The 144179-nt window shown below is 36.3% G+C and overlaps 9 protein-coding genes, 1 non-coding gene and 7 pseudogenes across 12 annotated transcripts; 7 read left to right on the forward strand and 10 right to left on the reverse strand.

The window, feature by feature from the left end:
• Positions 1 to 720: 720 nt before the first annotated feature.
• On the reverse strand, positions 721 to 8309 carry LOC143593371 (homeobox-leucine zipper protein ATHB-15-like). Its single transcript, XM_077073028.1, has 17 exons — positions 7898 to 8309; positions 6738 to 6897; positions 6556 to 6644; positions 6375 to 6465; positions 6183 to 6278; positions 5120 to 5233; positions 4972 to 5055; positions 4725 to 4880; positions 4372 to 4446; positions 4189 to 4295; positions 3913 to 4105; positions 3522 to 3707; positions 3346 to 3429; positions 3125 to 3259; positions 1888 to 2319; positions 1011 to 1160; positions 721 to 924 (listed from the first exon to the last, which is right to left on the reverse strand). Exons 1-17 carry the CDS (start codon positions 8116 to 8118, stop codon positions 778 to 780), a joined length of 2520 nt encoding a protein of 839 aa, XP_076929143.1. The 5' UTR covers positions 8119 to 8309; the 3' UTR covers positions 721 to 777.
• Positions 8310 to 21838: 13529 nt separating this feature from the next.
• LOC143593370 (GATA transcription factor 9-like) lies at positions 21839 to 23150 on the forward strand. Its single transcript, XM_077073027.1, has 2 exons — positions 21839 to 22134; positions 22893 to 23150. The coding sequence occupies exons 1-2, from the start codon at positions 21892 to 21894 to the stop codon at positions 23148 to 23150; spliced, it is 501 nt and encodes a 166-aa protein (XP_076929142.1). The 5' UTR covers positions 21839 to 21891.
• An 8625-nt stretch (positions 23151 to 31775) lies between these two features.
• On the reverse strand, positions 31776 to 35238 carry LOC143593365 (nuclear pore complex protein NUP35-like; annotated as a pseudogene). Its single transcript, XR_013146090.1, has 4 exons — positions 34695 to 35238; positions 33486 to 33642; positions 32879 to 32990; positions 31776 to 32165 (listed from the first exon to the last, which is right to left on the reverse strand). The product of XR_013146090.1 is annotated as a nuclear pore complex protein NUP35-like (transcript).
• Positions 35239 to 38654: 3416 nt separating this feature from the next.
• LOC143593366 (CASP-like protein 3A1) lies at positions 38655 to 40381 on the forward strand. Its single transcript, XM_077073023.1, has 3 exons — positions 38655 to 39183; positions 39915 to 40050; positions 40130 to 40381. Exons 1-3 carry the CDS (start codon positions 38939 to 38941, stop codon positions 40343 to 40345), a joined length of 597 nt encoding a protein of 198 aa, XP_076929138.1. The 5' UTR covers positions 38655 to 38938; the 3' UTR covers positions 40346 to 40381.
• Positions 40382 to 43988: 3607 nt separating this feature from the next.
• Positions 43989 to 46841, forward strand: LOC143593375 (uncharacterized; annotated as a pseudogene).
• Positions 46842 to 50769: 3928 nt separating this feature from the next.
• LOC143593376 (early nodulin-like protein 7) lies at positions 50770 to 51920 on the reverse strand. The gene is made up of 2 exons (XM_077073031.1): positions 51746 to 51920; positions 50770 to 51149 (listed from the first exon to the last, which is right to left on the reverse strand). Exons 1-2 carry the CDS (start codon positions 51918 to 51920, stop codon positions 50770 to 50772), a joined length of 555 nt encoding a protein of 184 aa, XP_076929146.1.
• A 6712-nt stretch (positions 51921 to 58632) lies between these two features.
• Positions 58633 to 59380, reverse strand: LOC143593378 (ethylene-responsive transcription factor ERF039 pseudogene; annotated as a pseudogene).
• A 7102-nt stretch (positions 59381 to 66482) lies between these two features.
• On the reverse strand, positions 66483 to 66881 carry LOC143593379 (dehydration-responsive element-binding protein 3 pseudogene; annotated as a pseudogene).
• A 9611-nt stretch (positions 66882 to 76492) lies between these two features.
• LOC143593380 (dehydration-responsive element-binding protein 3 pseudogene) lies at positions 76493 to 77056 on the reverse strand (annotated as a pseudogene).
• A 2068-nt stretch (positions 77057 to 79124) lies between these two features.
• Positions 79125 to 79963, reverse strand: LOC143593381 (dehydration-responsive element-binding protein 3 pseudogene; annotated as a pseudogene).
• A 6976-nt stretch (positions 79964 to 86939) lies between these two features.
• Positions 86940 to 89783, forward strand: LOC143593382 (uncharacterized). The gene is made up of 8 exons (XM_077073032.1): positions 86940 to 87071; positions 87720 to 87796; positions 88255 to 88483; positions 88561 to 88761; positions 89116 to 89207; positions 89291 to 89387; positions 89466 to 89522; positions 89622 to 89783. Exons 1-8 carry the CDS (start codon positions 86940 to 86942, stop codon positions 89760 to 89762), a joined length of 1026 nt encoding a protein of 341 aa, XP_076929147.1. The 3' UTR covers positions 89763 to 89783.
• Positions 89784 to 90414: 631 nt separating this feature from the next.
• Positions 90415 to 99660, reverse strand: LOC143593373 (tRNase Z TRZ3, mitochondrial-like; annotated as a pseudogene). Its single transcript, XR_013146092.1, has 12 exons — positions 99346 to 99660; positions 94378 to 94467; positions 94247 to 94291; positions 94115 to 94169; positions 93991 to 94034; positions 93539 to 93904; positions 93198 to 93456; positions 92977 to 93103; positions 92835 to 92885; positions 92089 to 92464; positions 91321 to 91958; positions 90415 to 90747 (listed from the first exon to the last, which is right to left on the reverse strand). The product of XR_013146092.1 is annotated as a tRNase Z TRZ3, mitochondrial-like (transcript).
• A 910-nt stretch (positions 99661 to 100570) lies between these two features.
• TRNAT-UGU (transfer RNA threonine (anticodon UGU)) lies at positions 100571 to 100642 on the forward strand. Its single transcript has one exon. It is a non-coding gene; the product is annotated as a tRNA-Thr (tRNA).
• Positions 100643 to 101108: 466 nt separating this feature from the next.
• Positions 101109 to 102464, forward strand: LOC143593367 (photosynthetic NDH subunit of subcomplex B 3, chloroplastic-like). The gene is made up of 6 exons (XM_077073024.1): positions 101109 to 101417; positions 101532 to 101642; positions 101737 to 101793; positions 101883 to 101945; positions 102111 to 102173; positions 102266 to 102464. Exons 1-6 carry the CDS (start codon positions 101208 to 101210, stop codon positions 102338 to 102340), a joined length of 579 nt encoding a protein of 192 aa, XP_076929139.1. The 5' UTR covers positions 101109 to 101207; the 3' UTR covers positions 102341 to 102464.
• A 1361-nt stretch (positions 102465 to 103825) lies between these two features.
• Positions 103826 to 105166, reverse strand: LOC143593374 (aquaporin TIP2-1-like). Its single transcript, XM_077073029.1, has 3 exons — positions 104971 to 105166; positions 104379 to 104625; positions 103826 to 104294 (listed from the first exon to the last, which is right to left on the reverse strand). Exons 1-3 carry the CDS (start codon positions 105095 to 105097, stop codon positions 103922 to 103924), a joined length of 747 nt encoding a protein of 248 aa, XP_076929144.1. The 5' UTR covers positions 105098 to 105166; the 3' UTR covers positions 103826 to 103921.
• Positions 105167 to 129476: 24310 nt separating this feature from the next.
• LOC143593368 (auxin-responsive protein IAA21-like) lies at positions 129477 to 131063 on the reverse strand. The gene is made up of 4 exons (XM_077073025.1): positions 130840 to 131063; positions 130151 to 130292; positions 130010 to 130071; positions 129477 to 129850 (listed from the first exon to the last, which is right to left on the reverse strand). The coding sequence occupies exons 1-4, from the start codon at positions 131015 to 131017 to the stop codon at positions 129813 to 129815; spliced, it is 420 nt and encodes a 139-aa protein (XP_076929140.1). The 5' UTR covers positions 131018 to 131063; the 3' UTR covers positions 129477 to 129812.
• A 7225-nt stretch (positions 131064 to 138288) lies between these two features.
• Positions 138289 to 141420, forward strand: LOC143593369 (transcription factor bHLH68-like). Its single transcript, XM_077073026.1, has 4 exons — positions 138289 to 138561; positions 139014 to 139164; positions 140036 to 140104; positions 141181 to 141420. Coding segments are annotated over exons 1-4 (411 nt in total). The 5' UTR covers positions 138289 to 138559; the 3' UTR covers positions 141370 to 141420.
• The last annotated feature ends 2759 nt before the right edge of the window (positions 141421 to 144179 follow it).

Genomic DNA, 144179 nt, shown 5'->3' on the forward strand with positions numbered 1-144179 from the left:
TTTATTATTATTATTATATATTTTATATATTGTGTGTATATAATATATATATAGGTGCAGTTAGTGTACGCTAATACCTTAACGTACGATAGGTACGCGAGATGCTCAAAGGCAAAAACCTAAAACGCTCAGAAAAAACTGAAACGCTCAGCCAAAAACTTAAAACGCTCAAAAACGGTTTTCGTGAAAAATTGATCGATTAACCATCCAACTGCTTTTTTCGGTGAACCAATGATTAATTGGATATGTATTGGCGATTCCGAGATGTTTGGATGTGATTTGATGGACTGATTTCGTAAAAAATGGATTCGCGTACGTATTGTACGTTAAGCAATTAGCGTATTGCATCTTCCCTCTCTCTCTATATATATATATATACGTATGTATGTATATATATATATATATATATATATATATAATTACACCCCTAAAACAAAACCTACCATTTACTGACTGGGTGTCACATAACACAAAACGCCCCATTTTATAACCCCTCCACCACACTTAACCTAAGGAGCCGATTCAAGAGTTATCAGACTCTTGGACCAGTCAGATACGAAAAAATATGACTAGAAATACCTTAATATAAAAACCCATAATTTAAGCTACGAGTGGAAATATGAAGCTCATAAGCAGTGAACAGAAAAGTCTCGACATAGGCAGTTTGATCAAAAACAAAAGCTGCACATCAAAAGTCAAAGTCAAACTACAGGAATAGCAAAACACAAAACCAAGTCACAGTTGCTTCCAAACACGAGTTTTGAAAATAAAACGTAGTTAAGCAAACGACCAATTAATAAACATGAAACAGATGCAATGCGCGTTTTCTTCTTCGTTAATCACCTTCCACGCCACTGCTCTCTCATAAGAAACCGGTCTCCCCATGCTCGATAAACATACCCCCCCTTGAAGACATGCAAAGCCCTACAATAGTAACACAGTCAACCAAAATCATATTTTTGCGCATCAAATTATTAATTTACTTAAAAAAAAAAAAAGTGGATCATAACCTGTTGCATTATCTGTGGAAACTCGGAATAAAGACTCTTTCTTCCATGTTCATCTAAAATCTTCTCCAAACTGATTTCTTCAAGTGCGGTAAGCGTGGTCTCCAGCATATCGAGACCAGCCTGGTTTGCAAATGAAAAAACCGGCATTGCCTGCATCAACGGTTACCTAATAAGTACAGAATAGTTACATTACAAAACCAATATAACCGAAGTGTAACTATAAATAAAAGAACCCAAAAAAACCGGCAGCTTGATTTTTATGTTTTTTTAAAAGACATTTTTTTTTGTCTGAGTTCGGTTTTGTTATCAACAAAAAACCAAACAGAATTGAAAAAAACCGAATTTAAGTAATTTATAATAAATTAGACGGTTTAGCCTAAATGTTTTAAGCCCGTATATGTAATGATCAATTAATCATTAATTAGCAAAAAAAAAACCTAAGGCAAAGCATTAGGCTCAAATTCACTATTTTGGGCACACTTTTTCGTCTTAAACTTTCAAGCCCAAATAGTAAAACCAAGCAGAATCGAACCCATATCAAGGTCAAGCGACTCGCAAGCCTAAACGAGCTGGAGCCCGAGCTCGAGCATTTTTTAGGCTCATTTAGTAAACGATTTGAGCCCAAGCTACACATATCGAGCTCAAGTGGCTCGCAAGCCTAAATGAACTTTTTGTTTATATAAGTTTTATCTAACATATTAAATATATATTTATATAAAATTATTATTATACATAAAAGTATGATAAAAATATAAAAAAATAAATAAATAATAAACAAGACGAGCTCGAGCTTGAAAACCAGAAAAAAAAAAGCAAACGGCTGTCGAACACCGAATTTTTGGTTGTTGATTCAGTTGACCGAAAATAAAAGGCGCACCTTAAGAGAGCAACACATGATAGCATCATTATGGTGCCAGAGCGACTTAAGAACCGACTCGTTTCCATGACCACCACTTTTAAGAAGCTCAACACCTAAATAACATTTATAACTATCGCAGATCCACTTAGCCAAAGTATATGCTTCGGGCATGCATATGGGTGCGGTTAGACTGCCATTAGGGTTCATGTGAGATGGAGCCAGGGCCAATGCCACCCTCTGAACCGATGAGATAATGGTTCGAATGTATTGGCGAGCCATTGATGCTACATTTTCTTGCATGTGAGTTTCAAATGCAAATTCAAATGCAATTGTCATTACGGATCGTGTGGTCCCGCTTGCGGTATTATGATCACCGGATAACTTGTTTCCGGACCCGCCAAGGTCTAATGCGGATGCTAGATCGAGAGTGCGGTTTGGAGTTGGTGTATCCTGCGTATATTATTATTATTAGGGGTGGGATACTGTACAAATAAAATTAAACTACTAAACATACAAATAACTAGAGTAATTACAGTTTTAAACTAGAGTAATTATGTTATAAAAAATAAAATAGTGTAACAATAATTACTCTAGTTCAAAAGTTTAATAATAAAGTAAACCGCGGTTTTCGTCCTTGTGGTTTGTCCAAATCTGCACTTTTAGTCCAATAGTTTCAAATTTGCGATTTTCATCCATGTGGTTTCATTGCACTTGCAATTAAACCCAACCACACTAACGCCGTTAAGTATGATCGTTAAACCTATCAGTGTGCCCCACACGTGAGGGGCAGTTTTGTTCTTTTTTCTCCAAATACACCCCAGTCCTCCCGTGAGGGGGCTTGCGAATTAGGGTTGGGGTTTATTTGGGGAGAAAAAAGACAAAATGCCCCTCACGTGAGGGACACGTTGATAGGTTTAACTACCAGACTTAACGGGGTTAGTGGGATCGGGATTAATTGCAAGTGAAATGAAACCACATGAACGAAATCGTAAATTTGAAACTATTGGGCTAAAACCACATATTTAGACAAACCACAGGTACGAAAACCGCAGTTCACTCGTAATAATAATTACTCTAGTGTTTTCATAATTACTCTAGTAATTTGTACACTTTTCACGACAAAAGTCATTTGTATTTGATCCAAAGCCTTATTATTAGATTAGTATTATTATTATTATTATCAATATTCGCATGCATTCGAGGGCAAAAAAATTTCATAAATAATAATATAAAACAGAATAAAATGCTATTTAACCTTGTTAGAATCGAGAGGAATGATGCGAAAGCCGGAAGGCAAAAGAGGTGCATCGTCAGCAAAAGACGAATCAATCGGAGCAAATATAAGTTCAGCACACATTCCTACAGCATTCTCATCCATCCCACTGCATAGCTATTAATCAAATCATAACGTTAAACGCATAAAAACAATTTCGTAAACACACCGAAAATAGTGAGGTTAATAAAAAAACCACATACTTGAAGAAGAAACATGTCTCGAGGCATTATTAACGCGTCTTCTTGACAATGCTCAACACCCTCCAGCTTAATAACCTCCAATAACTATAAAGTTTGGAACTTTATTACTTTCGGTCATGATTTTTGTAACAATGGGAACTGGGAATACAAATTTATTTAATAAAGATTTAACTTGCCTCTTCGTTCTCGATCGTTTGAGCAAGTGGAAGAGTAACTTGACCACCATAATTACCAACTCGTGACCCAGGTACGCCACACGGACCAAGTTTGACCGCTGCTGCAGAGTATGCATCGATACTGGTGTCGGCCCATTCGGACCGATGTTCCCTCAAGAACCTTAAGAGGAGAGCAGGAGGAACATTCTGCAAAAAAAAAAAGAAATTTGCTGACATGTAAATAAATAGCTGATGTGGCAACAAAAGGCTGACATGTAAATAAATAGCTGGCGTGGCAACAAAAGGCTGGCATGTAAATGAACAGCTGACGTGGCAAAAAGGGCTGACATGTGATGTGGCAACAAAAGGCTGACATGTAAATAAATAGCTGACGTGGCAACAAAATGCTGACCTGTAACAGCATTGACGCTTTAGCGCATAATACAGCATTACTAACAGGAGTGTATCCATTTGCAAAAGGAAGATTCAATCCCATAAGTTTTTCGGGAGAAGAGTTAACGAGAATGGTGACATCATCGTTCCCGTCATTATCGATTAACGACCAGCCTTCGTCTGTGAACCCGTTTACAGCCTCGTTGAACCCCCTGCGAATTCAAAGATTTTACACAAAAACCCTGGAAAAGTTGGAATTGACGAAAAGTCGAAATGACGGTTTTTATAGACGAACCGGCTTAACCGTTGGCTAAGTGCTCTTAATGCTGCGGGTCTTCGACCCCAGTTAGGGCCGCTTGGTTGGGAAGCTTCTTGAGCTATCTGTCTGAGCTGGCGTAACGCCTGTTGAAATATAAAATTTAAATAAGCTTAATCCAAATGTATTAAAAGATTAAAAAAGAATCGAGATATTAATTACCATCATTGTCGTTTTTTGAGCAAGAACGGTAGATGATTCGTACAACGGGCGCAACACTTCGGGTACACTCCATGCCTATAGTTAACAACACATGCATAAACATATTATAAATTTATAATATAATTATTATCATATATAAAATTATGACAAAACAAAAAATATATATATATTATATGTTATATATAAAATTTATAATTAAAATGCATATAAAAAATATTTATAAATGTACATAAATTATTCAACAAATAATAAGTGAGCTGAGCTTGAGCCTAGTGCTCGGCTCATCTCGTTTGCACCCTTGATAAAGTCAAACAAAGTATAAGTAAAAATATAAATAAATACAATATATTTACCTCTAAATTCATATGATCAACAATATGAATAATTGAACCACCTCCTTCACAAGGTCTAATGAGGTAACCGCTAGGCAACATTTTGGCTCGCACAAAGTTTTGAACGGATGGCATGTTAGGACCGTTTTGAATGTTGGTTAGTGATCTTTCACAAACCTATAAATTTTCATATAACAGAAAATTGGTTGTTATAATACATATATAATCAAGAAATAGAATATGAGATGCTTTAAATAGAGTTAAGTACCACTAAACTGCCATCTTCGGTAGCAGAAGTGTAACGCAGCAGCCAAAAATCGCGTGCAGGAGCCAAAGTTGTAGGAGCATAAAGCTACACCAGTAAATAATATTAGAGTTAATATAAGTGAAAAGAAATGTTAACAAGTGTTACCAACCTGCATATATAAAAGCTCAACGGTTCCACCATTGGCAGTGGGTAGCAAGTTAACCACATCAACAGCCCGACAATCACGATACCATGAGGGGCGATCCTTGAGGATTTCAGCAACCTGAAATAAAAACTTAAACTTGAAAGCTTTTTTTTCAACATGGTATTTTCAAGATTTTTCGAATAGCCGTCAAATTTTCAAGGCTTTTTTTATTTCCATCAAATTTACAAGATTTTTGTTCCGATGTCAGCCAATTTTTCAAAAATTTTTAAAAAATGTCAACTTTCTCTTAAAATTTTTCAAGTTCCATCAAATTTTCAAGATTTTTCGTTTTACTTTGAACTTTCTTAATCTACCTGAAATTAAACTTTTAAAGTTTCAAGCTTTTTTCGATCTTTACTTCATATTTTCAAGATTGTTTGAATTGTTGCCAAATTTCAACATTTTTTGTTCCAGTATATAGGGGTGTGTAAGAAACCGAAAAAATCAATCCAGAACCGATAAAACCGAACCGAAACAAAAACCGACGGTTTGGTTTTATGTTTTTGTAAAAACCGAACTACCGGTTCGGTTTTGGTTTTGCATATAATAAAAACCGAAAAAAAAACCAAACCGAATTCCTAAATTTTTGTTTTTTTATATTTTATATTAAGTAATTTATAAGAATTTGATAAACATGTAACTCAAATATTTTTGGTAAAATGTTTAATAGTCTATTATTTATCAATTAACAAAATTATTTATACTTAAATTAATTATTTTTTGAAAACTTTTTTTTGACCTAAAATTTTCAAGATCAAATGGCAAAAACCAAAAAAAACCGAAACCGAACGGTTTCAAATACTCCAAAAACCGAAGTTTTGGTTTTCGGTTCAGTTTTAATCAAAAACCGCACCGAACCGCACCAGTATCCACCAATTTTTAAAAAATTTATTTCAAAATTTTTTATTTTAGTTTTAACTTTCTTAATTTACCCAAAAAGGCATTAACTTTCTCATAGCATGTTTCAAATTTTCAAGATTTTTTGTTTTATTTTGAACTTTCTTAGTCTACTTGAAAATGCACTCACCCTTGTAGGCTCAAGACTGACTAGACCGCAGGCTCGTGCTGCTACACCAGTGCAACCATGAGAAATAGCAACGATTCCAATGGAATCCGGACCAGGCTACAAGAAACAAAAACAATTCAAATATTTTTTAAAAAAAAGTAAATCAATTTAATACAAATTCATTGAAACTGAAATAATAAACAAGAAGGATACCTTCATTCCAGACATTTGGACCCACTCGACAGCGGTTCCAGTAGCCTTCGAGAGAAACTCTGTTAAAGTTTCTTCGGCAATGGACATAAGTCTTGAAATAATACACAAATTAAGATTTAATAACCAACTGATTTTTATAATAATTAAAAAAAAACTGAATTAATCATCACTAATCACTAACCCTGCAGGACTAGCATCCTGTGGTGGATTCTGAGTCAAATGACTCGTCACCACCGACTCACAACTCGTGTCTTTTGTAGCAAGTGTCGTCTGCAGTACTCGAAAATGTTAGTTACTTTATATATTAATTACAATAAATAAATAGTAAATGGAATGTGAATAAAAAGTATTAAGAATGTTTACGTTCTCGGTATGTTGGCGAAAACAACCGTTTTCATACACCAGATGTGACACTTGCTTCTGCAATCTTTCATTTTCTTCCATCAAGAGTTTGTTCATAGCGGACAGTTTTCGGTTCACGCCTTGAAGGCGTGAAGCCTCTCTTCTCTGTTTTTCCCGGCATCTGTATGACAAAATATGGAGAAAGACTACATAACAAATTTGCATATCCATACAAGAATCTTTAAGGAAAATAAAGACCTAAAAATCTATAAACCTGAAGCAGAAAAAATAACAAATTTGCATATCCATACAAGAATCTTTAAAAAACATCAAGAATTCAGCATTTAATAATCTATTAACTTGAAGCAGAAAAATTAAAGATTTCAACTTTCAAGACTAAAAAGCCATGAACTTGAAGAACAATAAAGATTTGAATTCACATTTCATAACCTATACAAAGTATAAAAACAAACCACCTAAAAAGCTAAAAACTTTAAGCAGAAAAACTAAAGATTTACACACCCATATAACAATCTTCACAAAATCTTGATTCTTGAACTAGAAAACCATAACCATTTAACAAAAAGCAACAAACTTTAATTACAAAAACACATCCATTTACTATACCTTCTATTCTGAAACCAAACTTTGATATGTTTAGACTCAATCTCTCAATATTAGACAAAATAAGACAATCCCTAATAAGCTGCTGCCTACGAATAGAACTCGGTTTCGAACACTAATGATACAAAACACCAAGAAAAATTCAAGAATCTTTACAAAACATCAAGAATTCAAAATTTACTAAATTATTAACTTAAAGCAGAAAATTTAAAGATTTGCACACCTATAACATAACCATAACAAAACACCAAGATTTCAATACTAAAAAGCTATTCAACACACATTTCACAATCTATCAAAACATAAAAATCACAACACCTAAAAAGCTAACAACTTTAAGCAGAAAAACTAAAGATTTACACACCCAAATAACAATCTTAACAAAATACCAACCTAAAAAGCTACAAACTTTAAGCAGAAAAAACTAAAGATTTACACACACAAGTAACACTCGTTACAAACCACCAACAACCCAACACTTAAAATCCTACAACCTTGATTCTTGAACCAAAAAAGCAACAAACTTTAATCACAAAAACACAAACCATTGACCATACCTTCTATTCTGAAACCAAACCTTGAGCTGTTTAGGCTCAATATTAGACAAAATAGGACAATCCCTAATAAGCTGCTGCCTACGAATGGAACTTGGTTTTGGACACTCATAATAAACTCTTTCCAAAGCCTCAACTTGCTCAGGTGTGTATCTAACATACTTCCCATTATCCATTATCCCACCTTTACCATCTTTGCATGACATCATAATCTTCTTGATCATTCATTCAAACATGTTGAAATTGAATAATAATAATAATAATAATAATAATAATAATAATAATGAAGGAGGTTTAAAGAACCCTAATGGGTTTGACCGGTAAAGAGTCTATACTACTACTACTGTATTACCAGTAGACTGAAACACAGACTGAAGCAGCAGCCTATGGTGCCATTAATTTGGGATTTTGCTTGTCTTTTGTGCCTTTTGCCCCTATGGTTTCATTACCAAATTGCCCAAAATTGTAGGTGGGATTTACAAGATTGACAATCTTGAATGAGAGGGTGATTTGCTCGTGTGAGTCGGTTTGGTTTGGTTTGGTTTGGTTTGGTTTGGTTTGGTTCGGTTCGGTTTTTAGCTAACAAAGTAAAGAACCGAAATTTTGGTTTTTTTTTGTTTTTGTTTTATAAAAGACGCTATTTTTGGGATTTTTGGTTTGGGTACGGTTTTGTTCGGTTTTTAGCTAAAAATGAAGCAGAAAACCGAAATTTTGGTTTTTTTAAAGACGTTATATATTGGATTTTTGGGTTGGGTATGGTTTAGTTCAGTTCTGGTGGTTTCAGTTTTTCACAATTTGAGCTTGAAAATTTTGTAGCGGAAAAAAAATAAGGAAAATTACCAAAATAGACATCTTTGACCAAAATTACCAAAATAAACGTGTCTATTTTAGCTTACATCTCTCTAATCATTGGTTTTTTAACCAATAAACAACTGACACGTCACCGAAGCCGGCTAAGCCTTAGCCGCCACTTTATTGGCACAGAATTTTATGAAAAGTAAACGGGTCCCACCTTTAGCCATTAAAATTCGACACGTGTCAACGACGGCTAAACTTAGCCTACATCTATGGTTATTTAGCCAGCATCTATGACTCTTAGCCGGCTTCGGGATACGTGTCTATTTACTTAGCCGGCTTGAGATATTCCTTCTTAGCCGGCTCCAACTCGGCCTATAGGCTAAGGCTTCACTTAGCCGCCTTCTTTTTTTATTTAGCCGTCTAATTTTAGCCCCCAAATTAAATTTTTTAAATACTCAATTAATTATTTAGCCGGTTTCGCCTAGCCGTCAATTTATTTTCTCATAGCCGGCATGTTTTAGCTGTCAGAAATAAATACATTTACCTACCCAAATTTAATTTTTCGCCAACCATTTTTATAAAACTATACAATCATATTCACTTCATCTTATAAAACCATATTCACCATATCAAACTCTTTACTTTCTTATCACATACGATCCTCATTTAAAAAATATATATTTTTTAACGTCGTCGTTTACTCATATCAGATTGTAGGCTTTACTCAGCCAATTCCCACCACTATAAACGACGATGTTAACAAACATATTTTAAAAAAAAATGAGGATCTTATGATAAGAAAGTAAAAAAAGTTTGATAGGGTGAAGATAGTTTTATAAGATGGAGTGAAGATGGTTTTATATTTTTATAAAAGTGGTTGGTGAAAAATTAAATTTGGGTAGGTAAATGTATTTATTTCTAATAGCCAAAACAGGCCGGCTAAGAGAAAAATATTTGATGGTTAAGCGAAACCGGCTAAATAATTAATTGAGTAGGTAAGAATATTTAATTTTGGGGGCTAAATTTACACCGGCTAAGAAGACGGCTAAGTGAAGTAGGCTAAATATTTAATAGAGTTGGTAAGGTTGGTAAAATATGAATTTTGACGGCTAAATGAAAAAAAGAAGGCTGCTAAGTGAAGCCTTAGCCTACAAGCCGAGTTGGAGCCGGCTAAGAAGGAATTTTTGGAGCCGGCTAAGTAAATAGACACGTATCTCAACGCCGGCTAAGAGTCATAGATGCCGGCTATATAACCATAGATGTAGGCTAAGTTTAGCCGCCTTTGACACATGTCGAATTTTTATTGGCTAAAGGTGAGACTCGTTTACTTTTCATAAAATTTCGTGCCAATAAAGTGGCGGCTAAGACTTAACCGTCTTAGCCGGCTTCGGTGATGTGTCAGTTATTTATTGGTCAAAAAAACCAATGATTAGAGATATGTAGGTTAAAATAGGCATGTCTATTTTGGTAAAATTTTGATCAAAGATGTCTATTTTTGAAATTTTTCTAAAAAAATATTGGTAAAAAATAATGAATTTGGGATAAGACATTTCGTGTAGGGGTTTTTCGATATTGGTTGTTGTTTGGGTTCGGTTCATATCGGTTTTCTCGGATTTTTCATATGGGTTTGAATTTGGGCCGAAAAAAAAAACTTTGGCGAAAGTAATGAATTTGTGCCTAAATTTTGTTTGTTAATAAAAACTATTATAAATTACTTGAAACTTAAAATGAAAAATAGAAAGAAAATTTTTTTAAATAATCCAAATGTTGAGAACTCAAATAATAAGAGAGATTCCATTAATGTCCCTTTTTTATCAACTTCCAAGAAAAGCTCGTCTAAAATCCATCGTCACAATAAGATTCAACATAGGATGTGAATGTGACAAATGGCTTCCAAGCTCATTGTCAATATGAAGTTCATGATCAACTTTATTATCACGATGAGTTTTGAGATCAACTTCATCGTCACATTGAGTTTTGATGCCACGTCACCTTCTCATCCAAAGTTGAATCTCATCGTCTCCTACAGAAATTTTATCGTGACGATGGATTTTGGATGGTCCATTTTGTGAATTTAACAAAAGGAGGGGTTTTTCAGTTTTAGCTACGCATAAAATCGAACCGAAAGTTTGATTTTTACATATACACATAACCAAACATTCGATTTTTGTTTCTATTTATTTTTTATTTATTCTTTCGATTTCTATTCACCACAAGGCTCCGTCTATTGAGACACCTCATTTTTCTATTTACACACCCTCATATGGGTCATATTGATCAATATGAGGCATATCAACCCATCTAACAGACAAAAAACTGGCACTTTTGTGTCTGATTTGGGGCCATATATGCTCCATATTGGGCAATATGACCCATATGAGAGGTGTGTAAATAGATGTGGGGTGTACCAATATCAAGACACACACAATCCTTGTAGACTCTTTGTACCTTGTGTGCATGAAACCTACTAGTATCAATTCTCTTTGAGAATATGAATAGGTATAGAAGGTGACACCATAAAATTTAATTTGTACATCAAGCTTTTTGTTAGCACTTAGCACTTTAGCAGCTTTATCCTGGTACTAGTACTACACATATACTGTTTTTAATTTTAACTTTTTGTCAATAAAAAAAAAATGGTTTATAAATATATAATAACAAAAATTTTATTCTTATCCTATATGTATATATATGTATGACTAATTCTATGTATAAATATGCATCATCAGTTTAGCTCATTATATTTATAACATATTTAGACCATGCTATAGTGACATTGTTAGTCGTCACAGAAAGATTATATATATATATATATAAAATGAAATGCACATTTGAGAGCATTAGAATATACTATTTTTATATGAATGATGTTGTCTATACTCCATAAATCACTAAGACTGAGGGGTGTGAGGGCTTTAGTGGGGGCTTAAGAGCCAAGAACCAATAATATTATGACGTGTGGCAGAGAGAGAAACTGGATAAGGGGGGTGTTGGAGCCCCTGGCCCCTGGTGTGGAGGGGCTCCAGCAGGGGTTCCAGCGAATTTTTTTTTTATTTTTTTATAAATATATTCAAACAACGTATTAATAAAAAACTCATAAATTATTAAAAAACACATTAATATCTAAAAAATTAAATTATTAAAAAAACACAATATGTAGAACGTCTCCCTAACCTTTGTCCAAAAAATCTTTCTCTGTTGGTAGTCGGCTGCAAAATGAATAAATAAATTAGATTTCCATTTAACTTTTTTATTTAACTTTTTTATTAAAATTTTTTTTTAAAAACGTTAAAACAATTACCGCAACGCCGATCCTCAGAAATGACTATCCAAGCCCGACACAAGGCTTCCTTCTCATCCGATGACCACAGAGTGGCTTTCCGTTTCGTCCTAGGAGTCGAAGCCTGTCCCGACCCGTCCGTTGCAACTGGTTTTTTCCGGTGGACGCGTCTTTTTGGTCCCGTAGCTTCACTGTGTGATTCTTGTGTCTCCGGAACAACAAAGTTAGGAGACGGTTGTGTGTTGGATGGTTGAAAGCCGGATGATTCTTGCGGCTCCGAATAAAACATCGGTTGGTGCGGTGACGACCATAAATCGTCGTCAAGATAATCTGAATCAAGGTTTGGGAACCAATTTTCAGCCATTTTTTTTAAAAAAAGTTGAGAAGATGAATTGATTTTGGGTGAAGGTTTGAAGTTTTGGTATAAAATTGGGTGAAATGGACTATAATTATATAGGGAAAATATTTTTTTTTTGGTTTGTTTGGCTCCCCAACGGTCCAAAAAACATAAAAAGATGTGCAGCTCTCTCTTTTCTCCCGCTAACCGGCTCACGTCTGCCTTGTTTTTCCCGCTAGCGCCCTAGTGGTGTGGTGTTAGTGCCTGGGGGCGCGAGCGGAGGGACTCTAGCGCCCCCGTTGAAGCCCCACACCCCTCAGTCTAAGATTATAGAGTGTTTGACTGTTTGATATGATTGATTTGTCAAATATATTTTGACTTATTAGCTTACATAATAACTAAAAACAAGAAACTTGCTATGATTTTTTTATGTATTACAATAAGTTATTATAAAATTATTTTACTTATTGTTACAATGGTACTAATCATATATAATTTTAATTATTGGTCTATTTATAGTGTGTGCTAAAAGATATAATTCAACTAACCTATATAATATTTAACAAACAATAATTTTTAACAAACAAGAAAATTTAAATAAAATAAACTATAAGACCGATTGACGTACACATGCCTTGCACCGTTGGATGGACGCCAAACAAAAAGAAACAAGTTAGGGCGCCAAGAACTTAACGGGCTGAGAGGCTCATTGAGTGGGGCCTATCAACTTACCAACCAATTAGAATCACACATTCATATATTTATCAGAAAAATATTAAATATTAAATGTGTTGTTAGCTAAACTATTATGTGATTTTTTTTTAAACGTTGGTAAGTGCCCCCAATAAATTGATGACAGTGATGTGGCGGAGCGTTTTTTTTACTTTTAAGTTAACGCGCTACGGTAAGACTAGATGGCATGGGAGGTAAATACATGGAATTGTTGGGGTGAAAAAGTAGGATAATGGAGGGGTTCATAAAATAAGGACAAAGAGCATGAGCAGGTAAGTAAAGATAACACCATGATGATGATCTATGCATGCGCTTCTATTTCTCTCTTTCTTTTATATTTATTTATTATTATTTTCTTTTTTTGGTTTTTGATGTATTCATTTCCCATTTCCAAAAACTTTTGTGACATTTGTCTACTAGAAATATTCAAAAAAAAAAAAAAAAACAAACAAACAAAACCCCTTTTACCCCCCTTCACTTCATTTAGTTCTACTTAAAATACAACTTTTTAACTCAAAAGAGTCTTGGTATCAACACGATTAGCACATTTTTGGCGCATCTTGACTATTTACGTAACGTCTCTCTTGAATCAACATCGTCTTATATATGTTCTACTCGTGTTGGTACAATTTCATGTTGGGATACTACTGAAAAATGAATCATGATTATTCACAAATACAAAGCGTTGAGCACCTAAGATGAGTTGTATGTTGCAACATAAGATTTTGTCGGCCTGATGGAAGCAAACGTTTTTTTTTGTTAACGATCTGACATGATAATAAGTATTTTTTTTATGATAGAGATAATATAAACGGCAATATCATATGTATTCTAACATTTTCCCTAACAAGGTATGCATACTCATTTTCATGACAGAATTTACCGTCTGAACATGTGAAGTAATTGCATGTACACGAGATAAATGTCGTCCCATGCCTTTACTTCTCACAGTCTGGTCACATGTACTCCATGTCTCACCATGATCTTCTATCGGTTAAGGTCCAAACCCAATATAGGCCGGGCTGGACACGCATCCAAACCAGCACGGTATCCCTTCAACTCACATTTTGTCGATAAAACTTCAACTTACTTAAAACACATTGGATTGTGTTCATATTGACAGTTTGTATGTTTAATTTTACCCTTATTATGCATTTAGACAATGTAAGATTTTGGCAAATATCAATCATATAATTACAAACAAACAAATGAATTCATAAATGAGAAGATCTAGTTAGTGGATTTATGAGTGGGAAAGAAAAAGATGCATCATAATGTAAAACAAACATAAAAGTTAGAGAAGGGTGTCCATAAGACAAACTAGTGAGACATGAAGTTGACACATGACACATGACACATTTTGTCAACTAATACTTATAAGGCTAAGGGTAGTGGGGCTTGGTTGAGCCCCAAGTGATCAAATCAAAACCCAACACGTAGGCGATGACATGACACTGAATAAAGCCCCATAGGGTGTAGTGGGGCTTGATTGTCCACCCCCAATTGTTTGACCAAGCCCCGTGGTCCGGACCACGTGGGCCGTCCGCGCCCCTGACCACTTAATGGGTGTAGGGGTGTTCGCGAGCCACCTCACCCACTACCTGGACCGCGCCCCTTCCTTCACAAGCCATTACCCACATCCTAAAGACACTTTTCCTATCTTTTCTAGTTTCCTATTGATTCACAAACATTATTTCACACAAATGATGTTAAAAAATGGTCAGACTAGATAACTCTAGTTGACTAGTTACATCAAGAGCCATTGGTGTTAAGGGTCAGTTACGAGCAAATCTGCGAGACACAAACGATTTTAAATGACTGTGTTGGGTGTACGGATAAACCTTCGGTCCAACTGGGGATTTCTCTACTTGGGCTCTAACCTGGTATCCTGGACCGCACGAAAACATAAGATAGCTTTCCATGTCATTCACTGAATCAGAATACAAGGTTATGGGTTGATACAGTTGCAGAACTAACATGGCTATAAGCCCTTCTACGAGAGCTTTGGATAGACAAAATCTACTCCCACATATATGGCAACTAATCATGTTCTCGCGGTTCTCAGCATTTTATTGGTTCTGAAAAACATGCATGTTGTATGTTAAGAAATTCGAGAACCACATAATACACTTGTGCATTGTGCATTGATCGTGATACATAGCACAATTTATGTAATCGTACATTTTCTCTCTCCTGTTACCTTGATTAAGTTACGATATTCATGATATGATTTCATATCGAAATATGAAAACATGTGTTTGTTAAATCGACTCTAGGACCAACTACGTACCAACAATTAGAGGTGTAAAACAAACCGGACCGGAACCGGTTAACCAGAAACCAAACCGGACCGGACCGTTCACATCTAAAACTGGTTTCGGTCAGACTGGTTCTCAAACCGAATCGAACTACCGGTTCGTACAGCGGTTCAGCCATTTCACTATCAAACCGGCTTTAAACCGATTCTAATTTATAAACCGAACCGTTTTGGATTAGTTTGACTTGTTCTACACTGAAACCGGTTTCTAAACCGAACCAATTTGGGTCAAACCGGGTTTTGGGGAAAAAACCGGTTTTGTACACATCTACCAACAATCAAATTGATAATGGGCCCATATCAAGTAACAACACGCCAACAGCCAACACCAGTCACCAGGCCTGATTGCTAAAGCCCAATTTTAAACTTACCCATAACTATCCAGCCCAAATCTGTCATACAAGCCAGCAAATTATTTCCACATTTATTGCCCAATAATAATTTCTAAAAAAGTTAAATGTTTGAGCCCTACTTATATCTTCCAAGCTAACGACATGACATTCGATTTATATTATGTTCGAGTTTGATTAAGTCCAACTCGAATAACGTCACGATGAATTCCCATTTGTATAACTTGATGCATAATATGTGATTTAGGCTAGCATTTATAGTTATAACAATAACTATGATACACAACCTTTTTTCATTATATTTGGCCAACATATACTATGTATAAAATTGGTTCAATTGAAACCATATTTGTCCATTATCTTATTAAATATATACAGGGAAAAAGTGATGGAAAACATAAAATATTAAACAACATTAAAAAGCCGTTAAAAAATATTAAAAACATTAATATAGTAATAATGTCCAATAATGGAGAGAAAAAAAATACATTATACAAACAAACAATCTCACATGACGGCTGACAACAACCCCTCGCCTCTTGTCACGTGGTTAGTCGGATCCCATTATCATTTATATTATTTTTACTAGTTTATTATTTCTTATAAACAAAGATATAGGGCAAATTCTAAAAACAACCCATTTATATAATGTGGTTCTAAGTTTTCCCCCCAAATTCAAGTTTCCAATTTTGTCGCTTTGGTATCTCGTCGTCGGCGACATGTTAGCGAACACCAACGATGTGTTAACATAACATAGGGTTGACAATGCGTTATGTTGCTAACATAGGGTAGCAGCGATGCGTTAATGTTTAAAGCAGGGGTTCCACGATGCGTTAGCTGATAACGCATCGCTGCTACCCTATGTTAGCAACATAAACGTATCTCGTCGCCGGCGACATGTTAGCAAACACCGACGATGTGTTAACATAACATAGGGTTGACGATGCGTTAATGTTGCTAACATAGGGTAGCAGCGATGCGTTATCAACTAGCGCATCGCTGCTACCCTACGTTAGCAACATAACGCATCGCCGCTACCCTACGTTAGCAACATAACGCATCGCCGCTACCCTACGTTAGCAACATAACGCATCGTCAACACAGATTCCAGCCACGTGTCGTTATCCTATTTGTTTCAGTAACGCATCGTCGGCATTCGCTATCATGTCGTCGGTGACGAGATACGAAAGAGACAAAGTTGGAAACTTGAATTAGTGGGGATAATCTTGGAAACACATTATCTAAATGGGCTATTATGGGAATTTTTAAGTATATAACCTAATTAATCTTATTATATATTATTATATCATAATCTCCAATAAACTTAGTTAATCTTTACATTATTCAATTTAGTTTAACAATTTAGTTGATCAAAACTAACATACAATTGGTATAAAAATACTTCAATAACATTTTTTAGTTTTTTTTTATTTGTATATAGTATAAAAACAATATTAATATTGTTGGAGTCCTTCCAAGAGTAACTTTAGATGCAATGGATATGGTCATACACTAGTACTTCGAACTTGTTCCCCATCCTTAATGTTTGGATAAAGCCCAATAATTTCATATCAAGCCATACCGGTAGTGTAGAGCTCACACGCTTATGTGGAGAAACCCTAATGTGTAAGTATATATGTTAGATTTCCTATAATAACGTTATCCTTATAATTTGAGAAAAAGGGAGAGGGGGGGGGGGGGGGGGATTTCACGTGTAATTTAATGTCATGTCGTTCCATAAAATTAAGACAAATATTTGGGACTCATCATTACTCTTTATGTTTGAAGACTCGTTATTTATATTTTCCGTTCTCAAACCTCCTGTTTTGTGATTAAAAGAAAAAAAATTAATTTTAAAAGTAATAATTTAATAGAATACAGATAGATATTTAAAATAAGGTGTAGAAGGCTGATAAAAGATGTATTAAATTTTTTTAAGAAAAAATATGTGTTATAGCTAAATTACAAAGATAAAGATGAAAAATATAATGTGAATAACGTTCTTGCATTGCTAATGGTTTAAACTTTTATAAGTTGACAATTAAAAGAAATAAATATATTACATTAGTATTATATAAATATTTTGATTATCACTAATTTCAAGTAAGTACTAGATATAATACTGGAAATAATTATAAACACCACCACCAAGGAGTCAATTAGATAATACGTACGTAGTAGGTGCAACACGATACACTCGAGGCAATTTAAAAGATTTAAAGTCAACTTTATGATTTTATTTTGTATAACCAAAGTTAGTCAACTCTTGATATTTGGGAAATTCCAAAATCTTTTCAAAACCTACAACTTGAAAATAGTAGATGAAGATATTAGTTATAGAATAGGTTATTAACTTATTATATATACGGGTTGGAGTTGCAAGTCGGGCCTTTTAGAGTTTTAAAATGTATTATACGTACTCTATTTATAGCATTTTAATAAAAGTTTCATTATTTACGTTGTTTTAAAGTTGAATGTTTCTTTATTTTTAGTTTATTGAATTGTGGTCCTTTCCACCCCCTCCTCCGCTCCACCCGTCAAACCATGGTTGGTCGTTGTCACCCATCTTACGTCATTGTATACCGAACTTTTATATTTTCTTCTACCTTTTTCCGAGTTCTTAAAACTCACTAACATCCACATGGATTATGTTTATTTGTCATTGACTTATTGTTAAGCCCCTTGTCTTTGTGGCCTTGTTACAACATCACCTACTATCACGATCGTAGCTCTTGTCGTCAGAATTATAACTTGTGTTATCAAAGTCTCTTGTCTTAGAGCATTCCCAATATGTTCTTTATCTTCATTCCTATAATTTAACTAAAATTCATATTTTCTTAATTTAACTATTATTTTTACATCTCACATATCTCATTCATCAAGATATATGGATACATAGGGAGTCTCTTGCTTAGCAAAATCTTGTTATTTTTTCTCAAAATTTAGGGATGGATATTCTTATGTGAAGTCCGAGTAAGTTTTCCTTAGACTAGATATTAAACGTTCATACTAATTTTGATGCTCTTGGTCTTACTCACTCATGAAGCCATCAAGAAAGAAACACATTACTGCAAGAAACCATTTAAGTCAGGTTTTAAACCTGAGACCATAATATTACAAGTATCATCATGCTAATGTCATTGAACTCGAATGTAAATTGCCTAAATGTGTTAAATAACATGTTAAAAACAATGGTTTGACGTTCAACACGGTCAAAGTCACACCAATTCTTCCAACACGCACGATATTTATTCAATAACCTAGGTTTAATTATTTTATTTAATATTAGTAGTCCATTGCTAATATGCAGATTCACGTTACACCACGACGATTACAGCTCAACTTAACCAAACGGTCTCGATCTAACCTTCCCACGATTGCAGTGCATAGTGATACATTACAATATTATTATTATTTAGTAAGTAGACATTTTCACACATTAAACAATTACACTACTCCCAAGACAATACTAGTGTTTATCAATTATTTTCTTAAATTCTTACCCATAGGCCATAGCTTTACTTTTATGTTCACTATTACTTCTTGTGTTATATATATTGGGCAACTGCATGTGTCACTATATTTTTATATTGATATAAAATAGCTATCTTATCAACTTTCAGTATGATATAAATCCAAAAAACAAGTTAATGCTTCATCATAAAAAATATAGATAATATGATCAAATATATTGGATTTTCATCCTTACTCAACGAGTGGGTCTTGCAATCAAGCTTCCTTCTACCTTGACACTCGGGTGCCAATCTCCGTCCTATATGAGGAATCTGTCTATCGGCTATCGCATTACCGCCTACGCCCCATTAAGATTGTCTACTTGAGACTGTCATTGGCTTTACATCTCACTCATGGCTCAAACCCCTAGCATGTAGACCTTCGCCTTCCACCCAAGCTGTGCAGGAAAGGAACAAAGTCAATCATAGGGAACAGTGAAGCTTCATAGGGTCTTTCTATCCTGACGTAGGTAGTTCGAGGGAACAATGAAGCTTCACGGACATGTCTGTTTCACTGAGCTTCTCTCAAATAGAATTCATTTTCGAGTAATAAATGTATTAGAATACACCATTTAGTAGACTAAGGGAAAGTTAACATACAAATGAAATTAACGTGTTAATTGTAAAAATCAAGTAGAGTAATTATGTAATTACACCATAGAGTAATATAATTACTCTACTTGTATATATATAATTATTCTATTTGATTCTCACGAGTAGCACGTTAATTTCATTTGTATTTGACACAAACCTTTGTAGACTATTGTTAATAGAAAATTAATAAGATTTTTTGGTATATAACTATATATTTTGGGCAATCTAGCATATGTTATTGGGTAACCAAATCAAGTATCACGCAATCCCATACCCGTGAAACTTTTTAAAAACTAATATGTCCGATCTCATATACAAACACTTGTCCGATTGCCTGTTTCAAATACTTCGGGTTTGCCAATCAGGTTTGAGTCCGGATATAATAATATGTGATTATGCTATGTATCATGACTAGTGGGGTATACACAAACGTTTTTTGATGATAATATGAAGATTCTTGTGTAAGTTGAAAACATGAACATGTAACGCGTTTGAATAAGGTAATGGATGTTGACAATAAGGAATGTAAATAGGTGTTACAAGAAGAAAATGAGCTCAATTACAGCTAACCTAGTGGACCATAACCATTGGTGATTGTGTGTGGATTCTTTGGCATTTTCTTTATAGTACCAACCATCCAATATTCTTTTAATCTCATCAACTTTTATCAATTAACCCATGTTCACCTATTCATATTGGATACACAAAATATCTATGTGATTTTAAATAATGAGCCCATTTTTGTGCATTTTGCTAATATAATAAACTAATGGAAAAAGCGGTGTTAAGTTAAATAAAACTAAACAAATAATAGTAACTAATTTTAGGGCCGTGCTTTGCGGCGAGACTGTTAAACTGAACAACAAGTAGATATAAAAATGTTGAAACACGTACACACGTTGCGACGTGTTAGATCGCAAAACTTAGACAAGAACGTAAAACATAAAAAAGAATAACTAAATCGACTTAGGACCCACGCCTTGTGACAGAGCCTTTAAACCGAAAAAATAAGTTGACAACGTAATAACGTTAGACCACCCACACACGCTGCAACGAGTTAATTCATAAAATTCAAACCAAAACGTGAAACAAAACCATAACACAAGTAATAATAATAGTTATGTAAATGTTTAAAATATAAAGTTCATCAAAATTCAAACTAAACCATTATATTATTGTATTTTTACTTATACTTTAAAAGAAGAACATAAAAGTTGAGATACTACACAAACAGGAAAGAGTATGGTATAACTTTTATTTTTCTTTGAAAGGTAACGATCTTCAATCTGACTAGTGGTCGCTGGTTGGTTTGTAGCCGACCTTGGTTTGGAACCTCCAGAAATTCCCCCCCCCCCCCCCCGAAAGGCTATAAAATATGGTTCCCAGGTTATTTCCGCGTCCTCGAAGAAATCTTCTCTCAAAGGCATAAACTATGGCATGACTGTAAAATCGCCCCTAGGCGCCGAGTATTTAACGAGTAATCTCGAGTAATCCCCGCCTAGGCCGAGTTCTCTATACGCCATCCCCGAGTACTCTCCGACTAAGGTCGAGTACTCCCAACTCCCCCAGTCGGTCGTTTAGGGTCCGACTAACGATTTTTGCAACCTTATCTATGATATAACTTTTAACAGTTAAATAAATAGTGTTAATGTGAGAAAAAAACATAATCTTTTAATTATTATATAATAATAATAATAAATAATAATAATAACTAATGAAAAGAAAACCATGTGAAAGAAAAACAAGAAAAGAAAAAGAGGAAAAGAAAAAGAGGAAAAGAAAAAAGAAAAAAAGCATTAATAGTATTTCAAAGTGAAGGTAACAAATTCAGGAATAGCAAACAACTTTACAGAACTAGCAAGTGACTTGAGACATTAGATTCTAAAGTATTTTATATTATTAATAATATAACATTATATAAAATATTATAATAAAAAATATTTACACTTTACCCCCTTCCTCTTCACTCCTCAAATACCTCACACCACCAACACTCGCTTTTCATCTTTCTTCTCATTCATAATAATAATAATAATAATAATAATAATAATAATAATAATAATCACAAACCCTAACAATGGAAGGCTACTTCGGCGCCGGAGAATGCAACCAGTTCACCGTTGACGACTTGCTACTTGATTATCCGAACGGCGATGACGTCATCATGAACGAGGCGTATTTGGAGACTTTTGGCGCGAACTCAGCTGATTTTGACAGCTCGAACTCGTCGGTTTCCGGCGGCGAAGCGCAGTTGTCCGGCAATATGAGCTCTTATAGCTTATCTGACTCTCAGTTTTCCGGCAATGAACTCTGTGTTCCGGTAGGTTTACAGTTTGGTGATATTATGCGTTGAGTTTCAGTTACGTTTAAGTTTTCGTGATAATTTGGCGATTCGAGATAAATTTGATGAAATTATCGCGATAATTTGGCAGTTTGTGCTAACTTTTATGAAATTATGCGTTTATTTTCCGTTCCAGCTAAATTTGATGAAATTATCGCGATAATTAGGCGATTTGAGCTGAAATTGGTGAAATTATGCGTTGAATTTCAGTTTTATTTCGTTTTTATGCTCAATTTCGCGCTACTTTAGCAATTTAAGTTCAAATTCATGAAATTATACGTTTAATTTAGCAATTTAAGCTCAAATTGATGAAATTATGCGTTGAATTTCAGTTTTATTTCGTTTTTGTGCTTAATTTCGCGCTAACTTTAGCAATTCAAGCTTAAATTGATGAAATTATGCGTTTAATTTAGCAATTCGAGCTTAAACTGATGAAATTAGGTCATTATTTGTTTAATTAGTTTAATTACACGTTAAATTTCAATTCAAATACGTTTTCGTGATAATTTATTAATTCAAGCTCAGACTAACGAAATTAGGTCTTTATATGTTCAATTACACGTTTAATTTCAATTCGATTATGTTCTCGGGTTCATTTTCATGTTAATTCACCAATTCAAGCTCAAATTGATGAAATTAGGTCATCATATGTTCAATTACACGTTCAATTTCCTGTTAATTAAGCAATTAGACCTGAAAACTGATCTAATTAGGTCATTATGCGTTCAATTTTGCAGTATGATGACTTAGCAGAGCTAGAATGGCTATCAAGCTTCACCGAAGAATCATTCTCCAGTGATGACTTACACAACCTGCAACTAATCTCAGCCGCGAACCAAACTCCGGCCGCCGACACCTCGTCTTCCGTCACCACTCCGGTTTTCCAACCGAAACCCTCACCTCCTAACCGAATCGCCTCACCTATATTCCATAATGACGTTTTAGTCCCCGGTAAAGTCCGTAGCAAACGCTCTCGCAACGCCCCTTGCGACTAGAGGTGCACAAATCGGTTTTTTTGAAAAAACCGGTTCGGTTATTAACCGGACCGGTTTTTTTTATCCAGAAAAAAACCGGTTCGGTTAATAACCGGACCGGTTATTAACCGGTTTTTAATGGTGAAAACTCAAACCGGCCAAACCGGTTTGGACCGGTTTAAAAACCGGTTAGAACCGGTTATTAAACCGGTTTTTTATAACCGGTTTTTAATAACCGGTCTAACCGGTTATCCGGTTTTTTTTTTTTTTTTTTTTTTTTTTTTTTTTTTTTTTTTTTTTGCTTTAGGGTTTAGGGTTTAGGGTTTAGGGTTTCGTTGTTAGCATTCTTTGCTTGGAAGATTAAAAACACATAACTTTCATTTATAGCTTTTACATTAAAAATACAAACATTAAATCGTTATCGCATATTCGTAACTCAAAAATACAAACATTAAAGAATGCTTAGACACGATTACATTAACAAGTTGATGTTTGTTACTCATTTTCTTCGCTACCCGATCCCGAGCTATTCCTTAGGTAATCGTCGTACGCGGCTTCTTCATCGGTCATTGGTTGAATGTGTCCTTGATTGACCTCGTCTTCATACAAGGCCGCCTCATAGTCCATTTCCCCCTCGAGTGAGCGTTGATGTTGTGCCCTGTCTAAAGAGTCCAAGTAATCCTTGTAGCAAATCGACATCTCTACAGCTGCTGGAGTGAGTCGAGTCCTCCTAATCGATATAACCCTGCCAGAAACAGAAAAAGCAGACTCCGAAGCTACCGTGGAAGCTTGGACCGTTAGTAAATCTTTGGCCATGGCGGCGAGGATCGGAAACTCATCCTCCTTACCTCTCCACCAAGCCAGCAAATCAAGACTTCTAAATTCATCCGGAGTCATGTGTTTCACAAAGTTGGTACCACCATACCTTCCAAGTTCACTGCTTGGGGTGTTTACCCTTTGACGTTTACCGGCGTCTTCCCAAATCATGTAGTACATCCCCATTTCAAGGTCGGTTTGGGATTGGGATTGGGCAACAGCTCTTAACGAGTCATGAATTTGGGAAGACGACCCGTGTTTTGTAAGGTAAACATCATACATGTTTGCCAATGTGGTGTTGAAATCATTCTTTAAAGTTTGGCTATGATAGGGGTTTTGATCGTCGTTTAACCCTAGCTCATCACAAATTTTTTCTATTAAAGCTTCAACACCACCAACATTGATGCAAGGGTTTAACGCAGCCGCACAGGTCAAAACAGCGGGTAGTTGTTGAAAATATTTTATAAATTTTTCTTTCATTTTTGCACCCATATCAAAATAAGGTGCACCCCTACAATGAATTTCAGTCAACTTTGTGCACATGACAGCAATTTTTGGTAAAGCAATGGGGCTTGTTGGATAGTAAACCCCGGATAAACTAGTTGTGCAAGATTTAAAAATTTGAAGAACCTCCGTAACGATCTCAATCAATAACCAGTTTCTAGGATCGTACGGTGCACATTTACCCCTACTTGACATTATTTGATGAAACGCAACTAGTGATTCTTTTTGTTGGATGGCTTTCTCAAACATATCACAAGTCGAGTTCCATCTTGTTGGACAATCCCAATTGGGCCCCAACCATTGACAATTAGCTTCATCACAAAATTTTTTGTATCTTGAAAATGTTTTATTGTTGCTAAAAACATCTCGTAACATTCTTTTAAAATTGTTTCTTTGCGTTTCGATCACGTTTAACCCATCTTGCACGGCCAAGTTGATAATATGTGCAATGCATCGGCTATGAAAAAACGCTCCATCACAAATAGGTTTATACTTTAATTTTAAATGGCCAACCGCGGCCGTATTGTTGGACGCGTTATCAAACGATATTGAAAAGATTTTATCTTCAATCTTGTATTGTCGAATGACTTTATCCAAGAGTTTAAAAATATTTCTACCCGTGTGCGGGTAATCAAACAATTGAAACGCAACGGTTCGTTTCATCATTTGCCACGACCGGGGGTCAACCCAATGAGCCGTCACACAAATGTATGAGTCGGGCGAACCATTAGGTACCGACCACACATCCGTTGTTAAGTTCACACCAGTTTGTAAGTTTGAAAAGTATGAAATTAGTTCGGATTTAGCGTCTTTCCATGCTTTAAGCATATCTCTTCTAAGGGTCGAACGACTTACGTGTTGGTAGCGTGGTTGAACATACTTTTGCATCATCTGCGTGAATTGAGGGTTGTCGAAGTGGTTGAAAGGAAGTGATTGTTGAATCACAAAGTTGCCAAACTGTTGACGTACCGCTTCAAGGTCGTACGTAAACACCGTTCCTTGATTCGTCATCTCCGGCTGCGAACTACTTCCGGATTCGTCCTTCAAGACCTTGCAAGAGGGCTTTTCTACATGAGCTCTTAAACTGGAGTTTGCTTCTTTGTTATAAAACTTCAAACAATGTTTGCATCTAGCTTTTTGGGTTCCGTTAGACATTTCGCATAGGTCGAAATGTTGCCAAATATCTTGGTTTCGTTTCGTGGGGATGACCCGAACGACGGTTTCTCCCGTGTTCGAGGCACCCATGTTGACCGATGAAGCAGCACTTTGGGAGGCCATGATAATCGACAACGAATTAAGAGTGGTATACTCGAGTATGAAATAAACGACTACGAAAGAAGAGCGTTTGGAGTTATAATCGCGTATGAAATAAACGTTTAGAGCTTTTGGAGTTGTATAATCAAGTGTGATCTAACCAATACCCAACCTAAACTATATATAGATGTTTGTGGGGGTTAAAAAACAAAAAAAACGGCAAAAAAAACGGGCAAAAAAAAAAAAAACGGCTATAAAGCCGTTTGGTAACGTTCGAAAACCGGTTTAACCGGTTAACCGGTTATTAAAAAACCGGTTAACCGGTTTTTTTATAACGGCTATAAACCGGTTATTTTAAAAACCGGTTAACCGGTTTTTTAATAACCGGTTATTAAAAAAAACCGGTTTTTTTTATAACCGGTTACAAAACCGGTTTTGGCTCCAAAACGTATAACCGATACGTAAACCGGTTACGTAAACCGGTCAAACCGGTTTTTAAAAAAACCGGTTTTTAAAAAACCGGTTTTCCGGTTAACCGCCCAAACCGGTTCCGTAACCGGTTTTTTTGAACACCTCTACTTGCGACTGGTCCTCCCGCCTCCTTTTACTTAAAACTTTATCGTCTGGTTCTGACATTAACCAGACAACGATTAAAAGGACCGAAGGTCCCGGTTCCGGTTCTAATAATAATAATAACAATAATAATGATAATACGGTTAGGAGATGTTTGCACTGTGGGTCTGATAAGACACCGCAGTGGAGAAGAGGGCCAATGGGCCCTAAAACTTTATGTAACGCGTGTGGGGTCCGTTTCAAGTCGGGTCGGTTAATGCCTGAGTACCGACCGGCTGCTAGCCCGACTTTTGTACCCGCGAAACACTCGAACTCTCATCGTAAGGTTATGGAGCTCCGACGGCAAATGGAGCTCCGGAACTCGCAACAGTTGGTTAACCATGTTTCTAACTTTGACGGGTGCAACGGTGTGGATGATTACTTGATTCACCGTCAAATGGGACCGAATTACATGCATATGATTTGATTTAAGGATTTAAGACACCTGGAATCTCCGAGACGGGTCTGGTGGTAATTTTAGGGTTATGAATTAAGATTAGTGGTTTTACTTTAATCTCCAATTTTTACTGAGGATTACTTTTATTTTAGAAAAGAGAAAAAAAAAGGTTATATTAACAAATTCATTGTAGAATTTTGTAATGGTGTAATGAATCCACTACCACTAAATGTTGGTTGTGTCTAATTGTTTGTTAATTTTGTTAATTAGTGAAATAGCTTTCGATTTTTCAGTAATGTTATTTAGCGTTGAATATGATGTTAGTCGAGTTTTACTGTAGTAGACCAGACCCTTGAATATATCAGGTCGTCTTTTATTATTAGGTTTCCGAACAGACGGACTTTATTCATCTGTCGTTAAAAAGAAATATAATAAAAATGGGAGCTTTAACTAACGTAAGCGGTATGGTCCATGTTTGTGCACTCAATAGCACATGCAACTGCTCAAACTTTTATATCAAAAGTCTTATCTCTTATCATTTCATTTTCCAAGACTTTGCTTACAATTTACCTATTTTAGTTTTGCATTATTACCCTTCATCCAACACACATTTATGTTGCATTCAACATAAAATATTGATTGGTTTCGTACGTGATGAAAAAAAATATCATCACAATTTCACAAACGGATGTTTCTGTAAAAATTATTCGTCTTCCGTTGAGAGTATGTTTGACAACAAAATTGAAAATTAAAGTTAGCCGGTAAAACCGGGTGAGATCAGGACTCGAACCCTGACAAACCAGAGTCATCCCTCATATCTTCCATATAAGTTGGTGGTAGTGAGGTTTGATCCTCATACCTCTCACTTGTAAAGTGAGTGCTCTACCATTGAGCCACAACCAACTTATTATAGCTCAGATTATTAAAATATAAATTTCTTAATTCTAAAAAAAGTATTTCATTTTAAATATAGTTATATATAGAGTTGAGATATAGAAAGTAAATTTCATATGTTTATATAACTAAAAGTTCTTATTAATAGAAAGCTAACTATTAAATGAGAAAGAAATATACACCCAAAAAATAAATAAGCTTTAAGGCAAGAGATGCGAGCAGGTCCTCTAGACGATAGACAAAGCCTTTAAAATACCGTCTTGAGAGTTCTTTAGTTTAAGTGTCCAGATAATAAAATTTCGTTATTATATAAAAAAGATGCAAGCAAGTCAGTTGTTAGAACTCTCATATGCTAATTATAATAATAACAAATAACTTTTTTATAATCCACAAGTTGAGCACATATGTGAAATGGTTCAAGCTAGTTAATGTTGTCTAGATATATCAATGTGTAAATTATTTATTGTGTTTTTGTTTTTTATTATATAAAGGGAATGTATAAAACAAGAAAAATGAGTATAAATGTTAACCCATTGTCTTTGAATTTGTGGTAGTTGTGATACTAATCAACATGCTAAGACAAGTTTCCATGATTATGAGTTCACACGTTAAATAAGTGTCGGTTGGGAGGTCAAATACGTGTATTCTACTTGTATTTCAATAAATAAATATTAACTTTGAATTTAAGCAAATGTGTAAATTGTAATGATGAAATTCAAGTTTTACTTAACTTTGAAGGTTTCATTAATTCTTTGTTTCCTTTAAATCCTTTAGTTATAAGTTGTTCATCATCTCATCTTCAAAACCGAGTTTGATAGGTTATTAAACGTTTAAGACAACCGTTCACGAAAAACATCTTCTAATGCTCTTGCCAATCGTTGACTCCGGAGAGACTATGATAGACTGGTAACCGCTATAACCAACTGACGAAATTTTGTAAACCCTAATTTTACATATTAGAGAAAAGCGTAACTATTTTATGCATATGCTAAATGACAACTTAATTTTTTTAAAAAAAAATTTGACCACAAAAGTTTTGAAAAATAAAAATTTCACCCCTCAACTTTAGTTTAAGACTTTGGTTCATTAAACTTTTATTACAAAAGTTTCACATGTTTACTTTTTGATCGCTGACTTTAGTTTCACGTATTTATTTTTTTGACCATTCAACGTTGATAATGAACTTTTGATTTGTTAACTTACATATTTACTTTTTTGGCCATTCAACTTTGCTAATGAAACTTGTGCCACAAGGTCCACAATACTATTACCATAGTAAATTGAAACGATGCCAACTAACTTCCTGCGGCATATCCATTATAATGCATGGTAACTTTTAAACATGTGATACATTTAACCCGTTTCCCGTAAAGGATCACTAAATTTACTTCTGGTTAATACATTTAGAAACAAACAATGGAATAATAAAATAAATAAATAAAAGGTACTTGAGAGTACAATGTATGTACACATGACAAGGGAGTAAGAGTGGTGGGCATACGTGCATGTGAACAAGCACATGGTACAATAATTGAGGTACGTGAATAGAGAAATATAAAACTAATAATAATAATAAAATATTAGATCCATTAAACCATAGCTATTTGTCTTCCATGTTACTACTACTGATATTATTCTCTCAACACAATGCAACAAGCAATGGGACTTCAACTCCATACTTTCACGTTACAATCCCATTATTTTGCTTTGACTGGTATAACCAATCATCAAAACTCACACCAAAAATATCTAACATAAAATACATAATCATAAACTCACTCCAATAAACTTTTTGTATTAATTGTAATACATATTACATAACATGTTTATACGTATATGTAACGGCTTATCATAATACTATATCAAATCAGAATTATTATACGTGTATTATGTGATTCTTATAATTTCTATCTATGGTACCGGCTACACATGTATTTGAATCATACATGTCATATATATATAATATAAGCTATAAGGCTAAGTATAGTGAGCCCACTACACATAATCTAATTAACTGTATAAATTTTAATGCTTTTTGTCAATTTGATTGGTTTGACCTTTGAAAGTCAAGTATTTAATATTTATAGTTTACTTCAATTTATTTGTTAGGTTAAAGTGAACATAAAACTAGTTACTACTTTAATGTCAAATGGGAGGATAGAAGATGAAGATCATCACTTAATGGACATAAAGGAAAGATCATCTTGTGGTGATATTCACATAAAATACATAATCATACTACCTATACGAATGCAACAACCGAATAAGCACTGGTATATTTTGTATTAATTGTAATACAAAATATGTTATATGTAACCGTCTATCCAACTCTTATAATACTATATCAGCAAAACATTATGTACATGTGTATTATGCAAATATCGTAATTTCTAAGTTTGGAACCATTGCTATAAATATAATATAACTAACTACAAATTAATAAATTTCAACTTTTTTTTTCACGAATTTTTATATAATTTACTATAAAACGATTACAATAAAGTGGCAGGCAAACGGGCAACAAGCTGCGCCGCAACCCCCTTTTGAACAGCAAAGCCAATCCTGCTAAAAACGAAGCTTTGGGACCTAGAAGCTGAAGAGGTTCCGTGTACGACACGCTGAACCCTACTCAAAAATTTCACAGCCTCTGGAGCCAGAAAACCAAATGTATCAAAGGCAAATGGTAGAAAGACATGTTGATTATCTAAACAAGTTTTCTCGTGTTTAACAACTTTGCCCGATTCAGCCTTCAACGCAGCCTGACCCACAACAAACCCACGGTCCCTGAGCCCAATAAGAGGAGACACTCCTGTAAGATCCACACAGGCGTGTTTCCCCCCTGCCCACCCGAACACAAGAATATCAGCTGGTCGTAAAGTAGACCTCCCTTCAATAGGATCCGTGAGAAAGTTAACAGGGGCCTCCTTTTTAGCAGAAATCCCTGCCCGTTTAAGAACATCACACAGAACATCCCTAACCAGATCATGTCTGTATTTAAAGCCAGACAATTCTTTGCAATGCACCGCATGGTCATCAAAAGAATCCAAACAGACCTTATGACAAATTGGGCAAGGTTCATCCGTCGGGAACATAGGGATCATTAACCGGTACTTAAGTATAGCCCGATACTCCAAACCCGACATACGTTGGCCTAATCTTTCAATGGGGATGGCCGTTAGAAAATCCTGAGCCCGAGGAGCCCGAAGGCATTCAAACACCGCCTTTTGGCGAGGGGATAGATCAAACTTCACTTCTAAACTCTTGACGATTCCACTAAATAAGGCACTCGCCACAACATGTTGGGCTTTAGGGGGGGCGGTGTCCTTATTAGAGAACCCGCTAAGATCAAAATCTTGAAGTGAAGTACGTAAACGATCCCTTGCACACCCATAATCAGAGTCCAACCCATAAATATCACAACCCCGAAGAATATGGTCTTGCAAACACCACGACTGTGCTCTCGAAGCCACAAAAGCATATGTAGATACATCCTCGGCCGAACAGAGACCCAACCCCCCATAACGGATCGGAAGTGATGCCAACCTCCATTGGAGATCCCCAAAGAACGGACCTCCACAAACCACGATGTCCTCAATCGCCCTTCGAAGACCATTGTCAAATATAGAAACAGCTTCCCCCACATACATAGGTTGGCATGTTCTCAAACCGAACAAAAGCTTGATTGGTTTGACTTTTAGAAGTCAAATCCTTATAGTCTACTTCATTTTATTTATTAATTTCAAGTGAACATAAAACTAACTACTCCAATAGTCCAATATTAAATGGTATGAAAAAAGATGAAGAAGAAGAACATCATCAACTGGAAGGAAAGATGATCATGTTAGATACGTCCGCCTGTCCAGACGAAAAATTTTATCGTTTTATAGATGGAAATTGTATACACTATATTATACCTTAAAATGTTGAATAGTTTGCTTGATTGAAGTCAAATATTGATACATGTAGTGTCAAACTATACATATTGGTGTAGTCAAGTAAATGGATGTGCGATGGAAATCACATGGTCAAAAGCATATAGGAAGGTTTAGTTTGGCACTTATGCCTAATGCTTAGTGGTTGCCTAACATAATGGTTTTTGCCTACCCAAAAACACTCTCATGTGCACATCTCTTTCATTTCACACACATTATAAACACTTCAAATATATAAAAAAACACTCTTAATCATATTCCAACATCAAACACATCATATAAAGTAAAACATCACTTTAACGTCTTTTACAACAATCTCTATAAGGCTCTGATACCATGTAAAAAATATTACAAACCGAACATTAAATCTACAATTTTGGAAACCATTGATTTTGCAGGGGAGGCCATGGTTCCACCGGAATGTGGGCTTTGATTGTGGGCCCGGGTAGATGTGTTGAAGGCGATCGGGTCGGTGGTGGTTGGTGGTATTGGCATGAATCCTTGGTTATGCAGTTTGTCACTAAGAGATTGACGCTGCATTGGATCAACGGGTTTTACTCCGATTATTAGGGCTCCGGTTAGTTGCATCCCGTTCTTGCTTAGAGCCTTCTGAGCATCGTATCGACTCTGTACAATAATAATAATAATATTAGTATTAATAAAATGATTAATAAAACAAAGTTTAAGAAAGTGTTAATCACAGATGATAGATGCATGTCAGCTAATAAAACAAAGATCTATATAACAGAAAATTTGGTTTTAGGAAACTGTTTGGTTTTAGTTTTTCAGTTTTATGTCGGTTTTCGGTTTTACATTTGGGCTTGACATGTTTGGGCCTGAACATAATGGGCCTGGGGCTGACACTATTGACCCGGTTTTACATTTGGGCTTGACATGTTTGGGCCTGAACATAATGGGCCTGGGGATGACACTATTGACCAAAAGTATTTGTTAACCACTTAACAATGAATGAATTTGAAACAAACACTTTTGGCCCAAATAATGAGCTTGGGCCATAAAATCACAACATACAAATGATCTTGGAACGACATATAAGCAAGTTCAGTGTGGTCAGGTTCGCAGTTTAGTACGCAATGATCTTGGAACGACGCATAACATATTCGGCTTTAAAAAAAACCAACCCGTTGGTTATTAGTTCGAGCCAGTTATTCCGATTTGGACCAACACTACAATAAACACAGAACATGAATAAACACATAAAAAGATTAAAATGCATATGTTAAAAACATGAAAGTTGGTTTCTTATATAAACTTGTTCAACATACTGCTAAAACATTATATTCAACAAATTGGAACCAGAAATAAGATTGAGAATTAACCTGATAAAGAATACGCATCCAATTAGAATCTCTTGGACCCGAAACATGCTTCAGAATCACACCACATTTTTCAAACTCCCGAAGAACTAAATTCGTATCTGCAGGTGAAAACCTGCAAATGCACAGCAAATGATATAAGATTTATTTATAATAAAACTTGTTTAGCTGTAGAGCCCGAGCCTTATATGAGAAGAAAGGCTCGTCAAGTCATAACGAGTCTTGTGTAACTTAGTTTTTACTCCAAATGCATTATTTTCACACTGCACAACCGAGCTCAAGTAGAGCCTTGGCTCGTTTTAGGCACTACACATGAGCCCGAGTCGAGCTTTTAGACTTCTTTAAAGTTTTTCTCAAAATATATAAACGTTAAACAAAAATGTATACAGATTAATAAATAATAAACGAGCCAAGCTCAAACTTGAGAAAAAGAGCTCAAAACGAGCCGAGCTCAAGCTCTCATAAGTAAAAACGAGCCTAGCTCGAGGCTTGTCGAGCTTGGCTCATTTACATCCATACTCAAAATCATATCTATGATAAACATATGTAAGAAACTAAATTCACCATCAGCTAACAAAACCTAAGACTAATTAAGACATTAACAAATTACCCAAAAACAGTGACCCATTCTTCTTCATCAATCGAACCCACAGGCAAATAATTCCGTTTAATATCGGGTCGTGCAACCTCCTGAGGTGGAGGTAGTGTGAGCAAAGCCCCTTGTTGTCGATGAACAACACCATCCACCGGAGAACCCGGGCCTGAACCTATCAAACACAATGTAAATACTAAAATGTTAGAATCGGTATTATGTAAAATATAGGAAAGTATATGAGTCGAGCTGCCCACGAACTACTGATAGGACTGACAAAAAGCTCGAAACGAGCCGGAGCCCGAGACTCAAATAAAGCTCATTTATTTATCAATCCCGAGTTTGAGCCTTGTATGAGAATATCGTTTAGGCTCATCAACCCTTTACCAGCCTAGTGTATTTTTAAGTTTTGACTCTGTACTAATTTCACATAGCACAGTGAGCTCGTTTAAGGTATTGAACACGAGTTCCAGCCAAGATCAGGCTCGTTAAAGATTTTCTCAAAAAATATATAAAATAACTAAAAACATATATAAATTAATTATAAATAACAAAAAAGTCGAACCCGAGCTTGAAACAAAGACTCACTAACTCGACTCGATCTTTAAAAGAAAGAAGCTCGAAAAGCTCGAACTCAAGCTCTCTTAAGTCGAAAAGAGCCGAGCTAAGGCTCGTCTCTTGAAGGTTTGACTCTTTTAAACTTAGGGGGTGTTTGGCCTAGCTTTTTTTAACAAAGCTTATAGCTTTTTTAGCTTTTTTTTTACAAAATAAGCATAATTTGGTGTTTGGTTTAGCTTTTTAAGCTTAAGCTTATTAGCTTATATAGGCTAATTTGAAGAAGCTTGTTTGAAAATGGTTTTTAGCTTCCTTGAAGAAGCTTATTTGTATAAGGATATAAGCATAACCCAAAAATAAAAGCTAGGCCAAACACCCCTATATGTACTAATTTCACATAGCACAACCGAGCTTGGCTAGTTTAAAGTATCGAACACAAGCTCGAGCCAAGCTTAGGCTCCTTAAGGTTTTTCACACGTATATATAAAAATAACTAAAAACCTATATAAGTTAACTATAAATAATAAACAAGTAGTACCCAAGCCTAGCTCGAGCTTAAATAAAAAGACTCACAAACCCAACTCGAGCTTTAATGAAGCTCGAAACAGGCCGTGCTCAAACTCAAGCTCTCGTAAGTCAAAACGAACACTAATTATAATCATCAATACTAACCCGAACCCGAAGCCTTTGCTTTATCATCACCCACACTCTCACTCCTCCCACCACCCGACCACCAGCTCAAACTCGCCGCCGGACTCTGCAACTTATTATTATTTTTAGGGCTTGTAGAAAACTGCTTCATAGACGTCGTTCGAGCCGGTGTTCTCATGTTCAAATTATTATTATTCTCCGGCGAGCCAACCGGATACTCCGAATCGGGGCGAGAAATCCGACCGGTCTTCGAGCGTGAACACCGGCGGCGGCGGAAGATCGGAGCTTGCAAAGTTTTCACGCCATAAGGCGGAAACAACAGCGGCTTGGCCGGAATTTGTGAACTTGCCGGAAGCTGATCGGCGGGTGGTTACCGGAGTGGCTAAATCGTTGAAGAATAAAGATTGTTTAGTGGTTGTTGATTTGGGGGTTTTGTGGATAGTTGAAGTCATTTTGGAGTATTTGAATTTGGTGATTTGGAGCTCCGGTTTCTGGTTATTGGGTTTTGAAAAGTGGTTGAATGTGATAATAATATTTATTGGGTGTGTGTGTGTGTTATGTTACCGTTGGCAACAAGCCAACAATGAATAAACAATGAATAATGTCGGGTTTGGCGGGAAGTTTGTTTATCTGATTTATAAACGAATGGACATGAATGAACAAAAAACATTTGTTTGGTAAGGTTAACGAATGGACATGAAAAGAGGAAGTGGTTGTGAGCATTCGGTAATGTGTTTGTTTGCGTGTCTTTGGTTGGATTCGTTTAAGTGTGTACAAGGTAATTGAATGAACCGAGCGTCTGTAAACGAATCAAATGTCTGGTTCGTTTATGTTTGTTTGTTTTATAAATGAACGAGCATGAATAAAAAAATTTTTGTTCGGTAAGTTTAACGAACGAACAAGAAAAGAGGCTGTGTTCGTCAACGTTTGGTAATGTGTCCGTGTATGTCCATTCGAATATGCCGTTAACGTGTGTCCGGTTCGGTTCATTTATGTATGTCGGGTACAATATGGTTAAATGAAAGCACACGGTAATTGGACACCAAAAATAACAAGAAATAAGTGAATGAACATGAAAACCAAATTTTGTTCGGAAGGTTAACGAACGAATACAAACAGAGGCCGTGTTTGTTCAATAATGTTCATAAACGTTTGGTAATGTGTTCTGTTTGTTTATGTATGTCGGATTTGGTTCGGTTAAATGAGGCACCCGGTAATTGAACACTAGGCAAAACGGGATCTTCCTAATTAGAAGAATGTCATGGATTTCTAAAGGAAATGGTGAGTGGATTCAAGCGATTGTCGTGGTTAAGTTATGGATGATTTGGAAATGAAGGAATAAAAGATTTTTCCAAACAATTAGATATGGATTACGGAAGTCATTGGAGAAATCAAAGGAAACTCCTTTTTGTGGATCATGAATCGTGACAAGAGATCTATTTTGGATTGGGATTGTTGGTGTATATTTAACTTTGTCAATTTTCTTTTGAAAGAGTCCGACCAATTTTCATAACTTATAGAAACACAAAAAAACACAAGAGCAAAATTGGCCAAATAATTTCAAAGGAAAATTGACAAAATTAAATCTACACCAACAATGCCAATCCAAAGTAGATCTCTTGCCACGGTTCCTTTGATTTCTACGATGACTTTGGTGATCGATTTCTGATTGTTTGTGAAAAGACTTACATTCCTCCATTTCTAAATCGCCCATAACATAATCGTGACAATTGCTTGAATCCCCTCACCTATATCTTTTGAAATATGTTGTGTCAATGGCACCTCCAAGGCGTGTTGTACCGATTCTAAAGTCACTATTGTTGATAGTTTGACCCGAAAGAAAATAATCGACCAAATCATCCGTGCAAAGTTGCATTTTATGAGAAGGTGTGTCGACGTTTCCTAATAGAGCCCACATAAACCACAACTTGCGTCCAACACGATTACATTCCTTGGCACTAACGTCATTCTCATAGAAATTCTATCTAATAATAATTCTCGACCACCTAGAGAATTCTTCACCGGCATACAATCCCAACTTCGAGCCCCAATAAGTATCGTCGAGATCATTCTGCCCAAAGCGTGGACCTGTTATTTTTAAATTTTGATCACCATTTCGTTAATAGTGGGGAGTTTTGTGCATGTAAACTACTCAATTCCATCTTAATTTTATACTTAGAAGTTAGAAGAGAGATTACTATATATACAGTTTGATACTATAAGCCCTTTGATTTAAATAAAACGTGAATATTTAAAAGCCAATTTAGTACTGTTTGACATGCCAATTTAAAGAGGGTTGGATTTAAAAGCCGAATAGAATTAATTGTATTGAGCTGGAACATGATTTCTGGGTATGGCCCAAATGATATATTTCTCAACAGCCCAAAAAGATAATTTAAAAAAAAATATAAAAAACAGTAGTTCTGAGTAATTTATCAGTTCTCACGGGGTTTTTTGGTCGCTTGCTGTTCCCTTGTACTTTTATTTTGTCTGGCACGTAAATCAAGTGTGGCAGAATATATGCATGGGAAAAGTTTGTTTCTTAATACTATATTTCAATTTAATCGTAGATTAAAACTTGCTTTAAATCTTTAATTGTTATAATAAATCGTGATAGTTTACATATAATGTGCGTGGTGCGGTTCAGTTTTTGTATTTTTGAAACCATCTGGTTTAGGTTTTTAAGTTTCCGTTAGGGTTTCGGTTCGATTTTGATTTTTGTCATTTGAGTTTGAAAAGAAAGTTGGCTGAAAATAATGAATAGGTATAAATAATTTTGTTAATTGTTTTTTTGTTGGAACGACCAACTAAATAACGCCGGATACTCCGTACGCGGCCTCCATTGGCTAAATGTAGCCCGAGCCGGCCACGAGTTCGGACGGACGGAGCCCCTAGCGCCCACCTATTGAGGGATTCCCCGGATAAAAACCCGACTCACACGCCCGCTAAACGACACGACAGCGAGGAGCCGATAAAACCGGGTGAGATCAGCACTCGAACCCTGACAAACAAGGTTCATCTCTCATATCTCCCATATAAATTGGTAATAGTGAGGTTTGAACCCTATACATTTCACTAGTAAAGTGAGTGCTTTACCATTGAGCCATAACCAATTTTGTTAATTATTAACTAATAGACTATTATACATTTGACCAAAAGTATTTGAATTACATATTTATTAAACTCCTATAAATTACTTAAAATAAAAAAATAAAAATCTAGAAATTCGGTTCGGTTTTTGTTACATGCAAAATCAAAACCAAAACCAAAACCAAAAAACTAGTTTGGGTTTTACAAAAAATATGAAACCAAATGGTCAGTTTTTATTTCGGTTCGATTTGTCGATTTCAGATCGGTTTTTTCACACCTCTAGATTAGTTTATTGTTAAATAATTAAAGATGCCAATCTGTTATAAAGAGCCCATAGTGTTGTAATGCGGATTATGAGATTGACGGGAGTTGAATATATTTGGTTAGTTTGAAAGGCATATGAAATATTTTCGTGTAATTGTTAAACATACAAGTGAAAAGTACAAGTTTTATATAATTCCGATCATATACAAATTTCTTATCTTGTGTTTTGCGTTCACGCTACTAATTAATATGGATGAGCAAATGGTACCGGGTATCAGTTCGGTACTTGTACCGTTTTTGTCTTCAGTATCAACACTAAACCGGTACGTACCGAGTATTTTTTAGGTACTGGTACCCATTTTTAGAGATTTTCGATGCCGGTACCATGGTGTGATTGACTCTGTCCCTAATTCATAAAGAGCAATCAATACAAAATCCAAGATAGTCATGATAAATCACTAACCTCACATAAAGAGCAATCAATACAGATTGTACATATAGACTAAATATAAAAACAATATCTAGCAAGTTATCATCCCTATGAGAATTTAAATGCTAGCGGTGTCTTGTGATCACCTCTTCCATTCTATGCATCCAATGCAAAAAATATCTCATGCTTTTATAAATCCATGCACACAACTTTTAACCTATTTAAAGACCAAACCTAATATTATAACACACCATACCTCACTCCAAACCATCATTGGACCAACACAACATATCACATTTACTTAACATAACCCACTAATGTTGTCTTGATTCACGAACCCAATATACAAACAAACCTTATCAATCACGGACCTAACTACATATCACATCCTGCCACGTGTCTCCACCCCATTCCCACTCCTAGGTTTTAAATCAACCTCACTCTAACTTCACAAACCAAACCACAAAACAAACATCACAAAATGATGGAGAGTAACGTGGTGAAAACGTTACCGGGTTATGTTACTAAGGATGTTGAGAGTGGTGGTGAGAGACTGGACGTGTTTCATAACTATCATGTGATGCATGTGGCGTTGCGAGTTGTTTGTTTATCCGCATGCATGGCGTCTGTTGTTGTGATGGTATCGGCTAAAGAGAAGTCGACGCTCTCGATATATGGGTTTGATCTCCCGGTTTACTCCAAATGGTCGTTCTCGGATTCATTCGAGTAAGTCCCACACAAAAACATGCATTATAGAAATATAGCCTACAATCGGTCATGATGGTCATCTATATATACACACAGTGTTTGACATCTATTCCCACACTGTTTCAAACAGTCGTCCAGATAGAGGTTGGACGATTGGTTTGACTAGGCATGTAAACAAAACGAAAGTTAACGTGAACTATTCATTGGAAAGTTATTTTTAGTTAATCAACGTACGAATGAACATATATGGACACAATTTTTTGTTCATTTAATTAAATGAACGAACACGAGCACACTTTTTTTCTTTCATTTATGTTCGTTTATTTTTGTTCTGTTATATTTGTATAAGTTTGTTTGCTTTTGTTCATTTACGTAGATGAACTATTTGTTTAGGTTTCAAACGAACAAAAGTGAATAACACACACACAAAAAATGTTCAATCATATGTTCGTGTTTGGCTAACACTAATTAAACAAACACGAGCATGCTCTCATTTGTGCTCGTTCGATTAGTTTCCACGTCTAGTATTGACCAAAAATTTCAAAGTTTGACATTTTGGTCAAAACAACTGTCTGAGTGTTTTATGAACGGCTGTTTGATGGAGTGAAATCAGATGGGTAGATGTAGCTCTTACATGATCCTCATAACCTCCAAATATTTCTTAAATCTTAAACTTTAAATCTTGCATTAAATATAGGATTTTTGCATTTCACATAACAAAATCTTGATTTTGATGATTAATTAAACAGCTACTTGGTGGGAGTATCAGCAGCCGCAGCAGCTCACTCACTACTTCAACTGATCATGGCATCAAGAATGCTAATAAAGAAGTCTTCCATCATATCTTCCAAGAAACATGCATGGCTTCTTTTTGCTGCTGATCAAGTAATTAACTAAATATTACAGTATATATTTACCAAAAGGTTTAAAGTTTTTATCTTTAAAACTTTGATTGTATATGTAGGTTTTTGCATATGCTATGATGAGTTGTGGATCAGCTTCATCAGGAGTCACTAATCTTAACCGGACCGGGATCAAACACTCGTCGTTGCCCAATTTCTGTAAGCCGTTGCAAACTTTTTGTGACCGTGTTGCACTTTCAATCGCCTTTGCATTCTTCGGCTGCTTCTTGCTTGCCATGTCGTCGGTTCTTGACGTGGTTTGGTTATCCGAGTACTGAAAGGTTTATTGGTGTTATCGTTACCTGCTCGAGATCGGCTTAATTATGGAATGTTCATTGCAAGCAATGCTATTTGTTATAATAATATTTGAAATGGTGGTGTTTGCCTGTTTGGTTACTTTCTTTAGTTGTTATACGTTGTTTTGAAATGGTCATTGGGTGATCATATATATCTTGATCTTTTATTATGCAAGTTTTCATTAGACTTATGAGAAATAAGTAGCGTGGAACATCAAGATATTCCCAAAGTAGAAAACAAGGTATTTAGGTATGAGCTTGTTACTTCTAATAAAAACAAAATTGAGATATTGGAGTTTGTCTCTTGTTATTTTCTTTAAATAACTTTCTTATATCACATTTTAAATATAACTTTAGACAAAAGTAAATCCACTGGAATAATTTCATTATATATACACACAAACAAACTTACTAAATACTATTGATCTAAACTAAATTCTGAATATCCATATACATCATAATCAAGGTTGGATACTCGAATCATCTCGGTACAAATACAAATAAAACCCGAGTAGCCCAGCATGCCCAATTTGAGGTGAAAACAAAAAAAAACCGAACCCGGAACCAATGTTGCAAAAGTCGCTAGGCGGACCCTAGGGAGTTAGGTGTACTCGGAGTATTCTCGGGTAGTACTCGGAAATGGTAAATACAAAGCAAATTAGTTTTTGGAGATTACATATATGTCAAATATAATATACGTTTGTTAATATTTATAAAAAAATAAGTGAATATCAATATAAATAATAGAAATAGTCTTAAATATTAAATTATTCTAAAAATTGCTAAACATTAATTAAAAAAAAGTATATTCTTTCTTAATATTACAGAAATACGAATTATGTTTTATTTTCTAAAAGTCAAAATCGGCCGTAGTTAACCTAGTAGATGTGATTTTGGCTGAGGTTGACCAACTTTGACCAATTTTTAGTAACTAGGCGGAGTTAAGAAACTTGCATCGATGACATACCTTGTAGCGAGTACTCGGGGTGTATTCAGCCTTGTGGACCTACTTTTACAACATTGCTCGAAACCGGGTATTTTTATGCCCGGGTTTTTTTAATACCTGAACCCAAGGTTGCAAAAGTTGCTAGGCGGACCCTAAGTGGACGACCGGGGGAGTTGGGTGTACTCGGGGAGTACTCGGAGAATACTCGTAAATGGTAAATATAAAACACATTAATTTTTTAAAAAGATTATATACGTCAAATATCATAAGTTTATTAATATTAATAGCAAAATAAGTGAATTTGAATATAAATAAGAGAAATGCAATATTTAAATACTAAATCATTCTAACAATTGCTATTCATTAACTTAAAAATGGTATTTTTTTAATGTTACAAAAATACGAATCTTGTTTTATTTTTTTAAGTCAAAATCGACTAAATTTGACCGAATAGATGTGATTCTGACTGTGTTGACCAACTTTGATTGATTTTTAGTAATTAGGCAGAGTTAAAGAAACTTGATTCGACGCTGTACCCTGTAGTGAGTACTCATCCTTGTAGACCTACTTTTACAACATTACCTGAATCAATACCCGACCCTACCCGTAGGGTACAGATATGGATGCATTTTTGTACCAAAACCCATACCGGAACCATACCCGCTTTGTATTTGGTAATACCCGAAAACCGGAACCGGGTGTTTCCAAATTACAATTTATACTCGAAAAATACCTGAAAATCCCCTAGAAAACGCAACTCCTTAAAAAATCAAATCTATACCCGAAAAATACTCGGAAAAACTCCAAAAATAAGGTTTTATAAATACCCGAAAATAGGGTATTTAAATATCCGGTACTAGAATACGCGATTCTATACCCGACACAAACCCGATACATAGGGAATGGTTTTAGAGATAATAACCGGACCCGAACCCGACCCGGGTATTGCCAATATATGATTTTCCAATAACCTGGAAGACTTGAATGGTGGCTACCGTGGTGCAACGTTGAGTTCGTCCCGAATGCCGGTGTACAACTCGAGTGGCGACCGCCCTGGCAACGACATTCCGTCCTTGAGGACATGGATGTTTTCAAGGGGTTGTGAATTGATACAATCCTATTATATTAATAAGTTTATTATTATTATTATTTAAGTTTATGTTTTATTTAGTTTTCGTATTATAGTCAATATTTATGTTTACTTATTGTTTTTTTCCCCTATTTTTATGTCTTTGTTTTCATATACATGGTAATCTCGTTTAAGAAAAAGAATAAGGAAAAATTATTATTTTGGGTCTATTTTCTCTCTTCTCTTGTGTTTTGGAAGAATGACGGTTGTCTCGAATAAACCGTAATAGTATGATATGCAAGAACGTGATAATATGTATGATGGAACCTGAATTTTATGACTAAGGCATTAAAATTAAAAATTAATCTCGAAAATTTTATAAGGTTTAGATTAAATACAAATGAAATTAACGTAATAATTGTGTGATGCAAGTAGAGTAATAATATATACATGTAGCGTAATTAGGGAATTACTCTACTTACATATTTACTTTTAATTACTTTATGATTTAATTACATAATCACTTTACTTGATTCTCACAATTAGCATAATAATTTTATTTATTTTTTAACTTTGCCCTGTTTTTTAACTAATGGGTCAATAAAAATATTGCATGTATGATGGAACCTGATTACCTGAACTTTTGTGCAAACATGAGAATGACCGTTTAACTCTTACTTTTTTAAAACTAAAAACCTATTTTATTAAACCCCAAATCAAATAAAACAGTAGTATAAAAATAAAAATACCAAATAAAATAAATAAAATCTTAGATATTTCAACTTAAAATCAGATAAAATATTAAAATGAATAAACCGTCAAAAAATCGTAGTATCGTCTAGAAATTGGTTTGCTGAGTCATTATTGTATGTTTGTTATTGTTTTTTCTTGCTCTTGGTACATATGCACCAAGTCTAAAAGTCGTTGAGAAGCAATAAACAATTCAATGATAAAAGAATAAATGAATAAAATATTAATTATAACACTATCATCTTCTTCATTTAGTCTTCCCCATGCATTTTCAACAGTCGGTAAATAAAATACACGACCTCCTCTTCCCATTGCCGGCTTTCAAAAAAATATTGACGAATACTTAATTTCTCAAACCTTTTTTTTTCTCTCCACTTTAACTATTCTACTTATTAATTTATGAGGTGCCAAAACATATAAAAAAGGTTAACGTGTCACATAAACTTCAAACTCTATTGTAGTTCTACCTCTAGTTATATGAGTCATATGAGGTGGTGGTATTTTTCAAATCATACAACTCGTATAATATGTTTGACTGATAAAAATACAAATGATGTGACAACTAACAAAGTCACACGGCTTGTACGACAATTTTAAATTATTATTATGTAACCCCTATGACATTTGATCTTGCGTAGATGTGGGCTGGTGTGTTGATAAAGCAATTGTATTATTAATATAACTTTTAGAGAGGGACAAACAATTGTTTCGACGACGACGACTTGTTACATCAGTTGATTATAAGAAATTAAAAGATAAACTCTTAGTAAATCTCCAAGAAGTTTACATTCACGAAATTAAGTGTCCTTGCTCAACTATAAAAGCTAATTGTTTGATTGTCGCTTAAGAGGCATAAATCGATGGCTGTTATGGAGTGGATGGTTACAAAGGCAATCGTGGAAAATGACACGGTTACCATTAGGGATATAGTCGAGCAAGACGAACAAGTGCTTGAACAAAGAATCGGAAACACAACGGTGTTACACCTCGTTTCAAAACTTGGGAATGCCGACATGGTGTCTCTTATTCTGGAATTGAGGCCAGAAATGGTGGCTGCCGAGAACGCTAACTCAGAGACACCATGCATGAAGCGTGTCGAGCAGGACATGAGAAGGTGGTCAGATTACTTATGGAGAAGAACCAGTGGGTGGCTAGCAAGCTTAACAGTGAGAATCAAAGTGCCCTCTATTTGGCTTGTTGTTACGGGCATGTTAACATTGTTAATTTCCTCTTGATTCACACTAGTTGGTTGTTGGACATCCTTGATGAAGCAACTTGTCTCCTTGTATGTGCGGAGAAAGGCCAAACAGGTAACATGCATAATATTATTTCATGAAAAAAGGGTTGCGGAGCAGCTTGTTGCATGTTTACTTTATTGTTATTGTTTGAAACTAATCTATTAGGCATTGCTCTAAAAGAAGTTAACTTTGTTTTCTAATTAGATTAGTGACAATATGTAATCACTTTAACTGGTGACTGGTAACTGGTAACGATGCAGAGATTGCTAAGAAGATAGTTGAGAAGTGTGCGGATCTGGCAAATCGGAAAGACATGAATGGATCATTGGCATTACATCATGCATGTAGAAGGGGGGAATTGGAAATTTCGAAAATGCTATTAGGAATGAATCCTGACCAAGCTTTGCAGTTCGATAACAATGGCTACACGACGTTGCACTTAGCTGCCATTATTGGAAATGTTGCCATCATACGGGAGTTTGCATTCGTGGCCCGTTTCTCCTTACTATGTTTATCCAAACATGGAGAGAACGTGTTCCATCTAACCATAAGATTCAAACACTTTGATGCCTTCAAAGTTGTAGATGGTATTCTTAAGGGTGCATATTTGTTTTACCTACCCGACAAATTCGGTAACACCGTTCGACATCTTGCTCAAATGGAAGGTTTCCACCAGGCATGAATATCTCTCTCTCTCTCTCACACACACACACACACACACAAAAAAGAATAATCAAGAGTCAAAGTTCTTGGGCTTAAACACGACGATATCTTTTATTTATGTGAAAAACATTAACTAATTATCTAAAGTGTGAAACAAGTTGATGGGTATATGCTCCACCGACTTTGGGATATATAGAGTTATGGATTTTGAATTTATCTTTCTTACATTCAAGGATTATTAAAACAATACTATTGAAAACAAATTAATATAAGTTTTTTGTTGTGATATTATTAAAAGCAAACGGCCTCATGGACCAACCAGGCTTTTAGATGAGTAACGAGTTAATTCAAACATGACCTGTCTAATAATGGATCAACCTCGATATGTCTTGTTCTTAAAATTGGGTTATATTGGTCAAAACTTGATTATTTTTGTTTTGTGTTCGGGTCATGTTTGAGGTAGGGTCTAATACTGTGAGGCGCCCCACCCTGGCTTATGGGGCTTTGCTTGCCATAGGACGGTGTTGGTGGTGAGGTTCGGACAAGGATAGTGTCCGAAGACGGTGTTGGGCCCAATTAACGAAAGAAATTCAAACTTTTCTTTTAACCGATCTCCAATAATTATTATACACCATATGCTTGAACTACTTCAACATTACATTTATTTTAACTTTAAATCATTTTAAATGTTGTAGTTAGGAAAATAACAATAATACTTAAATGTTTTATTAAGTTTTGAAAACATTAATTTATATATATATTTACAAATTTTTTTATTTCTTTTACAATACCTTATTATATGTATTTATTTTACTAACAAAAGTATCTGTTTATTATAATAACTAAACTATATTTTCTATACATTATTCCATTTAGTAAAAAAGTAATTTGATGATACGGAAATACGACGATTGTCAGGATGCTTGTAGGGTTAGAAAGAAAATGAGTGTTTTTTAATGATTAGTGAAAATCTGATGTGACAGTTAACTAACTGGTCACATTGAAAGTGTTTTTAGCCCTCGGGGTTGGAGTTAGTCTTAACATTGCATTCATGTTCATTGTAGTTTGAAGAATATATAATCAGTGAAACAAAATAGATTCATGTGCAAATAGATCCTCCTGACACACAGTCGATTAATGAGCTTGAGACGGGTAGTGATGCAAGTTTTGGCAGAGAAAAAGAACCACACATAAAAGCAAACAAATATAATCACCTAAATAAAGAGTATATAAAAATACACAGAGAAGCAATACAGAATGCTAGAAATACAATCATAATAGTTGCAGTTTTGATAGCAACTGTCGCGCACACATCAGGAATAAACCCACCAGGTGGTATCCACCAAGACGGACCGCTAATAGGGAAGGCTATTATGGTCAATGAGCACGCTTTCAAGATCTTTGCTATTAGTAATCACATTGCATTGTTTGTATCCATGTGCATCATTGTAATCTTGGTGAGCATTATTCCTTTCAGAAAAAAAGCCACAAAAGCGGATACTAGCAGCAGCCCACAAGGCTATATGGGTTGCAATATCATTCATGGCTGTTTCATATATTGCAGCTATATCGGTGATTATGCGAATGCCCCATGAACACCATAGCATAACCTGGACTTTTGAATCTTTGATAACAGTCTGTGCTGGTACTCTTGGATTCACTTTCTTTGGTTCAGGAGTCATGTTTATTAGACACCGATTGAAAAAATACAAGTGGAGGAGAGACAAGGAAACAAATGTTCATGACCACTCAGTCTCTGAAATATCAGACATTAATATAAGTTCTCAAAACAAAGGTTGCTGTTGCATTTGACGTGTTTAAAAACCTCATTTCGGATTTTTGTATTAGTGTTTTTATCTATTTCATTGCTAAATAATGTGTTGAATGTTGTAACTCTTGTTGACATTGTTTTTCATTCTGATTACAGTCATTAGTATAAACGTTATTACTCTTTGGTTTTATACACATTTATCTTCTACAATCTTGTTGTCTTACACTCTTACTGCATATATAATATGTAAGAGGGGTTTGAAAATATGCATGCGTATATACACACCCACACACACATTTTGTATTTTTGATTTATGGTATCAAAGCTACTACTTGATCCAAACATATATATGTCTACCAAATATATTTCAATTTAATTACGTATATACACCACCACATAAGCCGTTGTTAGTTTTAGTGACTGCGTTGCACTTTCAATCGCATTTGCATTCTTCGGCTGCTTCTTGTTTGCCATGTTGTCGGTTCTTGATGTGGTTTGGTTGTTTGAGGAGTACTGACGTTTATTACTGCTTAATCGAGATCGGTACGTTAATGGAATGCAATGGATACAGTTTGTTATAAAATATTTGATATGATGGTGTTTGGCTACTTTATTTTGTTGTTATAATTGTTTTGAATAGGACTTTAGGTTATATCTTTATCTTTATTTTGAAAGTTTTCATTAAAATGATGGTCAGTAGTATAGAGGTAGGGTACTAAAAAGAACAAAAAACCCATAAAGGTCATCCGCTGGTGAAAGAGGACTCCCTCAGAAGTCACCTGCAAGACATATAAATCACCCGCATAACATAAGTCAGAGGAATAATGATATAAGAATCCAGAGACTATATGCGGAGTGACCAAGAGGTCCTCAGAAGTCATCCGCTGGGTACTGTTTCCACCCGCAAAGGAGACTATAGAGTGACGTTAGATGGACAGCTGTAATTAACTAACTTATTTCTAGCTAGAAGGTTTAGAAGGATCTTATCTTGGGAAGCACAAGACGTAACAGCCAATGATAGAAGGACAACTGGCAAGGTTGTTGCAACCAAGCACATGGCCGAAATGGCTCGTCCTGTCACATGCAGACACGCGTCCAGGTTGTTATAACCGTTTGCATGACCAAAATGGCTCGTCCTATCAGGTGCGAACACGTGTCCAGGTTGTTATGAGAGCATATTCTAGAAAGGGACAGCTGGACCAATCACATTCCCTTACCCTTCGGCTATAAATACTCTCACAATCTTTATGAGGTATTCATTCACTCACCACTATCTACTCTCAATACTTTGTACTTTTCTCTCAATTGAAACTGTACTTATTCTCACGCCGAATGGTGGTTACGGGAAGACCCCCCTCTTGTCCTTCCTGTAACGAGCTCACGGTGGTTATTTTGCAGGTTTTCATCATTGGACTTGGGAGATTGAGTTTGTATCGTTAGTTTGGTAATTGTTTAACCCGTATCCTGTGGACTCAATGATCTAACTCCGTAAGGATTAGATCTGTGTTTCTTCAAGTAGAGTGGAATGTGGATCATGGGCATTACATTGTGTTTGCAGAAGGGGGGAACCGGAGATTTCAAAAATGCTATCAGGAATGAACCCTTACCAAGTTTTGCAATTCGATAACAATGGCTACACGCCGTTGCACTTAATTAGCTGCCATTAATGGAAATGTAGCTATTTTACAAGAGTTTGCATCCATAGCTCCTTCCTCCTTCCTACTTGCATCCAAACATGGAGACAATGTGTTCCATCTAACCCTAAGATTCAAACAATTTGATGCCTTCGAATTTGTAGATGGTGTAACTATGGGTGCCTACCTGTTTTACCAACTCGAGAAATTTGGTAATACTATCCATCTTCTTGCTCAAATGGAAGGCTTTCAGCAGGCATGAATCTCTCTCTCTCAATCAAGTTTTTCAAGTTCTTATGGCTATCCTGTTAGGGGTGGTATATACTCCATCGATTTTTTTTACACTCATAGAGTTATAATTTTGAATATCTGAATTAAGATTTTGAATTTAACTTTCTTAAATTCAAGGATTATTAAAATAAGAGTAAAGTGCGGTTTTGTCCATGTGGTTTGTCTAAATTTGCGTTTTTAGTTTAATAGTTTTAAATCTGCGATTTTTATCCATGTGGTTTCATTTCACTTGAGGGACAATTTTGTCATCCCCAAAATACACCTCACCCCGTCACGCGAGGGGGCTTTTGAATTAAGGTTGGGGCTTATTTGGGGAGAAAAAGGACAAAACTGCCCTCACGTGAGGGGCACGCTACTGAGTTTAACGACCAGACTTAGCGGGGTTAGTTGGGTCGGGTTTAATTGCAATTGAAACGAAACCACATGGACAAAAATTGCATATATAAAACTATTAGACTAAAACCGTAGATTTGGACAAACTACATGAAAGAAAACCGCAGTTTACTCTTAAAATAGTATTAATGAAAACAAATTAATATTGGTAAGATTTCTGTTGAAATAATAATCCTTGAAATATTCAGGAAAACAAACTTAAAAGGCCTCGTGTGTTAGCCCGTCTTTTAAAAAGGTTAACCCGAACACGACCCATATATTTGTAGAATTGAAGAGAAAATGAGTGTTCTTGAAAAATTAGTGGAAATCTGATATGGCAACTGACCGCGTGCTTTTCAGGGGTGTTTTAACCCTTTGGATTGAAGAATATCATCCATGGCAGTTTCATATATTGCAGCCGCATGGGTGATTATGCGAATGCCGCATGAACGACATAGATTAAATTGGACTTTTGACGCTTTGATAGCAATCTGTGCTGGTACTCTTGGGTTCACATTCTATAGTTTGGGAGTTATGTTTATTCGACACCGATTGAAGAAGTACAAATGGAGAAGAGAGAATCAGCTACGGTTGTTGGTTAAAAATGCTCAGGAAACAAACCTTCATGAGCTCTCGATCTCTACGGTTTCAGATATTAATAGTTTTCAAAAGAAAGGTTTCTATGCCATATCAAATGGTGAAATGGTAGCACTCTTTGATAATGGTTTTATGCACTTCTTTTATATGTTGTGAATTCTTGTAGTCTTACTTAGTACTTTTAAACATTTGGTATTTTCCAGTGTATTATGTAAGAAGGGTGTTTAAAGATGAACGATTTATATTTTCGTTTCACGGTATCATAGCTTGCTACTTTTCAATCCAAACAGATATATACTGAATGCATTTCAATTTTAATTAAAATTTTTATGCTCATTGTCGCTTTGAAGATCAATCGAATTACATCTACAACTCTTTAATGTTAAAGTACTCTGTAGAGTTAAACAACATTTGGCACAACAAGGTAAGACGTAATGCCATACAATCTATTCAAAGAGTAGGCACTAATGATCTAAACAAGTAACAGAATAAACAGAAGAACTTATTCATTTTGATTCTTCCTTAAGTCCTTAAGAAATCGGTCTGTTTTAGGTGACATTTATTGTTTTATGCAACAATTTTTGTATATAATCAGCAAACGTGCTAAACCATTAAACAAAAACAACTTCACATTTTCTTGAAAGAGCTTCTATTTTATAAATATTACTAAAACATTAAATAAAGTTTAAAGCTGATTAAATTATTTCATTAGACTGCTAGACAAAAACTATTTTCAGATCTTGCAAGACAAAATTTTCAGAGCATAAATGTCCATATTTACAACAAAACTATTATACTTGCTGAACAAAATTTTAAAAGATTGATTAAAAAAATTGCCAACAATTTTCAGATCTTTGAAAAAATGAGTTTCATCAAACATGTTCATGCAAGTGAAAAGCAAAGTTCATAAAAAAATTAAACAAAACAAATAACAAATTGCTCAATTAAATCATTAAAAATCCAAATCAATAACACCCTAGTAAACATAGACAAAGCAATCAAAACCTCAAAGTACTGTCAATGCATAACAAAAACACAAATAAAAACTGTAAACATGACCAAACCAAAACTAAAACTACACCACGTTCAACACCAAACCAGCTAAAGCAACAATATAAACCATAACCGAAGCAGAAACCGCAACAGACGAACCAGAATCCTCGTATGTACCCGCACCAAAAACCTGAGAAGGCGCTGGTGCCATACCGTAATACGGGTTATAAGGTGCATCAGCAATAGTTGGTGGAAACTGTCTCAGTTTTCTCACGTTCAACATCATCTTCTCTCCTTTATAACAACGTTCCATGTTCCCACTAATGAAGTAAACCGTGCCAACTTTGTCAAGAGTAACTAAAGTGTTCCCGTCGTTGAAGTACGATATCGGATGAGTAGAATCACAGTGGTAGAAGCCATACTTGTCAACCAGCACAACTGAATCAATATTGTAATGAAACCCTATAACACAAAGACCAAAACAGTTAACAAATTAGTGATCAATAGCATAAATTAATAAAATTATTAAATAACAAGAGTAAAACGTTATTACAAAATAATGAGTGTTTATTTTATAAAAAAACAAAACGTAAAATTATAAAAACCATTAACTTAATCCCAAAGTTGATTACTAAATGTAAATCAAATATATTTTGATGACAACTAAAGTATATAGCATGTTATAACATTTGATAGTTATAATTATCTATTTGTCACAAACAACTACTATGATATGTAGACAATAATATTAACAAAAACAAAAACTTATAATATATTAATAATACAACATATTGAAAATAAGAAAAATTGTTTTATTTAACAAGAAAATAAAACATAAAAACCATTAACTTTATGCAATTATCTATTTTGATGACAATTTGACAATAAAGTTATCAACATTTTATGATTCATTTGATAATGATAATCATCTAATTCATCCATATGTAACAAGAAAACAATTGTAACATGTCAATATTGAAAATCAAGTTAATAATAATAATAATAATAATAATAATAATAATAATAATAATAATAATAATAGAGATAGTGAAACTAACGAAGAGAATCGCCTATATAAAACCGCCGTCGTGAAGCCCAAGTTGTGTAGAGTTCGGTTTCATTAGTAGCCGGAACCCGCCATCCCACGGTGTCTCCGACTTGGTATTCTTTTGCAACGGCTGTGGCAGTAACAAATGCTAAAACAAGAAGAGCTAAACAAGTGAAAGAAGACATTATTATTATTATTATTATTATTATTATTATTATGATTACTTGTGTAATTTGCAAGTGCAAGAGGTTGTAATATTAAAGGTTAATTATAGTGATTATGAATGACGGTTAATATGGTGATAATGATATGATGGTGGTTATATATAATAAGAGATTGTAGGGTTTTGGAGGGAGAAAATGGTGCATGGGTTTGAACGTGAGAACGTGAAGAGACTTGTACCGGATCAAGGTCTTGACTTTTGACTGTTCTAGTATACAAACGGTTTGAGTTTTAAGTTAGTTTTAAGATTGTTTTGTGTTTTAATATGATCATTGAAAATAAGTACAAAACATGTTTATGCTAAGTTGATCCTAACTCCTTAGACTATCATGAGCTTCGTTGAAGGGGGGGGGGGGGGGGGGGGGGACGACCACATACCGCCCCATCCTCGTTTTCCTCTCCGTTTTGGACGGGTTCGTTGTATTTACAACGGATGTGGGGGAGGGTTGGCCAATCAAAAGTTTTGATTTTTGGTTTATATTTTTATTTGTATTAAAATATTAAAAAGGTAATAATTATCTAATGATTGAACACATCTTATGTAACATTCTATAACTACGCCACTTTTTGTAAAACTAGTCATAGCTAACGAGCACGTCACGTGTCGCACAAGTCCGGTTATATATGCTTAGTTACCACTACGCGTAGTCTAATAAGACAGGCATAGTTGATATATAAATTGTTAGTATTATCTATGAAATAATACTTTTTTAGTCAATTTAGTTTTTATTATGTTTTTAAAATAAGAAGAAATGTAATGAATTCCGTAAGATTTAAATAATAATATTCGTTAAGAGTTACAAATTAAATGTAAGGCATCGTGATAAAAGTTTAAAAATCACCACGATAAAGAACAGTAGAACACACGTCCTAGTTGATTAATGCTGAATTAGCGGATGAGCACAAACTAATGATAGAATTAAATGTTAGCAAGTAACAATGAAAATAACGAAGACCATATTATTTCATAGATGTGACAATATATTATTATTTAATTAGTAGCACAAAGTTGAACTATGTAATACTTAATTTTAATCTAATGTTTATAGAATTAAAAAGTAAACTATGATAGTCTAATAACATGCCACAAATTTGGTACGTATAACACATTTGCTACGGAATAGTTACACCATTGATTAATAAATTAATTTGATACCATGCAACAAATTTGGTACTAGCCTTTCGTTTTGATATTGACATTGAGTTTGATATTGAAGAAAAAAAATTGTTCCTCATCTTCATTTTTTATGCTTGAGAACTAAGTTGATCCCGATCTACATAGGACACGGTAAAGCAACTTTGCGGTTTTGTAGCAACTCCATCTAGGGACGTTGCCATTAAGACCCCACTACCAGACTAACTGCCCCTGAATGCCCGTTATACAGTGAGCTTTGCCCCTTGAACTTCGAAGTGACTATTTTTTTTTGCTTAAAATCATATGATTCTCGCATAACTACACTTTCCAAAACTTGTTTTATATTTGATCATGATTTCTCATTTCTGTCACTAATAAATCCTAAATTACACAAGTTAACTGAATAACACTAAAATTATCAACATTTATCAGCAACTAGATTATGATTATAGGTGGACTTTGAGGAGGTTTATTATGAGGAGGATGTTTTTCTAGTGGATATAGTCCAAGGCATATATAGATATGTTCGATATAGTTTGGATCACTGCCATAAACACTATAGAACGATAGAATTAAAACACCATAGAACGATATTTGTCTTCCCTAAAATTTGGAAATCAATGTAGACCACAATCGACACTCAAATTTACTTGAAATCAATATCTAGAACAAAAAGAACGTGGCACATCGACTTACCATGATATTTTAGACTACATCTTACCGATAAAATGCACCATGATCTTTCGAATAGTTAATCAATAATCTTAGCCAACTTGTTCGATTAGTTATGGACTAGTGAGAATCACGAATGAATATTGAAGAATCGTGGAATACTGAAGAAAGAAATGGCTAGACTTTTTGTTTAAAACGAAAACACAATTGACAATATTACACCTTTAACAACTAATAAGAAGGTTAAAACTAAAACTACATTTACATTATTATTAATCAATCAATAAATCCATCTTCTCACCTTCTTAAACTAAATAGCCTTACTAGCTAACCTTACCCATAAGTCTAGCAGTTCCAAGTATTTTCTTCTATAATTTGTTACGATATCAATTCGCTGTATAAAATCGCAAAGTGAATTACATATTCGCATGCTCATGTAATTTCGCAAGTTGTTTATATGTACCACAACCACCGCACCGTTCACCACCACCTCCACGACAAATGTTTCAAAACTTTACAGGCAGGTGTTGATCAGGAAGGCATTGTATAGTCAATAGTGCACTCTTTTACACTTTGCTGCTAAAGTTGATGAACAAAAGATTACACCTTTATTGTCCATTTTATTTTTGTAAAAGTTATATTTTGTTAAAGTGAATGGGTCCATACAAACTCGAATTTTTTTTTGAACGCCGGCTAAATTACAAGAGTTAATCACTTAGGGGCTGGAAATTTTATTTTTTTAAAAAGGGGGTTACCTTAATGGCGGAGAGTTTTGAAAATATAGGGGTGTCAGGTAGTGTTCAGAAATTGCAAGAACTTTTGCAGATACGAGTTATCTCCCCTCAATTTGTAACGGTGGGGACTGCAAAAAGCAATTCCCCTCAATTTGTAATGGCGAGGAGTCTGTAAAAGTTACCTCCCCTCCATTTTTAATGACGAGGATTCTGAATGTTGTTATATCATTCATCAAGCAAGTTCTTCTAATCATTATTTCAATAATAATCTATTTCTTTTTAAAAGCCACTCTTGTCTCTATGTAGTTATACTCACCAAGAAGACCGGTTGTAAACATAGCCGTAGTATTTTATGGTTAATGGCAGTTGGGACCATAATTATACATTTTTTTTTTATTTTGTTTGAATTTGCAAATGGTTATGAGATAAAAAGGAAATAATACATGTGATTTATAATGCATGTTAGGTATATTGCATGGAAACCAAAATTAAATGTTGCATTATGTAGTTGATTTCAAAGTGCATAGAGAGTTCAAATACACCTGTTCACGTATGCAAAGGTGACCCATTTCAATCCATAACTTTTGCAGCCCCCCTGATTAACGCGTGTAATTTGGCCCCCTTTCAAAAGTATTTCTACAAACTCACACGTAGAGGTGAATAAGCATTAAAAGCACTAAAATATTCACACGTACCATCAATATCAAATGTGAATGGGACCCACACATTTCCATACACTCCCAAATTAGAATAACCGTCAAAGAAAAGCTAGATACAAATTTTGCAGCAATGCAGATTTCATAAGACTATCTTATATCGTGGGCCATCGAAGTCTCTTCACAGTGCCACGTAGGTATTGGGGGGCATCGAAGCTCCAGCCTACAATGTGCCGCTGTAGTTTAAAGCCTCTTAGACGCCTCATATATATATATATATGCGTGTGTGTGTGTGAGATGAAGAGAGGAGTCCCACCTTATCACCCATCGTCCCAACGATGCCCACTCATCGCGCCCCTCTGCGGTGTTTGGCTCCCAACGACGCCTATAGCGTGTAGTCTTATCGGTGTATTTGTTGAAAAATACCAAGTGTTCCATAAACCATGAGTGTGAAAGGGTGTGAAAGGGTGTTACGTGCTACAACATATAGTTATAACCAGTGGTAGATTTAGACGGAATTTTTTTTTCTACTGTATTTCATACAATGCAAACGATTTTTTTTTCCGTAGTTTATACAATAAACGAATTCTTTTTTACCGTATTTCATATAATATTTTTTTTAATTTGGTGTTAGATCGATATCATCATTTTATGAATTTTCTTTTTAAAGAATTGCTAATAATACTTTGTCGTTTCATCTTTCAAGCTCTCTAATTTTCAAAGAAACAAAATTAAACCATAAATCCGTAAACAATTCCAATTTACACATAAACCTTAAATCTCTAATCAATTCTAATTTACATTATTCATATATCCAATAAACCATAATTAATCATTCAAATATTTAATTGCCCATAATCAATTTTATATTGACAATTTATATAAACAAATTAAACAATTAAAATTTTAGATAAAAGTTGAAGAATACCTAAATTGAACAAGTAGAAGTCGAATCGTGCAGTGTGGAGGTCCAGTGACCGGAGGAGGGCAGCAGGGGGTCGAGGCATCATGGAGTAGACGACGGCTGAATGAAACTCTGTTTTGTTGAATGTTGATGTATTGCCTAAACAAACTTCCACGTAAAAGGGAACAACAAACAATGATTTTGTTTGGTTGGGCTTTAAAGTATAGTTGGGCTATTGATTTTAACTTTTAATTTGGTTGGACTTTAAGCAAATAGGGGTAACGTCATATTTTTTCAGGGGTAGCAAAACCAAAAACCATCAAAATAAAAAAAATTACTTTATTGGCTAAAAGTTGAAGGATAACGGATGATATCCCTAGTTAATAGCTGGAACTGCCCCTGATTATAACTATTATTAAACATACAACATATAACTAGGAAGCCTTTTCTTAACATACCGTAATCATACTTCTAAATCTATATCATTGATCACAAGGGGAATCAAACTCCTACCTCATGGGAGGAACATCGTTTTTACACAGTTTGATACCATTAGGCTAAAGGTCTATTGGTGGTTGAGAAATACATATCGTATACAAGAGTTTGTAGGAGTTGATTGATCTTTTGTGGCCAATTTTGGTTATACTTCTATCATTTCAATCTAAACGCGTGCTTCGTAACTTCATGTCTGTTGATTGATCTCTTCAGGCTCCACTCGTAGAACATGTCATTTCATTATTCTGAGAGTTGAAGTGATTCTCGTGTTTCATTCTTCTTCAACTTAAAACAAACCAATTTCACTTTTCAAACTAGTCGATGAAGAAAATAGGTCAATAGCATTAAGATAAATAAGATGGTTAGGCTCTTTTAGACACCATTTGGGTTGGTACTGAAAACCATGAAATGCTACCATGTTTAACCTTTTTATGACACATCTCCAGAATAGGCTACATAGAAGCCTAAGGGGAAATGATTAGTCTAGGCTATAGCCGACTCTGCTATAGGCTAGCTAGGAGTGAGCTGAAACAATGATATTTAGACACTCTAGAGCTAAGCACACTGCCCTATCCAACCTAAAAAGACATCCATTAGCAAACACTCTTTGAGCCTAAATGCCGATACTTAGGCACCCTTTGAGACTAGACGCCGATAGCTAAGCACCATTGGAGCTAAGCATTATGCCCCTTACTACTTTTCATGATTTTCAATGAAAGTGTGGTGATAGAGAAGGTAATGATGGGTTAAGACTAATCTCCATAGGGGTTCTCATTAGATTAACAAGCTTTCTGAACACATATATAGTTTGGTTACAATGCTACGTACATCCGGTAAATTAATACATCATTGACCCCACAAAGGCAAACTTCATATCTTTGTCACATGTTTTAGTTTAGGAAATCATATTTAATGTTTTTAAGCAGGAGGTAACATATTTCTCCGAACATCATAATATCGATTGTGAAAACATTCCTTACATACGATGATGTACGTTTTCGACATCAAGCTAGGGACCTCGAATCGAATCTAGCTATGTCATGTAGTATGATAATGACACGTGGGCATTTTGTATTTTTTGGGTACGAGGATCTACATACTAATATGTATTTAAAGGGGGAATTATTACTTATTAGTGTTTTGAGGACAATAATTAACAATTACTATACACTGGTTAATATTTCCCTGTTGATACATATGTAAGTCTAATAAACAGATCAAACAACTAGTTTTTAAATCAATCTCATTTACTAGCTAGCGGAATCACTAGTAAACAGCCGAGATCTCAGATCTTATAGGTGTTGGTAATTACCGAATAAGAAAGAAAAAGCATGAAGAGAGTTGGTGAGTTGTTGATAAGATATTGCGAAAGGTTGTTTCTAGCATGTGCATGTTTCACCTTATATAGGTGAAGGCATATCATGCTAGGTTTTCATTATATCGACCCAATGGGCTCTAAATACATGGTCTCGGGCCCAAACATACATTAACGATATTGTAAGCTAATAATTACAACGTGAATATTTATAAACAACACTAAAGACTATTATACAAAATAGGGTCTAACAATATATATAAGCTAAACATATCATGTGTATTGTACGATTTGTTTAGCTTATCATACGGACTAATTAAACTCATGCTTTTATAATCAATGCTTGGATCAGGGGCAAACGCTTATGGAAAGATCGCTTGGATTTAAGAAAAGTTCGCTTATATATATCGGTTAATTTCTTATTTCTAAAATTCTGTTTAAAATCTTGTTTCTACCGGATCTATAACCAGAATAAATAAATAAATAAGATTTGGTTTGACAAACGTACACAACCTTGTATGAGCTCTCATACGACTTATATGATCATTTGCACGTGTCGTACCATCCAATATATGGCGTCGATCATACGATCATATGACATTATAACATTGTACGACCGTATACCAGGTAAGTAGTGCCTCATTAGTGTGACACTAATGTTTCATTATACAAGTTAACATTTGTTATTATTATTATAGCAACTTTATTTTCTTAAAACAGTCTAATCACATATATAAACAATCCCAAAGGATTGATCCTCCGGCTCAAAACTCGGGCACGTTAATATTATTCGAACCATCCAACGTCTGGTCCGATGAGGATCCTAGAAAAATATCTGAATCCGCCACCACCCACGACGGATACATCCACTTATCCGTCGTGTCCACCATAAACTCTTCTGAGATTAACGACGACTCACACCACCCATCTAAACTCGGAAGCTTAATGATTTCACATAACTCATCAACCATATTATTGCAAACATTATCCGGAGACTTGATAGACTCACCATTTGATGATATCAATGGAGGCACCATATTATTCTCTGGCAAGATAAACTCTTGCATGGCGGCCGCTTTAGCGGCCGCTTCTTGAACATCACGTGGTGAACAAGAAGCCGGTCGAGGTAAAATGTCTTTAAGTTGCGGGAAGTTTAGAACAGCCGCGTTTCCTTTAATAGATAACGCGGCAACATCATGAGCTCTAGCGGCCATCTCTGGGGTAGGAAAACTGCCTAGCCAAATACGTGTTTTCTGTCTAGGTTGTCGAATCTCGGACACCCATTTGCCCCATCTACGCCTTCGGACTCCTCGGTACACTGGGTGCTTAATGTCACTTGCATGGTCTCCTGGATGTGATCTTTTGTTGATCTTAGGAGACGCGGGTGCGGCGGGGGAGGAAGAAGAAGAAAGATTGGTGGGTGCCATTGATGTTTGTCCGTTAAGGAGGCTTCAAACAAGGTTATATGTAGGCTCTTAAGTAGTAGTAGAAAAGTGTTGCATGATTGTACGTAATATTCACTAATTTAGTGGTGTCCTTCTCCTTCTTGAGAGTTCCAATCTATTTTTGGACAATGATGTAAAATGATAGTAAATTTAAGAGTATAATAAGGTGAGTGTGTGTATATATATATATATTTGATGTTTTAAGAGAAAGGTAATATTCGGTTTTTTATATTTTTATATAGCGTACAAACACCATCCCAAAATGTATTGGGTGTTGCTTTATACGATTACTAAACCGCCACATCAATTTTACGTTAGTTATACATTTGATTGTTTGTGAGAGAGGAGACATTGCATCTCTTCCGCCTCTTGTTTACAAATTAATCTAGACACTTGCCACCCCGCAACGATTTTGTCCGTAGGCGTCTTGTCCGGCGGTGCATCGTCACGCAGACAAGTAAAGAGATAAGATTCTAGATCCACTCGTGAGCCCAAGTAAACCATAAGATGGTCTTAGACTACGGCCGCGGGTCCACTTTTCCACCATGAAAGATGCCCACGGGCAGAAAAACATGTCACCAACGGAGGTGATAAAAAGTACATTACGGCTAATTCTTAGGCCCAGTCTAACGTTCCTTAAAGGCAACATCCAAGATAAACGGAATCTCGACTGCATGAAGAGTTAATCACAAGGCGCCATCATTGTGCCCTATATAAGTGTGTAAAATGGGAAATGAGGAAAAACATAAATCTAGTTAGATAAGATAAAAAATTTAGGGCAAAACAGGGCTTTTTTACACTCAAATCCAACAAAAAGTTAAAGTAGTTGAGTTATACATGCATAATTTGAAATCACAATGGCATTGGGCTTAGAGTTTTAGTATAATTCATGTACCAAGAGAGGACAATGTTGGGGCAGATGCCTTAGCAAATCTAGCATCATCTTTGAATATCTTATAAGATGATATAACGATACCAATCAATCACATATTTTCTCTAGCAATTGGGGAACAGGAAGCAATGGAAGTAACAACGGATCGTCCTCGTTCTTATCCACCAACAGTCACGACCAATCAGAAACCGTGTACATGATCTCTCACAAGAATAGAAGGTTCCACTGATAAAGACAACTAGTTCAATTCTTCTCTACCTTTCCAGCTATAAAAAGTATTTACTAATATAGTGTTTTAAGAAGCTTTTGTTTCTCACTTCTTAATTTATTTTTGAGAAAGTTACATAAGAAAATAAAGAAAATTTGTGAAGGTCTTTTCTAATGTTTTAAAAAAATTCTTTTTATATTTAGTAGCTATTTTCCCAAAACAAACAACGAACAATTTAAAGGAAAATGTTTCAATAGTTTTTCTGTTAATAAAAAATTTAAATAATTTTTTGTTATGAAAAAAAACAAAATTTCTATAAAAGTACGTTTTAAAAGTTTTTCTATGGAAAGAAATATTTGATAAATAAAAAAGTTTATGTTAAAATTTTTCCCTATTGAAAAACCGTTTTTTCCTTTAAAAAACATTAATAATTTTCTTTTGTGTATTTAAAAAGACCTTTAGCTGCATAAAGAATAGTTCCTATTTGTTTAAATATAAGAAAAATGTTTTTTTTAAAGAAAATCATTTTTTTCCTTTTTTTTTTTTTTGAAGAAACTCCTTGTTTTGAAGTTTAAATAAAAACATTTTTATTATAAAAACGTTTTTAATAACATATTTTCATTTGAAAAAACTTCAAAGAAAATTGTTTCTTTAAAAGAAAATTTGGTTTTAAATTATATTTTTAAGAAACGCCTTTTAGAAGAAAAAAATTAACTTTACAAAACAGCGTTTTTTAGAACTTGTTTTTTAATTAGATTGAAGAATATAAAAGAATTTTAAAGTTCAAGATGATTTATAAAAAGCGTGCAAATTCAATCTTTCGTATGAACTTATAAATATAACTAAAACAAATATATCATTTTGTGTAGTAGTGTTCAATGTTGAATATGAAATTTTAACTTTTTGTTTTTCATAATTATTTGTTGTCAAATAAATTCAATAATATATGCGTCGCACATTTTAAATGATGTCAAAAAAATTAAGAGAACATACAGAATTGTATAAAAACATTATTTATTTTAGTGTTCAATTAGTATTATTGTTTTAAAATAAAAAAGATAAAAAGAGAGAAATGACATGGTCCATATCTTGGTTTATTTGATAAATCTAAGAGTGAGAAACTAAAAAAATTATCAAAATTCTTACCAACTTTACTTTGGGAAAAAACTCATCAATTTTCGACATTATCTATACTACGATCATTAAAATTGGTGGCGCCAGTGGTTGATTTTTTCATTATTATTTTCTTTGTTTTTAAAACAACAGCTTGAGTTTTGATTAGTTTTTTTTAATAATTTTACTATTTTATTTTTATAATTACTTTTGAATATATATATATATATATATATATATATATATATATTAAGTTTTAAGAATTTTCAGTGTAGGATGTTTTATAAAGTTTTAAGTATGCCGTTGTGACTTCCTTATTAATTTTTATCTATGTTTCAATATAAATTTTATTTAAAACAAATTATTCAAATTATCCAAACACAAACGCACACATATTAATTGTTGTCTAATGGTTTAATTATGTTTTGTGTGTGTGTAATATGACGTCGTTTTCCCTTTTCTTTTGTCATTCTTAACATTATATATAACGCGTTATAAAATTTTGAATATACCGATGTGACGTTTTTTTTAATTTCTATCAATGTTTCAATAACTTTTGTTAAATATCGAACAACATTGGTACCAAACCGTTGTTAGTACCGATATTCGTTTTTATGCTTTTCGATCGACTTAAAACGCGAGTTTTTTTATTGCATAAAACTACTTTTATGTAAAGAAACTATCATATATAAACTTTTTTTATTGTAAATAATATGGACTTAAGGCGTACGCCTACCTAAACAAATCATATTGTGTTAAGAATAATGTATTTCAGGTGCGGTGCATGTAGTATACTGATTTTATGTACCGTAGAACCAAGCTGATTCTGACTGAAAAAAATTGGTATCGAAAATGATATTATCAAAAGTGATTTATGGTTTGGGTCGATGTAACATGTTTTTGTTCCTTTTTAAATATTACGTTTTATAAAATTCCGAATATATTATTGTAAACTTGTAAATAAGGGCTCGTTTAGTTCGTGGAATCCAATGGAATGGGTCATGCTAAACATACCCCCCTCCCTTGCTAACCATACACTCCTCATGCACTTTAATTTCCCTTTAGCATTTGTAATTGACATTTAAGTCCCTCTTATTTTATTTTATAATTATCTCAAAATATCAAATAAAAAACTATTAGGTTTTTATTTTTGTTTTACAAATTTTTTAATATATTTTTGTTATTGATATTATTATTTTATTTATTTAAGATCTTATTAAAACTTTGTTTATTTTTTTACATGTATTAAAAAGTTTTATCTGTTTTCTCTAGTTAGTTTTTTTATTTTTTTATAAAATGTATTAAAAACAATTTGATTTTTTTGTTAGGTTTAGATACATGAGTTAATATTACATGAGAAAAGAGCCAAATTTGTTTATCAAGTTGTATGTTATTTAACCTTTTTATTTATAAAAACTAATATGATTTTTTTGTAAAATAATGTAAACTATCTCTTAATTTTATAAAACGCTCTTCAAAAAGATTAAAACAAGTATAAAAAAACATTTTTTTAAAACAAGAAAAACAATGTTTTTTAGATAAGAAAAAACGTTCTTCTAAGTAAGAAAAAAATATGTTTTTATTAAATGATTTTAAATATACATAAAAAGATAAATATAAAAAAATTATAAATAAAAATAGAAAAAATGCTTTAATAAAAATAATAATGATAATAAAAGATAACAAAATGACAGAAATACAACAAAAAGGTCCAAATCGTATTAATGTAAAACCTTATGAAAGGGGTATTTTAGTAAAAATGGATGAGGATGAGGTACGGTTAGCAGTACCCAATGAAATTTGAAAATTTTCAATTGAAAATAGGTTTGGTTGGCTGTTGATTGAATTGGAATTGGAAAACTTTCCATCAAGTAAAGGAATTCAACTTTCCTTATCATATTCTCAACTTTCCAAGGAAATGCTTTAGGGCTACCAAAACACCCTCTCCTTTCCAACCCAAAAATCATTTTGAAACCTTTCAAGAACAAACAAACCAAGAAAATCAACAACCAAAATATGAATCATAATTAAAATTGTAACTTGAAGGTTAATAAAAATAAAAAAATCAGTGGAACAACAAAAAAAAATATTAACAAAATAGATAACCAAAGATGAACAAAATAAAAACCATAACATGATATAAAACTAGATGCCAAGAAAAAACAAATTTCCAAAATAAATTTTGAACCTAGTATTGAATTCTTTTTCAGTAACATAAAAGGATTTGTGATGTTAAACAAAAAGACTAGAGAGTGACTGCATATTCCATGGAGTAGGTCTGGGAAGTAGATGGTGAGTGTGAAAGAGAAGAGATCAAGGTTAATTTTGTGATTGCATTTTTATTAAATTCCAATTCCTTCAATAAATTACCAACCAAACAAGTCATAAGTTTCCATTGGAATTAATTCCAATTCCTTCAAATTTCTATTCATTTGAAGGATTCCAATTCTTACACAAAAAATCTGTAAACCAAACGGCCCCTAAGTTTGTTTCCAAAACTCACTTAGTTCATCACCGATGCCATGAAATTCCGGATAATGGAATTAAATGCCTTCTCCTAATCGACTTTGAAAATAAGAATTTTCATTTCTGTTTCTTTAGCGCATACAGTCAATTCATTAACGACAAGATGACCATCTGAAATGTTCCTCCCAGCACATAAGATTATTGTTTGGCTCCAATGATCAGACAGATTAGTGAATTACCTACTAATTAAGAAGAGACATCAATGTACTAAAGATAACATTCTTTGTTATCTTTTTTTATTGAGTCGTCAAGTCAGGTTTTATAAAACTTTGATGTAACCTAACATTTCTCCTGTATTTACTATTACTTTTATTACCCAGTTGGGACAAAGTGAGGTGGACCAAGACGTTTAGGGGTTTGTCATTGTTGGTTTGTGCATGCAAAATTATTTGAATAGACAGGAATAATAACATTTAGGGATAATAATGAGCCATTAGGTCTTTCAAAGGGTTGTACTATGGACTTGGTTCATGTTATCTACCAGAATAACCGGTGGCCAGTTTTCTTTTAAGAGATGACGGGTTGATTAAAAACCATAACAAGATTGATAATTATTGTTATGAGACGTTTAAAAATTCCTTAATTTCACTTGAAATGACCATTTTACTATTACTTCTAATTATAAAAACAATATTCGTGTATAAAGTTCTCACCTGATTGTCCGTGTACATAACCTCTTAACCAATTTTAATGAACTAATTCAGTTTATAAACAAACTTGTGGCTAAATTTTCACAATCGATCTTCTTAGCCCTAACATACTCTTTTCCTAATGGAAGACAACAACGAGTTCAAGGATTACGTCTGGGGTACGTTACCTATGCACCTCCTTAATGTCAACATAATTTAGCCGAACCATAACGACTCAATCATCTGATGAATTTTCATTTTTATTTTTAGGACAACAAAAAGATTATATAAAAAGATGATGGTTAGGAAAAGCTAACCAAACGTTAAAGACACACAATTACATGAAAAGAAGCAAGTCTTGAATCCGCTCGGAGATTTTAAGTGTTTTGTTTATAACGATAAATTAAGTTCGTGATTAGTGTTTCTAGTTAGAACAAACTAAACCTCTCTCTCTCTCTCTCAAATTGCCATATTTTTAGACGTATTTTGAGACTTTAGCTTAAAGATTTTAATATACCAAAACTTAGTCCTTTCCTATTTTTAATTTTTATGGTACAAGTGACATGAGTGTGTTAAACCTTAAATAAGTTTTGCTAAGATATTTTCACTTTATTTTGTGTTTATAGTTTTCTGAGTTATTAAAATAAATGGGAAAACGGGTGGCTTAATCTATCAAGTGTGTTTTAATGTGACTTACTTTTACAAGAGGAGGATCATTTACATTAATATTTTTTTCTTATCCTTTTTATTTGGTTGGTTGTCGAAGTCATAGGATCATTTACATTGATATTTTTAGCTTATTCTTTTTATTTGGTTGGTTGTCCAAGTCATATTTTGCTTTAATTTTTCCAATATTTAGGATTTTACTATAGTTTTTATTCCTCCTTAATTTAGGATGTATATTTGGAGAGAGACAAAGTGTAGTTGACCACGACCGCCCCTGACCTCTTGACTGATTTCTATGAATATAATCTCTCTATAAATGATTTGTATGAAGGGTTAACCATAACAGCTCACAAGTAAAATAGCTAACTGGTTAAACAGAAAAAGAAAGTCAAAGATAAATTTATTGAAAAAGATGAATAAAAGAAAGAGAAGAGATAATAATAACTATGACATGTATAGAATAAAAACACTTTTGAGTTGAGAAAAGCTATGAAAACCCAATGTAAGATCGTTTTCTTATCTTTATACATATATAATATATGTTGTTACATTTAATACAAACATTAAAAAATTAAAATTTGTTTCGTATTTTTTTTATATTTATTTTTAACTTTTAAACATATTTTTTAGAATGGGGAAAATGTAACTTTACTTTTATATTTTTTATTAACTTTAATTATGAACCACAAGTTTCAAGCTTTAATTAAAAAACGTATGGTTGAAAATGAGTTCTAGAGTATTCTAAACACAAATGAGTTTTTATTTTATCTTAACCCAATGATAATTTTCGTAAATATAATTGTAGAGTTTGCGACTTTGAGTTGGAGTTTATTTATTATGTGTGAGTATTATTAGGAATTAGAGTTGGAGTAGGAAATAGGTTAATGTTAATTAGTATTTATGTGGTATTCGTTCTTGATAATATTGAAATAGTCGTGATGAGTTATCACAAACATATCAGAATTGTTGATGTTACTTTAATTAGTCCAACATTGTATGTATACTATATTTTATCATATTATTTATATGTTCATTTAATTAAATAGATGCTGGATATATTTTTTAATGAATAAGATCATTATTTATACATTGTAAGAAATATCAAATCGTAAAACCAACCATATCAAATGCATTCTCATGAGATATATTCTTTTGTAAGTATACAAATAAATGGGCACCCACAAACATGATATACGGCTCCCTTCTTTGTCGTAAAACCAACCATAAACTCGTTACACAACGACGACTCACACCACCCATCCAAACTAGGCAACTCAATAATCTCACCCAACTCATCAACCAAATTACACACATTACCAGCAGATGACAAACTATTGCATGGCAGCTGCTTTTGGGGCAAACTCTCTGGCAATAAAAACTGTTGCATAGTAGCTGCTTTCGCAGCAGCTTCCTGGACATCACGTGGCGCATGAGATGCTGGACGAGGTAAACTGTCTTTTAGTTGCGGGAAGTTTAGAACCGCAGCAGTACCTTTAATAGATAAAGCCGCAACATCATGAGCTCTAGCGGCCATCTCTGGTGTTGGAAAACTGCCTAACCAAATGTTAAACTGAAGAGGTAGGTCCCAGCAGAGCCCAGTTGGACCCGCAAGACTCACCTTAAACAGGGACGTCTGCGCAGAAACCAACTGGATCCGCAGGACCAACCATGCTCAGAGACGTGACGTCCTTACGCGCAGTACGCAAGCTGGTCTCGCAGGAAATGCCTCCCAATGGTGAAGGACTCCGCCTGTCCCCGCAGCCTCGGATACAAGCCATTAGGGAAGGCCACCCGCGTAGCAAGGCTACACGCACAAGGCACTTAGCTCTCGATCATTCAGTGTCACCTGAAGGAATGAGCGAAGCCGGGAACAATCCCGCACAAGGGCGGGAGGGGGAATACTCCCGCCCAAATAAGCCAGTCCGTAAGATACGGGAAGATCTTCTGTACTGTACCTGACGAGGTATGGGAAAAAGATCTGACTAAAGATACGACAGCTTATGGACAACAGTATGACGAGCAGCATGCTCCTACACTGTATGCCACTATTAGCCGCTGCCTACTCACCAACTCTTGTCATACCACGTGCGTAGCCGGCAGTTGGTGGAAAAGGAATAGTATACAGCAGGCCTGGTCGCTATCAGCCGCTACCTACCCACCAACTACCAGCAGGGCACGTGCGTAGGCTACTGTTGGTGGAACAGGAACACTGTTGCAGCCGGCCATACCTCCTTGGAAACCTACCTTCGGCTATAAATACCACAAATGGTATGACCATCTTATCTTATCATATCTTATCTTATATCATTATATTATACCTGATATCTGCTCTAGCAATCTCTTAATATACATTTATATTTAAAGAGCAATCTAGTCTGATTCTCACGCCGGAGGGTGGTCACAAGGAGGAACCCCCCCTTCTCAGTGACAAGCTCACGGTGTCTGTTTTGCAGGTTATCAGAAGAACCATCTTCTCAGGGTCTAACCCCTCGTGGGAAACATCTATCTAACCCCTAGGTTAACAGTAATCTTCCGGGGTCCGGTTAGTGTTTCTTCATTGGCGCCATCCGTGCATAAAGCTAGAACTACATTTTTCTCCAGTTTTTTCAAACTTCTACAAAGATGGTTAGAGAAATTCCGGTAACCACAACCCCAGCTACTGGGGAGAATACCGGCAACACAGTTTTTACAAACACTACCCCGGTTACCCAAGCCGGGGCAAGTGAAGTAAATTTTACGAACACTACCCCAGTTACTCATGCTGGGGCAAGTGCAGTAAATGATCGCCTACTGGGATCCACTGATACCCAGTTTGAGAAACGAAGATTCCCCCGCCAAACTCTCGATGAAGTTAAGGCATGGGCGGAGACACGACAAAAGGAATTCCAGGCTGAGTTGGACGAACGCTTGCGTTCCGTACAACAGGCCGACGAATTCGAATACTGGGAGGATGACTCGGAGGAATCCGAATCCGACGCGAACCCTCGCCATAGGGCAAAAGGGAAGCGTAAGGAAACGGAATCCCAACCGAAAAGGCATTTTGGACAAGCCTTCAAACCAAAAAGCACAGGTGGAAGTCCACGAGACTTCTCCAAAACGTTCAGACCAAACGTTGCAAATGCGGGAACGTCCAAATTTGCAAGGGACATTGCGGAAGCAATCGCCCCAAAAAGTGCCAAACAAATGTCAAGCATAGGCACATATGATGGTATATCTGACCCCGATGATCATTTGAACAGATTCATAGCGGGGGCAACCGTCAGTAGTTGGACGGAGCCTACATGGTGTTACATGTTCCAAATGACATTGGTCGGAGCCGCTAGAGCGTGGTTCGATCGTCTACCGGTCAACCACATCTACGACTGGGCAGACTTCCAACAGAAGTTTAGCAAGCACTTCAGCCAGCAAAGAAAGTATACAGAGGAACAATGGACAATCCTCAAATGCGTTCGAGAGACAGATGAATCTTTGCTGGACTTCATCACTCGCTTCAACTCGAAGAAGCTTAGTCTGGGTAACATTAGCGAAGATCTTGTTCGCGCTGCTTTCATACAGGGCGCGAACGACCCAGAGCTCATCCGCACCTTAACAGGTAAAGATGGCATGCCATCCACATGGGATGCCATCATGACAGTAGCTAAGCGCTTTGCGGAAACGGAGAAGCAACTGGGTAGAGATCTCCCACAGAGCACAAACCTCTACACCCAGAAAACAAGAGAGGACAACGTTCTCACCGCCCGATTAAACAAAAAGCGGAAGCTAGGCATTTGGCAGTCAAGGGTAAACTTTGACACCTCATCCGGCTTGCAGCATCGGTTAGGCGGAAGGGATAACGTACAGTCCAAGAACTCCAGATGGACGCCGCTCACCAAAAGCGTCACCGAGATATTCGCCACTGAGGAGCTCCCATGGCCAAAGCCTCAAATAATCCGACATCGCCACAATGCTGATCGGAGCAAGTACTGTGACTTTCACAGGACAAAAGGCCACACCACCGAAGAATGCATAGACGTGAAGGACATGGTCGAAGCATTCGTCAGAGATGGGACGCTTGCGCACCTCGTGGCGCAATAAACGCTGAGCAGGCTGATGCGTGTAGAACCCCAGCTCGGGGAAACACGAATAAAATTCCAGCTTCAAGGTGGAGACTACATGCTGCGTAAAGAACGAGATCCCGAACCAGGTGCGTATCGGCTCGATGACACTCCCATCCCAACAACATGGAAGGGAGCTCATTTACACAGTTTGCATGTAAATCAATTCCAAATTTGTAAAGAAAAGGCCAAGAGCCACTTCTAATGGAAATGATTCTCCTTAAAACATTGATGCTGATAATTTTACATTTGTACTTTATGAACTATCAACACTAATATGCCGGTTTTTACCGCATAATTACGTGAAAAGTCGTTGCATGGGGAAGGCGGCATAACCCGCATAAACCCAAAAAACGACAAACCTTCACGCAGGTCAGTTGAAGGGGAAAAGTTAAGTTATCCCACTAAATGAAAGTGCCGGTCTAACCGCATGAATCATGAGAGGAAACTGAACACTAACCTATCAACAACCAAGCGTTGAACGGTTAATTTTATCAACACGAATATGCCGGTTTTTACCGCATAATTACGTGAAAAGTCGTTGCATGGGGAAGGCGGCATAACCCGCATAAACCCAAAAAACGACAAACCTTCACGCAGGTCAGTTGAAGGGGAAAAGTTCAGTAATCCCATTAAATGAAAGTGCCGGTCTATCCGCATGAATCATGAAAGGAAACTGAACACTAACCTATTGACAACCGCGCGTCGAACGGTTCAAAACAAATTCTTAAAAGGATGAGGAAAACCTACACGCAGGTCAGATATGGGTAAAGTTTAGCCATCCTACTAAGTGCAAGTGACGGTCCTACCCGCACAATCACGAAAGAGGAAGCAAAACTTCACACCTATTATCTACCACGTTCAAAGGTTAACTTATCCTCAAGAAAGGATGAGGAAAACCTACACGCAGGTCAGATAAGGGTAAAGTTTAGCTATCCTACTAAGTGCAAGTGACGGTCCTACCCGCACAATCACGAAAGAGGAAGCAAAACTTCACAACTATTATCTACCACGTTCAAAGGTTAACTTATCCTCAAGAAAAGATGAGGAAAACCTACACGCGGGTCAGACATGGGTAAAGTTTAGCCATCCTACTAAGTGCAAGTGACGGTCCTACCCGCACAATCATGAAAGAGGAAGCAAAACTTCACACCTATTATCTACCACGTTCAAAGGTTAACTTATTCTAAACACTTGGAAAATTGCTAATTTAAACTAAAGTATGCAAGTCATATAACGTTTATAAAGCAAGGAATCCAATAAAAGAAACGGTCTTATCCGCACAAAAGATTTATATTTCATAAATATTCGTTACAAGAATGGCCGGGTAACTACCCGCCTACAAGAAAATAAATCTACACAAGCTAAAACTATCCTAGCAGTGGGAAGGGATCTTCAGGATCAGGCTTCAGGGCCACTTCCACTTGGACCAGCCCCATCAGTAGAGCGTGGCAGTTCAAGGAAAGCTTTGAGGATAGCTAGCCCATCATCAGCAGCAGCAACTTCGTTTACCTTCTCCACCACCGGATGCGGGAAGGCGGCGTATTGATTTACTGCTTGGTCATATATGGCTTCAGTATCAACATTGTACAAAGGGAAGTTGGAAGGCGGGACGCCTTTCTCAACGAACCCTAGACCAAGCAGGAAGCCGGCCCGTTCCCCATCCTCGTGAGAAGCGTTGAGGGCTGCGCTCATAGCATCGTCGTAGGATGTCTCTGAGAAGACCCGATGCACAACCTACAAAAGAAAATATACAAGTGTTAAAACCTTTTCTATTTACAAAGAAAAGCGTGAAGACATCTTGCAGAAAGAAGAAAGCGATTTCGGGAAAATGCTTGCCTGAAAAGGGAAGTATTTGCCGGAAATCGCTAAGAAAAAGAAGAGAAGGGTGAAAGTGTGGATTACAAAGAGGTCTCTCCCCCTTTATATACTAATCGCAATTAATGCGATGAATTTAATGCGGAGGAGAGAGAAATCGAAGGTGCAATGAAACTATGACACGTGGCAAAAAGCAAGCTGGCAACAGCTGTTGACAGGACGCGTACCATTAATTTCGCGGCCACGCGCCCGAAAAATCGCGCCCACGCGCCTGAAAAGTGTCTGGAATGACCATGTACTGTCACGTCACCATAACTTCCTGCACGTCCTGACACAGTCAGAAGAAACCGTCGCACGACGTTTCAGAGGTTTGGACTGTTTCTATCTTTCCACCAACCTTTCGAATTTCAAAATTCAAAATTTAAAAATATTAAAAAGTAAGCGGGAAAATACCCCTTACCTTGGCAAACAAGTAACCGTAAGACGGATGCGGGTACAGAGTAAAGGCAAAACCCTTCACATACCTAGCACCCGCAGGGAATTGAAGCCAAGTAAAACCTTGGCAAACAAGTAACCGTAAGACGGATGCGGGTACAGTGTAAAGGCAAAACCCTTCACATACCTAGCACCCGCATGGAATTGAAGCCAAGTAAAACCTTGGCAAACAAGTAACCGTAAGACGGATGCGGGTACAGTGTAAAGGCAAAACCCTACACATACCTAGCACCCGCAGGGAATTGAAGCCAAGTAAAACCTTGGCAAACAAGTAACCGTAAGACGGATGCGGGTATAGTGTAAAGGCAAAACCCTACACATACCTAGCACCCGCAGGGAATTGAAGCCAAGAAAAACCTTGGCGAACAAGTAACCGTAAGACGGATGCGGGTACAGTGTTAAGGCAAAACCCTTCACATACCTAGCACCCGCAGGGAATTGAAGCCAAATATTCCTCGGCAACCAAGTAACTATAAGACGGGTGCGGGTACAGTGTAAAGGCAAAACCCTTCACATACCTAGCACCCGCAGGGAATTGACGCCAGGAATACCTTGGAAGTAAAGTAACCGTAAGACGAGCGATGGTACAGTGTTAAGGCAAAACCCTTCGCATACCTAGCGCTCCGCTGGGAATTGAAACCAAGAAGGATCTTCTGGGCAATGCTTGCGGAAACGGAAATAACATCCCCGCATAGCGGGAACGTCGAGAACTACGTTGTTTGAAGCTCCAGGATGGAATTGGTGGTTTTAACATAATTGATCACTATGTTCAAAACTACCAAAACCTCATGGAGAATCCACACAAGTGGGACTCAACGCTCCTGACTTGCGAGGAGGTTACAGACCTACCCGCATCATACCCAAAGACCAAGCAGGAAACTCGGGAATTTCTGCAAGTGACAAGGACTTCCGCGGGAAGAATCCCCATGGAAAACCTTAAAAAACCCTTTTCAAAACCCTTTGCTTAAGTCCAAAAGTTCACCTCACTTTATTAAACACGCATGAGAAGAACATTGGACTGGGGGGACTTGAAGAGGTAGGTCCCAGCAGAGCCCAGTTGGACCCGCAAGACTCACCTTAAACAGGGACGTCTGCGCAGAAACCAACTGGATCCGCAGGACCAACCATGCTCAGAGACGTGACGTCCTTACGCGCAGTACCCAAGCTGGTCTCGCAGGAAATGCCTCCCAATGGTGAAGGACTCCGCCTGTCCCCGCAGCCTCGGATACAAGCCATTAGGGAAGGCCACCCGCGCAGCAAGGCTACACGCACAAGGCACTTAGCTCTCGATCATTCAGTGTCACCTGAAGGAATGAGCCAAGCCGGGAACAATCCCGCACAAGGGCGGGAGGGGGAATACTCCCGCCCAAATAAGCCAGTCCGTACGATACGGGAAGATCTTCTGTACTGTACCTGACGAGGTATGGGAAAAAGATCTGACTAAAGATACGACAGCTTATGGACAACAGTATGACGAGCAGCATGCTCCTACACTGTATGTCACTATTAGCCGCTGCCTACTCACCAACTCTTGTCATACCACGTGCGTAGCCGGCAGTTGGTGGAAAAGGAATAGTATACAGCAGGCCTGGTCGCTATCAGCCGCTACCTACCCACCAACTACCAGCAGGGCACGTGCGTAGGCTACTGTTGGTGGAACAGGAACACTGTTGCAGCCGGCCATACCTCCTTGGAAACCTACCTTCGGCTATAAATACCACAAATGGTATGACCATCTTATCTTATCATATCTTATCTTATATCATTATATTATACCTGATATCTGCTCTAGCAATCTCTTAATATACATTTATATTTAAAGAGCAATCTAGTCTGATTCTCACGCCGGAGGGTGGTCACAAGGAGGAACCCCCCCTTCTCAGTGACAAGCTCACGGTGTCTGTTTTGCAGGTTATCAGAATAACCATCTTCTCAGGGTCTAACCCCTCGTGGGAAACATCTATCTAACCCCCAGGTTACCAGTAATCTTCGGGGGTCCGGTTAGTGTTTCTTCATAAACAAAAAGACTAGAGAGTGACTGCATATTCCATGGAGTAGGTCTGGGAAGTAGATGGTGAGTGTGAAAGAGAAGAGATCAAGGTTAATTTTGTGATTGCATTTTTATTAAATTCCAATTCCTTCAATAAATTACCAACCAAACAAGTCATAAGTTTCCATTGGAATTAATTCCAATTCCTTCAAATTTCTATTCATTTGAAGGATTCCAATTCTTACACAAAAAATCTGTAAACCAAACGGCCCCTAAGTTTGTTTCCAAAACTCACTTAGTTCATCACCGATGCCATGAAATTCCGGATAATGGAATTAAATGCCTTCTCCTAATCGACTTTGAAAATAAGAATTTTCATTTCTGTTTCTTTAGCGCATACAGTCAATTCATTAACGACAAGATGACCATCTGAAATGTTCCTCCCAGCACATAAGATTATTGTTTGGCTCCAATGATCAGACAGATTAGTGAATTACCTACTAATTAAGAAGAGACATCAATGTACTAAAGATAACATTCTTTGTTATCTTTTTTTATTGAGTCGTCAAGTCAGGTTTTATAAAACTTTGATGTAACCTAACATTTCTCCTGTATTTACTATTACTTTTATTACCCAGTTGGGACAAAGTGAGGTGGACCAAGACGTTTAGGGGTTTGTCATTGTTGGTTTGTGCATGCAAAATTATTTGAATAGACAGGAATAATAACATTTAGGGATAATAATGAGCCATTAGGTCTTTCAAAGGGTTGTACTATGGACTTGGTTCATGCTATCTACCAGAATAACCGGTGGCCAGTTTTCTTTTAAGAGATGACGGGTTGATTAAAAACCATAACAAGATTGATAATTATTGTTATGAGACGTTTAAAAATTCCTTAATTTCACTTGAAATGACCATTTTACTATTACTTCTAATTATAAAAACAATATTCGTGTATAAAGTTCTCACCTGATTGTCCGTGTACATAACCTCTTAACCAATTTTAATGAACTAATTCAGTTTATAAACAAACTTGTGGCTAAATTTTCACAATCGATCTTCTTAGCCCTAACATACTCTTTTCCTAATGGAAGACAACAACGAGTTCAAGGATTACGTCTGGGGTACGTTACCTATGCACCTCCTTAATGTCAACATAATTTAGCCGAACCATAACGACTCAATCATCTGATGAATTTTCATTTTTATTTTTAGGACAACAAAAAGATTATATAAAAAGATGATGGTTAGGAAAAGCTAACCAAACGTTAAAGACACACAATTACATGAAAAGAAGCAAGTCTTGAATCCGCTCGGAGATTTTAAGTGTTTTGTTTATAACGATAAATTAAGTTCGTGATTAGTGTTTCTAGTTAGAACAAACTAAACCTCTCTCTCTCTCTCTCAAATTGCCATATTTTTAGACGTATTTTGAGACTTTAGCTTAAAGATTTTAATATACCAAAACTTAGTCCTTTCCTATTTTTAATTTTTATGGTACAAGTGACATGAGTGTGTTAAACCTTAAATAAGTTTTGCTAAGATATTTTCACTTTATTTTGTGTTTATAGTTTTCTGAGTTATTAAAATAAATGGGAAAACGGGTGGCTTAATCTATCAAGTGTGTTTTAATGTGACTTACTTTTACAAGAGGAGGATCATTTACATTAATATTTTTTTCTTATCCTTTTTATTTGGTTGGTTGTCGAAGTCATAGGATCATTTACATTGATATTTTTAGCTTATTCTTTTTATTTGGTTGGTTGTCCAAGTCATATTTTGCTTTAATTTTTCCAATATTTAGGATTTTACTATAGTTTTTATTCCTCCTTAATTTAGGATGTATATTTGGAGAGAGACAAAGTGTAGTTGACCACGACCGCCCCTGACCTCTTGACTGATTTCTATGAATATAATCTCTCTATAAATGATTTATATGAAGGGTTAACCATAACAGCTCACAAGTAAAATAGCTAACTGGTTAAACAGAAAAAGAAAGTCAAAGATAAATTTATTGAAAAAGATGAATAAAAGAAAGAGAAGAGATAATAATAACTATGACATGTATAGAATAAAAACACTTTTGAGTTGAGAAAAGCTATGAAAACCCAATGTAAGATCGTTTTCTTATCTTTATACATATATAATATATGTTGTTACATTTAATACAAACATTAAAAAATTAAAATTTGTTTCGTATTTTTTTTATATTTATTTTTAACTTTTAAACATATTTTTTAGAATAGGGAAAATGTAACTTTACTTTTATATTTTTTATTAACTTTAATTATGAACCACAAGTTTCAAGCTTTAATTAAAAAACGTATGGTTGAAAATGAGTTCTAGAGTATTCTCAACACAAATGAGTTTTTATTTTATCTTAACCCAATGATAATTTTCGTAAATATAATTGTAGAGTTTGCGACTTTGAGTTGGAGTTTATTTATTATGTGTGAGTATTATTAGGAATTAGAGTTGGAGTAGGAAATAGGTTAATGTTAATTAGTATTTATGTGGTATTCGTTATTGATAATATTGAAATAGTCGTGATGAGTTATCACAAACATATCAGAATTGTTGATGTTACTTTAATTAGTCCAACTTTGTATGTATACTATATTTTATCATATTATTTATATGTTCATTTAATTAAATAGATGCTGGATATATTTTTTAATGAATAAGATCATTATTTATACATTGTAAGAAATATCAAATCGTAAAACCAACCATATCAAATGCATTCTCATGAGATATATTCTTTTGTAAGTATACAAATAAATGGGCACCCACAAACATGATATACGGCTCCCTTCTTTGTCGTAAAACCAATCATAAACTCGTTACACAACGACGACTCACACCACCCATCCAAACTAGGCAACTCAATAATCTCACCCAACTCATCAACCAAATTACACACATTACCAGCAGATGACAAACTATTGCATGGCAGCTGCTTTTGGGGCAAACTCTCTGGCAATAAAAACTGTTGCATAGTAGCTGCTTTCGCAGCAGCTTCCTGGACATCACGTGGCGCATGAGATGCTGGACGAGGTAAACTGTCTTTTAGTTGCGGGAAGTTTAGAACCGCAGCAGTACCTTTAATAGATAAAGCCGCAACATCATGAGCTCTAGCGGCCATCTCTGGTGTTGGAAAACTGCCTAACCAAATGCGTGTTTTTTGTCGAGGTTGCCGAATCTCGGACACCCATTTGCCCCATCTTCGACGTCGGACTCCTCGGTATACTGGATGCTTGTGATCACCTGCATCTTCTGGATGTGGTCTCTTGTTAGTTTTAGGTGACATATTGATGGTTTTGTTAGTTCAAGAGACTTATGCCAATGTTTTATATATATAATGTTGGATACAAGGCTACTAGCATTATTGTACGTATAGTGTTCATGACACTTGTTTTTATATAGATGTTATCTATTGGATTCATTGAATTAAAATGTTTTAAGTGCTATCAAATTGTGTTTTTATGTAAGAGAAATATGTATAGGAGCCATAACTTTTTCACACATCAAAAATTTTTTAAACAAATTACATCATAAAAACGAGTATTTTATTCTCTTTAATTTGAGTATGATATTGTCATACTTCTTTAACTTTAAAAAATTAACATACTACGTAATTATCAGGTAGGATCGGTAAAAAGTCGAGTCATGTGAGATCGAGTCATGTGTTAGAACAAATTAGGAGTCGAGTCAGATGAACTTGAGTCATGTGTAAGACCAAATTAGGGTCAGAACGAGTCGATACAGAAAGTGTTAAATTAGTTCGATTCGTGTCGATACGCTTGTAAGTCGAAAGAGATCAGGTCAAAACATGTTTCAGATTAGAACAGTGCATGTTCAGAAAGGGATTTATATCAAAATATGTTGGTTTAAAAAATTATCTATTTGAGATTACTGTATATTTCAGCTTTGTAACTTGATTTTCGACATCATTTACAATCTTACTGTTTTTCCATGAATTACACGTCTACATTCAAGTTATGTATGCACTGTCATCAGGTGAATCATGTACCGACACTGATTATGCGGTTGATGTTAGGTTGTGCGCCCATTCCGCCACACCACGCGGGAACCCAGCTAGTTTTACTAAAAGCTTATGCTACTCTGCCAAACACTTAAATTTTTAAAAAGCTACAGCTAACAGCTACCAGCTTCCAGCCTTTAACTTTCATCTTACAGCTAACAGCTACCAACTAGTTTTGTATGGGATTGTGAAATATGATGAGGTGAGTTACAAAAGTTGAAAAAAGAAACGATGAAGTAGAGATAAACGATTGTTTTGTATATAAATTATTTATTAAAAAGAAAAAAAAAATTAATCACATCTCCCCCATGCCCGACCTGAGCTCCACGGTAAAAAGGGCATCGTCCCTTTAGCGTCCATGGAGGCTATGTTTGGCGCCCAAAGTTTCTCCGCCCACAACAAATGGTCTAATCCCTTTTAATTTGTGAAACAACAGCAAGCCGAAAAGGCTGCAGCCACTCATCCAGTCCTTTTAACTTCTTTAATGCAGCCCTCTTCTCAATTCTTTCAAGCCCATGTGATCCATTAGCACATATTGAATTTATATCAATAACCTAATTAGCCATGAAGGTTAATCTGAGCCCATTTGATTTAACTCATAGCCAGCCGAATAACTCGTTTTTTAATCTAATCGTATCGTTTTAACTTGTTTTTTAATAACCTAGCTACAAATAAAAAAAGAATCAAAAGTAATATATTTTGGTGATGGAAGCACTTAAGAGTTTCTCATATTAAAAAAAAATCCTTCTTGAGGTCCATTTCTACATACGTATTGTCTTAAGATCGTAAGATGTTTAATTATGAAGTTTTTTTGACGAATATTATGGATTTTGGCTGTTCTTACACGTAGTAGCTAACGCTAACAGGACGCTGAAGACAAAAAAGCTATATGAAAGAGTCCCCAAACTCTCATGGGTGTGTTGCTGTTGTTCAAGCTATCTTTGTTATGAATTCATGATTGTTGGTCAAGATATAGTTTTAGTCCTGTTTGTTAATTTCTCAAATTAATATTATTTACAAGTTGGGGCACACAAAAATAAGCTTCATGCTTGTCACATGTTTTCAATCTAGGATATCATATTCAAATAATCTTTTTGATTATATGAATTTGAGCATGTGGCAAGACACTAAGACATGTCGCAAAAATATTCCTTAAGAGTCTTACATCTTATACTATGGTTTAGAACACCCTAATCTTCTTTCTCCAAGAAAACAACATCCAAAGACATCTTACTATCTTATGATGGTCGTAGTGGGGCATCACCCCACTAACGTTAGAGCTTTAACGCTAGCCAAACCACTACACACACCCTTTAACATGGAGAGCGTTTCGTCGCTTTGGGCGTGAAACCCCTGGCACCCCATGCCTCATTTTCTCCATCCATTTGATCTACTAATCCAAAAGAAAAATAACACATCATCCCTTTTAATTTGGCCTAAATTATTTTTTAATTTAATTAATTTGAATATTATTTCAATAAAGTGGTTAGTTAAACCACTACACGCTTTTCAGAGTTTAGTTAGTTAAATCTTCACTGCCTATGTAACCGTGAGGTGATAATAACTTTTACATCAGTTATCCCACTCACAGTCTCATGACCGGGACTCCTTAACAATAACGGAATCATCCGGCATCTTGTCCGACGAGTCAGCCACCACCCATGATGGATACATCCACTTATCCACCGTCTCCACCATAAACTCGTTACACAACGACGACTCACACCACCCATCCAAACTAGGCAACTCAATAATCTCACCCAACTCATCAACCAAATTACACACATTACCAGCAGATGACAAACTATTGCATGGCAACTGCTTTTGGGGCAAACTCTCTGGCAATAAAAACTGTTGCATAGTAGCTGCTTTCGCAGCAGCTTCCTGGACATCACGTGGCGCATGAGATGCTGGACGAGGTAAACTGTCTTTTAGTTGCGGGAAGTTTAGAACCGCAGCAGTACCTTTAATAGATAAAGCCGCAACATCATGAGCTCTAGCGGCCATCTCTGGTGTTGGAAAACTGCCTAACCAAATGCGTGTTTTTTGTCGAGGTTGCCGAGTCTCGGACACCCATTTGCCCCATCTTCGACGTCGGACTCCTCGGTACACTGGATGCTTGTGATCACCTGCATCTTCTGGATGTGGTCTCTTGTTAGTTTTAGGTGACATATTGATGGTTTTGTTAGTTCAAGAGACTTATGCCAATGTTTTATATATATAATGTTGGATACAAGGCTACTAGCATTATTGTACGTATAGTGTTCATGACACTTGTTTTTATATAGATGTTATCTATTGGATTCATTGAATTAAAATGTTTTAAGTGCTATCAAATTGTGTTTTTATGTAAGAGAAATATGTATAGGAGCCATAACTTTTTCACACATCAATAATTTTTTAAACAAATTACATCATAAAAACGAGCATTTTATTCTCTTTAATTTGAGTATGATATTGTCATACTTCTTTAACTTTAAAAAATTAACATACTACGTGCTTATCAGGTAGGATCGGTAAAAAGTCGAGTCATGTGAGATCGAGTCATGTGTTAGAACAAATTAGGAGTCGAGTCAGATGAACTTGAGTCATGTGTAAGACCAAATTAGGGTAAGAACGAGTCGATACAGAAAGTGTTAAATTAGTTCGATTCGTGTCGATACGCTTTTAAGTCGAAAGAGATCAGGACAAAACATGTTTCAGATTAGAACAGTGCATGTTCAGAAAGGGATTTATATCAAAATATGTTGGTTTAAAAAATTATCTATGTGAAATTACTGTATATTTCAGCTTTGTATCTTGATTTTCGACATCATTTACAATCTTACTGCTTTTCCATGAATTACACGTCTACATTCAGGTTATGTATGCACTGTCATCAGGTGAATCATGTACCGACACTGATTATGCGATTGATGTTAGGTTGTGCGCCCATTCCGCCACACCACGCGGGAACCCAGCTAGTTTTACTAAAAGCTTATGCTACTCTGCCAAACACTTAAATTTTTAAAAAGCTACAGCTAACAGCTACCAGCTTCCAGCCTTCAACTTCCATCTTACAGCTAACAGCTACCGTTTAGTTTTGTATGGGATTGTGAAATATGATGAGGTGAGTTACAAAAGTTGAAAAAAGAAACGGCGAGGTAGAGATAAACGATTGTTTTGTATATAAATTATTTATTAAAAAGAAAAAGAAATTTAATCACATCTCCCCCATGCCCGCCCTGAGCTCCACGGTAATGCAAATAATGCAAATTTAGTCCAATAAATGCAAATTTAGTCCAAATAGTTTATTTTTCGCATAAAGACCCTCCACGTTTCACAGTTCTTGCCAATTACATCCAAATTACTAACCCCGCTAAATTTTATCGTTAAGTCAGGGGTAGACATGTCTTTTCACTCTTTCTTTATTATAATACTTATTTAAATAAACTGCGGTTTTCGTCCCTCTGGTTTGTCAAAATCTGCAGTTTTAGTCCAGTATTTTCAAATTTGCAATTTTTCTTCCTTATGGTTTCATTTCACTTGCAATTAAACCCAAATTTATTAACCTTGTTAAGTCTTGTAGTTAACCCGTTTGCGTGCCCCTCATGTGACATCAATTTTGTCTTTTTTCTCTCCAAATAAACCTCATCCCTAATTCGCAACCCCCTCACGTGAGGGGCTGTGGTGTATTTGGGGAAAAAGGGAAAAAAGAAGGAACAAAATTGCCCCTCACTTGAAGGGCACACTGATGGGTTTAACAACCAAACTTAACGAGATTAGAGAATTCGAGTTTAATTGCAAGTGAAATGAAACCATAGGGAAGAAAATTGCAAACTTAAAACTATTGGACTGAAACCGCATATTTGGACAAACCACAAGGACGAAAACCGCAGTTCACTTAAATAAGTATTATAATAAAGAAATAGTGAAAAGACATGTCTACCCCTGACTTAACGATAAAATTTAACGGAGTTAGTGATTTGGATGTAATTGGCAAGAACTGGGAAACGTGGAGGGTCCATATGCAAAAAATAAAATTTTTGAACTAAATTAGCATTATTTGCCAAACCACAAGGACTAAAATGACACTTTACTCGAAAAAAAATAGATATAAGCTTTTTATAGGCAAAATTGACAATAATAATTGGTATGTGAGAGTTGAGACTTGAGGTTACATTTGATGTTGATAAATGATTTGCATGTCTAACTATATCTTCAACAAAGAAACTAAAATCAAAACAAACATATAAAGATGTAAAAGGCTTTTAAATCATATTTTAAAAGTTAAATAAACCGGACATATAACATGCATATTGCACAAATCCAACATGTCAATCATTTAATAACATGACCATTTTTTGCAACAAAATTATTTTATGGAACTTGAGTTAGTCTATTAGTATTATCAAATTAAAAAATGCGGGGTTGCTTGGTAATTCTATGTTGAATCATTAAGAGATTTGACTGGTTAAAAGATAGCATCTGAATTATTTCGCATTTCTCTAAAACATAACTATTAAGATGCTTCATAAACCATTAATAAATGTCTTTTTTAATGTTTCTTAATGGTAGGGATGGCAATTGGTCGGGTTTGGGTCGGGTTTAGGTATTCCCAAACCCATACCCGGTTATGAAAGTCCATCCAAAACCCGTCGGGTTTTAATCGGGTAATTACCCGTCGGGTTTCGGGTTTCCCTATCGGGTTTCGGGTTTCCAATCAGGTTTTGTCAAAAGATCCGTTGGGTATACTTAGCCTAAAACCCATCGGGTTTCTATCGGGTTTTAACAAAATATAACTAATCGATCACAAATAATGATTACCATAAAATTAAAATGTCTCAAATAATTGTTATAAACAAGTTTCAATAGATAATATATTTAAAATATTTAGAGTATACTATATATAAACATAAAAAAAGTTATGTCGGGTATATCGGGTATATAATCGGGTAAATGGGTTAATGTTATTGGGTAATCGGGCATATTACAAATCCCAAACACGTCCCAAACCCACGCAAATTTTCATAATTAATCCCAAACCCTAATGAGTCGGGTATTACCCGTCCCATTTATGTCGGGTTTCGGGTTTTCCCATCAGATTCGGGTTTCTTTGCCATCCATACCTAATGGAATGATTAAATTGCTATCCAACAGCCCCTTACTTTTCATTTAACTATTATTGATTTGTTACTTGATTAATAAGTAAGATCATTATCTATATTTTAAGTTATCATTCTTTTTTGTAAGTACATGAAATAAATGGGCACCTACAAGCATGATATACCATTCCATTATATGGCATCATTCAATATCATTCCATTATATGGCATCATTATATGAATCGTCTTAAAACACGTTGTTGTGGATTGTTTGTTTTCTGTTTTAGTGAAACAAGTTTTCATCTTTGAATAGTCAATAACTTGTTTTAAATGCAATTAGAAACGAAATGATTATCAACATTCATGAATCAATCTTTTAGTGCAACATACAAACACAATCATCCACCCTTCACACAATAGCATGTGATATCAAACAAATAATAACAAAATAGATTTTATTTGAAATATTTAAGATGCATATAACAGAAACTATAGAAGTGCTCAATAGTTTATAATATATATAACAATGCTCTTCAAACATGGTTTGGAGAAAATACAATTGTTAACTTTAAAAGGGGATATATGGAATTGCCCTACAAGTTTTTAAAGTTACAAATATGATTAGAAATACTAAAAGAGTAGATTTTGTTAGGAACTCGATTATACAAAACACACACATAATCAAACTACTGAAAATTAAACGAACACAAAATACAATAATTTACATGGTTTGATCTAGTTGACCGACATCCAATGGCTTTAACCATGAATTTATTGTTGCTTTAATCTCTCAACACGCATGATAAGACATTACACGTACAAGATGACATATACATAGATAGTAGATCAGGGTTTCTAGCTTAGAGAAGAGGAAAACATAAAACGGGCCATAATAAGAGATATATGATCACCGAAAGACATCTCATGTCTTCAATCTTCATTAAACTTAATAACATGTCTTTAAGTAATCAGGTTCATATCAAAGCCCAAACCTCTACAAACCCAACAGATAAGACTAGAGAAAACAACACAAAAGTTTTATGTCATTATTATTTTAAAAAGTGAGTAAATCAAATAGATAATAACAATGATGATGTTTTATTCTTCCCCAATAAAATTTTAAAGACACAATATTCATAACAAATGTTGTAGTAATGCACTAATGCTTACGTTAAAGATGTTATAATGTTTGAGCAATTTCACATCATAGACCAAGTTAATGGGCTAGAGAATTTGCTAATGAACTTTGGCCCAACTAGAACAATCACTCATCTAAAAACCGAATAGATTTCATTTCACGTGCAAAGTGTTTTAACTTTACTCATTCATAAAAAATCTTATCGACTTCTTCATCTTTAAAAAAATAAATAATTATTATAGTATATAAGATTGATTAGAAAAAATCCCACAATACTAATTAAAAACATCGATAAATTAATATGAAAAAAAAACTAGTAAAAATAATATAAACAAACTACAACCTTGAGAATCTTTGCCATTAATGAGTCGGTCCTTCACGATGATCGTCGTTTAACGCTAATACTTTTAAATTATCCTGATCGCTTACAATTCGTTAAAGTCGATTTTTTTTACTTTTGAAGTTCTCGTAGGTGGTGTTAAAGTTGTCCCACCTTTCCAACACCTTTTTCAATGTCTCATCTTGTGACGAGTTTTGCCTTTGATTTTTCTCTCTCGATCGGGCATTGTGGTTCGCTAGGTACTATGTTGGTATCCTGGATAAGATCCACGATACGAGTATCTGAACTACTAGTCGTGTTGTTGGGTGTCTCTGACGTCTTTCCTTTTGAACCGCTTGTTTGTTGAAGCATATCTGATACCGCCACCCACTTTAAGCTATTATAAATAGAAAAGTGCATTAATATTTAAAAAATGTACTTTTTTTATAAATTTAACAATATTATACTTAAATTTTGATAAAAATTCTTGAATTTATGGTATCAGTTAAGAAAATCAACCTAATTTACAATGGATATTCAATCTTTTTTTCTTTGTCGAACATTTGCAATTTTATGTTATTTATAGTTTTGTAATCAAATCAATTAAAAGGACGGTATTGATTCAGTTGCAACTTCGTAATAAATAGATATTACTAATGGCTCGAGGGAAAAAGAGGAACGAATTGTACAACAAACAATGCATTTAACCCATTTTACATGGTATGAATATGTGTTAACGTATTTACATGATGTAGATGTTTATGCATATCTGATACAGGTTTTGATTATATATCTATAATCCAAGTATTCATTTTTACATAGTATGTATGTTTATGTTCTAGATAACCCACATATAAACAGACACAATCACTTCCCCCACAAAAGACACATATTTACATGTATCATCTCCTCATAGCTTAATTTATATGTTTAGACTTTGAGCGAGAATGTCTACGTATAAATGAACTGAGTCGCTCTTAGTGCATGTTTGGGATTGCTTTTTAAAAGTGCTTATGGCTTTTTGGAGAGACAAAATATCCAAAATGGACATAAGCACTTTTAAAAAGCAATCCCAAACACCCACTTAAGCTATTTGAGGCTTGTCTTTCCACTTAAGCTATTTGAGGCTTGTCTTTTAAAAGTTTGAATATTAAAGTTAAATTGGAGCTTCTTTAATAAATGAGCTCTGAGTCCAAGGTTTACATACCACGTTTGATCACGTCCCAAACATTAACAAGTATTTTATTTAGTATAGTAGTTTTTGATATATATCACAAAAAAAATAAATAAGTATCCTAAAAGAGAATATATAGGAAGAAGTGACATTTGTTAGCTAGTGAGTTTGTTGAACTAATGTTGGCTCTTGTATCTTAGGTAAGCAAAGCATTAATTCTTCTCCAGCCGTATATATTTTACATATCACTTTTCCTTATGCAAATTAGGTGCCACATATATATTATTTATTAGTAGTAGTAGATTTGTGAGATGACAATATAAATTAAAATATAAGTTTTTTTTAATATTAAAACATGCGGATGGGAGTGGATCTGTTGCATTGCATGACTACTTCACAAGTACCTAATGCATTTCAGTTCTCCCCATAATCTTTGCATTTTTTTCTGATTATCATATTATATAATATGTATAACCCATTTTATATAAATTTTGGATCATGTGAATGAGTAGAACCGCCCTTAAGCTAGTCTAGATCTGTTTGCTAAAAGTTTGAATTTAGCCAAGTTTAATCGAGCTAGAACTAAAGTTATAGCTCATTAATAAACGAGCGAAAACACGACCACCTATTATTTATATAACCTAAGAAGTATTATTTAGTATAACAAGTATAGTTATAATAAAAAATAATTAAACAATAAATACAATATTTTATATAGCCATAAATAATAAATATATATGCAGAACTATACATATACAAATAAAATAACTAATAAATAACAAACGAGTTAAGCTAGAGTTAGAAAAAATCCTCGCTATCCAAACTCTAGCTTTCGACACATAATTATAACAAGTCAAGGCTAAAACTATGAGAGCTCAGATTTGGCTAGGCTTGTTTACGCTCTTGCAATTAGTATAAAAGAGTGATGAAGTTTGACATGGATTTATCATTTATACGATGAACCGGACGAATTTTTGACCCGACTTGAATTTCAGAACCCGAACGAATAAACATAAATTTATTCATTTTACGATCTGAACAGATAAATATGACGCATGACAGATAATACCAGCATTAAAAAATACAATAATAAAAAAACTTTTCAAATGAAAGCCAATATAATAAAAACAGATTAAAAAGGAAGTCAAAGTTGATGATAAAATTATATCCAATTAAATAGTAACTAAAGCAAGATTACAAACTAAAAACAAGGGATCAAATATGTTAAAAGTAAAAGAAACCAAGGGTGGTAAGTGTAATATATAAAAGAAAAAATATGTACGTAAGTTATATTAGGCCAACCAACCCAACCATGAGATATTAAGGAAAATAAAAAGAGACGTTTGTTTCTAACATATAGCAAATATATTATATATGAAAGCTTATATATATAAACTATAAACTCTCACCTGTTTCTCATACTTGCTACATCAATGGAGGCATCAAATTCGTCCATCAACGAAGCGTACTGGCCGCTACCGTATCTGTACTCGTTTTTCACCTCAGTCTGGATCGTTTTCGGCTCTTGCTGGATCATTAACACTTATGTTAATCGCCATTTTCAGGTCATATCTCTATATCTTGCAAACATCTTGCAAACACCATCTGATTTCACATTTTTTCGTTTTCAGTTCAAGCTCGAGCTAAGCTGAGTCCGAGCCTCAAATAAAGCTTGTTTAGTTATTGAGTCCGAGGTTGAGCTTTGTGTGGGAAGTTCGTTTAGGCTCTTCAAGCCTTAACGAGCCTTGTGTATTTTTAAGTTTTACATGTTCTGGATTTCTATGTATAGGTTTGTAAATGAACTAAATGAACACGAAGATTGGCATATTCATTTTCGTTAACGATTGTTTGTTCAATAACTTAACGAACAGTACGTGAACATAAACTAACACAATTGAACAAACATAAACGAACGTTCATGAACTACACAACGATAAACAAACAAACTTCAACGATGTGAACTGCTCGGCGATATAAAACAAATAAAGCGATCCAAATCATAATTGAACAAGCATAAACATTAATCTACATATTAGTCTATAAATTCGATTCAGTTTGGTTTTCTCGGTTTTTATTGCATGCAGTTTTCTAGAAAAACATAAAATCAAACCGTCGGTTTTTTTCTGGTTAGGTTATTCTGGTTTTGGATCTGTTTTTTTGGTTTCATGCATACCCCTAATTTGTGTAGTTGTTGTGTGATGGTATTAGAGCAGGTGAACAGTTTACAATGGACGCTTGCATCAGTTCCTTGTGTTAAATCCTTGCAACTTGCCTTCTCTTTTCTCTTTTGGTATGTTCTAATGACAATTTCTGACACAAACCTGTTAACATGACACAGAGTTAAACAAGTTTGGCCTTAAAATGTTTCGTGTTTTAAACAGGTTGACACTTTTAAAACATGTTTAAATTCATGTCTAAACAAGTTAAACACATGTTATTCTGTTCATGGCCTGTTTATATTTTAAATACCAAAAAATAAAGTAAAATATATGGTCTGATATGACTTTAGACTTTTATGAATTTTTGTTTCAAATATGTTAATAGTTATAATCATTATATATTAATTAATTCTCTTATGAACTTTTGACAACTTTTGTACCATTACATATGTGATATTTATCGTGTCCCTAAACAAGACGTGTTGTGTAACGTGTTTCTAAACAGGTTCGTGTTTGTGTTTGAAAAAAAATGACGTGATTAGTTATCATGTCGTGTTCGTGTCTCATGTCTGACCTGTTACTGTCGCAGGTATTCATGTTTCTATTTCCAAGCATGCTCTCTATGGATGTCATTTGGTGTATACGTAACCGGACTACTATTCGAGACAGCTTCAATCATGTCATTTTTACTATTCGCGCACGGCTACTGCATAACTTCTGAGCGTCTTTCGGTACCTGAACATCGAGCTATGGCTGTACTCGGTTGTGTATATTATTTAATCCTTGTCGGTCACCGCGCATCCATACCTTACTTCTCAGTAAGTATACATAACTTATATTATAACTATTCATTTTCTTTAAAAAATGCTAATTTTTTAAATGTTGAAATTTGCAGATACTACTAATGCTTGACTATTTGCTCATATTCTTTGTGATATTTAATCATATAACTCAGAATTTATCACTCTTGAGGGAGCAGTTGAATTATATAGAAGATGAAGATATTCAAGAAATGCATGATGCTGTTTACACCAAATACCTTATGTTCAAGAAGTTTAAAGGCGCGATGCATATTGTCGCTATAGCAGAAATTTCGGTAAATTTCTTTGCTTATTGTTAATACTCCCTCCGTCCTGGTCAAAGTGTCTTAGTTTGAAAAACACAAAGTTTATGGTAGATTAAATTATTGTTTTTTTGCTACCAAATGACAATAATGCCCTTGGAAATTGGGTCCATAAATATTGTTTATTAATGTTAGTTGTGTGTGTTTAAGGGAAAACTTGGAAATCGGTTAATAAATTTTGAAAAAGAACATTTGTAATGGGACAAATAAAAAAGGAAATGTGGACAGTTGGACACTTTTAATGGGACAGAGGGAGCAACTTAATATCATATGCGGTTTTGACTTTTGACATATCGAAAAATTTAGTTTAGTGTATATGGATTTCAGATTTTCATCAACATGGATAGTTCGGCTGAAAGCTATTGGATGAAGTTACTAGTTCGCGAGTGGGCCCATTTTTGTATTTTTCTGTATATTGGGTACGCAAAAATCGAGCCTTTATGCCATTTTTTAAGTTAATGTTGTCGTCGGGTGTGCTAATAATATCTTCCTGCTGCGACAGATGGATATTCAGGTCGCAAGATTTGGCACCAAGATTTTCTGTTATGCCGACTCACAAGTCTAAACGACAAATAATTGTTCCTCCTATTTACAGCATCGTACGTTAAATAAATTCTCAAAAAAAAAAAAAGGTTCTCGTATTCATTAGTTCATACATGATAGTTATGTTGTTGCAGGAACTTGATGCGGCGTCTTTTAAAGATTTTAGTAGCCGGGAATGGCAGATTGGCGTTGTAAGTAATGTTTAAAGTTTTTAACTTTTAATACAGTTACAATTAATATAAACATTAGTTAGTTTAAGTTTAATAATTATCGGGTGGATATGTTTGCAGCCAACTTGTGACGACAGGAGCTCAAGCGACTCGATTTTGGTAGTGATTCAGCATCCTCATGCATCTAGGCCGGCTTTAAGTAGTTCAGTATCAGTAGTCCATGCAACTGAAGCAATATCTTGTCTAAAAGCCGGTGTATAGCGCTTTGTTTTACATGGAATCTTTTTATTATAGAGACAAGTATACGATTATCGTCGTACATATATTGCAAAAAAAAAAGTGTAAAAAGTCCATGCAGTTATTTGAAAACAATTGTTCTGTCACTACAAACTATTAAGTTTAAACTGGTTCTCTATATGTAAACATAACTCAACTCCTAAGAATAAATAAAAATATATATAAAAAAAGGAGTAAACTGCGGATTTCGTCCCTGTGGTTTGTCCAAGTCTGCGGTTTTAGTCCAATAGTTTCAAATTTGCGATTTTCGTCCTTGTGGTTTCATTTCACTTGCAATTAAACCCGAATTCATTAACCCCGCTAAGTCTAGTCGTTAAATCCATCAGCGTACCCCTCACGTGAAGGGCAGTTTTGGGGAAAAAAGACAAAACTGCCCCTTACGTGAGGGGTACGCTGATGGGTTTAACGACCAGACTTAGCGTGGTTAATAAATTCGGGTTTAATTGCAAATGAAATGAAACCATAGGGACGAAAATCGCAAATTTGAAACTATTGGATTAAATCCACAGACTTGGACAAACCACATGGACGAAAACCGCAGTTCACTCTAAAAAAATAAATAATAAAAATAGCCTTAAAAATGGTTAAAAGAACTCTGTTATTGCATATTGCATATATGAATAATGTTCAGGCAGCCACTATAACAGCATCTTCAACATCATCAGACTCATCGACAATCATCTCGTCCTTAAACAGCAGTTTAAGGTAAGGAAGTACTTTCGGAAGCACGTGTAAGTCTGCGAAGTTAACGCTCATCATATCAAAAGCAATGCATGTTTTATGCATATAACTTTGGTCAAAAACCGGAATCTTAGGGTATCTTTGACTGAAATGAGTTAGAATTATTCGATACGCTCCCGCTGAGTTCCTTACTTCAATGGCTTCTTCTGTTGTACTATGGTTTCTTGCTATTTATTGCTTCCTCCACTAAAGCATCCTCAAAAGTCGCCTGAAATACAAATTTCATTAAATCATCATATTCAGCTTTTAGTGTTTATATTAACATATGTTGATATAATTTAGTTTCATATCAAATGCAACAAAACTAATAATCTAAACAAAACAAAATAACCTTTTTACTCTTTTTTTAATTAAACATGTTACTTTTAGTAGTTTATGAAATTATGATATTATAAAAAAATATTATTCATAAAGTTTTGCTGCACTTTTGCATCTTGTGCTTATTTTTGCATGATTTAAATCCTTTTAAATCGTATATGAAAATAGGTATCATTTTTTTAAAGTTTGGAGCCTTCATGGAAGAAAAGCAAGACCTTTTTGTCATATTTAAAAAAAAAACTAAATGATGTAATACTGCAAAAATAGTTAGCCTTTTTGAACGCTTTGGTTGAATTTTATAAGTTAAGGGGCATTTTAGTCATTTCACACCCACGGGCATTACGTTCTTGCATAAGTTGGGACCAGTGTTGTAGTTTACCATACTTCAGGACCAAAACTAAGCTTCGGACAAACCATATGTCCACATGGACTATCTGTGCAATTCTGATATTAATAATCATACCTCGTGTATGAGAATCGTTGCTCCTTGAGAAGCTTCAACTAACTCGGGGCACGGTCTAAGCTTGAGGACAATGCAATCTTCCTCAAGTATTATTCTCCCGTCACCCGAATAAACAATCTTCCACCCGGGTATTATTCTCCCGTCACCGTCAACCCTATCCACACCTTTCAAAAACAACTCCAAAAGCTTGAGGACAATGCACAACCGGAAAACTAATAACATTCTCCAATCCCGCTTCACCGATCACATTTTTCAAATTCTTAATAATCGTCTCCGAAACGTTACCATCAAAAATACTAACCCCCTTTTTCCAAAGACTCTGCATTGGGCTTCCTTTAGAAAACAAAGAATTTTCAACTTTATTATTATTTGATTCGAACGATGCTAAAGAAGCCTCGGTTGTATGCCTACAATCAAGAAACTGCATGTCTAAATCTTCGAGTCTTTCGTACGCGTCCAGGAATCTTTTAAGTTGTCTGGGCCCGATAACTATTAAGGGTTCGTGAGGTAACCCCTTCAGCAAGTCACGTCTGAGAGCGAGTATTCTTGCTAAACCCGTGTGGTGGTCTGCATGGATATGTGATATCCAAATGCATTTTAAACTTTTGACAGCGTTATCTGCGCCTTCGATACCGTATCTGTTTATGGAAACATTGGTAAAGCCTAATATTATTTTTTTATAATAATAACAAAACTTAAAGTCAACATCTTTACATATTAAAGTATTTAACAAAAAAAGAAAACTTTATTAAAAGAAAGTATTTTTACCTTCTTTTCAGCTGACCCAATGTTCCTTCACCACAATCTAACAATAGACTACCTTTAGAGAAAAGATTGATGAAGATGGAACTAACGTTACGGTACTTGGACGGTTGAGATGAACCGGTTCCCAAAAGGACAATCTCGACATCTTCTCTTGTAATATTTTCCAAACATTTGGGAAGAGTGTTTTGATTCAACCAAGGTTATGTTCTTATCACTTTCCATAGACATTATCCCCTCACCTGCATCTTCGTCTTCCCAAAGCTGAGAAACTTTTTTCAGGAATTTCTGATATTAGGTCGTTGATGATTTCAACGGGGCCCACTTTGGTTGGTATACCGGATTTGTCTAGTCCGAGTTGTGCATACGGACGCAAATGAACAAATAAAAGTTATGTAATTGTTTAGACATGTGATCAAGAATGCAGTTCAGAAATTTAAAGAACCGAACTTTACACTTTTCCTGATTGTAATAGCCAGTCTCATTTTTAACTGATTTTAGTAGTAGATTGCTGATGTGGCGTTGGCTGACACCACATATGCAAGAAAATGATTATGTGGCAAAGGTTATAACCTTTTTCATATTTGGGAAAGTGATCTTTCTTTAATTCATATTTGATCATGATCAAAAGCAAGTCGGTGTCTTTTTTGCTCTTCAATTAAGCTTGTTTGTTAAAACAAGAAAAATATGTAAATTCCGTTTCTAGTTCATGCATTTTGCCTAAAATTATATATAAATCACTTAATATGCACCTTAAGAAGATTTTCAGCAGAAACAGTATTGGAAAGCTTTAAGTCGGTACCCTGCATGCTTAAAAATGTAAATAATTAGAAAATACGCCCCAACAATATTTTTTAATAATTAATCTTTAAGATATCATAGACTCAAAAATACCTCGTTTGAACAATTCGTTTGTTGTCGAGACCAAAAACCAGGAGCTGGGAAAAACTGAGGACATAAATAATTAAGTCTGGCTGCAACTCTTGCACTAGATTGTAAAATCGGTATCTCAACATTCTTCCTGCAAAAAAAAAAACTTATATCAAGTTTAAAACTTTATCTACTCAATAATAATAATAAAAATAGTAATAATAAAAACGAACCCATTTACTTACATTTGATGTCCTGCAATAATATGCTCTGCATCACCAAATCTTGACATCCACTTTTGATAATCCCTAGAGTCTACAACCACCGATGGACTTAAATGATTACACAATTAACAACGTTGTGCTTCTCATTTGAAACATCAGCGTAATAATTATCGAGAGATCGTGCAGATAATAATTCTTGAAAATGAGATTGTGTAGGACAATCTACAAGAATAACAATAGGCCCGGGAACCGAAGGTCCAAGTACATCATCGGGATGAACCTAAAAAGATATAAAAAAGTTACATATCAGTTCAATATATGGTCAGGTCAAACGGGTTAACTATTTGGGCTAATTAATGTACCATGATATCTTTTAAATCCGACTTTACGGATCTTCCTTCTTGCAGTTCTCGGTATTTGGGCCCGGGTTTCAGCCCAAATGCGCGGGCCTTTTCCAGGTCAAACTTACCCCTAATCTCGGGTAACTCACAAATATACAAAACGGATATATCACTAGACTTTATTGCAAACTCATCTTTGAGCTCGGGTCGCAACAAAACAGCTGATATTTTAACAACTTCATCATTAACAAGATTAATTTGATCATTGACTTTTTCAGACTTTGGTGATTGACCGAAGCATCGTGTGTGAACCATGGCTGCGTTTGGAATAAAAGATTTCATCGCATCAACTAAATATTTAAAATCCGACGGGCCCCATACGTTTACCTTCAAATATCAACAAAACTATATGTTGGCAAATGAAATATGAATAACTGAAAATATTATCACCAATTCATTACAATGATACTTACAGACATCCCTTCTTCACCGGTACCAGCCAATGTCAGTAAAAGACCTGCGAAATAGTATTAATAAAGTTATAATTAATATATATTTTCATAATTGATATTCAAGGGTTAAGAATAACGCACAAACCTGGTAATCCACCCGCGGTTTCAGAGCAGACACGTGAAAGAAATATGTGATCAATCTAAAACAAAATATGCAAGGGATTTTATTACAATATTAATGCGGATTTAGTGTGATTATTTGTGATGATAAATTTACCTTTGACAACTTAATCTTATGCTCTGTACAAAACCGTTGAAGACCCTGAATAAATCATATAAAAAAACAATATTATTGAATATTAAAATGCTTAATTAAGTTTATATAAGTATATTTATCAAAATGCTTACTTCTCCAGCATTAAATATAAATCTCTGTTTATCGAAGAACAGCAAGACTGATGGTGATGTGTCTTGCGTATCCAAACCTGTTCCTAAAATCTGCATAAAAATTAAACAAATCAAATCAAATTAGCCACTTCAGAACACACAAATAGGGGTGCAAACGAGCCGATCAGCTCGACTGATAAAAAAAACTCTAAGCGAGCCAAGCCTTATGCAGTTAATGCTGTAAAAAATCGGATATCAGTCAAGAACGAATATTTTGAGATTTATCGTGGTGGGTTATCGGTAATTTTATTATCATGCAGACTGTATATATATATATGTATGTATGTATGTATATATGTATATATATATATATATATATATATATATATATTAATTAATAAATAACAAACAAGCCGAACCCGAGCTGAGCTTGAGCATTAGTACCTGAACATAAGAGATGGTATTAACAGGATTAAGTTTCCTAACGTTCGGTTCGTTTACAGCCCCAAGTACGGCACACGAGCTAGACTGATCTTAGACTTGTTTAATTTTTATTTTTTTTACAAATCCCCCTATACAATCTCTTATGCCACTTGTCCCCTTCTCCTTAAACATGCTGATGTGTCACTCATACATTCAATTTGCTGATGTGTCACATTTTAAGCAAGGGTCTCAAAAAACCGGTTCATCAATTCATCATCCGGTTCATCAATCCATTCGTTTTTTCAGAAACCCTAAAATATATCACAAACATATCGCCTCTTCTTTTCTCTTCTCTGCCTCTTCTTATTTCTTCTCTATAAACCCTAACTCAAATCGTTGTTCATCGACGCTACTGTCGTATTTCTCTCCATCAAATTAACCTTAGCTTCTTGATTAACATACGATTCATTTGCTTGACGAACGTTCCGCTGATTTCAAGGTACGACTCTTTCATCAAACTTTAGATCTGCTTAATTTGTTAAGTTTTTTTTTAAATTTAATTAATATCATAATTATTTTGATTTTGATTCTGTTATGACTTCCTTGTGTTTCACTTTTTTTTATAGATTTGACAAACAATCAAAATTGAATTCTCATAGAATGATTTCATCATATCCTAACTAAGCTGTACTCGACGAACACCTAATTTCATGGTATGTATATTTTGTCAAACTTCAGATATGGTTCAATTGTTAAGTTTTCTTGAAATTAATTAGTATCATTACTTTGATTATGTTATGACTTTCTTTTCTTTCACTTTTTGTATAGGTTTCACAAAAAAAAATGCGATGCTCATCTAATGAATCAATCAAACCCTAACTGAGTTGTGTTACGTTGGAGGCCATTATTTAGACGCGATCACCATCGAACGTTTGGTATTGAAGTACCCTTATCATTCAAATATGTAAGTTAAAATTAAATTTTTATGTTTGAAATCTGAATAATTTTCACCAACAGTTAGCTTGTAGTTGATGTTTATTAAAACCACATCCTTGATGCATAAACATATATGATAAAACTTTTTGATCTTTTATGGTTAATTGCAAAAATAATTACCAAGTATATTATGACATTTTCATTTATAAAGCTAAAACTTTGATGGTTTTCTGGCCTAAAATAAAATTCATACCAATGTTGCTTACCTTTTATTATTTAGTAAATATTATTAAACTTAAAGCAAATATCAAAACTGATTCATACCCATGATCAAAAACTTAAAGGTCAGAATCTACACGAGATCTCAAGTCGAAAGCGAACTCGAAGTCACGAAGAAAGATTATTTACAAGCTGCAATCGCGATCTCAACTTCAAACAAAATGGTTGCGGTTCTAAAACTATTGGATTGGTATGCTTGATTTTGCTAAAGATATAGAGTCATCACTAAATTGGGTATGGCTTCAATTACCACATAATATTTCTTAATTTTTGTTGAAAAACATTAACTGTAAAGAGTTACTCATTAGTTTAGTCGTTAATTTATTCTTAATTTGTGTGCTTATTTTTTCAAACTTTCATTCTTGATCTCCACATATTATGAAAAAATAAAGCCCATGATTTCAATTTGCAATTATAAAACAAAAATTGTTTTTGTTTTGTCCGGTTTTTAAAGGTTTGGTTCAGTTTTCCAGTTTTTGTTACATGAAATACCGAAATCGAACCGATAACTCGGCTGTTTAAACGATTTGGTTTAAGTCAATTTCACAATGACTTTGGTTTGGTTTAAGTTTTTTTTCAGTCTTTTAATTAATTTAATAAACATAAATCAGTAACAAAAACTGGGTTTTTTTCAGTTTGTAAAGGTTTGGTTCGGTTTTCCAGTTTTCGGTACATGAAAATCCGAAACTGAACCGAAAACTCGGTTGTTTGAAAAACCATAAACTATCTGTTAGGGTTTGACTGAACCGAAAACTCGGTTGTTTGAACCGATAACTCGGCTGTTTAAACGATTTGGTTTAAGTCAATTTTTACAATGACTTTGGTTTGGTTTAAGGTTTTTTTTTCAGTCTTTTAATTAATTTAATAAACATAAATCAATAACAAAAACTTGGTTTTTTTCCGTTTGTAAAGGTTTGGTTCGGTTTTCCAGTTTTTGGTACATGAAAATCCGAAAATTAACCGAAAACTCGGTTGTTTGAAAAACCATAAACTATCTGTTATTCAATAACAATAAAAAAAAAAGATTTATGTTTTAATATATTTTAATTTCAGGAACTCAAGCTTTCATCCCGAGACGTTTCGAGTTGACCCATAACGCAATGTTATGTATTTTCATGCCCATATGGCTTCTCCTCATGCTTGGGATGTTGATCGTTGGTTCCCTTGCTCAAGTAATTGTCTTTATATGTTTATACAAATTTTGGTTTTGGGTTACTAAAATGTTCGGTTTTCAATTTTCACAACGAATTTGGCTTGGTTTAAGTTTTTTTCAGTTTCAGTTATTTCGCCTTTTCAGTCTTTTAATAAATTTATAAAATAAAACTCAATGTCAAAAAAATGTTGTTTTTTTGTTTTTAAAGGTTTGGTTCAGTTCAATTTAAAGGTATGACTTTTTTACACACATATCCATGTTTTCAAGACCTTACACAAAAAAAGTATAAAACTTTACCCTAAACACTTCAAATTTTATATATATATATACTGGTTTCTTAAATAGCTTTACAATTTATATACATTTCTCAATAAATCTGCTTTTTTGTTTTGTTACACTATATAATTAAGAAATTTATATTTAAATTATTGTTTGTTTAGACATCTATTTATATTCTTTCTTTGTTGTAATAGTTTATAAACAACTTTGAATCTTTATTCCATCTCCAGATTTATAAAATAAGTGTTTGTTTAAAAAAAATATATCAATTTTGCTTTCTTTCTTAAAGTTTCTTTTACACACAAATTTAAAATTCAACATTAACATTCATCTCTTTTGTGTTTACATAAATGATAAATCTGAATCTGAGTTTGAATTCCCCATACATATAAAACCTCAAATGAGACAACATAAATTATAGTTTTTGAGGTTTCTAACTTCAATAAATTTTAATTTTTGGTCAACTATTACATGTCTACTATTCAAACATTTTCTAGACTTTACACCAAATAAGTAAAAAAGTTAATACCCTAAAAACTTAACACATTCTTCATGTATGCAGTCATCCTTCAAATAACTTCAATTCATTTTTCAAAATCTGCTTTTCTGTTTTGTTACAATCAATGAGGTTTTAACTTTATATAGGGGGGTCTGCTTTTCTCTTTTGTATATCCTGAACTTCAAATATAATTTCCTAATGTTGTGAAAATTCATGAAAGCAGGCGTGTTAGAGGATGGTGATGAATGCAACTTTCAATACGACTGCAATGAAGTATCTAGGTTGGTTTCAAAAGTTCTTCATTGAAGGAAATTAGACAACTGATGTATAAATGAATGTGGAAAAGAAAAGTTTGTTTTGCTTATCGTCAAGACAAGTTTGAATGGTTTGTTTTTACGGTTTGATGTATTCAGTTGAAACATCTTTTGACTTTGTTGTGTTGAATGTTCATAATATGGTTTTAACACTTATATGTTAATGTATTTATTGTTTTAGCTTTTGATTAGAAAATCAATATTTCTTAATGTAACTCTTATCAATGTTATTTTTGCTTTTTTTTAATGAATTTGATTCCAACATTGACAAATCTTCTTATTAGTGACTTCATTTGTGATTTACTTTTTTATCTTAACATAAATCCTTATTAAAGTATAATATCAAATTTAATGTATTATATTATATTTTTATTTTTACATTTTCTTTTTTTACCCGTGTATCACACGGGCATTTAACCTAGTATACAAATAATTAAAATGTATATAAATTTATTCATAAATAATAAACGAGCTGAGCCCACGCCGAGCTCCAGCTTCAAAAATCAACTACGAGCCAAGCTCAAGCTTTAAAATTTGCGCCCATGGTACACAAATTACAAATCTAATTACCATTATTCAAACAATCTTGATCAACATATACCTGAACATAGAAATGGTATTAACAGGATTAAGTCTTCTATATTAACAACACATTATTGAACATTCACGAACACTATTGAACGAACATAGCTTTTGGTTTTGCCCGTTCATTTATCAAACAAACGAGCATAAACGTACTTCGCGTCCAACAGTTTAAGATTAGGATTGTCACTAAAAAACTTTAATGCACAAACAAACACGCTACCGAAACACACATGGCCTCTGTCCATCTTTGTTCATTTAGTTAATCGAACAATTTTGCTTGTTCAAGTTCGTCCATTTATTAAACGAATGAACATAAACGAACTTCCGCCAAAAGTTCAGTCCGTTTACGGCCCTACGTATGGCACACAAGCTTGAGCCGAGCTTAGACTCATTTAAATTCTTTTACAAAATATACAAATAATTAAAATGCATATAAACTAATTCATATATAATAAACAATTAATGAGCCAAGCTCGAGCTTTAAAATAAACAGCATTTGCATAGTGTTAATAAACAGATACCTGAACATAAGAAATGGTATTAACAGGATTAAGTCTTCTAACTTTCAACTTCAAGTCTTTAGGCTTATTATTATTATTATTATTATTATTATTATTATTATTATTATTATTATTATTATTACCCTCTGTTCTTCTCTTATTAAACCCAGCTCCAAGCTTCTTGCTTTCTTCCACTTCATTAGTAGACATTTTTCTATGAAAATTCAATGATTTTAAATTCTTTTTGTTGGGTTTGCTTGATGTAAGGCAAGTGACAAATGGGTATGAATAGAAGATAGTTTTTTTTGGGTTTAACTTGGAGATCATTCCTTTCATTATATAGAAACATAGATATTACATCAACATAGCAGGTAGGCGGGCAACAAGCTGCGCCGCCACCCCTTTCTGAATTGCAAACCCTAACTTGCTAAAGACATACCCCTGCCCCTTTGGAGTCGACACATTGCTATGCACAACCCGTTGGACCCTGGTTAGGAAACGGATTCCGGTGCCAAGGAGCCAAAGGTATCAAAAGCCAGAGGGACAAAAACATGTTGGTTCTCTTCGCAATTGGGTTTTAACTTTAAAGATGGAAGAAATAATGAGAAGTGGCGAAGGTTTGTAATTGTGTAATTCATTGCCGGAAGGAACCCTACAAGAGGGTTTAAGTTGGTTAGTGAGTTGGTTGGTTGGTTTCAAGTTAATTGATTGATTCATTGGTTACATGTAGAGGTGCACAGGTTGAAACCGGCTCGGTTTGGTCAACAAAAGTTAAAATCGGTTTATGATTGGTTTTAGTTTGGATTGATACCGGTTCTTGACAAGGTTACGATCGGTTTCAGTTCGGGTTTTAACCGGTTTTGGTTCGGTTAACCAGTTTGGAACCGGTTTCGGGTTCCGAACCTACGGTTTCAATCAGTTCCAAATCGGTTTCTACATAATTGATTTTAGACTGGTTCGATTTTGGTTTGATTTTCTGGTCGGTTTGGTTAACCGATTCTTGTGCCCACCTGTAATTAGTTACATCTATTGGTTTTCGTTTATAGGTGTACTCGCGTATATTAGTTTGGTCTTGTTTTTTTTCTTTTGGTTTATTTTGTTTGTAAGTTTTTGGGCTCCTAGCTAGTATCTTAAGAGGTTTATGTTTTGGTTTTAATACATTCAGCCAATCAAAAAACATCAATTGGGTTTGTTGTAGCCATGACTAATAAGTTATCAGTAATGTATCATAATATAAAGACAAGAAGCTGGAATAGATCAGTTGGTTAGAGCGTGTGGCTGTTCCACAAGGTCGGAGGTTCAAGCCCTTCTTCTAGCGGTTTTACAATTTATTTTTAACAAAGTTCATTATTGTTTTTAAATAACTACACGCCCCGAACCCCACACGAAAATACAGTTTTTGGGTCGCCTAAGACAACCCATTTTAAGAAACAGGCCAGGTTTGAGCGGTAACGTTTTGTGCTCGGGTTTTCAACAATAAAAATTTGTAAAGTGTTTTCGAGTATATGATATTATTTTTTTAATTAATTACAAAGGTAAAATACGAGTATACGACCCAAATACACTGTCGTGCTGGTTTTTCAAAGAATGAAGGATTATACTTAAAATTTTTAACAATGACAAAAATAAAATGCAACCTAAATGGCTAAATACACTTTAATGCATGTTTATAAGATAATGTAATACACTTAAAAGATTACATTATTACTAACAAAATGAAGGGGGTAAAATAGTAAACAAAAATATCTAGACCTTAACAAAAAGACCAAAAAACCACTTGTTGCATGTGCATTCCCATATCAACACACCAAAGATAAGATGCATAATAACCACATGTCTACACACACAAACTTATAATGTTTTATCTAACAACAACCTTGTAAATGGGCACAATTCAACCCATGAATACTTATAACATATCCTCTTTCTCCCACTCTTGTTGTTACAATTTCAAAACCACCATTCAAAAACCTTACACCAAAACACATGGCTACTCGAGGCCTACCATCCGAGCCATGACCACGGTTCGTGATGGTCAACCTGAAGTCGCACCGTCTCAAGAACCGCCTTCTGTCAGTTTAGCATTTGTTAGTGTAAGTCATGACTCATTAACATTAATAATATCATATTTATTAATCCACATTGTTGGTTACTAAATACTAAATTCTTCTAGATGATATATTTTTTTTACATACAAAATATTTCAGTCTGTGTTGTTACCCGATGGAACGCCCGATGTACATTTTAGAACCGCTACGGGTGGACAGAAACTAAGGGATATAATGCTGGATACAAATATCGAATTATACGGACCATATGTAATGTTATTTGCTTTCAATCCATTTTTGTATAATAGTATGTATAATGTACTTAATATGTAACATTACCGAATATCTTTCTATTAAAATTCAGTCTAGACCTTTACTAAATTGCGCGGGAGGAGGAACATGTGGGACTTGCATGGTGGAGGTATTTAAATATTTGATCATAGTAAAGATAATCCGAATTTTAATAAGATTGTAGCGTTGATTTGTGTTTAATTTTGATTATTATGTTAGGTTATCGAAGGGAAGGAGTTGCTTAGTCCACGAACGGATAAAGAAAAAGAGAAACTCAATCGGGTATGACAAACTATAAGTTCTATAACCAATGTTTTCAGTACCAGACCAGACAGCAAACAGTTGACGTTTTAAATAATATGAAAATATTTTATGTTCGGTGTGAATTTGAAACTTTTGTAAGTATTAAGATTTTAATAAATAAAATTTGTGTGGTGTGAACTGTAGAACCCGAAGAACTGGAGACTGGCTTGTCAGACGACCGTTGGGAAACCAGATTCCACTGGCCTGGTTAGTAGCGTAACTAATTATAATTATGGGTTCGGTTTTTTTTAATAAGGATTTATGACGGATTAAGGGAAACTTGGTTTACGAAAATGCAGGTTGTGATTCAACAACTACCGGAATGGAAAGGGCATGAATGGACACTTGGAAAAGTACCTCCTCCGGAATCTTGATTTTGTTGTTTAACAATTTCTTGATATGTAATGTTGTAAATGATGAGCATGAGTATGGTTATAGTGTTGTAATATTGGGACTTTCTTGAATACTATAAAGGCAAATCCAAAACTAGTTGAAATATGTTTCGGGCCAGCTTAGGACCGGGCTTTACATGTCTATTTGCGGAGCTTGGGACTAACATGCCTAGTCCTGATTATGCCAAGTCTTACTAGGTGTAGACGTGTAGTCTTTATTATCGGAATGTGCCTGACTTTAGCCGATTGCCATAGGTCCCAATCCGGACTATGAGAATTCTAGCTTAGGCCGGTTGGTTTAAAGACCGTTCATGTGCTAAGAGCCTAAGCTGGTTGTCTGAACTTGGGACCAACCAATATTTCGGGGCATAATCGGAATGGGCCTGGTTTTGGCCCATTGCCAGTGGGCCCTCAACCGTTGAAATAAAAGAAAAGGACTATGAGAATCCACCAAGCCCATGGGTATATAAGCCCATTGGCAAAAGAAGGGGTATATCTCAAGTTGAGGAGTTAGAAAATTCAATCTTGCCATTAAAAGTTTAATTGTAATAATATATTTCAAACTTTTGCATAGTTTAATAAATAACAAGGACACAATAAGTAGAAAATTTAATTTGATAAATGTTTTAAAGAACAAAACTACAAATAAAAAGCTGTAACGTAATTTAGCAATTTGAATTTTAGTTTTATAAACTAGCTGTGATTGAACATTTGAACCTAACTAAGCTTTGCCTGCTGCCTAGCATGTCTTGTAACTAGCCTTTTCAAACAAACCTCATATTATTGGGCTTTTTGAGGGCCTCTTCATGGTTAATAGAAGAAAAAATAACCCCTTAAATATGAAGTTAGCTTTTTAATTTTTTTTTTCAAAATTCGAAAATCTTTTATAGAAATAAGTGATTGTATGACTTAGTGTTTTTAATACGAAGGGTGTAAATGAGCAAAGCCGAACTCAAGCTCACATAAGATTTTGGCTAGCTATGTCGTTTATTTTTATTTTCGACTCCTGTTTCAGTCTATTATTATTTACCACTATTTAATTATTTTATTTGTATGCATGTATAATTATAGTTTTACATAGCACAACATATAATAAAAAAACTTGTTTATTTTAACAAACTATATCGTATTAATAAACAATATTATGTTTAAATGAGTCTCGTGTAGGATCACTAGCCTAGTTAAGCTCGCTATATGAAACTCGGTCTCAAACTCATTTATCTATTTATTAAGAAACTAATTAGAAATTGACATGAATTTAAATTTTTGCTAGAAAACTTGGAAGAGATTGAACATATTACATATCCCACACGTTGTAATCACATGCATAGCCCACCACTCACCGTGTCTGTTTTCTTTTAACTTAATCGAAAAAAACAACCCAAAGAAAGCCCATAATACCCTACCAAACAAAACTACACACTCACTTGCAAAAGAAAACAATAACTGGATAGATTACTCATAGAGTGAAAATAAAACAAATAACTTGTCTTTCTTTTTTACTCTTACAATTAAAAGAGCCTGAAATCATAATATTCAACACATAACAAAAGCATTGGAAATCTAGTAATCATTGGTGAGGGGAATATGTTCATTAGAAATGAACACGTTCGGGTAAATAGCTCCGGCTAAGCCACCGCCAATGAGGGGTCCAACCCAGTAGATCCAGTGTCCTGAGAAGTTAAAGCTAGCCACAGCAGGCCCAAAAGATCGGGCCGGGTTCATTGACCCACCCGAGAATGGGCCTGCTGCCAAGATATTAGCACCAACGATGAACCCAATTGCAATAGGAGCAATTGTGCCCAATGCACCCTTCTTAGGGTCACATGCAGTCGCGTAAACAGTGTACACTAAAGCGAATGTGATAATAATTTCGAAAACCACCCCTTGAAGTGCCCCCACTCCTGCTCCAACAGCGTGTATAGGGACAGCCAATATAAAATTATGAAAACACCATTTAGAAATTCATTTAATTACGAAAATACCACTGCGGCAAGATGAATTATTTTTTTTTACCAGGCCTCCAGTGACGAAACTAAGAAGGAAGCATGCGACAGTTGAGCCAAGGAGTTGGGCAATCCAGTAGAATAACCCTGTTCTGACAGTGATTTGGCCACCAACGGCCAATCCAAAGGTGACAGCTGGGTTTACATGGCCACCAGAGATGTTGGCGGCAATAGAAACCGCCACAAATAAGGCAAGTCCATGGCAAAGTGCGACCGCTACCAGACCAGGTGGATCTAGAGCAGCATTAGCCGTTAATTTGGCTGTCACAAAATAAAGTAAATATAAGTTATAATGTTCATGAAGATTTTAATATTGTATTATTGGTCAGTATTTAAAAGGTTACAATTGAGCATAAATAATTAAATACAAAAGTATCTAACTAATACAATCTTTTATGTATATAGAAGACATAATTATAACATGATAAATTTTAAACACAAATAATGGCTAGTAATTACTTTTTCTATCGTGGATAACAAATAGAGATAGTAAAAGTAGCGTTTTATTTAACAGAACTTTGTTTATATCATAGCTTTTGCTACTTTCATTATTATAAAAGTTGTCTAAAAAATGACCATGTGATAATGTGAAGTATTAAAGTATACCATAAGCGATGGCTGAGCCGAAAGCCGCGAAGACGAAGAGCAAGGTAGAGATGAACTCAGCAATGTAGGCCTTGATGGAGCTAGAGCTGAAAGAGTCATCAAAGCTACCAAAGGCAATTGCAGGCATTTTGGTAGAGGTATTGAGGTAAATATAACTAATAAATTATGAGTTCACTTTGGAAAGAATAGGAGACAGAAAGAGCCTTTATATACTAGAGGTTAACAATAATGATGACGTGGATATAATATGAATCCACCTCTATCTATTCTAATAAAGTAAAATAATTATGACACATGTTAGTTTGTGGTTAATCCTCACAATGTTTTTTCCTCCAAAATTAATATATGGCATATATCAATAATTATTCACTTTCTCTTTACACTATATTTATATTATATCTAATTAAATTATTCACTTTTCTTTTAAACTCTATTTGTATTATATCTATACACTTTTATATAAATAAATATTTACATATTATACTAATGTACATTGTTAGAATATATTCCATCAACAGAAGAGAAATGATTATGGCGGGAATTTGATAGTGAAAATTAACATCAGAATGTCATGTGTTCAGAATTATTTTCTTTTATTAGTATAGGTAGATAAGACTGTTGTAATAGTTGAACAACAATGTCTTTTTTGTCTATGGTCGGGTATGGAATGTATAACATTTTTGTGAAAGATTTTAGCAATATTATTATATACCGATGGTAGAACAATTCATTCTCAATTTAAAATTCAAATATATTTGATGACATAAATTGACTATTTGTAATACATTTTTTTTACATAATATAAAAAGACCTAATTATATTTTTTTATTTGTTTTAAATTATTCATTGTAATTCATACATTAATTTATCCCATATAACACACGAGTTTCTAAAGCTAGTAATTAATAAGTGTAGATATTTACAAATTTGAAAACAAATGTAATATTTTATTAAGTAAAAATATATTTAAATAGATTAATAACTTATTTAAAATCCACCAAATATTTTAGATTTTTTTTCATATGTGACATGTCTATAGATATGTTAAAGAGTAATTACATGTATAGGTAAAACCATAGAAGTTACTTCAAACATTGTTCGTGTATCTACTATGACTCGTGTATCTCGACTCACTACAAATCCATTAAATACATGTGTGTTTCTACATGAATTATAATGTTTGTGGATTTGGTATTGATAGATGCTCGTTTTCAAAATTTCATGTTTTAAATAGACGTATTTATGCAAAGAAAAGCCTGTCATAACTCGTAAGCTGACTGAAGAGGTAGGTCCCCGCAAAGCCCAGTTGGACCCGCAAGACACACCTTGATAGGGTACGTCTGCGCAAAGACCAACTTGTTCCGCAAGACCCACCATGCTCAGAGAGATGAAGACCTTACACGCAGTAAGCCAGCTGTTCCCGCAGGAAAGCCTCCCTTGGTACAGTACCCTGCCTGTTCCCGCAGCTATGGGTACAAGCTGAGAAGGAAGGCTACCCGCACTAACAGTAAAGCTACACGCATAAGGCACTAACTCTTAATACTTCAGCAATGTCACCTGAAGAAGGAATGAGCAAGGCGGGAATATTCCCGCCCAAAAGAGCCAGTCCGTATGCTTCTGGAAGATCTTTTGTACTATACCTGCCAAGGTATGGACAAAATAGACAAGATCTGACCAAAGCAGCCCATGAACCAATCACAGGGTGACAGCTCACCGACAATAGTACGAGGAGGAGCATGCTCCAGTACAAAATATCACTATCAGCCGCTGCCTACCCACCAACCCTCATCGTGGCACGTACATAGCCTGTAGTTGGTGGAAAAGGAATAGTACACAGCCGGCCATGTCACTATCAGCCGCTGCCTACCCACCAACCACCAGCATGGCACGTACGTAGCCCACAGTTGGTGGAAAAGGAATATTATACAGCTGGCTGTACCTGCTTGGAAACCTACTTTCGGCTATAAATACTCCAACACCTTGGAACGGTATCATGACATATCATCTGATATTATCTTATCTTCCCTAGCTATTCTCTCAATATACACTTATATTCAGAGCAATCTAGTCTGATTCTCACGCCGGAGGGTGGTCACAAGGAGGAACCCCCCCCCTTCTCAGTGACGAGCTCACGGTGTCTGTTTTGCAGGTCATCAAAAGAATAACCATCTTTGCAGGACCTAACCCTCGTGGGAAACATCTACTTAACCCTAAGATTATCCATAATCCGCCGGGGTCACTTAGTGTTTCTTCATTGGCGCCATCCGTGCATAAAAGCTAGGACTAATTCTTTTTCAGTTTTTTCAAAACCTCTGGAAAGATGGTTAAGGTTACTCCGATGCCAAGGCCAACGAGTGACCAAGAAACTCCAGTAACCACAACCCCAGCTACTGGGGGGAACACCTGCGAGTACACAATTTTTACGAACACTACCCCGGTTACCCAAGCCGGGGCAAGTGCAGTAAACAATCCTTCACTGGGATTCACCGATACCCAGTTGGAGAGACAACAGACGAGGCTCCCCCGCCAAACACTTGATCAAGTTAAAGCGTGGGCGGAAGCACGTCAGAAGGAATTCCAAGCTGAGTTGGATGAACGCTTACGTTCACTCCAACAGGCTGACGAATTCGGAAGCACTCGACAACAGCTCAACATGAGCAATGAGTGCGAGTACTTGGACGATGATTGGGAGGAGTCCGACAGTGACGCAAACCCTCGTCATAATGCGAAAGGGAAGTGCAAGGACACGGACTTCCAACCGAGAAGAAATTTTGGAGAAACCTTCAAACCAAGGAACGCGGGGGGAAACCCACGTGACTTCTCCAAAACCTTTAGACCAACTGTTGCAAATGCGGGAATGTCCAAGTTTGAAAGGGACATTGCGGAAGCAATCGCCCCGAAGAGTGCCAAACAGATGTCCAACATCGGCACTTATGATGGTATATCCGACCCAGACGAGCACTTGAACAGATTCATAGCGGGGGCAACCGTCAGCAACTGGACGGAACCCACGTGGTGTTATATGTTCCAGATGACGCTTGTTGGAGCGGCCAGGGCGTGGTTTGATCGTTTACCGGTCCACCACATCTATGATTGCGCGGACTTCCAACACAAGTTCAGCCAGCACTTCAGTCAACAGAGAAAATATACTGAAGAGCAGTGGACGATCCTCAACTGCGTTAGAGAGGAGGATGAATCTTTACTAGACTTCATCACTCGCTTCAACTCGAAGAAGCTGAGTCTGGGCACCATAAGCGAAGATCTTGTTCGCGCCGCTTTCATCCAGGGCGCCGAATATCCAGAGCTTATCCGCACGTTGACGGGTAAAGACGGCATGCCATCCACATGGGATGCCATCATGACGGCGGCAAAGCGCTTTGCCGAAACAGAGAAGCAACTGGGTAGGAATCTTCCCCAGAGTACAAACCTCTACACGCAGAGGACTAGAGAAAACAACGTCCGGACCGCCCGGCAAAACAAAAAGAGGAAGCTAGGTATTTGGCAGTCAAGGGTAAACTTTGACACCTCATCCAGCTCTCGCCCTCTAGTAGGCGGAAGGGATAACACGCACCCATCAAGCCGAAACCCCCGGTGGACACCACTCACCAAAAGCGTCACGGAGATATTTGCCACCGAGAAACTCCCATGGCCAAAAGCTCCAATGATCCGGCAACGACATAACACGGATCAGAGCAAATCCTGTGACTTTCACGGGACAAAGGGTCACACCACTGAGGAGTGTACATCCTTGAAGGATATTATTGAAACATTCGTCAAGGATGGAAAACTTACACACCTTGTGGCATCAATCAAGAATGGAGGGAGGAATGATAACCGATACAAAGGCAACGGACGAAAGCCCGTTGACATCAGCATCCACATGGTTCATAGTAACGTCAGAGGAAGAAAAAGACGAACGACAGAACCATGCGCGTGGAAGGAAGCTGAGGTGCGCTTCCCGCGAGTGCCAGGAGGACCCAGCAAAGAAGGCCCTATCGTCATCAAAAGCCAGCTGGGGCACTACATCACTTCCCGCACTCTTGCTGACAACGGTGCCTCGTCAACGGTTATGTACAGGCAGTTCTTCGACAAGCTAGACGACGAAGACAAGGAACGCCTGGAAACGGTCTACGCCTCGATGGAAGGGTTCGATGGCAGCACAAACACCCCCCTGGGTATCCTATCTTTCCCCGTCACTCTCACGGACGGGAAACACTCCCGCACAGAAGACGTGGACTTTGTCGTAATGAGGAAGCCACACCACACATACAACATTCTCTTCGGGAGAGACGGGATGGCAAGATTCAATGCCGTGGTATCTTCAGTCCACGGCATGATGGGATGGCCAACAGCTGAGGGTGTAGCGATGATCACCGGTATTCCCCAGAATTTGGTGAGCGATAACGGCACCAACTTTGCTGACAAGAAGCTACAAAAGTGGCTGGAAGAACTTCAAATCACCCACACCTTTACCTCAGTGGCGCACCCGCAGGGTAATTGTGAGGTGGAAAGAGCAAATAAGAGCATCGTCGACGGCATAAAGAAAAGACTCTTGGAACACAGATCCGGCTGGGTGGACGAAGTTCCACACGTCCTTTAGGCAAACAGAACGCTGAAAAAGGCAAGTACGGGAGAAACCCCGTTCAGCCTCACTTATGGCACTGAAGCCATGGTCCCGGTCGAAATTGGTCTACCCTCACCAAGGGTCTTGACTCAGCCAGAAGACAATGATGCAGAAAGACGGTTAGACCTTATGCTAATCGAAGAACGCAGAGACTTAGCCGCAGCGCGTGAAGAGAATTACAAGCGACAAATGCAAAAATACTACAACACGCGGGTAAAACTCTGCAACTTCAATGTAGGAGACTACATATTGCGTAACAACGAGGCTTCGAACCAAGAGCGCCCAGGAAAGCTGGCCCCGATCTGGGAAGGACCATACATTATCAAAGAAGTTTTGGGAAAGGGCGCATACCGGCTCGAAAGGCTCGATGGCACCCCCATCCCAAGAACATGGAATGGAGCTCAATTACGCAAATGTTACATGTAGATCAATTCCAAACTTGTAAAGAAAAAGGCCTAGAGCCACTTCTAATGGAAATGATTCTCCTTTATCACATTGCGTTGATAGCCTTACCTTTATACTTATGAACTTTCCACACTGATATGCCGGTATTCACCGCATAAATAAGTGTGAAAATTAGTAAGTCGTTGCGTGTGAAAGGCGGCAAAACCCGCATAAGCATAAAAACGGTAAAAATTTCTAAGGAAAAGATGAGGAAAACCTTCACGCAGGTCAGATATAGGTAAAGTTTAGCCATCCTACTAAGTGAAAGTGACGGTCTTACCCGCACAATCACGAAAGAGGAAGCAAAACTTTAACCTATTATCTGCCACGTTGAAAGGTTAACTTATCCAAAGTACTCAAAGAAATTGCTAAGTTAAACTAAAATATGCGTGAAACAAAACATATAAGGTTTACAAGACAAGGCATTAACAAATAATTTATATTCCATCAAAATTCAAATATTACAAGAATTGCTGGGCATATACCCGCATACAAAAATATAAATCTATTCTAACAGTGGGAAGGGATCTAAAGGATCAAGCTTCAGGACCACTCCCGCTTGAACCCGCACCATCAGTTGAGTGTGGCGGTTCAAGGAAAGCCTTGAGAATAGCTAGCCCATCATCAGCAGCAGCAATCTCGTTCACCTTCCCCACCACCGGATGCGGGAAGACAGCATACTGATTCACTGCTTGGTCATAAGCAGCTTCAGTATCCACGTCATAAAGAGGGAAGTTGGAAGGCGGGATGCCTTGTTCAACAAACCCTAGACCAAGCAGGAACCCAGCCTTTTCCCCATCCTCATGAGAAGCGTTGAAGGCTGCGCTCATAGCATCGTCATAGGATGTGTTCGTGAGAACCCGATGCACAACCTACAAAATAAAAATATATTAAAAACTTTTCTAAGTATAAAGAAAAGCGTGAAGAAACTACGGAACTACGCATACCTGCGACAACGCTTCTCGTAGAAGCCACTCCTTGGTGACCAGAGCCTCCTGGAGGGCAGCTTGAGCTTCATCATGGGCGCGTTCGGCTTCGTTTTTAGTAAGGTTGGCAAGCAACACATCTTTAGCTGCAGCCTCTTCAACGCCCTTCAGCTTACGCTCAGTGTGGTCAAGCATGCCCCTCTGGTCCAAGATCTCTTGGAGCTTCTTGGCGTCTTCCATGGCCAAGGCATCATGAGCCTGCTGGAGCTTCTCTAATCTGGCCTTAAGTTCTTCAACTTCAGTGCGTAGAGGCTCAGCAACAGCTTCAGCCTTGGTGGCCCTTTCGGTTGCGTTCCATGCAGTCTCCTTAGCCAACCTAAGCTGTTCGTTAATAGCTTGGGTAGCCTTGGAATGGGCCTCGAGTCGGGCCTGAACTTCAACCTCGAGGGCCTTGAAGGCCTTTTCCTTCTCCGCAGCAATGGCGGCAAGTCTCCTGTTCTCCTCCCGGATAGCCCGCGCCTGAGCCACTTCCTGGCTACGCGCCGTCTTTAACTTGTCGTTTTCACGACAAAGCAACTCGACGCGCGGCTGCATCCGGACAAGGAGAATCCGAAGCTCATTCGTCAGCCTACCCTCCTGGTAGCTAGACATGGCTTCCCCCAACGCACCACTTGGGGCGGCGTGGCGTGCCCATTCGACACAATCCGCAGCAGTCCGGAGGGTCGTCCCCGGCGGATACTCCACCGAGGAGCGTACACCTCGTTGGAATCACGAACTGCAATAAAAAAAACAGTTAAAAAAAAAGATGATAAAAGGGATAAGGCCAAAATATCCCCACGCACCTGTAGGGTCGACAACAGGTCGATAGGCACCAAACCCATCACCTGAACCTAAAGGATATCCATCCAAAAGGTCAAGGAGATGGGAAGGAGGCAAAGATGGGCTAGAAGCCCCAACCCCGAACGTACCTGAGGGACCGGCCGTAGTCGCCGGCGCCAGAGGAGGCATTGTAGAGGCCCTTGCGGTAGAAACCAACGGAGGTGAACTCACAACCGTGGCCGTCGCTGCGGAAGAACCCGCAGGAAAAACCACCGCCGGCTCAGTGAAGGATTCCGTGAAGATGGCACTGACAGCCGGTGAAGATGATGTTACAGTTGGAACAGTTGCCTCAAGGGGATGAGCAACTGAACCAATGCTGCAAACAGGCGCAGCCGCCTGGGTCATCGCCTCGGGTAGGTTGACCAAACCTACCGTCATGGGTCCAGAGATGCTCCTTCCCGCTCCACTCTGGAACGCGGTTGTATCCACGCCTGCACGAAGACAAGATATATAAGTTCTGACAGGCGGGGACGAACCCGATGGAGCCGGCCTCTTCATGCCGGTCACCGTCGTCGTACTGGGCTGCCCGGAGGTGACAGCTGTCTCAACCTCCGGAACAGTGGTCTCACTATCACCAGGGTTCCCCACTGCCTCCTCGCTCTCAGTCTCCGAGTCAGACCGGTTCCCCTGATCGGCAGTGGAGGCAACCTTCGACTTGCCATTCGCGCCAGCAGCCTTCTTCTTCCTCACAAAGAAAGGACCATCTGCGGATTCCTCATCAGAAGATGACAAAATTAGAGGAATTCCAGCAGAGGTTTGAGCATGGAGAGGGCGGGGGTTAAAGAAACCCTTACCTGGCCGCGTGGCGCTCAGAATCTCGTGGTCTGGCGGGTAGACCTCCACAAACCGATCCGCCGTTTGCTCCAGGATGGGCAACTCGTTCTCATCAAGAGCACGAGTACCCAGCCGAGCGGGACCACCGCTCTCACGCGGTTGCAGAAGCGACTGCAAGTTGTTTCCCTCTGAAAATAAAAAGAAAGAAATGGTTAGAACAAAAACCCTAAATTAGCAAATAATATGAAGCATACCTTAAGGGATAGAGTTCAAACCGTATTCGAGGACGATGGGAATCTGTGGCGCCTCTGCCCCAGCACCTTTCCACACCCGGCTCATACCGAGCATCACCATCCCAGACTCCGCAAATCGGTAAACCGGAGTCTGGATCCGGGAGATCTTTGTAAACCATTCCGCCTCCTGGTAGTTGGAGGCGTGAAGGTTGGGGAGTGCTCTCCCGTTCTTTAATGTCATCGCAATAGGGACGACACGGGCAGAGATATAGAAGAACTCCCGCTTCCAAGACCGAAGACTGCGCTCGGTAGCACAGATCTTCAAACCCTTGATCCGAGTGACCAAGGTGTACTAGCCTTGGATGCACCTCCAAGAGTAGAAGGTCATCAGGCGGTCGACGCGGGGATCCACACCCAGAATGAGGCACACCCATTAAAAATGACGGATCTTGGCGATCGCCATTGGGTGTACCTCCGTCAAGTGTACACCGTGTTTCTTCAAAACACTATGGGAACCTGAGATTCCCATAGATGAAGAATGCAGCATACACCCCTATCTTGCCCTTGGGGGCATCGTACACCGTCTGGTGAGGCTCAGGAAACTCAGGCTCGAAAGGCTCGAGCATGAACTTCTTGACGATGTACTGATAAAGGTCGACGGAAAGAGCACACTGGCACTCGCCAGCAGTACTCTTATCGTCCTTGTCAGAAGTGGACGTTGGGTTCTCGATATACACGTCGGACTCTTCGGCGGTGACTTCTGGATCGTGAAGGGAAGACATGTTGGGGATGGAAAGAAGAACGATTTCAGGAGAATGCTCGACAAAAGTTAGAGTATTCGCCGGAAATCGCTTAGAAGAAGAAGGAAGTGAAAGTGTGAGTTGAGATGCATCCCCTCCTCCCTTTATATACTCATCGCAATGAATGCGATGAATTTAATGCGGAGGAGAGAGGAAAGCGCAGAAGCAATGAGAAAATGACACGTGGAAAGCAAGCTGGTAACAGCTGTCGACAGGACGCGTGCCGTAAAATTCGCGCCCACGCGCCCGAAAACTCGCGCCCACGCGCTTGAAAAAGCGTCTGGAATGACCATACAATGTCACGTCGCCATAACTTCCTGCATGTCCTGAAACTGTCAGAAGAAACCGTCGGAAGACGCTAACGTCCCTTCAACAGTTTGGACTGTTCTTATCCTTTCACCAACTCTTCGAATTTCAAAAAGATTCAAAAAGACTCAAAAATAAGAGGGAATATACCTCCTTACCTTGGGAAGTAAAAAACCATAAGACAAGTGCGGGTACAGTGTCAAAGCGAAACCCTTCACATACTTAGCACTTGCAGGGAATTGAAGCCAAGAAGGATCTTATGGGCCGTGCTTGCGGAAAGGGAAATAACACCTCCGCATAGCGGGAACGTTGAGAACTAGCTTGTTTGAAACTTCAAGGCGGAATTGGTGGTTTAACATAACTGATCACTATGTCCAAAACTACCAAAACCTCGTGGAGAGCCTATACAAGTGAAACTCAACGCTCCCGACTTGCGGAGAGGTTAAACACCTACCCGCATCAAAACCAAAGATCAGGCAGAAAAGTCGGGAATTTCTGCAAGTGACATTAGGAAAACCGCGGAAAGAATCCCCACGGAAAACCTTAAAAAACAAAAACCTCTTTCAAAACCCCTTGTTTAAAGTCCAAAAGTTCACCTCACTAATTCATGACAAGAACAATGGACTGGGGGGACTTGAAGAGGTAGGTCCCCGTAAAGCCCAGTTGGACCCGCAAGACACACCTTGATGGGGTACGTCTGCGCAAAGACCAACTGATTCCGCAAGACCCACCATGCTCAGAGAGATGAAGACCTTACACGCAGTAAGCCAGCTGTTCCCGCAGGAAAGCCTCCCTTGGTACAGTACCCTGCCTGTTCCCGCAGCTATGGGTACAAGCTGAGAAGGAAGGCTACCCGCACTAACAGTAAAGCTACACGCATAAGGCACTAACTCTTAATACTTCAGCAATGTCACCTGAAGAAGGAATGAGCAAGGCGGGAATATTCCCGCCCAAAAGAGCCAGTCCGTATGCTTCTAGAAGATCTTTTGTACTATACCTGCCAAGGTATGGACAAAATAGACAAGATCTGACCAAAGCAGCCCATGAACCAATCACAGGGTGACAGCTCACCGACAATAGTACGAGGAGGAGCATGCTCCAGTACAAAATGTCACTATCAGCCGCTGCCTACCCACCAACCCTCATCGTGGCACGTACATAGCCTGTAGTTGGTGGAAAAGGAATAGTACACAGCCGGCCATGTCACTATCAGCCGCTGCCTACCCACCAACCACCAGCATGGCACGTACGTAGCCCACAGTTGGTGGAAAAGGAATATTATACAGCTGGCTGTACCTGCTTGGAAACCTACTTTCGGCTATAAATACTCCAACACCTTGGAACGGTATCATGACATATCATCTGATATTATCTTATCTTCCCTAGCTATTTCTCTCAATATACACTTATATTCAGAGCAATCTAGTCTGATTCTCACGCCGGAGGGTGGTCACAAGGAGGAACCCCCCCCCCCCTTCTCAGTGACGAGCTCACGGTGTCTGTTTTGCAGGTCATCAGAAGAATAACCATCTTTGCAGGACCTAACCCTCGTGGGAAACATCTACTTAACCCTAAGATTATCCATAATCCGCCGGGGTCACTTAGTGTTTCTTCACTGACCAAACTCAATTTGTATTTAATTTAATTAATAAAACATAGCTTTGTTTACGATACACGGATACAAGATGGATACAAGATATATATCTATATATTCGCGTATGACATGATTTTGGCGTTGATGAAATGAAGTTAGATATATGAGCTACCTTGGCCTGAACATAATTTCACGTGAATTTTGGAGGTTTATCACAAAATATACTACTTCCTTCAATCTTTCGATATAAAATATACTAGTACTTCCTTCAACTTTAAAAAGATGCATGTCAACCAATTATTTAATACTACTTTAACTAAAATTTAAAGTCTTTGGACCATTAAGCTAAATCCCATATTCTCTATCCATTCCAGGATGAATTTGGATAGCAAAAAGAATATTATGAAGTTAATAATTACAAGTTGGAGGATTTGAAAGGCGAGAAACGAAAAACTACCCGGTGGTAAAGAAACAAAGATGGAAGATCTAATAGAAGATATTAAATCATTGGGTTTTTTATGAATTAGATATAGATCTAAAAAGTTTAAGGGAACTTGAAATGACTTGTGTAAAAATAGCCTTATGCAATTTTCTTTTTTTTGTTTGCTTCTCCGAGCTCTGTTAGAAGCTCAGCCACTGTTGGTTTGTAGGTTTTTAATCAAGTTCATTGTTCAAAAGGTTAAGTTAAATCCCATTACCATAAGATTAGAACAAACTGTAAGACTATGTGTTATGATTTTAATTAAAGTGTCACGTCATTATCATACAAGCAGCAGACTTTAACTAATTAACTAACTCAAAAATTAAGTGTAATAAATAGTTAGTCAAACAAGATTAAAAAAAACTAATCAGTATATACCATACTATTTAATTAAATCAAAAGTTTATTTGAACCAAAACATATATTTGTGTTCTAAGCAATTTATATATGTCAAAAACCATTTTTTTATTATTTAAACATTTAAGTCTATAACTTGCTAATTCAAATAAACAAGCAAAAGTCATATAATGAACAAAATTACAGCTGGATCACAAGTTTTTTTATGTTTGGTTTCATGGTTGATGGCCCCTATTGAAAACGATTGTAGAACAGACACCATTAATGGGCCCCACATGAACCGACCATTTTTAAAAGTAAAAGCGTTACATTGGCTAACCATTATGGGTGTTGTCGTGGTTAGCCTTAGTCGGTAAATGATTTGGTTCTGTGGTTGGTTTTTTGTGACCGGCTGATGTAGATTGATAACAGCCTATTATTGTACATATTTATTTTATGACAATTACAAAAATTTACTTTAACTTAAGAGATATATGTTAAGAGTTGTGCATATGTAGTTCATTTTTGTAGTTTTGTTTACTTTTAGGTCTAAACTACTATCATTGCAAAATTTTGTAGAAAATAACTCATAAGTGCATTTTGGTAACATTTTTCTATTACAAAATTCAAGTTGTGTTTGATCTTGAGTAATTAGGTCTATAAAATGACTAACAGGCTAACAGCCTAACAGGTTTATAACTGTGAATTAGTTAAGCGGGTTTGTGATTTTTTGATGGTTTTTATCGGGTTTTAATTGTAAAGGATGAAAAATAAATAAATCTATGAATTAAAATTGCAATTTTTCTAGGCCATTTAAAGTGTCATGACTGACTTAATACATGAGATAAAAACAAAAAACTATACATAAAAAGTTTAAACTTTTGGTCGATATCTCTGTTTTAGAATCGTAGCATATATAGAATCCTCCTGAAGTCTGAAATCCAAAGTCATTGAGTCATTCATATGAACCATGAGGGAAATCTTATAAAAAATATGATAGAGCCGGCCCTAGGTTAATTTTAATGTTTGGGTCCACTTGAATAATAGTCGAGTTGGACTTAACTTTAAAAAGAAATCAGGCCGGTTAAGCCAATAATGCTTGAGGTACATTTGAGTAATAATCGAGTCTGACTTGAGAGCTCAAAAATACATGTCATAACTATGCTAAAAAGTTCAAGTTAACTTGCATTAATTAAAAGGTTGGATGGCTCATACATGTCAAGCAAACTATTAATAAAATAAACAGTCAAAATAATGTACCAACACTTGTGTATAAATACATGCATGCTGATAAATAAATAACTAAACTTGATCTTATATAATACTATTGAATAGTAATAAGCAAATTACTATGTTTAGTAAATCAACAAATTGACCAAAATAATTAAACAAAAAGTTAAGTACAAACACTGAAATACGTTCATAATTAAACTTTACTCATTGTATTTTTTTTAAATAATAATATTATTCAAATTGTATAAAGTTCAACTCAATAAAATGACAAACTTAAATTATTCGAAGAATCTTGAGGATTTGTTTTGTTTAGGCTGTAGAACATGTTGGACGGTGTCGCCATGTCATTCATGATGTGACATCAGTTTTATTTGAAAAACTAGTGTGGATTAATTTCATTCATGAGTGAAATTAGTATACATGTTATCTAAAAACTATTAATATTTTAAAAATTCTAAGAAAATAGTTGGATTTAAAAACATATTGGTATCACATGAACGGTTTAATGTTTTGGATTTAAGAACATAATCATGAAGAGAAGGAGAGGATGATATAATAATTTAATGACGGGATTTGAGTTAATTATTATTGAAGAGGTAGGTCCCAGCAGAGCCCAGTTGGACCCGCAAGACTCACATTAAACAGGGACGTCTGCGCAGAAACCAACTGGATCCGCAGGACCAACCATGCTCAGAGACGTGACGTCCTTACGCGCAGTACGCAAGCTGTTCCCGCAGGAAATGCCTCCCAATGGTGAAGGACTCCGCCTGTCCCCGCAGCCTCGGATACAAGCCATTAGGGAAGGCCACCCGCGCAGCAAGGCTACACGCACAAGGCACTTAGCTCTCAATCATTCAGTGTCACCTGAAGGAATGAGCGAAGCCGGGAACAATCCCGCACAAGGGCGGGAGGGGGAATACTCCCGCCCAAATAAGCCAGTCCGTACGATACGGGAAGATCTTCTGTACTGTACCTGACGAGGTATGGGAAAAAGATCTGACTAAAGATACGACAGCTTATGGACAACAGTATGGCGAGCAGCATGCTCCTACACTGTATGTCACTATTAGCCGCTGCCTACTCACCAACTCTTGTCATACCACGTGCGTAGCCGGCAGTTGGTGGAAAAGGAATAGTATACAGCAGGCCTGGTCGCTATCAGCCGCTACCTACCCACCAACTACCAGCAGGGCACGTGCGTAGGCTACTGTTGGTGGAACAGGAACACTGTTGCAGCCGGCCATACCTCCTTGGAAACCTACCTTCGGCTATAAATACCACAAATGGTATGACCATCTCATCTTATCATATCTTATCTTGTATCATCATATTATACCTGATATCTGCTCTAGCAATCTCTTAATATACATTTATATTTAAAGAGCAATCTAGTCTGATTCTCACGCCGGAGGGTGGTCACAAGGAGGAACCCCCCCCCCCCTTCTCAGTGACAAGCTCACGGTGTCTGTTTTGCAGGTTATCAGAAGAACCATCTTCTCAGGGTCTAACCCCTCGTGGGAAACATCTATCTAACCCCCAGGTTACCCGTAATCTGTCCGGGGTCCGGCTAGTGTTTCTTCATTGGCGCATCCGTGCATAAAGCTAGAACTACATTTTTCTCCAGTTTTTTCAAACTTCTACAAAGATGGTTAGAGAAATTCCGGTAACCACAACCCCAGCTACTGGGGGGAATACCGGCAACACAGTTTTTACAAACACTACCCCGGTTACCCAAGCCGGGGCAAGTGAAGTAAATTTTACAAACACTACCCCAGTTACTCAAGCTGGGGCAAGTGCAGTAAATGATCGCCTACTGGGATCCACCGATACCCAGTTTGAGAAACGAAGACTCCCCCGCCAAACCCTCGATGAAGTTAAGGCATGGGCGGAGGCACGACAAAAGGAATTCCAAGCTGAGTTGGACGAACGCTTGCGTTCCGTCCAACAGGCAGACGAATTCGATGAATACTTAGATGACTCGGAGGAATCCGACTCCGACGCGAACCCTCGCCATAGGGCAAAAGGGAAGCGTAAGGAAACGGAATCCCAACCGAAAAGGCATTTTGGACAAGCCTTCAAACCAAAAAACACAGGAGGAAGTCCACGTGACTTCTCCAAAGCATTCAGACCAAACGTTGCAAATGCGGGAACGTCCAAATTTGCAAGGGACATTGCGGAAGCAATCGCCCCAAAAAGTGCCAAACAAATGTCAAGCATAGGCACGTATGATGGTATATCTGACCCCGATGATCATTTGAACAGATTCATAGCGGGGGCAACCGTCAGCAGTTGGACGGAACCTACGTGGTGTTACATGTTCCAAATGACACTGGTTGGGGCTGCTAGAGCGTGGTTCGATCGTCTACCGGTCAACCACATCTACGACTGGGCAGACTTCCAACAGAAGTTTAGCCAGCACTTCAGCCAGCAAAGAAAGTATACAGAGGAGCAATGGACAATCCTCAAATGCGTTCGAGAGACAGATGAATCTTTGCTGGACTTCATCACTCGCTTCAATTCGAAGAAGCTAAGTCTGGGTAACATTAGCGAAGATCTTGTTCGCGCTGCTTTCATACAGGGCGCGAACGACCCAGAGCTCATCCGCACCTTAACAGGTAAAGATGGCATGCCATCCACATGGGATGCCATCATGACAGCAGCTAAACGCTTTGCGGAAACGGAGAAGCAACTGGGTAGAGATCTCCCACAGAGCACAAACCTCTACACCCAGAAAACAAGAGAGGACAACGTTCTCACCGCCCGATTAAACAAAAAGCGGAAGCTAGGCATTTGGCAGTCAAGGGTAAACTTTGACACCTCATCCGGCTTGCAGCATCGGTTAGGCGGAAGGGATAACGTACAGTCCAACAAGAACTCCAGATGGACGCCGCTCACCAAAAGCGTCACCGAGATATTCGCCACCGAGGAGCTCCCATGGCCAAAGCCTCAAATAATCCGACATCGTCACAATGCTGATCGGAGTAAATACTGTGACTTTCACAGGACAAAAGGCCACACCACCGAAGAATGCATTGACGTGAAGGACATGGTCGAAGCATTCGTCAGAGATGGGACGCTCGCGCACCTCGTGGCGCGATGAACGCTGAGCAGGCTGATGCGTGTAGAACCCCAGCTGGGGAAAACACGAATAAAATTCCAGCTTCAAGGTGGAGACTACATGCTGCGTAAAGAACGAGATCCCGAACCAGGTGCGTATCGGCTCGATGGCACTCCCATCCCAACAACATGGAAGGGAGCTCATTTACACAGTTTGCATGTAAATCAATTCCAAATTTGTAAAGAAAAGGCCAAGAGCCACTTCTAATGGAAATGATTCTCCTTAAAACATTGATGCTGATGATTTTACATTTATACTTTTAACTATCAACACGAATATGCCGGTTTTCACCGCATAATTACGTGAAAAGTCGTTGCATGGGGAAGGCGGCAAAACGCGCATAAACCCAAAAAACAACAAACCTTCACGCAGGTCAGTTGAAGGGGAAAAGTTCAGTTATCCCATTAAATGAAAGTGCCGGTCTATCCGCATGAATCATGAGAGGAAACTGAACACTAACCTATCAACAACCATGCGTCGAACGGTTAATTTATTAAACACTAATATGCCGGTTTTCACCGCATAATTACGTGAAAAGTCGTTGCATGGGGAAGGCGGCAAAACCCGCATAAACCCAAAAAACGACAAACCTTCACGCAGGTCAGTTGAAGGGGAAAAGTTCAGTTATCCCATTAAATGAAAGTGCCGGTCTATCCGCATGAATCATGAGAGGAAACTGAACACTAACCTATCAACAACCATGCGTCGAACGGTTAATTTATTAAACACTAATATGCCGGTTTTCACCGCATAATTACGTGAAAAGTCGTTGCATGGGGAAGGCGGCAAAACAAGCATAAACCCAAAAAACGGCAAACCTTCACGCAGGTCAGTTGAAGGGGAAAAGTTCAGTTATCCCATTAAATGAAAGTGCTGGTCTATCCGCATGAATCATGAAAGGAAACTGAACACTAACCTATTGACAACCGCGCGTCGAACGGTCCAAAACAAAATTCTTAAAAGGATGAGGAAAACCTACACGCAGGTAAGATATGGGTAAAGTTTAGCCATCTTACCAAGTGCAAGTGACGGTCCTACCCGCACAATCACGAAAGAGGAAGCAAAACTCCTATTATCTACCACGTTCAAAGGTTAACTTATCCTCAGAAAGGATGAGGAAAACCTACACGCAGGTCAGATATGGGTAAAGTCTAGCCATCCTACTAAGTGCAAGTGACTGTCCTACCCGCACAATCACGAAAGAGGAAGCAAAACTTCACACCTATTATCTACCACGTTCAAAGGTTAACTTTAAACACTTGGAAAATTGCTAATTTAAACTAAAGTATGCAAGTCATAAAACGTTTATAAAGCAAGGAATCCAATAAAAGAAGCGGTCTTACCCGCACAAAAGATTTATATTTCATAAATATTCGTTACAAGAATGGCCGGGTAACTACCCGCCTACAAGAAAGTAAATCTATACAACTATATCTATCCTAGCAGCAGGAAGGGATCTTCAGGATCAGGCTTCAGGGCCACTTCCACTTGGACCAGCCCCATCAGTAGAGCGTGGCAGTTTAAGGAAAGCTTTGAGGATAGCTAGCCCGTCATCAGCAGCAGCAACTTCATTCACCTTCTCTACCACTGGATGCGGGAAGGCGGCGTATTGATTTACTGCTTGGTCGTATACAGCTTCGGTATCTACATCGAATAAAGGGAAGTTGGAAGGCGGGATGCCTTTCTCAACGAACCCTAGACCAAGCAGAAAGCCGGCCTTTTCCCCATCCTCGTGAGAAGCGTTGAGGGCTGCGCTCATAGCATCGTCGTAAGATGTCTCTGAGAAGACCCGATGCACAACCTACAAAAGAAAATATACAAGTGTCAAACCTTTTCTATTTACAAAGAAAAGCGTAAAGACATGAAAACATACCTGAGACAACGCTTCTCGAAGAAGCCATTCCTTGGCAGCCAGAGCTTCTTGGAGGGCAGCTTGAGCTTCGTTACGGGCGCGATCGGCTTCACTCTTGTTGAGGTTGGCAAGCAACACCTCTTTAGCCGCAGCCTCTTCGACGCCCTTTAGCTTACGCTCGGTATGGTCAAGCACCCCCCTCTGGTCCAGGATTTCTTGAAGCTTCTTAGCATCCTCCACCGCCAAGGCATCATGAGCCTGCTGGAGAGCCTCTAATTTGGCTTTAAGCTCTTCATTCTCCACGCGTAGAGGCTCAGCAACAGCTTCAGCCTTGGTGGCCCTCTCGGTTGCGTTCCTCGCAGTTTCCTTAGCCAGCCGAAGCTGTTCATTAACAGCTTGGGCAGCCTTGGAACGGGCCTCGAAGGCCTTCTCCTTCTCCGCAGCCGCTGCGGAGAGTTTTTGGTTCTCCTCCCGGATAGCCCGCGCCCGAGCTACTTCTTTAGCGCGAGCTGCTTTTAACTTGTCGTTTTCACGACAAAGCAGCTCGACGCGCGGCTGCATCCGGGCGAGGAGAACCTGAAGCACATTGCTTAGCCTACCCTCCTGGTAGCTAGCCATGGCTTCCCCCAACGCAACACTGGGAGCAGCGTGACGAGCCCATTCCACGCACTCCACAGGGGTACGAAGGGTTGTTCCTCGGCGTATGTTCCATCGCGGAACATACACTTCATTGGAATCCGACACTGCAGAAAACAAAAAGCAGTTAGGAAAAGATGATAAATATATATATATATATATATATAAATAAAAAAGGGCCAAAGGAACCCTACGCACCTGTAGGGTCTATAACAGGCCGATAGCCGCCGAACCCATCACCTGAACCCAAAGGAAATCCATCCAAAAGGTCAGGCAGATGGGAAGGTGGCAAAGATTGGCGAGAACCCCCATGCGTACCTGATGGGCCGGCCGTCGTTGCCGGTGGCGGGGGCATGGTAGCAGCCACCGCAGTCACTGCCGCAGAATCAGCAGCAATAGTAACCGCCGGCTCGGTGAAGGATGCTGTAAAAATCGCACTCACGGCCGGCGGTGACGTCAACTCGGCTGGAACAGTCGGCTCAGAGTGAGCAACTGGACCAGCGGAAGCAGGCGCAGGCGCCTGGGTCGTCGCCTCTGGTAGGCTGACCAAGCCTACCGTCATCGGCGGGGAGATACTACTCGGCACTCCACCCTGGAATGCGTCAACATCCACACCTGCGTAAAGAAGAAAAGTGTTAGAATATTAAGCTATGAAGATAAAAGCTGAAGGAAGTTGTACTTACGGGTTTTCTTGAGCCTGAAAGTACAGACGGGCGGGGATGAACCCGATGGAGCCGGCCTCTTTGCGCCGGTCACCGTCGTCTTCTTGGGCTCTCCGGAGGTGACAGTCGCAACCTCCGGAGCCGTGGTCTTATCACCACCGGGATTCCCCGCCACCTCTTCGCTCTCAGTCTCCGAGTCAGACAGAGGCACCGGATCGGCAGTGGAGGCCACCTTCTCCTTTCCCTTCCCGCCGGCAGCCTTCTTCTTCCGCACCAACGGAGGACCATCTGCGGATTCCTCATCAGAACAGACGATTAGAGCAATTCCAGCAGAGGTTTCAACATTGAGGGGTCGAGGGTTGAAGAGCGCCTTACCTGGCCGCCTGGCGCTAAGGATCTCATGGCCTAGCGGATAGACCTCCACGAACCGATCCGCAGTTTGTTCGAGGATGGGCAACTCGTTCTCGTCAAGAGCGCGAGTACCCATCCGTACGGGACCGTCAGCCTCCCGCGGGTTGAGGAGCGACTTCAGGTCGTTCCCCTCTGAAATAAACAGGGAAAAAGTTAGAAGAAATTTAAAATCAACAAAAGGAAAGAAAGCATACCGTAAGGAACAGAGTTCGAACCGTATTCGTGGACGATCGGAACCTTCTGCGCGTCCGCCGCCTTCCAGACCCGGCTCATCCCCAACATGACCATCCCGGACTCCGCAAACCGGTAAACCGGAGATTGGATCCGAGATATCCTCGAAAACCATTCCGCCTCCTGGTAGTTGGAGGCGTGAAGGCCTCGGAGAGCTTGCCCATTCTTAAACTTCATGGCAAGGGGAATGGCCGGGCGGAGATAAAGAAGAACTCCCGCTTCCACGCGTGAAGACTGCGCTCTGTCGCGCAAATCTTCAAACCCTTGATACGGGTTGTCAGGGTATACCACCCCTGGATGCACCTCCAAGTGTAGAAGGTCATCAGGCGGTCAACAAGGGGCTCGATGCCCAAAATCCGGCACACCCACTCGAAGTGGCGAATCTTGGCGATCGCCATGGGGTGCAACTCGGTCAGATGAACACCGTGCCTCTCAAGGACACGGTAAACAAACTTTGTCAATGGGAACCTAAGATTCCCATAGACAAAGAATGCTGCATAAACCCCGATCTTGCCTCTGGGGGCATCGTACACGGTCTGATGGGGTTCAGGAAACTCAGGCTCGAGAGGATCGAGCATGAACTTCCTGACAACATACCGATACAGATCGCCGGGCAGAGCACACTGGCACTCGCCAGCAGTACTCTTGTCATCGGCCGAAGACTCGAGATCACGTGAAGACATCTTGCAGAAAGAAGAAAACGATTTCGGGAAAATGCTTGCCTGAAAAGGTGAGTATTTGCCGGAAATCGCTAAGAAGAAGAAGAGAAGGGTGAAAGTGTGGATTATAAAGAGGCCTATCCCCCTTTATATACTAATCGCAATTAATGCGATGAATTTAATGCGGAGGAGAGAGAAATCGAAGGTGCAATGAAACTATGACACGTGGCAAAAAGCAAGCTGGCAACAGCTGTTGACAGGACGCGTACCATTAATTTCGCGGCCACGCGCCCGAAAAATCGCGCCCACGCGCCTGAAAAAGCGTCTGGAATGACCATGTACTGTCACGTCACCATAACTTCCTGCACGTCCTGACACAGTCAGAAGAAACCGTCGCACGACGTTTCAGAGGTTTGGACTGTTCCTATCTTTCCACCAACCTTTCGAATTTCAAAATTCAAAATTTAAAAATCTTAAAAAGTAAGCGGGAAAATACCCCTTACCTTGGCAAACAAGTAACCGTAAGACGGATGCGGGTACAGTGTAAAGGCAAAACCCTTCACATACCTAGCACCCGCAGGGAATTGAAGCCAAGTAAAACCTTGGCAAACAAGTAACCGTAAGACGGATGCGGATACAGTGTAAAGGCAAAACCCTTCACATACCTAGCACCCGCAGGGAATTGAAGCCAAGTAAAACCTTGGCAAACAAGTAACCGTAAGACGGATGCGGGTACAGTGTAAAGGCAAAACCCTTCACATACCTAGCACCCGCAGGGAATTGAAGCCAAGTAAACCTTGGCGAACAAGTACCGTAAGACGGATGCGGGTACAGTGTTAAGGCAAAACCCTTCACATACCTAGCACCCGCAGGGAATTGAAGCCAAATATTCCTCGGCAACCAAGTAACTATAAGACGGGTGCGGGTACAGTGTAAAGGCAAAACCCTTCACATACCTAGCACCCGCAGGGAATTGACGCCAGGAATACCTTGGAAGTAAAGTAACCGTAAGACGAGCGCTGGTACAGTGTTAAGGCAAAACCCTTCACATACCTAGCGCTCCGCTGGGAATTGAAACCAAGAAGGATCTTCTGGGCAATGCTTGCGGAAACGGAAATAACATCCCCGCATAGCGGGAACATCGAGAACTACGTTGTTTGAAGCTCCAGGATGGAATTGGTGGTTTTAACATAATTGATCACTATGTTCAAAACTACCAAAACCTCATGGAGAATCCACAAGTGGGACTCAACGCTCCTGACTTGCGAGGAGGTTACAGACCCACCCGCATCATACCCAAAGACCAAGCAGGAAACTCGGGAATTTCTGCAAGTGACAAGGACTTCCGCGGGAAGAATCCCCATGGAAAACCTTAAAAAACCCTTTTCAAAACCCTTTGCTTAAGTCCAAAAGTTCACCTCACTTTATTAAACACGCATGAGAAGAACATTGGACTGGGGGGACTTGAAGAGGTAGGTCCCAGCAGAGCCCAGTTGGACCCGCAAGACTCACCTTAAACAGGGACGTCTGCGCAGAAACCAACTGGATCCGCAGGACCAACCATGCTCAGAGACGTGACGTCCTTACGCGCAGTACGCAAGCTGTTCCCGCAGGAAATGCCTCCCAATGGTGAAGGACTCCGCCTGTCCCCGCAGCCTCGGATACAAGCCATTAGGGAAGGCCACCCGCGCAGCAAGGCTACACGCACAAGGCACTTAGCTCTCAATCATTCAGTGTCACCTGAAGGAATGAGCGAAGCCGGGAAAAATCCCGCACAAGGGCGGGAGGGGGAATACTCCCGCCCAAATAAGCCAGTCCGTACGATACGGGAAGATCTTCTGTACTGTACCTGACGAGGTATGGGAAAAAGATCTGACTAAAGATACGACAGCTTATGGACAACAGTATGGCGAGCAGCATGCTCCTACACTGTATGTCACTATTAGCCGCTGCCTACTCACCAACTCTTGTCATACCACGTGCGTAGCCGGCAGTTGGTGGAAAAGGAATAGTAACAGCAGGCCTGGTCGCTATCAGCCGCTACCTACCCACCAACTACCAGCAGGGCACGTGCGTAGGCTACTGTTGGTGAAACAGGAACACTGTTGCAGCCGGCCATACCTCCTTGGAAACCTACCTTCGGCTATAAATACCACAAATGGTATGACCATCTCATCTTATCATATCTTATCTTGTATCATCATATTATACCTGATATCTGCTCTAGCAATCTCTTAATATACATTTATATTTAAAGAGCAATCTAGTCTGATTCTCACGCCGGAGGGTGGTCACAAGGAGGAACCCCCCCCCCCTTCTCAGTGACAAGCTCACGGTGTCTGTTTTGCAGGTTATCAGAAGAACCATCTTCTCAGGGTCTAACCCCTCGTGGGAAACATCTATCTAACTCCCAGGTTACCCGTAATCTGTCCGGGGTCCGGCTAGTGTTTCTTCAATTATCAACAAGTCAAGTAGATAGAAATTAAAAAATATATATAACTGAAAACAGTCAAATGGTTTACAAGTCATTTGAAAGTTTTAAGTTGTTTTATTATAAAAAAGGTTAATGATTATTTTATTAGATACTAAGGTTTTAAAGTAATAAGTTTGGATTTTAAACTTTAATTTTATAACGAGTTTGGGTATTAACATTATAATCTTATTATTTAAATAGGTCATGCATCGATCAAACAGATTGATTATGAGATTTCAATTTATTCATGATCTTAACATAGTTCGAAGTGAAACACCACACTTCTTTTGTTGAAATATAACGATTATAACGGCCATACTTAGGCTAGTAATTGTTGAAATATGTGTATGTATGGTTCAATTCAGTATCAACTATCAAACATGTGGTATATATATATGTTTTTTTTCTTTAATAATTGGTTAACTTGTTATTGTCTTTGTTTTGTGTTTCATGTCTTCATGATATGTTGAGATGGATTTGGCATTTGGGCTGCTAGTGGCTGCTGGATTATAGTTTGCATCTAGCCTCAAGCTAGGCAAGGCCCATGGTTTATGTGGTAATGAATTTTAAGTGCAGAGGATCGAGCGTAAGAAGATAGATCGGTCGACATCATTCACATCAAATAATAAAACGAGCCTTCATCAGTTCGTTCATAATCTGGTTAATCCACTGACCAATATTTCAGATGCGTTACGAAACCATAAAAGATGGCAATTATAGAAACTTATACTTGTAGTAGGTGATAGAGAACTAAAGTTTTTTTAGGTGGAAAGTACCGGACTTCACTAACTTTTGTTGAGGTCAAAAGTCTGCTTATTGAAGTAGCGGATTCGAAGAAATAATTATCTTTCAAAAGTCTGCTTATTGAAAGAATTATCCCAAGGAACTAGTTTCTTTCAGTCCGCTACTTCAAGACTCAGAGACTTGCCACTTAACAAAAAGTTAGTAGTGGACTAACTTTTAAAAGTAACTTTGAGTAACAACATTACAGCAGGCTTGAAAGCTTGAATCATAAGAACCAGTTTTCGAAACCACAAACCTACGGTCATAGTTTGCACCAGGGTCGCGCTCAATTGTAGCTCTCATGACAGACACTAGGAAGTTTCGTGTTTAAAAATTAGCAACGAGACATATATAAACCAGTTCTGGTGCATCCAATGTGATGTTCACCACCTTCTTGAGTTCAAAGAAATATATATAAGGCTTTAAGTGAACCACCACTACTAGAAAACAACTCATCCCCACAAAAATTTTTGTTGAAAACTGTTAGAAACTGGATTTCCAACAAATTTCTTACGAATTCAATTGTTGAAAAACATCTCTTTTTCTAGTAATGCACTTGATATGTTTATGCTATCTGGCATGTCATGGAACCACCAAGACTCATATGTTTAAACACTGGAGATGTAGTAGTATCACAATCTGAAAACGCAGTTCGTCGATATGAGCTCCAAGTAAATGCAACTATGTAAGATTTTGTTGTTGCACCAAACTTGAGAATGCATGGCTTGTAAATGGATACCATGAATCCAAATTTTTCAAGAGCTGGTTCTATCAACTTCACATTTTCCAAATTTTCACACTTGATCAACATAACTTGCCTTGGTTTATTATTTGCAACTAGTGTTTTACCTGCCTGGTCGCTAAAACTCGGGCGGTGGTCATGAAATCCAAGCGTGGATCGAGTCGGTAACTCTACGTCGAATTTGGTCGGTTTTGGTTACGTGTGTTATTGTACCGGAACCATGTGGTGACATTCAGCCATCTATGCGTGATGTATATTATGCTATTATTTATTATTAAACAACCCTTAACTAGCTTTCGACTTAATGAGATACTTAGGCCCGAGCCTAACGGTCCCACTCGGTAATTAGCCAACAAATATATCAATTATTCTTTAGAAAGAAAGAGGCACATGCTTAACTATAAAGTCGAACAAATGATGAAGGAGAAGAAAGCCATTTACATTCACAAGTGTCAAGTGATTCACAACAGGATTACCAAAAAACTGTGTTTCTTTCCAGTTATGACTTTTTCCTATAGGAAACAATCTACCATTAATAAAAACACAAAACAAAAGTTACAAATCAAATTTATCGAAGCACGTATATAAACCCTTTACGGTGTTTTCATCGAATGCCTCTTTCGGTGTTAAAATTTGGAACTTATGCTAGTTTCTGTTCTTGCACTTCTCCATTGATCTTGGACCTGTAAAAAGCAACACATACACTATTTAATCACTCTTGTTAAAATTGGGATTTTTGTTTTAATTTTTTTTAACAAATATAATGCAAGGGGGACGGTTTTGATAATCTTGAAAACTAAATGGATCTTGGATTCAAAGTTCTAAGAAGTTAAGTTGCATACCTAATCCGGTTGCTTCCGAGCCTTTCGTTATCCTTAATCTCTTGCATGAATCTATAAACATCCTGCGAAATAAAGAACACGTTATAACCACATTAATCGAAAAACACAAATGAAAATGGTTTTGTTAACTTAAGAACTCACTCCCAAGGAACATCACCAACAAGCATCCAGTCACCATCTTTATCTTCATACGTTAGAACACATTTGGAGCCATGAAGAAGATCTTTAAAGTTACTTTCGGTAAGCCCTTCTCTCCCTTTAGTTCCGCTAGAAGTAGATTGCCCTAATTCATAAACCATCCATAACATGACAAACCACATCAAGAAAATGATAAAATTAAACAAATATATTCAAGAATGTGCATAAAACCGAAAAAACATAACCATAATAACCAAACACAAACAGAAATCGACGTTTTGGTTTTATGTTTACGAAAAATTGTTTTTTAGTTTAGTTTTTGTCTAGCATGTAAATGAAAATACCGAACATAACCAAATTTATGGATTCTCATTTTCAATTGTAAATATTAAGTAATTTATAAGAATTTAATAAATAGTGTCACCCAAATATTTTAGCCTAAATGTATAATAATTAATTAAATAATCATTAATCAACATAAAGATTTAAGCCAAAAGTCATTATTTTGGGCCAATATTTTTTTCCATCCAAAAATTTCAAGCCTTAATGGTTAAACACAAACCAAATTGAACCAAAACCGAGCGGTTTTTAAAAACTCAAAAACTGGATCTGTGGTTTTTGCTCAAAACCTAGGCATGCTCATAAATTTGTTGCATTTTAAACATGAAAGACAATAAATAAAGCAAACATACCAAGACTAAAGCAACTAAACATTTTCTCTAGAGCCTTTGAAAGTTCTGCATAGTTATGATAAATCTTGAGATCAATCTTCCTTAAATATGGAGCACCATCCATGCTCACCTTCACATAAAGACACCCTCTGGGTCCCAAATCTGCCACGTCGCCGCTCTTCGACAGATTGGTGGACATAGTGTTCTTGCGGAAAGATCTAATTGGTGGCCATCCCACCACCTGTGTCCTATTACATAACCCAAAAAGAACTGTTCTTGAAACAAATTCACATAATCTTGACCATAAGATAAAGAGCACAAATAGTGACAAATTCCCCTCAAGAAAGCTAGAATCTTGTTTTCTTAAAGGGTAACATGAACTCAAGATTATAACTTTTTTAGTTAATGGTTTCCAAACTTAAGGCTTGAACCTTGAAGCATATATATAACTTTTTAATCAACAAAAACCATTCATATGTGTAGAAAATCATACCTACCTTAACTCAGTAAACATTCATTTATTAAGATCATAGACAAAATGATAGTAACAAGCTCAAGATTTTAACTTTTCATCAGGAAAACCCTTCAAAGATTGGGACTTAAGCACATATAACTTTCAAGAAACAAGAAAACAGGTTAAAACAAATATTGAAAAAAATCCTAATAAAACAGAACAAATTCTTTAGAAAACAATAGAACTTTACTTTTAAATAAATTCAAACAATCTTGAACTAGCATTCATGGTGTATTAACACATCAAATCACAAAAAACAGAACAAATTCCCTAGAAAATAATCAAAGTCTAGTGTTCATGAAGGGTAATTACAATAAAAAGATGCAAATTAGTTCAAGATTTTAGCTTTCTTTAGGCAAAGTTTTCCAAGATTAGAGCTCTAACTCTTGAAGTATACATTACTTATTCTTTGAAAAATACTCGTCCTTGAGTCTTTGAGAACATAGAAAAGATCAGTTACAAACCAAGATAAGAGATCAGATCTTTTGTTCGTTTTTTGGACTTATGGTTATACTGGACTTGAAAGCTTGAAAATACTTGTCTTTGGCCTCCTTATTTTGATGAAGATTTTGATTAGTAGATTCTATGTTTATAAAAAATAAAAATAAACGCACTTAAAAACAAACCTCCCCGCTATGAATAACTGGATGAAATATTAATTATATCTCATTTAATTTTCGAACTTATCCAAAATTTTACACCATTTGGTGTCTCGACATGATTTCAGCTTCGCTTCTTTCTACCTTGATACCTTGATGGAAGTGCTTGAGTTTGTTGCCTTATTATTTTTTGTATGTTTCTTTATTATTTCCAATAACAATTTCAATATTATTTGGTCCACCTACATATGTTGGGATTTTGTATACTATTTGAAAAATATTTAAATGACGGAAGCATGTAAGTATACAACTAATATATAAAACTTTATAGAGGCATGTAAGTATGTAGATCCCACTTCCTCAATCGAACTCCCGTTAATATCTTCTTCTTCATTTTCTCTTAAGGAATCTTCATAAGTTGTTTTAACTTAATTCTCGAAGCACATAAGAGAACAAATCGAACCTCCCATGATCGTTGACTATTTAGTTTGGCCATCTTTAATGGTGACCACATTATCGACAACTTAACTAAGAACTTTTGCACAAACGAACATTGTTCCTCATCCGGTTAAAGCTTGTCTTCATCAAATCTATGTTTGTCTTTCAATAAAAAATCCTAGATAGGTTAACTTCTTCAAAGATTGGTTCAAATAACTGGGGTGGGGTGGCCGAAAGGATGCTCCTTTCCGTTGCCACCTTCATCCATGACGAAGGACACGACTCAGTTCCCTTTAGGTGCATCTCCTAATGAAACTCATGACATCAAATACTCTACTTGAGCCGATTGATCTTAAGCACCCATTCAAGATCGTGAATCCTTTGTCAGAGCAACTTGATCTTGAGATCACGAATCCCATCAAATACATTCGAAGTTTTCAGTTTGAATTTCTAATGAAATTTGAATCATACAGCTCGACCCTATCTAAGAGCTCTTCCCCTTGACCCTAATTCTAGGCGTGTTGCCCCATTGGATCTCGGAATGCTTTGGGTTTCTCCCCTAAGAACCAATGAGGTTCTAATAATAAATATCATAATAAACTAAAACAAGCGTACATCCTTGCACCTCGTGACTTGTTTGATGAATATTATGATTCACATTCGTCAAAAAGTCAATTCAATACTAAAACATCTAGCATCTATCAATGTTGTTTAATTTGTGTGTGTTTTGTGCTATATCTATGTTCAAAATTTCAAGAAACACTTTTTTTTATGGTTTTTTTTTCGGGCCATGGGTTCAATAATTTACTCAAGTGGCTAGACCGGCCCATTACTAACTTGTGACTTGTCACAACTCACAAGTACCTAGATGCCTAGATCCATGTAATTTGTAAATACTACCAACCAACAATTCTTAAAGTTTCTTGCAAAATTGTATTCGATCAAATATACATATGATGAGAATTGATTTAAATTTTATAAGTTAGTAAGGTCGAATGTTATAACTAGTCGCATGATCAAATTAATAAGTAATACATAAATGACGTATATAAAACCTTTAGTTTTATTATCATTTGATGTAATTTTAAACTTTAACCTATAACTAGTTAGTTCCGTTGCGGACAAGGCTTCATTCGCTAAGACGGATTGTTTATGTGGCTAGTTGGCTACCATGTCATTGTCATAGTTCATGCTTTATTGGTCATTAGTAACATCAAACAGTAACCAAATTAAAGCTTATTACATCAAAAGGTATAGATTACAAGTCATTACATACAATGACAAAAGGGATGCATTCCTTTTACATTTTTTATAAAATGGACCCTTTTAGGAAACTGTAGTATCTAATTCTTGTACTAATTTATGATAAACTGAGTTTCATGTAAATTATGAGTAGATATGCAAAAGGGTAAAACTGGATCATATATATAACATGACTTTGTTTTCTGATGCCTCAATGTGTGGGCGTATATGTACATTGAGCGTGTATGTACATGTACACCATCTAAGTACTTATACGGGCGTATATGTACATATACGCTCATGTACTTATACGCCGTGTAAATGTGTGTATATATAGTTTTGTTTGTTTTGATCATTTGTAATTTTTGATTCTGATAATAAAATTTCTCTCTTCTTGCCTTTTCTTTCTTCACATGTTTATCGTTCTTTGAACGTTTACACGTTGGAGACTTTCTAGTCCAAGTACTACGTACGCAGTCCCAAAACCACCATAGAGGCTTAGATGTGGAGTTTTCCTCTCATTCACTGGCATTTGTTGTTCATGGACGATGCGGGATTGCCTATGACGAATAGTACAAGATGTTTAAGTTTTCTCAAGCTCCCTATCTTTTATGATTGATACAATGACACCCCTATTATATCTACTGAGTGCAATTATTTCATCTCTCTAATTTTACTAATAGAGATACATTTAACTAATCCAATGATTAATATTGTGCAAGATGCAAGAGTTGTTGCCATTAAAGTATGCAACTATCAACACCAAAAACTAATACAAAATTCTAAGGGGATCCAATGACACATTAAAAAAATAAAGGTAGGCAGAGTTGCAGCTTTTTATTAAGAAAAAAAACAATAGAAAAGATGGTGCCATAAAGTTGCCAGATATTTAAAGAGGGGCTTGCTAGAGACACTCAAGGTTTTTAGGAAAAACCGACCGTTTTCTAAAACATTTGAGTGTCTCTAGCAAACTCATATTTAAAACTAAAGAAACAAGTATTTCTTAAGGAAGAAAATAAGCTTACTCTGATTCATTTGGTGGCTCATGATTAAGGCCTTAGGAAAACCAAACTTTAAACCGAACCAAATCAAAATCAAACTTGGAATTCAAATTCGGTTTTGGTATTTTCGAGTTGGGTTACCATCCTAACCAAATTTTGTTATCTAAGACACAAATTGGTGCACGTGGTTCTTATAGTTAGCATATATTTAGTGTGATGAAACCTGTACACTAATTCATGTAAAATGATTTTTATTGCATTGTGTTGTATCATATGTTTAACTAGTTTGCAGTAATTAATGGACTTGTTGTAGACATCATGTGGAGACGCTAGACTTAAAATGGCTAATGATAGAATGGCCGCCTTGAAATGTTTCTTTTTTCCCTTTTTCTTTCTTTGCTTGTATATATATATTGACTCGTTTGTGGGTGATTGATCCCTAATTTAGGTTTTCTGTGGTGTTCGAATTTCGTCGGAAATGGGTCGCAAATTCGACTCGTTTTCTGTCCTTGGAAACTATGGTAGGAAAATGGTGCCTTTTTTTAATAATGTTTCAGTTATATGCATTTGATTTTATAATTTATGTTAAAATGTACCAAACTCTTAATATTTGCTATTATATGTATCTCACATTTTCAAACTTGTTAACCTGATAAATACAATAGCAAGAATAAAAAGTTTTAGAATTAAATTAAAAACTCCAATTTTTATTCAAATACACACATATATATATGGTAAGGATCCTAAGAGAACCCTTGCAAATTGAAAACTTTGAGAACCATTTTGAACCACTAAAAACACCTTTAAAAAAATCATAAAACAAAAAATAATAAAAATTTTAAAAAAGTAAAAAAACCAAAATTCTTATATTTCATTCCGGTTTCATTAAAAAAATAAAAAATAATAAAAATAAATAAAAAAACGTCGTATTATACACATATGTATAATTTTATATAATCTTTAGTTACGTAATATACACATATGTACAATATCATTTATCTTAAATTATACACATGTGTACAAAAAAAACATGTAATAAATTATACACATGTGTATATAATTTAGCTAAACCGAGTTTTTTTATGAAACCAGGATGATAAAATAAGAATTTTGATTTTTTTACATCTTTGATTTTTGTGTTTTTTTTAATTTTATGATTTTTATTTTTTGGTTTTTTGTGGTCCAAAATGGTTCTTATAGTTCTCAATTTCAAAAAAGTTCTCTCATGATCCTGATCATATATATATATATGCAATAATGATTGATCAAAGTAAGTTCAACACACTTTTATATAGTTTGTGTTTGGATATTACGAACACAATTCAAAGAATCAAGAACAAGATCATATGTAGGGATTAAAGAAGAAAATAATTTATTGAATCAATTTAGGACTACAACCAAAAGTGCCAATGAATGTTTACTTCAAATGAATATATAACCCTAACAACTAAACGTCGTATCATTTGGCAAAGGGTGCGATGGCTAACTTAATTCTAATAATATATACTAAACATGAAACATGATCAAATACATTTTATTCTTAACATGAAAACAGTGAGAACCAATTTGCTGTTATTATTAGGTTTATTTTTATAGGTGCATGTTTGCTGTTATTTTTTTTTTTCGTATTTGCTAATTTTCGATTATGGGACGTTAAAAGCATTTGCTGATTTATATTTTATTGTTATTATTAAATTTTTTCTTTTGCTGTTATAAGTATCTGCTGATACTTGTGGTTATTATTTTGTTTTTGATTTTGATTCTTTTGTTGTAATTCTTATGTTTTTTTCTTTGTTATTATAAATAATTGTTTATGTAGATAGCAATTGTAGTTGGTTTTGTTTCTTAAGTTCTTATTTTTTTTTAAAATTAGTATTGGTTCTTACGTTCTCATGTTAATATTAAAATGTACATGAACATTCTCCTACTAAACATAAGATAGAATAATACATGATGACAATTATAATAATAACAAAGTATAGTTTATAATTCTAATAGTCTTCCCATTATAAAGTTTGATTTAAAAACATGTGAATTATTTTACAGCATACGTAAGCAAAATTCGGTTGTAAGATATATATATTTATACTTGAATGATCAATTTGTTTAAGGCTAGCTACCATATAATATATACACAAAAGATAAAAATAAAGCACTCATATATAGTATTTTAGTTTGTTAAATTAACTCCTCCTTTTTCCTAGCCACTTCTATACTTTTATGTACAACTTTTAAACTTTTATAATTGTTGAAAAAGATTTTCTAAATTTTTTTGATGACGATGTTTCTTGATGGCGTTGTACAAACCATGAGCCAATCGTAAAAGATTAAACGGAACCACAACTAACATGTTGGCTCTGTTTGGTTTCATGCATGGTTTAGGCTTTTGCAATAGAGCAGGGGTATGTATGTGTGCGTGTGAAAAACTTTATTTTAATGTATTTATATGTACAGACGTACATACGTATGTATGTATGTATGTATGTATGTATGTATGTATGAAACTGTTATGTGTATGCAACAACCCTTGAATGTATACATGTGTGTATGAAATAGCTTGTGAAGCATGTGTTATGATTTTAAATATGTGTGCTTTTTTTAAATTACAAACACTTCTAAACAAAAGTTATATTGGTTACATCTAGATGCCATGAGTATTATCATAAATTTTGTAAATTGGGTTAAATTTTTCATGAACATCATTTCACTTAAGAAAATGGATTCTGGCATGTTTAAAACATCATTATAGCCTACACTAAATTCCATGATTATTGTGTAGAATCTTAACCAACAAACAACACTTAAAATGAAAACATGAATAGAGGATAAGCTTACCAAGGTTGTGAATGAAGGATTCCAACTATAAGAGAGGATTTAAAAGATGCTAAGAAACGAATTTAAAAGATTGAACTTGCAACAATTTTGGGTCATTTCTTTGTTCTTCAAACTCGCGCGCAAACTTGATACTTCTATTTCGACTTGATTTGGTCAAAAACTAGTCTTATCCAGATTTATAAAGTTTGGAGCCTTCCACATTAAACCATATAAGACCAAATGTCGTGAGTGAGGAAGGGCGCCACCCACATGCCACCTCACCCATTAGCCCACTACCAAACCAAAACTTAAATTCAACAGTTCTCAATATCTTGGTCCAACTCATAAATTAATTAAGTGAGAACTTAAAACGTACATTATATTTCAACTAGCCTATTTAAGTTGCGGCTAACAGTTTAACGACCCCAAATGGCATTAGGATTGTGCCAAAAACATTGTCCATCACCTTTTCTTGCATCCCACCTTTTTTTGTTACACTGAAAACGGATAAATTATTAAACTAAAGAGAAAATAGACAAAACTTCTGACCCCACAACTTTCAAAAGTTACTTTGTGGATTAAGACACTTTGAAAAATGGAGGGGGCAATATAATCTTGGATGACTATAAAACAAAAGACACAAACCCTAAGAGCTTCTAGGAAAGGCTTGTTTTGATGGTTAAACAAACAAAAATTATTAAAAAACATTGATAAAAGTGTTTTTATGTAAAGCAAAAGAGATCCTTTAACAAGTTTTGTTTTATTGTGTTTTACATACCAGGAATGGATGAGTTTAGTATGTTATATATGGTTCTAACATTTAATCTTTGAATGAAAAAAAAAAGAGATATATAGAGAGTGCCAATAGAATCAGTGGTTTAGATGATGGGAGAACACCCTAATTACTATTGGAGCTTGAATGGGAAGCTGCAACCATCACCCCTTGATCAACAAAAACACTTAACCCAACTTTAATCACAACATCACCTAATTTGCCGCCATCTTTCGTCTTAAATCCACCATATCACGACGAATCTTCTCTACTAGTGCCGCTGGCAAACCGGCCTAATGCTTTGGGTGATCGTCACCGCCATGAAATCCAAGATTTTCCACTCTCATGGAGCCAATTAACCATGTAACACCCCTTTCTCTATCCATCAAATCTTTAAAATAAATAAGCAATAAGTAATACCAATGGGATATATGCATTATGTAATATATATCAAATTTATTTTCATGAAGTGTGATAATGCGCTTATTTGAATATAATCACTATCTGATAACTGAAATATGTTGGCTTTGTGAAGGCTTTGGGATTGGTCTCGGGTTTAGGCTCATATTTTGTTTCATGTTCATTAAGTTATTAAACCTAATTAGTCTCTATATATACCCACTATTGTAAATTGTAATCTTGTGACTCTTGTCTGAGTTGATAAAGAATAAACTCTAGTTGCCGTGGACGTAGATCATCTTTACCAAACCATGTAAATGCTCATGTCGTCTATTTTATGCTTTTGTTTGTGCATGTATATTTGTGTCTCTGCTGTGTACTAACTCTGATTGATACCTAATAAAATATTCTTTCAGGAACGGATTAGCAAATGATCTAGAACAATACAACTTGGGAGCTGGACATGTTGGAGAAGTAAAGCATGCATATAATTTAGATGGGACGTCTACTAATGGGAATTCTAAAAGAGCTTTGATTCATCACTCGTCAACCCAAAGCTCTCTAAAGGTGAAAAAATATAACCCCCCCCCCCCTCCCCCCCTTAATTCCTAATATATGTTAATTACGACTTTTACGCTCACAAAATAATTATAGGTGAAGGTTTTGATGATTGTAACACATACTAAAAATATCCGTATTCATGGTTTTTTCATACCTTTTGACAGTGGTGTACTTATAAGTACTTCACCTATAACTAGAAGTGTGGTACGTTATAATGAATCAAGTTTCTTGATAACAGATAAAAATTGCGAGAAAATTCGACCTATAAGGCATAAATTGCTTATATATACATATATATGAACCAGTGCAATTGAACCATCAGATGGTAATTTCATGATGAGATGGTTAATAGACCGGTTGTGACTATTTTGACTTATGTAGAAGTCGCTAGGCGCTATGAACTCGATCAACTGGGGAGTTACTCGGCCTTAGTTGGGCAGAATTCGGCTTTGGCTCGCCAAGAATTTGTTGAGTATTTAGCATCTAGCTAGGCACGATTTTCACAACCATAATAATAACATAATAATACAATGATATAACATATATGTTTGTTACACATAAATATAAGATATAAAATTTGATCAAGATACTTCTAATAATACTTTTGCTGGAAAATTAAGATGAAAATATGAGTTTCACAAACTTTGAAAACAAATAACTATATTTGTATACGAGTTGCGTTATCCTTGTTGAACCTTGCAACGAATTAAAATATATGCATATATATATGTGTGTGTGTGTGTTTCTCTTTGCATGTGCAAGTTCGATTGATTAATGTTTAGCTAGGTTTTTGGGGTTAATATATAAATGATCTTTAATTATAGATAATCAATTAACTTGCACTAACAATGGATTGATATATAATCTAATTGATCAGGTGAGAAAGGAGAAGTCAGGACGTGACAGAATATATGCTTTGCACCAACTTGTTTCGCCTTTTGGAAAGGTACTACATGCAAACTCTTCAATCTACATCCTCGTTTTATTGACTCTAAATCTTAAACTTCAAAATCCATATAAAAGTTTTAAATTACTTACTAAGATTTACAATTATGCACTCATTAGCTAGGCTTAGAACCTCTTATTCAGATAGCATATTAATTAATTCATAAAATATTTTCTGAAATGACTAATTAGCATCATGAACAACAAAAACACAACAACAATCATTCACCAGTATAAAATCTCACTAATAGCAAAACTATTAGTAGGGTTTGGGTAATGAGCATCATGAAATGTAGTCGTAAATGGCTAAATGCTATAGAATACTTCACGAAGTCACCAAATAAAAGAGCCAACTTTCCTATGAATTAAACTTCCACGATATCCCACGAAACACTACTAAAAAACATGTCATTTTCCTACAAAAATTTCCTACATATTTCCTACGACAAGTAGTTCCAACTGATTTTCAACAAAAAAAAATAAGCTTCAACTTTGCTACAATATTATCTAATAAACATTATGTTAAGTCAAAATAGTTTTTGTATGAAAGTTGTAGAAATTTTACAACCACATGTTTTTATAGCAGTTTTGTAAAAAAAAGTTGTTGGAAAACGGTTGAAAACAATTTTCAAGCGTGTGTTTTTCCAACGTAACTTTTTGTTGGAAAACTGTTAGAAATTGGATTTTTCAACAAATTTCTTACGAATTTAGTTGTAGAAAAACATATGTTTTTCTAGTAGTGAAAATAACTTAATTTTCCAACAGATTTACTACAGCTTAGAGACAAAAATTATGCGTAGGAAGTTTCCCGCGAAATTCCTACACAAAAAATGTTAGTTCATGCCGGAAATTGGTTGGAATTAAAAAAGCATACACTGTACTAATGTTTAAATCTTTATAACTATTATCAGTGTCAACTAAATTACCGATTATCTCTATACTAATTAAGTCTTTTGATATCAATATTTTTCGTCATTGAGTCGTTCCCCAATTTTAGTTAATTATTAGATTATGTTTCGAATTTTCGATCAATGATTAAAATCTGAAACATATAAATTTGCATGGGAGTTTTTGCAGACTGACATGGCTTCTGTGTTGTTTGAGGCCACAACTCAGATCAAATTCTTTGAGGGTAAAATTAAGGTGACATGTTTTCTTTATTTCCTTTTGATTATTCATTTCATTGTGCTTAAAAATCTGTTACTTGTTTCAACATTCTTCAACCCCAAATTTACATGCTGGCCGCACTTAGCTCACCGTACATGAATTCAACCAATAATAATGTTTCAGGAGCGACGAGAGATCAACGTTCTGCTGTAAGTTGCACATACTTCTGTTTTCTCTAGTGCTCATTTCCCATTGCATTAATCATCATCATCATCGTACTCAGTATATCCCACCAATAGCAAAGCTATGGTAGGGTCTGAGGAGGGTAAGATGTAGACAATCTTACCTCTACCCCATAGGAATACAAACTCTGCTTCCGGTGAGACCCCGACTCGATGTAGTTTTGCATCAAGCCTTGGACATAAGGCACATAACACTCAACCATCAGGACACCGGCCGATTGGTGCATGTGCCCTTGTCTTTCGGCTATCAACGCCACCACATGATGCATGATTAACCTTCCGACATTTTTAACATTATTTTCACGTGATTAATAAAATAACATCAAAATTAATGCAATTTCACTTTAGCCCACCCGAGGGTCACACATATATACATTATATGCGCGCACCGCAAGTAGGGTGTTCCCTTGCATTAATCAACTACCAAATTTGTAGTTAAGCCATATAAACAAGAACCGCGTATGAGGACGATAACACTATCGCGAAATTCAAACCTTGTATTGTTAGATTGCAGCAGTAGCGAACCGCCTTTAATTAGTACAAGAACTTATACAAAAGATGCTTAAAAATACTAAAGTGAGTCCAAGTAGAGTTAGAAAGTGTGTGGGTTATTGTCCTTAACTAGTCATTATTATTGATGCTTTGAGTTTCATAGTTGCGTAGGATATACATTTATATACGTCGACATAAGTTAAGTTCACATTGGCCCGGTTAAACACATTAGTTATTCAAAAATGCAATTATTTATTTGGTCATATAAAAGTTGAAGAAAGAAGCTGTGTGGTATATTTATATACAAATCTTAGTTACCGTGGGATTGCCTAAAAAGTTGTTAATTATCACTTAATAATTACATTTATTTAGGACGGGAAGGCACTACCTAAGGATCTTGCAAGTAGAGGTTTATGCTTGGTTCCGGTGACTTGTATCGATCATATTGACACTACAAATTTGACCGGCAGTAGTGCAGAATTCTGGACACTAACACTTGATGGTGGATTCTTAGAACTCGGTGTTCTTTAAGTCAAAACAGCGGTTAATATTCTACTACGTACACCGTGGATTTTCTTTTGCTTGAGGCGTGCTTTTGTGTTTCTACGAAACTTTTAAATGCAACACCGTCGATGACAGTTAGCGCAGTTATCACCCAACCGTACTTTCTAGATAATAGATGTAATGGTTATATGATATATCACATGGTTTGGTTTCATATATATTTGTAGGTGCAGTAATCCCAAGAGTGTGTGCTATTGTGTATGTTAATATATATAGTGTTGGTTTATATGTCAATTATTGTGTTTATGTTATAATGAAAACTCTTGAGCCATTACTCTACCAATTCACATGCTACAAATCATAAAAAATTTATACAAATGAGTATCACCGACAACCGACAAACACTTTCGTCGGTGAAGGTATGTCAGTACGTAGTATGAGTTACTGATGTTTACAAACTAAAACTTTAGCGAGGGTAGTGATGTTCACGGTTCGGTTTAAAATCATGAAACCGTTCAAACTACTTATTAGTTTGATTTCACGGTCTATTTTTGATTAACTTCTGTTAGGTTTTCGAAAAGTTCAAAGCATAACAAATAGTCTGGTTTACGATTTTAAAATTTTTAGAGTATATAAGATTTAAATATATTTTAATTCTTTTATATATTTGGTGTTATATTAAGATTTGATTTTTCTTTTTAATTTTGTTATGTTTAGTAAAACAACAATTGGGCTATATCTGTTAGATTACTTAAAAGTGACTGGGCCGCCCATATAAGTATTGATATAATGATATTGGATTCTTATGTTAGGTGATTGTACAAAAAAAACCGGTTTGGGACCGGTTTTAGGCAAACCAAACCGAACCGGTGTGGGTTTAAAACCGGTTTCACCCAAACCGGTTTCCAAATCGACCCAAACCGTCAGTTTCATGACCGGTTTGCCCTTCAAATATATCAAACCGGTTTTAAAACCGAACCGGTTAGAGAAAAACCAGTTTCGGTTAAACCGGTTTATAAACCGGACCGAACCGGTGTGACCAGGTGGACCTATATTGCTTCGAAACCGGTTTATAAACCGAACCGGTTTTAGTCAAACCGGTTTTGACTAGCCGTTGACCAAACCGGTTCGGTTTGGGTTTAAAACCGGTTTTGTACACCTCTAATTGTATAATCTATATATTCCTAATTTCTTATATTGTGAAATGAGGATACCAGATGTGTGTTGAAGACCAAACTAAAGTAGGTTTTTATTCTTAAGAGGACAAAGTTTAATATTGTCAGTTTCAACCTTTTGTTCTTCTTAGTTTATGTTATGTTTATATTTAGTGACTAACTAGGTACAAACATGTGTATTATATGAATTAAATAAAGAAAATATTAATTAATTAATAATAAATACGGAGTAATTAGGAACAAAAAGATGTGTAAATGCATATTTATTAGGTGAAGAAAATTAAGATCTGTAAACAAACTTAATAACATGAACTTTAGTAAATTTTGTTTAGCTATAGCCGAGAGTCATGAGTGTACTTCACAATGGATCGACATATTTTGCTATGTAGGAGTCAAAATTACACACGAGGTAAAGAATTAGGTTGGGTCAAAGAAAAGGGCGTATAACGACATTAATAGAAAAAATTATGGCCTATCAATAAACTTTTGAACTTTACCCCCCCCCTACCCCCACCCTCACCCACCCACCCACCTCGCGTAGCTCCTGTATGGAGCG

The sequence above is a fragment of the Bidens hawaiensis genome, unplaced genomic scaffold (genome assembly GCF_021521415.1).
Source record: "Bidens hawaiensis isolate Kalapana, Puna unplaced genomic scaffold, B.hawaiensis_p1.1 tig00042003_1, whole genome shotgun sequence".
NCBI classification, from domain to species: Eukaryota; Viridiplantae; Streptophyta; class Magnoliopsida; order Asterales; family Asteraceae; genus Bidens; species Bidens hawaiensis.

What these genes read in the sequence shown, in the direction of transcription:
- LOC143593371 (XM_077073028.1), bottom strand. Translation starts at nt 8,118, where the DNA reads ATGATCAAGAAGATTATGATGTCATGCAAAGATGGTAAAGGTGGGATA. An exon ending in CTCAAAAAACGACAATGATG is followed by an intron (nt 4,296 to 4,371) that starts GTAATTAATATC and finishes ATATTTCAACAG; the next exon opens with GCGTTACGCCAGCTCAGACA. An exon ending in AAGCGTCAATGCTGTTACAG is followed by an intron (nt 3,708 to 3,912) that starts GTCAGCATTTTG and finishes TTTTTTTTGCAG; the next exon opens with AATGTTCCTCCTGCTCTCCT.
- LOC143593370 (XM_077073027.1), top strand. Translation starts at nt 21,892, where the DNA reads ATGGAAGGCTACTTCGGCGCCGGAGAATGCAACCAGTTCACCGTTGAC. An exon ending in GCAATGAACTCTGTGTTCCG is followed by an intron (nt 22,135 to 22,892) that starts GTAGGTTTACAG and finishes TCAATTTTGCAG; the next exon opens with TATGATGACTTAGCAGAGCT.
- LOC143593366 (XM_077073023.1), top strand. Translation starts at nt 38,939, where the DNA reads ATGATGGAGAGTAACGTGGTGAAAACGTTACCGGGTTATGTTACTAAG. An exon ending in TCGTTCTCGGATTCATTCGA is followed by an intron (nt 39,184 to 39,914) that starts GTAAGTCCCACA and finishes TTAATTAAACAG; the next exon opens with CTACTTGGTGGGAGTATCAG. An exon ending in TTCTTTTTGCTGCTGATCAA is followed by an intron (nt 40,051 to 40,129) that starts GTAATTAACTAA and finishes TTGTATATGTAG; the next exon opens with GTTTTTGCATATGCTATGAT.
- LOC143593376 (XM_077073031.1), bottom strand. Translation starts at nt 51,920, where the DNA reads ATGTCTTCTTTCACTTGTTTAGCTCTTCTTGTTTTAGCATTTGTTACT. An exon ending in TTATATAGGCGATTCTCTTC is followed by an intron (nt 51,150 to 51,745) that starts GTTAGTTTCACT and finishes TTTGTGTTATAG; the next exon opens with GGTTTCATTACAATATTGAT.
- LOC143593382 (XM_077073032.1), top strand. Translation starts at nt 86,940, where the DNA reads ATGGAGGCATCAAATTCGTCCATCAACGAAGCGTACTGGCCGCTACCG. An exon ending in TTCCTCCTATTTACAGCATC is followed by an intron (nt 89,388 to 89,465) that starts GTACGTTAAATA and finishes ATGTTGTTGCAG; the next exon opens with GAACTTGATGCGGCGTCTTT. An exon ending in GGGAATGGCAGATTGGCGTT is followed by an intron (nt 89,523 to 89,621) that starts GTAAGTAATGTT and finishes ATATGTTTGCAG; the next exon opens with CCAACTTGTGACGACAGGAG.
- LOC143593367 (XM_077073024.1), top strand. Translation starts at nt 101,208, where the DNA reads ATGGGCACAATTCAACCCATGAATACTTATAACATATCCTCTTTCTCC. An exon ending in TCAGTTTAGCATTTGTTAGT is followed by an intron (nt 101,418 to 101,531) that starts GTAAGTCATGAC and finishes AAAATATTTCAG; the next exon opens with TCTGTGTTGTTACCCGATGG. An exon ending in AAAAAGAGAAACTCAATCGG is followed by an intron (nt 101,946 to 102,110) that starts GTATGACAAACT and finishes TGTGAACTGTAG; the next exon opens with AACCCGAAGAACTGGAGACT.
- LOC143593374 (XM_077073029.1), bottom strand. Translation starts at nt 105,097, where the DNA reads ATGCCTGCAATTGCCTTTGGTAGCTTTGATGACTCTTTCAGCTCTAGC. An exon ending in CGGCTCAGCCATCGCTTATG is followed by an intron (nt 104,626 to 104,970) that starts GTATACTTTAAT and finishes ATTTTGTGACAG; the next exon opens with CCAAATTAACGGCTAATGCT. An exon ending in CTTAGTTTCGTCACTGGAGG is followed by an intron (nt 104,295 to 104,378) that starts CCTGGTAAAAAA and finishes TCATAATTTTAT; the next exon opens with ATTGGCTGTCCCTATACACG.
- LOC143593368 (XM_077073025.1), bottom strand. Translation starts at nt 131,017, where the DNA reads ATGTCCACCAATCTGTCGAAGAGCGGCGACGTGGCAGATTTGGGACCC. An exon ending in GTTTAGTTGCTTTAGTCTTG is followed by an intron (nt 130,293 to 130,839) that starts GTATGTTTGCTT and finishes TTTATGAATTAG; the next exon opens with GGCAATCTACTTCTAGCGGA. An exon ending in GTTGGTGATGTTCCTTGGGA is followed by an intron (nt 130,072 to 130,150) that starts GTGAGTTCTTAA and finishes TTTATTTCGCAG; the next exon opens with GATGTTTATAGATTCATGCA.
- LOC143593369 (XM_077073026.1), top strand. An exon ending in CAACCCAAAGCTCTCTAAAG is followed by an intron (nt 139,165 to 140,035) that starts GTGAAAAAATAT and finishes CTAATTGATCAG; the next exon opens with GTGAGAAAGGAGAAGTCAGG. An exon ending in TTGTTTCGCCTTTTGGAAAG is followed by an intron (nt 140,105 to 141,180) that starts GTACTACATGCA and finishes GAGTTTTTGCAG; the next exon opens with ACTGACATGGCTTCTGTGTT.